This window comes from Gorilla gorilla, chromosome 21 (assembly GCF_029281585.2).
Source record: "Gorilla gorilla gorilla isolate KB3781 chromosome 21, NHGRI_mGorGor1-v2.1_pri, whole genome shotgun sequence".
Classification (NCBI taxonomy): Eukaryota; Metazoa; Chordata; class Mammalia; order Primates; family Hominidae; genus Gorilla; species Gorilla gorilla.
In genome coordinates, this window is record NC_073245.2 from 11,413,833 (window position 1) to 11,516,109 (window position 102,277).

The 102,277-nt window shown below is 41.6% G+C and overlaps 2 protein-coding genes, 2 long non-coding RNA genes and 1 other non-coding gene across 7 annotated transcripts; 1 reads left to right on the forward strand and 4 right to left on the reverse strand.

Annotated features, from left to right (window-relative positions):
- Nucleotides 1–23,161: 23,161 nt before the first annotated feature.
- Nucleotides 23,162–30,113, reverse strand: LOC129528994 (uncharacterized). The gene is made up of 5 exons (XR_010132265.1): nucleotides 29,924–30,113; nucleotides 26,797–26,888; nucleotides 24,679–25,023; nucleotides 24,048–24,140; nucleotides 23,162–23,635 (listed from the first exon to the last, which is right to left on the reverse strand). It is a non-coding gene; the product is annotated as an uncharacterized lncRNA (long non-coding RNA).
- Nucleotides 30,114–36,950: 6,837 nt separating this feature from the next.
- Nucleotides 36,951–37,054, reverse strand: LOC115931749 (U6 spliceosomal RNA). The gene has a single exon (XR_004068206.1). It is a non-coding gene; the product is annotated as a U6 spliceosomal RNA (small nuclear RNA).
- Nucleotides 37,055–42,145: 5,091 nt separating this feature from the next.
- Nucleotides 42,146–65,922, reverse strand: SIRPD (signal regulatory protein delta). Of its 3 annotated transcripts, XM_004061678.4 has the most exons (4): nucleotides 65,462–65,922; nucleotides 59,559–59,906; nucleotides 45,042–45,197; nucleotides 42,146–42,342 (listed from the first exon to the last, which is right to left on the reverse strand). In XM_004061678.4, the coding sequence occupies exons 1-4, from the start codon at nucleotides 65,532–65,534 to the stop codon at nucleotides 42,326–42,328; spliced, it is 594 nt and encodes a 197-aa protein (XP_004061726.2). In that variant the 5' UTR covers nucleotides 65,535–65,922; the 3' UTR covers nucleotides 42,146–42,325. The 3 variants fall into 3 exon arrangements, 2 of the variants coding, with proteins under 2 accessions (XP_004061726.2, XP_055228384.1); XM_055372409.2 differs by lacking the exons at nucleotides 42,146–42,342; nucleotides 45,042–45,197 and adding an exon at nucleotides 57,309–57,464; XR_010132264.1 differs by lacking the exons at nucleotides 42,146–42,342; nucleotides 45,042–45,197 and adding an exon at nucleotides 61,423–62,161 and having other exon boundaries at nucleotides 59,771–59,906.
- Nucleotides 65,923–66,752: 830 nt separating this feature from the next.
- LOC129528995 (uncharacterized) lies at nucleotides 66,753–69,584 on the forward strand. Its single transcript, XR_008674362.1, has 2 exons — nucleotides 66,753–66,878; nucleotides 69,318–69,584. It is a non-coding gene; the product is annotated as an uncharacterized lncRNA (long non-coding RNA).
- On the reverse strand, nucleotides 69,248–96,877 carry SIRPB1 (signal regulatory protein beta 1). Its single transcript, XM_031004991.3, has 6 exons — nucleotides 96,742–96,877; nucleotides 86,526–86,882; nucleotides 79,554–79,871; nucleotides 78,639–78,971; nucleotides 74,012–74,126; nucleotides 69,248–73,356 (listed from the first exon to the last, which is right to left on the reverse strand). Exons 1-5 carry the CDS (start codon nucleotides 96,812–96,814, stop codon nucleotides 74,014–74,016), a joined length of 1,194 nt encoding a protein of 397 aa, XP_030860851.2. The 5' UTR covers nucleotides 96,815–96,877; the 3' UTR covers nucleotides 69,248–73,356; nucleotides 74,012–74,013.
- Nucleotides 96,878–102,277: the final 5,400 nt, after the last annotated feature.

Genomic DNA, 102,277 nt, shown 5'->3' on the forward strand with positions numbered 1-102,277 from the left:
CTCTGTTTCCTGGGGTCCAAGTGAAACATACTCAGATTGTGCAAACATTTGCATTTGTGGCATCTTTGTTTCCTGTAAGTGATCTGAACTTCCTCAGGAGCCTCCTGGTGCTGGCTATCAAGAAGGAAAAGCTTAATCTTGCCAATTCATGCAATCCAGGCAATCTCTTTAGCCACACTGTCTGGGTTCAAATCTTGGCTTTACTCAGTCTGGCTGTGTGACCTTAGGACAATCATTTGACCACTTTATGCCTCGGTTTCCTCATCTGTAAAACAGGAATAAAAATATGGTAGCATGTGTGGGGTGGAGTAAGCACTCTATAGGCTTTCACCATTGTCTTTTAGGTTAACTCAGTCTTTTAATTAACTCAGGGAAAAGTACAAGAACAACTCAGCCTTTCATTATTTCACTTCCTCCCTCATGCTTCAGAAGGTTCTGGGTGCAGAGGAAGCTGAAGATTCTCCAGCAACAGGGTGGCAGGCCTTGGATCTGAGTATGTCCCCTGGGTCCCAGAGGTCTGGTGTCTACTATGAGGAGGTTAGTCTGGCCTTGTCCCCAAGGACTTTGCACTGTGTCTGTGACTGGTCTCTTCCAGACTTTTGAGGCCTTGCATTGATACCCCTGCTCAATTCCATTACTCCCTCTACTTGTTCTCCTGTCAATGACATCTATATAGTGAAACTTCTTTGAAAGGGCCACAAGCCTAGATGATTCCACCAGACCCTCAGTACTTTCCATGTCATTCTTACACGGGAATTTCTGAATCACCTGCTCATCTATGCAGATTTCTTTCTCAGCTATTGCTTTTTTCTAAAGTTTTACTTACAGATAATTTTATTTTAATAGGCAAGGCATTGTATTGGTTAGCTATTGCTGCATAACAAAGCACCCCAAAATTTAGAAGCTTAAAAACTAAATGTTCAGTTAATTTACTATTTTGTGGGTTGACAATTCAGTCGGGGCTCCGTTTGGTGGTTGGGTCTTCTCATCTCAGCAGATTTTGGCTGGGAATGTTCGTGCACTTGAGGTCAGCTGCAGGTTGGCTAGGTGGCTTTGTTACTGCGGTTGACTGATTGTTAACCCAGGTACCTCAGCTGTCCTCTATGTGGTCTCTCATCTTCCGGGACACTAACTTAGTCTTGTTCTCATGAAAGGGGCAGTTTTGAGAGACAGTGCAAGGTACAAGGAAACTTCTGCCATATTCTTTTGGCCACATCAAGTTACAAGACCAGACAAGATTCAAGGAATGGAAAATAGACTTTGCCTCTTGTTAGGGAACTGCAAAGCCTAATTGCAAAAGGTGTGGATACAAAGAGGGGGTATAGAATTGTGGACATTTTTGTGATTTATCTGCCATGGGCATCTACAGGTACAAAATTCAGAGGTCTCAGTGTCTCATTTATAGGGCTCCCAGACATTACTTTCCTTAGGGTTAACCACAGTCACCAGTTTTTGAAGACATTCAATTCCTCTACTGTTTCTGATCTAGTGCTCAGAAGCCAGGTTGAATATGGTTTCTTTGTGATGTCGTGGACTATGAACACCCTGGGAAGACAGGCCATGATCCCTTATGCTGTAGGAATCCCTAAACTCCATTCCCACCCCACCCCAACATTTGGACCTCAGGACTGTGGGGTTGGCAGGACTCTAGCATCTCAACCCCTGTCTTCTCCCTCTTTTTCTTACTTCCTCACCAAGTCATAAGGGGAGGAGTTCCCCTTCTTTTCCTTCTGGTAGGGACTTTCCTAATCTCAGTCTTCTTCCTAACAGCTGACTTTCTTTGTTCTAGATGGAATCTCTCCTGCCCCTTCCTCAAGACAGCAAGTCTCACACTCCAGCTTAGAATAGGAAAAAAGCTTCCAGGGAAGGAATTAAACTACTGGGAGGTGGAAAAATGAAAAGGAAATAGTTAAAAATGTTATATCTGTCACGTCATCTATAAAACACATGAAATGCGATTGCGCGTGAAGCACTGGCTTGCGATAATTGCTCAGTAACTAGGAACAGTGGCATTCCTCCTGGTCAGTGTGCTTGGGTATCGCACGAACTATAGTGTCTATTACTAGCCTGAGTTAAGTTATCCTCAACAAGAGCACCCGAGGTATATATAGAACACAAGTCTACCCATAAAGTTTTTTTTCCTTCCACTACAAAAATGGAACTTTGTTAAAACAACAACTTTTTGATTGTTTACCGTAAAATGGAAAACATACTAAGCAAGCACAGGGAAAGTGTTCAACCTTAGCAGCAATCAAGTAAATACCAATCTTAAAAAGAGCAACACTGGTGTCTTTGCAATCAGCATCTATCTCCACTTTTTCTATGCTCTCCTCTTTTTCTGGAGGTTCTAAAAGCCTGAGAACTGCATTTTCTGTAACTCTTTACCATCATTATTCTAGGAGAGAATAATGAACCAAGGAGAGGTTCTTGCTTAGATTTGGAAGGTAAAAGGAGAGGCATGCTTGCTTCTCTAGCCATGAAGAGGGGGCAGATACGTGAGAATTGGTGGATTTGATTTATGCAATTGTGAGGTTTTGCAGTGCTGCCTGTCTTCTATAAATCACCTCTAAAGCACAGGCAGCTGGCATCATTAGTGGCAGTTTCTGTGAGTCTCTCAGATTCCTGATTTTCCAAGAGCTACCAGTGAACTTGAGAGATAAAGCAGTGAGGATTTCCGATGGTCTGTAAACACCAAATGCCACAAGTCCCATGAGAACAAAGCATGGCTTTTTATGACCTAACACAAAAGTCATCCAGGCTCATTTCTTCTCTTCTTTTCATTTAGGAGGAAGCATTTAGTGTCTCAATACTAAAGTCTCTAAGGTCCTTGAACTTGATTTTCTGCTATTGGCAATTTGTCCTGCCTTGTGGCTTGGTTTGCCTTTCTTACTCCCTTTTCCTGTTTCATGTCAAATCCCATGGCTTGCTTTTTGGTGTTTTTGTTTTAAATTTTTATTGAGGTCTGACTTACATACAGAAAAAGGCACAAACATTTAAATGTGCAGTTCAGTGAATTTTTAGACTTTTACATCCATATACATCTGTGTAATAACCACCCCAAGATGTAGAAAGTTCCTTCTTGTTTCATTCCATTCAATCTCTGGCCCCAGAGGCAGCCACCTCTGATTTCTATCACCATAGATTAGTTTTGCCTGTTTTTGGAGTCTTTAGGTTTTTCCAAATATAAGAGCATATCATCTGCAAACAAGGATAATCTGACTTCTCCCTTTACAATTTGGATACCATTTTTTTTTTCTCTTCTCTGATTGCTGTAGCTAGGACTTCCGTTACTACACTGAATAACAGTGGTGAAAGTGGGCATCCTTGTCATGCTCCAGGTCTTAGAGGATAGGCTTTCATTCTCCCTCATTCAGTACGATACTAGCTGTGTGTTTGTCATATATGAGTTGTACTATGTTGAGGTATAGTCCTCCTAAATCCAGTTTTTTTGAGGATTTTTTTATCATGAAGGGATGTTACATTTTATCAAATGCTTTTTCAGCATCAATTGAAATGGTCATATGGTTTTTGTCCTTCATTCTGCTGATATGATGTATCACATTTATTGATTTGTGTATGGTGAACTATCTTTGATGCTTGCATCCCAGGAATAAATCCCACTTGGTCATGATGAATGAGCTGTTCAATGTATTGTTGAATTCAGTTTACTAATATTTTGTTGGGAATTTTTGCAACAATATTCATTAGAGATATTGGTCTGCAGTTTTCCTTTTTCTATGTGTTTTTATGTGGTTTTGGTATCAGGGTAATACCGGTCTCATAGAATGAGTTTGGAAGGATTCGCTCCTCCTCTATTTTTTGGAATAGTTTGAGCAGGATTGGTAATAGTTCTTCTTTAAATGATTGGTAAAATTCAGCAGTGAAGCCACTGTTTCTTTACTGGGAGACTTTTTATTATAGCTTCAATCTCGTTACTTAATACTGGTCTGTTCAGGTTTTGGATTTCTTCATGGTTCAATCTTGGTAGGTTGTATGTGTCTAGGAATTTGTTTATTCTTTCTAGATTTTCCAATTTATTGGCATAAAGTTGCCCCTAATGATGCTTGGAATTTCTGCAGTATCAGTTGTGATGTCTCTTTTTTCATTGCTGATTTTATTTGGATCTTCTTGCTTTTTTTCTTAGTCTGGCTAAAGGTTTGTAAATTTTGTTTAACTTTTCAAAAAGCCAACTTTTTGTTTCATTGATCCTTTGTGTTGTTTTATTTCCATTTCATTGATTTCTGTTGTGATTTTTTTTTTTGAGGCGGAGTCTCTCTCAGTTGCCCAGGCTGGAGTCCAGTGGCATGATCTCGGCTCACTGCAACCTCCGCCTCCTGGGTTCAAGTGATTCTCCTGCCTCAGCCTCCCAAGTAGCTGGGATTACAGGCACCCACCACCACGTCCAGCTAATTTTTGTATTTTTAGTAGAGATGGTGTTTCACCATGTTGGCCAGGCTTGTCTCAAACTCCTGACCTCAGATGATCTGCTCGCCTTGGCCTCCCAAAGTGCTGGGATTACAGGTGTGAGCCACCATGCCTGACCTCTGCTGTGATCTTTATTATTTCTTTTCTTCTACTAATTTTGGATTTGGTTTGCTCTTTCTTTTTCAGTTAAGATGCATCATTAGGTTGTTTATTTGAAGTTTTTCTTCTTTTTTGATGTAGGCACTAATAGCTATAAACTTTAATACTGCTTTTGCTATATGAAGTTTTCGTATGTTGTGTTTCGATTATCATTTCTTTCAATACATTTTTCAATTTCTTTCTTACTTTCTTCATTGACCCACTGGTTATTCTGGAGCATATTATTTAACTTCCAAGTATTTGTACAGTTTCCTAAATTCCTCTGTTATTAATTTCTAGTTTTACTCCATTGTGGTCAGAGAAGATACTTGATATTATTTCAATTTTTTGAATGTTTTAAGACTTGTTTTGTGACCTAATATGTCTATTCTTGAGAATGACCCATGTGCTGAGAAAAAAAAGAGTATTGTGCAGCTGTTGGATAAAATGTTCTGTAAATATCTATTAGATCCATTGGATCTATAGTGTACATTATGTCCAACGTTTCGTAGCTGATTTTTTGTCTGGAAGATCTGTCCAGTGCTGAAAGTGGGGTTTTCACATCTTCAGCTATTATTGCACTGGGCCTTTCTCTCTCTTTAGCTTTAGTAATATTTGCTTTATATATCTGGGTGCTCCAGTGTTGGGTGCATATGCATTTAAAATTGTTAAATCTTCTTGTTGTATTGACCCCTTTATCATCACATAGTGAGCTTTGTCTTTTCAGTCTACATGTGTCTTTAGAGGTGAAATGGATTTCTTGTAGGCAACAAATCACTGGGCTTTTTTTTTTTTTTTTTTTTAGGTGTTGTCTCACTCTGTCACCCAGGCTGGAGTACGGTGGCATGATCTTGAATCACTGCAACCTCCACCTCCCGGGTTCAAGCAATTCTCCCGCCTCAGCCTCCTGAGTAGCTGGGATTACAGGCGCCTGCCACCACACCTGGCCAAAAGTGCTGAGATTACAGGTATGAGTCACTGTGCCTGGCAGGCCTTTTTTTTTTTTTTTTTTTTTTTTAAATCCATTAAGGCACTCTGTGTCTTTTGACTGGAGAGTTTTTAGTCCATTTATATTCAATGTTATTGATAAGTAAGGACTTACTCCTGCCATTTTGTTATTTGTTTTTTGGTTGTTTTGTAGTTTTCTCTTTCTTCTTTCTTTCCTTCCTGTCTTTTTTTTTTTGTGGGTGAAGATGAGCTTTTCTGGTTATATGGTTTAGTTTCTTGCTTTTTATTTTTTGTGTATCTGTTGTATATTTTTTGCTTTGAGGTTTCCACGAGGCTTGCAAATACTATTTTGTAACCCATTTTAAAGATATAACAGCATTGTTTGCATAAACAAACAGAAAGAAAATTAATCAAGACTTTATGCCTTAACTTCTCCCCACCCCATTTTTAACTTTTTGTTGCTTCTAACTACATTTATTGTACCATGTCTTGAAAAGTTTTTGTAGTTATTATTTTTGATTGGTTCACCATTTAGTCTTTCTATTAATATCAGAGTAGCATATATACCACAGTTACAGTGTTACAATATTCAGTATTTTTCTGTGTACTTACTATTACCACCGGGTTTTGTACCTTCAGATGATTCCTCACTGCTCATTAACATTCTTTTTTTTTTCTGATTGAAGTACTCCTTTAACATTTCTTGTAGGACGGGTGTGGTGTTGATGAATTCCCTCAGCTTCTGCTTGTCTGGGAAAGTCTTTATTTCTCCTTCATATTTGAAGGATATTTTCACCAGATGTACTATTCTACAGTAAAAGCTTTTTTTCCTTCAGCACTTTAAATATGTCATGCCACTGTCTCCTAGCCTGTTAGATTTCCCCTGAAAAATCTGCTGCCAGATGTATTGGTAGTCTATTGAATGTCATTTTTTCTTTTCTCTTGCTGCTTTTAGGATCCTTTCTTTACCTTTAGATTAAGTTTGATTATTAAGTGTCTTTGGGAGTTTGATTATTAAATGATTATTAAGAGAAGACTTGAGGTATTCTTCTTTGGGTTAAATCTTCTTGGTGTTCTATAACCTTCTTGTACTTGGATATTGATATCTTTCTCTAGGTTTGGGGTGTTCTCTCTTATTAACCCTTTGAAAAAACTTTCGACCCCATCTCCTTCTCTACCTCCTCTTTAAGGCCAATAACTCTGATTTGCCTTTTGGAGGCTATTTTCTAGAGCATGTAGGAATGCTATATTGTTTTTCATTCTTTTTTTGTCTCTTCTGACTGTGTATTTTCAAATAATCTGTCTTCAGGCTCACTAATTCTTTCTTCTACTTGATCAATTCTGCTATTAAAAGACACTGATGCATTCTTCAATATGCTAATGGCATTTTTCAGCTCCAGATTTCCGCTTGATTCTTTTTAACTATTTCAGTCTCTTTGTTAAATTTATTGATATAATTCTGAACTCCTTCTCTGTGTTGTCTTGAATTTCTTTGAGTTTCCCCAAGACAGCTATTTTGAATTATCTGTCTGAAAGGTCACATGTCTCCCTTCTCCAGGATGGGTCCCAGGTTTCTTATTTAGTTCATTTGGTGAGGTCATGTTTTCCTGGATGGTGTTGATGCTTGTAAATGCATCTTCGGTGTCTGGGCATTAAAGAGTTAGGTATTTATTGTAGTCTTCTTAGTCTGAGCTTGTTTGTATCCGTCCTTCTTGGGAAGGCTTTCCAGATATTAAAAAAGACTTGGTGTTGTAATCACATCTATTTCTGCTTTAAGAGGCACTCCAAGCCCAGTAACACTCTGGTTCTTGCAGACCCATAGAGATACTTTCTTGATGACTTCTTCTGGACAAGATCCAAAAGAGTTCTCTGGATTACCAGGCAGAGACTATTGTTCTCTTCCCTTATTTTCTCCCAAATGAATGGCGTCTCTCTATCTGTTCTGGGTCACCTGGAGCTAGGAGTGGAGTGACACAGCAGCCTGTGGCCACCACCGCTAGGACTGTGCTGGGTCAGACTTGAAGCCAGAACAGTACTGAGTCCCAAGGCCTGCTGTAACCACTCCCTAGCTGTGGCCTATGTTCACTCAATGCCTTGGGGCTCTATAATCAGAAGGTGGCAAAGCCAGCCAGACCTGTGTTCTTTCTTTCAGGATGGCAAGTTCCCCTCAGGCTCTGGGCATGTCCAGAGGTGCCATCTGGGAGCCAAGAACTAGAGTAAAAAACCTTAGAAATCTATCTGGTGTTCTATTGTACTATGGCTGAGCTGGCACTCAAACTACAAGATCCAGTTCTTCCCACTCTTTTCTCTTTTCCAAATGCAGAGGAGTCTCACCCCATGACCAACACCACCACAAGCCTATAGGGAGTATTGCCAGACTACCACCAATGTTCCTTTAAGGCCCAAGGGCTCTTCAGTCAGCTTGTGGTGAATGCTGCCTGGCCCGGAACTCACCCTTCAGGGCAGTGGGCTTCCCTCTGGCCCAGGACAGGTCTAGAAATGCTATTCACCAGCAAAGTCCTGGAACTGGGGACCCCAAAAAACCACTTAATGCTCCACCCCACTGTGGCTGTGCTGGTACCTAACGTGCAAGACAAAGTCCTTCATATTTTTTCCCTCTGTTTTTCTCAAGTGGAAGGAGCCTTGCCTCATAGCCACCACAACTGAGTGGTGAATCATGTGCTGAGTCTCACCTGAACCGGAAAGTCTCACCCAAGTCCCTCAACGTAGTACACGGGTATTGCTGCTGGTTATTCAGGGCACAATGTCTCTTTAGTTAGCAGGTGATGAATGCTTCCAGGAGTGGGATCTTTCCTTCAAGGCAGTGGGTTCCCTTGTGGCCCAGAGTGTGTCAAGAAATATCATCCTGGAGCTAGGACCTGAAAAGGGGCCTCACGGTGCCCTATCCTGCTGTGGTTGAGCTGATATCCATGTGGGATATGATGAGGTTTCTCTTCAAATAGCCTGATCAATCCTTTATTCTTTAATTCATAGTACCCCCCCACCCCTTTTTCACTTTTCTCTTTTTTCTTCCTTTCTGTCTTTGTTACATGGCCAGACACGCCACAGTACCAGGTGTTATCAGTACCAGCTCACGTTCCTTTCCTTATTTGGAAAGAAGACTTGCTCTCTAGCTCATTGCAGACACCCCTTCCCCTTTCGCCTCTCTTCCTTACATACCCTCCTTATCTGAAAAAAAGTTCAAATGTTTAGCCAACCAGGGTTAATTTAGATTGTACTGCCTGACCATGGCCAATGGGGAAAGGGTACAGGGGCAGGACTTGCTTCAGGAATAAAGGCTCTTGTTCAAGTGTGCTCTCATGGTGACTGGCCAAGGAGAAGCACCCCTCTGCGCAGAAGTAAAATTGCTTTGCTAAGAATCCTTGTTTGAGTGTTCAATTTCCTTAGGATTTTGAGCGTTATTCCCAACATCCAAGATGCAAGACAAAGTCCTCCTCATTCTTCCCTCTCCTCTCCTCAAGTGGAGGGAATAGGCCTCTTTCGTGAGCTGTGCAGCCTGGGGTTAGGGGAAGGGTGATGCCAGCACCTTCTTAGCTGCCCTGGCTTGTGTCTCAGTAGGTTGCATGTTCCCTCAGTCCACTGTCTCTGGGCCCAGTTCAGCACTAGAACTTGCCTAGGAGTTGTAGCTCTTGGAGCCTAGACTGCCTTTCAAGTTTATTTAGAGCCCCAGAGTACTTTAGCCCACAGTGGTAAGGCTTGCAGGAACTGAAGTTCAGACCACTGAGATTGGATTAGCAATTCCCCTCTGGCTAAGGCTGTTTAAATGCTCCCTCTTTGGGTGGGTAACAGCTGAGTTTGGTCCCATTTTGTTTTCTTTTATAATAGGGCAGCACTGAGTTCAATGCTTCACAACTGCTGTGATCTCCCTTTCCCCAGTGCACAGAAATGCTCTCCACACCATGCTGCCACTGCCAAGGGTTAGGAGAGGGGTGGTGTTGGCTATTCAAGACTTTTTTTTCTACCTCTTCAGTGCCTCTTTCAGTGATATGAAGTAAAACCAGGTATTGTAACTGCTCATTTGATTTTTAGTTCTTATGAAGGCTCTTTTATTTGTGTGTACACAGTTGTTAAATTAGTGTCCTTCCTGGGGGAGATGATTGCTGGGGCCTTCTATTCCATCATCTTGCTCTGTTGTTTTTATGTTTTCTCATTTATCTCTTTTAACTGAGGTATTTATTTGCCTTTAAAGTAATTACTGACATGGAAGGACTTACTATTTTCATTTTGTTACTTGTCTATATATATGGATAATACATTCAATATATTTTAATATGTCTTGTCCAGTGGTTTTTGCTCCTTTTCTCCTTTGCTGCCTTTTTGTATGTTTTGTACTGACATATTTTGATTCTCTTTTCAATTCTGTTTGTGTATACAGACAGTACCTGAATGTAAGCCCAGCATAAGATAAAAAGTTCCTATGATTTACAATGGGGTTATGGTTTCTACTGAATGTGTATTACTTTTGCATAATTGTAGACTTGAAAATTTGTAAGTTGAACATAAGTCAGGGACAGTATGCTGTGTTGCCAGTATTAAATGCAATTTTGACTTACAATATTTTTGACTTCTGATGGGTTTATTCGTATGTTATCCCATCATAAGTTGAAGAGCATTGGTATTCTATGCATATTTTATTTGTCGTCACCATTGCAACTACACAAAGAGACTTAAAGTTATAGCAAGATATTTTAAACTGATAACAACTTAACTTAAATTGCATATAAAAACTCTACTTTACATCTCTGCCCTCTTTATGTTACTGTAACAAAACAAATTACTTCTTTTTATATTGTGTATTCATCAACATAGATTTTTAGTTACTTCCCATGCTTTCGCTTTTAAAATTCTATACCAAATTCAAAAGTGATTTATACAGCTATGTTACAATACTTCCAGATTTTATATTTGTCTCTATGTTTATGTTTACCTGGTAGATTTATACTTTTGTATGGCTTTGTGTTGCCATTCATCATCTTTTCACTTCAACTTGAAGGATTCCTTTCAGCACTTCTTTCAGGGCAGGTCTAATGGTGATGAATTCCCTCAGTTTTGTTTATCCAAGAAAGTCTTCATTTCCCCTTCATTTTGAAGGCAGTTTAGTACTATATAGTATTCTTTGTTGGCAGTTATTTTTTCTCTCATCACATCCCACTCCTTCTAGCCTACAAGGGTTCTGTTGAGACTTTAGCTGATGATTTAATAGGAGCTCCTTTGTATGTGACAAGTTGCTTTTCTCTTGCTGCTTTCAAGATTCACTCTTTGTCATTTTTTTTTTAAAACAAAGTTTCCCTCTGTCACCCAGGCTGGAGTGCAGTGGCGTGATCACATCTTGCTGTAGCCACAAATTCCTGGGCTCAAGTGATCCTCCCACTTCAGCCTCTTTTCTATTTTTGACAGTTTAATTGTGTCTTAGTGTAAATGCTGTTAGATTCGTCCTAGTTGGAGTTTGCTGAGCTTTTTGAATTTGTATGTCTACTTTTTCCCTCAGATTAGAAAAATTTCCAGCCATCATTTTTTTTAAAAGGCTCTGTGGTGCCTTCTCTTTTTCTTATCTTTCTTAGATTCTCATAGTGTGTAGGTTGTTCCATAATGTTACACATAGTGTCCCATGTTTCTTATGCTCCTTTTATTTTTCTTAGTTCTTTTTTTCTCCTTTGTCTCAGTAATTTCAAAACTCCTGTCTTTGAATTTGCTGATTCTTTATTCTCTTGGTAACATCTGTTGCTAAGCCCCTCTAGTGGATTTTTAAATTTAGTTATTGTATTCTGCAGTTCCAGAATTTCTGTGTGGTTCTTCTTCATAGCTTCTATCTCTTTTTTGATATTTTCTTTTTGTTCATCCATTGTTTTCCTGATTTCATTTAGTTGTCTGTCTGTACTCTCTTTTAATTCATTGAAAATTCTTATGATTATTATTTTGCATTTTTTTGGTCAGATAATTCGTGTATTTTTTTGGGGTCAGTTTCTAGAGATGTAATGTGTTTCTTTGAATAGGCCATGTTTTCCTGTCCCTTTATATGTCTTCTTATCTTCTCTTGGTACTTTGACATTTCAAAAGTCAGCTACCCCGCGCAGTCTTTGTGGTCTGGTTTTCTACAGGGAGGACTTTCTCCAATCAGCCAGGCTAGAGAATCTGGAGACCTGTCAAGCCTTCTCTGGGAGTGCACCCTTTTGGGACTTAGTGTGTAATCACGTAACGGAAGAGGTCTTTCTATTCAAGCGCTCCCTCTAGTGTCTGCCTATGATGCTGCGGTCTGGCTGGTGCTGCAGTAAGCCACGGTACTGAAGTTCCACCTAGTTTCTGTCTGTGATACTGCAGACTGATGCTAGAACAAACCAATAGCTCCACCTATTATTTATCTGTGATACTGCATATTTTGGTGCTAGACCAAGTCATGTTGATCATCTTCGTTTTCAGTGGCCTCAAACCTGGCCCTCATTCCCGTCAGCATTTAAATTCAGGCAAGATGGAAACTAGTCCTTTGGCAGCACCCCAAAAAGTCAAAACATTGGATCAATGTTCCACTCCTTTCCCCTCCCAAAGAGAAGTCAGGAGTTGGGGTTTCTTCCCAATTTGCATGATTATTAATGATACTGAGCACCTTATAATATTTAACAAAGTTTTTTTTTCCCAATAAAATAGTGCACTTTCTCAGGGCCATGCTGGGTACTTTCATTAAATTAATACTTCATATTTTACTTCACTACTCAATGTAGCTGAGCAGTTTCCAGTGTACAACACAGTGACACAGGTTTCCCTTGTCCAGGACTTAGAAATTGGAGCTAGATCCCTCCATCTTGCTCCTTGGATCTATCTTCCACCCCAGGTCCTATGTAGCCTGGCTCCACTTGGAGTGGGATTTCTTTCAATCACCCTGGTTGTATACCCTGGTCAAGGTCAGCCTTAGTCTTAGGTCTTCTATCAGTAAGGAAGCAAGTCCTCTTCTGTCCAATTTTCTACGTGATGTAATTGATTTGAGCTGTGCTGTTTCGTGAGCATTTATCTGGTAGTCTCCCATCATCCTGGGAAGCAACACTTCCCTAAAGCACCCTGAACACCTGGATTCCGACTATTTTTTGTGTCTGTTAAATATTTTTAGGCTTCCTTTTGACATGCCTATGTATGCAGCGCTTTTGTTCTCACCAAATATTCAGGCATCATTATTTTGGCAGCAGAATGTCTAGCTAGGAAGGACCTAAACGCCTTCCCCACACCGTGTGTGTGTGTGTGTGTGTGTGTGTGTGTGAGAGAGAGAGAGAGAGAGAGAGAGAGAGGGAGAGAGATAAGTGTGTTATGGTGAGTGTGTGTTATAGAGAGGGAAAGAGAGATAAATGTGTTATAGCTGTAGTGGAGCAGAAAGACCTCTGCTTCTGGTCAGGGGGATCTGGGTTTAAATCCTGCCCTTGGCCTGATGAGGTGGCAAGAATATGGGCAAGTCATAAATCACCCCAGCCTTAGTCCTTAGTTTCCCCTTTCCTCTGCTCCAGAGGTGGCAGTGAGAGAAAAGAAGAATGGAAGAGCAAGGTGGAAAATGGCCAAGAAGCCCACCATGACTCATATTGAATGAGAGATTACAATTTTTATTACCTGAATAATAGGTACCATTACTACCTCTTAGGAGGAATAATTTGGCAGATTTGAAAGGGCAGTGGTGAAGAAGAATGAAGCAGCTTTCTGCTTCAACCCTACTGAGTCCAGCTTGTTCAATAAACTGGCTACAGGGACAGGAACACAAAGGGAGACTGTTCAACAAGTTTGGGTAAACTTGACTTGGAAAGAAATTGGGGAAGGTTGTTGTTATTTTGTATAGGCTTTTCCTTTCTCCCTCTTGTCTTGGTCTGCCGTGTTAGTAGCCTCTGGGCTCAGCCTCCCAGCACCTTGTTCTGTGCGCTTTATCCTATACGCAGGAGCATCCCACAATTAGGGTTGGCAGTAAAGTTGGCCAGGGGCCACCGACGTGGGTGGACTGGATGTGGCCAGTCATGGTGCCTGGGGCCTCAGGCTCTGTTAACTGGATTTAACCTGAGAAGGGAGGGGCAGGGCAGGAGAGTGCTTGGAGCCAGAGAGAAGATAGAGAATTTCAACCCTGTTACTCAGAAGAGGTGAAGCAAAGGGTAGCTCTTTCTTCACTTTCCCTCCCTGGAACCTGGTAATGACACATGACAATGCTCCACATCAGAGAAGGCATCTTTCAGGAGCCAGGGAAATGGTAGACATTGATCAGCCCTGGGTTTGAGGCCAGAACAAGCACACAAACTCCTTCTTACTATCCAGTATTCATTGCTACCTTCCCAAAGAGTGATTTTCATAAATATTGTGATAACTTCTAGCCACAGATCATGGGACAAGCTATTGGAGCTGGCAGGACTAAGGAATGTTCTCTGCAGCCCTAGACCTAGGGGCTCTCTCTTCTTTCTCCCCCTCTGTCTCCTGCTGTCTATTCATCCTTCTCTTCATTTCTGCTCTCACCCCAATATGAGAGATTGTAGGGTGTAGTCATTGATTCATTCAACAAATATTGAGCATGCGCTATGTACCAGAACTATTCTTGGTGCTTAGGATACATCAGTGAATAAGGCAGACAAAACTCACTGTCCTTATTAACTGAAGTACACATCCCAACTGGGGAGGCAGGCAATACACAGTAATAAATAAAGTAAATAAGTAAATGATATAGTATCTTAGAAAGTGATAAGGCCTGTGGAAAGAAATATAGACCAGGGAAAGGGGGTTGGGGTAAGCAGGTGGTGAGGGGCTGTGAGGGCCAAGGTAAGAACTTTGGCTTTTACTTGCAGTGAGATGAGCAGCTGTAGCAAGCTTTTGAGAAGAGGTGGGACATGATCTGGCCTTTGTTTGAAAGGATTCCTATGCTGGCTATAGGGAGACCAGTGAGGGGCTAATGGCGGCAATCCAGGAACGAGAGGATGAAGGGTGAAATCTGGCAACGGGGATAGTGAGAAATAGTCAGATTCTGAATATATTTTAAAGTTAATGTAATTGCCTGACATAAAGGGAGCGGGATAAGAGAGGAGAGGAATCAAGCATACCTCCTAGGTTTTTGGCTCATCAGCTGGAGAGATGGAGTTCTTATCAGTCGAAATGGGGGAGTCTGTGGGTGGAGCAGAGTTTTGGGGGATAAGCAGAAGGCCAGATTTTGGGATGTAAGCTTTGAGATATTATTGGGCAGACAAATGGATCTGTTGAGTAGACAGATGGACATGAAATTCATGGGGGAAGTCCCAGCTGGAGAAATAAATTTGAGTCCTTGAGCTATATTTCAATGATATATAAGGCCATTGGACTGGACAAAAGTATCAGAAGAGAGTATGTGGTAGTTAGGAACAAGGGAGTTTGAACCAGACTGCCTGGGTTCAAACCCCAGCCGGGCACTTAGGAGCTGTGCAACCTTGGACAAGTCAATAAAATTTTGTGTCTCATTTTTTCTCATTTGCAAAATTAAGGTAAGTATAGGTTATACCTCATCTGGTTGTTATGAGAGTAAAGCAGTTTATAACGCGGAAAGTACTCAGAACAGTCTGGCACACAGCACGCTTTCAGTGTATGTTAGCTGTCTATCTGTTTTGCAGCAGATATGAATTGCTCCATAATACCTGAATATTACTTAATTACAATTATTTTGGAAACAATCTCCATCTGATGGAAAAGTTACAAGTGTGGGATAAAGAGCCTCTTTTCAGAAACATCTGTGAATAAATTGCTGGCATATTGCCTTATCGTCCCTGGTTATGGCTTGGATGTTGGTATCTCCCCAAATCCATATGTTAGCACCTAATATCCAATGTGATGGTAGTAAGAGGTAGGGCCTTTGGGGAGTGATTAAGTCATGAGGAATCCACCCTCATGAATGGGATTAGTACCCTTAGAAAAGAGGCTCAAGAGAGCTCCTCAGCCATCTTTTGTCATGTGAGGACACAGCGTTTATCCCCTCTGCCATGTGAGGACAGGGAGCAAGGTGACATCTTGGAAGAGAGGGCAAATCCTCACCAGATGGTGAACCTGCTGGTGCCTTGATCCTGGACTTCCTAGCCTCCAGAAATGTGAGAAATGAGCTTTTGTTGTTTATAAATTACCCAGCTAATGGCATTTTGTTATAGCAGCCCAAATGGACTAAGACACTCCTGAATATCTCAGTGCGTATTTCCTACAAATAAGAACAGATTCCTGCATGACCACCAGACCATCAAAATCAGGAAATTAACATAGGCACATTATTACCGTCTTATCTTTAGATTCCCTACAAGTTTTGCCAATTGTTTCAATAACATGTTTTTATAGAGAAAGGATCCAGTTACATTTAGTTGCCATACCTCTCTAGTTTTCCTTAATATAGAAAAAAAATCTCCTTTCCTTTACTTTATGACCCTGACACTTTTTAAAAGTATAGGCCGGTTATTCTGTAGAATGCCCCTAATTTTGTATTTTTCTAACACTTCCTCATGATGAGAGTCAGGTTTTGGCACCTTTGGCAGGAATATCTGGAAGTGATGCTGTGTTCTCATTGCTTCCAATCAGAAGGCACACAATCGGTCCCATTACTAGTCATGTTCACTTTGATTACTTTGTGATGTCTTCCAGGCATTTCTACTGTATTCTTTTTTCCTTTGTAATAAGCATGTAATGTTAAGATTTTTTTTTTAATCCTATGAAATCCAGTTTGAGCATGTGCCCCTACCATGGTTGGAGAGAAAGTGAATAGCAGCTATTTTCCATAGCTCCCTGCTCCACTCTTGGATTCGATCAGGGCACCGGGGCTGTTGCCTTCCAAGACAAAGGAGATGAATTCTGGTTCTCAGTCTTTATGGGTCACTATGGCCATTGCTCTTTGTCCAGGCCTAACTGGACAAAGTCCCATTTGAAGTTGGCCAGTTCTACTACCTGCTGCAGTCTCTCTATGACAAGCTCTTCCTTGGGGATATTTGATGAAGCTCCCAAAGCTCTGGTTCTTGAAGCCAAAATCTTCCCTGGCATGAATTCAGCACCTCACAGGCCTGGAAATGTCTAGGGCTTTGCATCCTAGGAGGGTGCAGTTTTCCATAGCTCACTGAATTCACCATCCATTTTGGAAGATACCCTTGTTTGGGCCTCTGCACAGCCAAATGTCCCTCCTGCCTTGCTAACAGAATAGCCATTCCACCCAGCAACAGTTTCAGGGAAACCTAGGCCCTTCCCCAGCCCCAGGAGATGAATCATCATTGGTCCAAGGCAGTTATGGCAGCCAGTCCCCTGAGGCTGGGCCACATGTTGAGATGTGAAGGGGAGTTGTCTGGAGGCTTCTGGGGAAAAAATTCAAGTAGCTCACTGTCTCTGTGCACAGAGAATGAATATGGTAAAACAGACAAACACACAAATAAACAAACAAAAAACCCTTGTATATGGATGAGTCCAGTATCACCTTTATTAAAGCATCACAGAAACTACAGGTTGTGGATATTGAGCTTTAGGTTCTGAGAACAAGGTAAATAAATAAATAAGTCTGAACTTTCCTTCTATCTGACTTTTTTGCTTTTTCTTGCCAAGCCTGAGATCACTTACTTCAGGGACTCTGGGAAAAAAATGAGGGTTCTGAATGGTTTTCATGAAACTCATTCTTTTCTCTCTTCCCACATTTTACTAATGGAAGAGTATTAGAAATTTATAGGGATAAGGCACACAGGGAATTGGTGTGTTTTGCGTGGTTAATGCAGACATCTTTTTTTTTTTCTTTTCTAGCTTTGCTGAGGTATAACTCACGCATAAAAAATGTATAGTTTGAAGATTTGAGTATGTTCACAGGGTTGAGATTCACTCGACTTTAGCGTGTAGAGGATTCTGACGCATCGTTATAAAACATGCCTGCCGGTGTCGCTGCAGAGCTCTGGCAGTGCAGTTTTCACCAGTGCCTTTCCTTCAGTATTGTATGTTTGACAGTGGCCAAATTAGGCAGCAGAAAAATGTGATGCGTCTGCCTCATGGGAGGCTGTCACCGCAGAAACAGAGAGCAAATGCACCTTTAAGTTGCAAAAGCTGAGATCCAGATGGAAGATGCAAACGTTTGGAAAAATATGGGCTCTGCAGAGCCAGCCCCTTCCTCACCACTTACCCCTGACCCAACCTCCATCTTGATTACCTGAGGGGGCATTGCCCAGTTTGTGGGAGAGGGGAGGAGTGCTTGAGAGAACCAACATTGGTGGGCCCCTGACAAGAGTCCTACAACCTGCTCCCGCAAACCCCAGATCAAATTTGGAGGAGCTGGGCAGTTAGGAGGACTTGTGTCTTCCTTCCTGGTGACATGGTTCCTGGAGTTCCAGCTCCCAGCCTGGCCTGGCAGCAGAAGGGCAAAATGGGATCTACGCTCAACTTAGGGGGAGAGGACCTGAGACCATCCTGCAGAATCTTCTGGGGGTGCCAGAGTAGTCACATTTTCCAGTGTGCTTAAGAAGATTATGGGTGGAGCTGAAATCCAATGGTGTGGAGAAGCTCTGGGATCAGAAAGAAGTTATTGCTAGGAGCCCCTGTGTGGATCTACTGCCAGGAGCTTCACAGGGGGCAGACATCTTAGCAGATACCTGCATGGACTGATGTCACCAAGGCACCTTAGACACCACTGGGGATGTGGAGGCTGGGGGACCCCGTTTTGATGGAGGAGATCCTAAATTGGCCACGATTAAGCTCATGGGTAGGGTGTTTAAAATATAAATTATGTAACAAACCTGCACGTTGTGCACATGCACCCTAAAACTTAAAGCATAATAATAATAAAATTAAAAAAAAAGATTATGGAGAAGTTTTAAAAAGTAATACTTTTGCACACCTGGAATTGTGGCTTGAGAGTTGTGTTGTTTTATTTTGATCATATCACCTAATACCTTTAGGACACAACTTCCACATTTGTGAACTAGGACTGGGGAGAAGAGCTTGTACAAAGTGGTACCAAAAGCTTTACTAGCTCAGATTGGCTATGATGTTCAAGGTGCAGTGGGTCTTAGATGTCTCATTGCTCACCTTGAATGCTTTCTGTCTCTGTTACTCTCTTTGCAGGACCTTCTCCCAGTTTCCATTGAGGCTACTGAAGATCACCAAGACAGACCAGGGTGACAGGGAACAAGGGGGCATTTCCAGCCCCTGCAGATATCAGATCCTTTTCACCACTAGTTCAGACCATATTTTATTATTTTTAAAGTGATTTGTTGAAGAAAAATGCCAACAACTCTCAGTAGATATGAAAATAGGAAGGAAAAATATATCTATAATCATGCCATCTTGACAAATGAAAGCATCCTGTCTTTCTGCTTTCTCTTCCAGTCCATGCCTGCATAAGTATTAATACTTGTTTTGCACCAGAGCGTGGAGACTGCATTGTATCAAAGGGCTTTTGGGAGACCAGAAGGATGGAAAAGGAAAATCTGGATATTTTAGCTCTGCTGATTGGCTGCCCTGGCAACAGACCAAATGACTCCAAAAATAACTCTCCAGCTCTGACCCCTCTCCTGAACTTCAGATGCATCTGTCCGTGTGCCTACTTAACAGCTCCACTTTGATGACGAACCAACATTATATTTAACATGTTTAAAATGGAACTGTTAATTCAGTTCCATTCCACCACCAAACCCATCCCTCCACCTGTCTTCCTCATCTCATCCATTGCTCAACCTTGTCATGAAGTCATCTCCAATCCTCCCTCTCCATTGCCTTTCACATTCAGTCCCCAAGCAAGTCCTGTCACTTCCAATTTTAGGCTCACCTCCCGTTAGTCAATTTCTCTCCATCTCTGCTGGCACCACCTAGCTTAGATTACCCCATTGACTCTGGGTTTACTGCAATAACCTCACATCTGAATTTTCTGATTATTTGCTTTCCCCTTGTCTACTTGCTCCACAGAAGTCATGGTGATTTCTTAAAATGTAAATCTTGTACTTTGCTTGGTGTAATTTGCAATCTGGGCAGTGAGACATCTGAGAGTCTCTACCTCTGCAATGTCGTCCCATTGTTTAAATAAATCCCAAAGTCTCCACTGTGACCAGTATCCCTGTGTAATCTGTCTCCTGCCCATAGCTCCAGCATTGTCCCATGTCCCATTGCTCACACTCTCCAGCCCCACTGGTTCCCTACCATTTCCTGAACCTTCCATGCTCCTTCATACCTTAAAGTTTGGCATAATAGGTTCCTCCAACAAGAAGGTATTTCCCAGGCTCTTTGAAACTTCCAGATATCAGCTCAAATGTTCCCGTTTCAGAAAGGCTACTAGCTTACCATTCTGTCTAGCTAGCAGCACTTAATTATTAACTCTGTGAAGATCTCTATCCTAGCAATCCCCATTATTTGTGCACTGTTTTTATTTTCTTCAGAGCACTCATCACATTTGAAATTCTTTCTTCCTTCCTCCCTCCCTTCCTCCCCTGTATCACTCCCACCTTTCTTTCCTATCTGTCCTCATCAGACTGTACCCTCACCACAAGGGTGAGGACCACTTTTACCAATGCTTACTAATGTTTGCTCAGTGCCCACACAGTGCTTGAAATATAGTGTGCGCTCAGGAATATGTGTGGAATAAACAAAGGCATAGCCTTCTTTGAAATGAACAAATATTCATCTGGAAACTCTGGGCTGGGCTTCCTTAGGATATGGGTGGTTTCCTTAAAAAGATAGGCAATCTTTATGTTCAAGCTGTGACTTTTCTGGCAGCTTCATTTTACCTCTGGCTTCAAGGTATGCAACACCTGGGATATCCTCTATGTCCTTCTTGAAGTATGATTTGGGGACATCCTCTATGTCCTTTTTGAAGTATGATTTGGGGAATGAGGAACTAGCTAAAGTTTTTGAGAAAATATTATATATATATATATATATATCACACACACACACACACATTTTTGAGACAGGGTCTTGCTCTGTCCCCCAGGCTGGAGTGCTCACTGTAGACTCTTCCTCTTGGGCTCAAGCAATTCTCACATTTCAGCCTCCTGAGTACTTAACAGGTGTGTGTTACCACACCCAGCTAATTAAAAAAAATTTTTTTTTGTAGAGACCAAGTCTCATTACGTTGCCAAGGCAATATATACCCAGGTCTTGAATTCTTGTTCTCAAGTGGTCTTCCCGCCTTGGATCCCCAAAGTATTAGAGTAACATGTGTGAGTCACTGGAACCCCAAGAAAATGTTTTAAAAGGCCATTTTGATGTAAAGGATGGATGGGAGGCTCCAGAGCAAGACCTGGAAGGAGGCTGTTGGAGTGACCTAGGTAAGTATTGACAAGGGTCTGGGTGACCATGCAGATGAACAGGAGAGGACAGGATTAATGAGACTTGGAAACTTAGGGCACCTAGGGCACAAAATGTAGAGACAAGATGTATTAGTCCATTCTTAAGCTGCTAATAAAGACAACCTGAGACTGTAATTTATAAGGAAAGAGGTTTAATTGACTTACAGTTCAGCATGGCTGGGAAGGCCTCAGGAAACTTACAGTCAAGGCAGAAGAGAAAGCAAACATGTCCTTCTTCACATGACAGCAGCAAGGAGAAGTGCAGAGTGAAGGTGGGGGAAACCCCTTATAAAATCATCAGGTCTCGTGAGAACTCACTCACTATCATGAAAATAGCATGGAGGTAACTACCACCATGATTCAATTCAATCACTTCCCACCGGGTCCCTCCCATGATACATGGGGATTATGGCAACTACAATTCAAGATGAGATTTGGGTGGGGATACATCCAAACCATATCACAAGGTGTTATACATGCTGACACTGCGCTTGCTCAGGCCTCAGAATGAGTGTCTTACTTTTTGTTTCCTAGGAACTTTGCCTCATCCTAGTCCTGGCTCTGCTTCAAGGGGGAGGTAAATTATAATTCTTGTTTCATGATACCCTCATCATTGAAGAAGGCCAAGACATCCTCAACGTCCTCAACATTGGAGCCCAGGAATGGGAATATTGAAGCTGAAGCACCTCTATTGTGAGTAGAAAATTTTGAAAAGGAGATGCATATCTGAGGGGGAATATCTCTGTTTCTGTGACTATAAAGGTTCAAAGTCACAGTAAAACTAGATAATAAAAATAGAACAGGATGTTTATCTCCTCTGGGCATACTTACCCTTTTACAAAAAGCCTTTTCTGTAAAAGGCTTTTCTGGACTACGTCATCTTCCGAAGTCTTCACAGGGCCATTTTGGTGCTTATAATGAACCCTCGATCTATTCCAGGGACACATTTCAAACCTGGGAAAGGGCACACATGTGTTCTTCCCTTTCCCTCACCACCCGTAGGCATCAGGTGGGCTTTACTGTAGAACCGTTGGCCTGACAGGCCAGGACGCAATAGATTGAGGATGGGTGAAGATCACCCATCTGTGTCTAGAATGCTGGGCAATGTGGCTCCTTGGAAAGCAGTGACAAGAGTTGGGTTTGAATCTGGATTTCTTGGTTCTACCACTTGTTATCTAAGTGACATTGGGCAGGTCCCCTCATCTGCAAAATGGAGCATGGTGCCCACCTTGTAAGACTGGTATGAGGATGAAATGAGATACAACCGCACATGAAGTCCCAGGCCCATGGTGGCACCCAGTAACTGTTTTTCTTCCTTATATGGAACTGTAGAATGTCACAATAGGAAGGGAACTTGGGGTTCTCTAGATAATGTCCCTCCATTTATTTTTTTCCTTTGAATCTTAAGTACACAGAATTGTACCTATCATAATTCATGTTGCATGATACTATCATTATTGACAATGCATGACCCTTTTTATTAATTTGTTTACCTACCCCTTCATCTATATAGCTGCCCTTTGGTCATTTGTTCACCCATCTGTCTACCTATCCATCCATCCGTCCATCTGTCCATCCATTCATCCATCCATCCAGCTTCCCTCACTCCCTCTCTCCCTTCCAATCAACCATGCATCTATCTATTTACCTGCATACCTATATCAATTTTATATTGTTAATCTGTCCATTTAAAAAAATCTTAATATAAACATTTGTGAAGCCACCATCCATCATGAAAGCTAGAACCTTCACGATAAGTTCCACCTACCTTTATGTACCCCAAATTCTCATCCTTCTGCCCTCCTACATCCAAGGTCACTGCTATTTTTAACCTTGTGTTCATTGTTCCTTTTAAAAAATGGGTTTCATTGTATTTCTATGTATTCCTAAAAACTAATGTTAGCTGTTTTCAGCTTTATTAAAAGACCATCATTTTTCATGAAATCTCTGGGACTTACTTACCCCCATCAATATTGTATTACTAAAATTTATCCATGTTACTGTGTGCGGCTGTAGTTAATTAATTTTGCTTTCTATAGAATATCCCATTCTGTGAGTGTACTAAGTTTATCACACATTGTACTGCAGATGGGCATTTGGATTGTTCTCAGGTTTTGCTAATATTAAACAATGTCTCCATGTACATATTTGTACATATCTCCTGGTGCACATGTGCAAGTTTCTTTTGGGTGTAACCCGAGAGTGGAAGTGCCAGGTTATAGGGTATGTGAGTGTTTAACACAACAAAATTTTCCAATCTGTTTCCCAAAACAGCTGTGTCCATTTATGTGCCCACTAGCAATGCAAAAAAGATCCAGTGGCTTCTTTACTTTTGCTATTTGAACAGGGACAAAATGACATCTCAGTGTGGTTTTGCCGTGGCTTTTCCTGATTACTAATGAGGTTGGCCATTTCTTCATACGTTTATTGGCCATAAATGTTTCATTTAACTCGGTTTTAATGATGGGGCTGTAGAGGTTTCATGGCAGAGCTTGGTTTTCACGGCAGAGCAATGGGCTTTCCTTGATGAGCCAGGAAGGAGCCATCAGAAATGCAGGCATCTATTTTCCTCAGGGTTGGAGCCTATCCTGCCTCTGCTGGGTTTCCTGGTCAGTGTCATGGACTCTGAGGTCAGACTTGCCACAGAAAATTCATTCCTGGGTAAGGCATGAGAATCTCCCTCTCACTGTTGACCTTTCCAGTCTAGGTGCTCCCTTCCTCTGGTGGCTGCAGGAGACAGGGAGGGATGGCCAGTGCTGTTCAGGTCTCAGAAGGCTGATGAGGCAAGAGAAGCTGAGGGAGCAGCTACAGGCATCATGGCAGGTCCTCCTCTGTGTCCAGTCCTCCTAAATAAGACAGGAGGGACTGAGGGTCCTATGTCACTGTGGAGGACTGCCTTTGTGGGGTCTATGACCTGCAGAGGAAGCAGAGGCTGAGGCACAGCCCATGATTTTCTCACACCTCTCCTTAGAGTCTACCTCAAGGGTGCTGTCTTCATGCCAGCTCTCTCTGTTTCTTCCTCCTTAAGTGCCCCATCTCCTGCCCTGACCAGGGAACCTGCCTCTTTGTACATCCTCAGGCTGAATGAGAGACAGGAAGGTCAAGGGGATAGCGGTGCAATTCTCAGGGACCCTATGGATCAACACCCATTCAAGGTACAGGAGAAATGGGAGGGCCCCACAGCCTTCTTCTCACAGTGCCCCTGTCAGCTGGAGTCCCACCCTTGGGAGCCTAATCCCATCTAGGGTCCCCCCTTACCTGGAAGAAAGGCTCCTCCTAAGGACACAGATGGCGGAAAGTTCCAGCAAAGGAGCAGGAAGGAGCAAAGTTCCAGCAAAGGAGCAGGGGTACCTGGTGACAGAACAATGTCAGGATAAGGCTAGATCCTGTTTCCACTAGACCCCCAAGCAGGCTCAGCCCCACCCCTGACTCAGGTCCCAAGACTATACCCCGGTCTTGGGGAGAGTCACCTCACCTATATAAGCCTCAGTTTCCTTAATCTGTAAATTGGGGATTATAACACGCATTTCAGAATGTTTTTGTATCAAATGGGAGCACCCAAAGTACTTAATAGGGGCTCAGTGATTGTTAAATCTGAATGGCTTTCGGAGGATGGGTGGGAACTGGGGAAAGATATTTCAGATTAGCTTAGTTACTCAAAGGAGTATCTGGTAAAATGAGTGGGTGGCCAGGATGCAGCTGATGAAAGCAGCACGTACTGCAATTTGGTACTGGAGACGTAATGCTCTAAAGAGGTCGCCATAATTGCTGTTCCATTTTATAGATAATTCAGAAAGAGGCGAAGTGACTTTTCCAAGGTCACACGTGGTGAGAACAGCAAAGCCTGCATTTGAACCTGGCCTGTCTGTCTCTAGGTCTGAGCCCTTACCTGCTTGGTTATTCCGGTCCTGCTCTCCCAGACTCGCTTGCTCTTCTTTGGGCCTGCTCAGCTGCCTACTGGCCTGGACCAGAGCCTGGTTATTCTGCCACACTTGGCAGGTGAACTGTTTTTTATCCTTTCACTCTGAAGTGTTGACCAGGATATGATTGTCTTGGATGAATGTGCCATCTGGGTTCTTGGTGGGGCCAAGTGCCTCACAGGTCTTGAAGTATCCATTTCTCTTTAGCCAGGCAATTTGTGTGACTTTGGGGTGAAACCTTTGCATATGGCAGGTGAGAATGGCAGCCTGGAGTCCTGGGACATGGTGTGCTGAGATATTCACTGTGAGCACAACTGAAACAATAGCACTGCCTTCGTGAGTTTCTTCCTTTATGCAAAGCATGCTCAACGGGTGTCTACACCTTCCCAGGCAGTGTGCAGGGTTCTTGGAATACGGCATTGACCAAGACAGGCATATTCCTTGCCTTATGGAGCTCCCACTCTGGTGAGGAGGACGGGAAGGAAACAAAGCAGTCACATGACTCCTACAGGAGTTCCAAGAGCCTACAATAGGGGCAATTGACCTGGTCTGCAGGAGGGCAGGTTAGGAAAGGGTCTCCAGAGGAAGTAACCTTTGTGTGGAAATCTTTGAGTAGGAATATGAAAGACGAATTAAGAGTTAACTCTATGTGGCAGATTGCATTTTCCAAAAATTATGGCAGCCACATGCTCTTCCAGAACTTTGCTACTCCGCGTTAGAGGAGGAGTCTATTTCTGCTCCCCTGGACTTTGTAACTGCTTTGATGAATAGAATGTAGCAGGGACAACACTGTGTGACTTCTGTGGCTGGGTCATGAAAGTTGCTATGGCTTCTACCTAGCTCTTTCTTGGGACACACCCTTGGGACACAGCCACCAAGCTATTACTAGCCTATGTGGAAATGCTGGGGAAGCAGGAGCCTAGGAGAGCCAGACTAATCCTACTTTAAGTTCAACTCCGTCTTGGAACTAACAAGGCACATTCCTTGCTGGTTACGACCGACAGTTATAAGATATTTACAACTGAATAAAAAGCCTAAAGATTCCTACAAAGACACATTTCTATAACAGTGGAAAGTCAGGATGTCCCAATACCCATAAAAATATATGTTTTCAAGATCATTATATTCTTTGATGTACTCAAACTCTAGAATGTCAAGGACAGTTTTCTTTAAATCAATAGAATAATAAATTTTGTCACGCTGTCTGCTCACATGCGTGTAGACACAGCTTAGCTTAGCTTTTACACGGACAAGACACCTTTATAAGAAAAACTTAAAGAAGAGGCTTTCCTCTGCTTGCTTTCTGAGGACACCCCACCCTGTAAGTGAGTAACTTTCAATAAATTATCTCTTCTCACTGTACTCTGTGACTTGCCTTTAACTTCTTCCTGTATCAGATCCAACAACCCCCTCTTGGGGCCTGAATAGGGACCCTTTTTCTGGCAACAGAAAGATAATAAGGAAAAGCCCATGCCAAGAAGAACAAAGGCCCCAAGCCAACAGCCAGGACCAATGGTCAGGCATGTTAGTGAAGGAGCCTTTAGGTGATTCCAGCCTCTGAATTGTCCAGCTGAGGCTCAACCATCATAGAACACAGCAAGCTGTCCTTGCCCAGCCCTGCTGGAATTCCTAACCCACAGCATCTAACAGCATAGTCATTTAAGGGAATATGGAGTAAATTTGGAATACTGGAATAAATTTGGGGATAATTTGTTATATATCCCTAATAATTGTGAAACATTAGGCAGAAGGGTTTGTGGGGCAGGAGGAGGGGGGTGCTGGGAGAGGTTGGGGGTGGGAATGGCATCTCAGCAGACGGATGGACCTGGGCAGAGGCCCTGAGTTTCCATGGACTTTAGAAAGAAGATCAAAGTGAATGAGAGAGAGGATGGGTGAGTGAGGCTGAATTCATAGCCAATCTGGAGGCTGGCTACACTTAAAGGTGCCCTGGGGGGCACTTAAAGACATTCTAAGGCATACGAACATTATTTTAATACAATTAATTTCCAGATCCTGAACCCTCATAAGACTGTTTACTTAGATTGATCTGCCTGAGAATGAGCATCAGGGCCATTTTCTTTTCTTACCTCCGGTTTCTCAGTTTTCCTTCTCCCATATCACAAAAGAAAGGCCTTCCTCCCACACTTCCTGAAGTGGGGCATTGTCCTTGGTGTAAAGACTTTGGGATGCAAAATAAAAGGACATTTCAAATACTGCTGGCCAGGAAGCCTGCTTTAACCAAAGCACCATCCACTCGCCCATATACCTTGCCAAACTGCATTTCCAATACCAAGTTAATGGCTATTTTAATAATTACTTATCAAAAATTTTTATATATTTAGATTGTTTGGATCTATTGTGCAATTCAATCCAAAAGAATGTCTTTTGACACTGAGAGCCTTATGGTCATAAAAATTTTATTTTAAATTTCAACTTACAGATGTAGTTTTGCTTGAGTTCTGTGTTCTCATAGTTCTCTGTGATATGATCTGTACGATTTTATAGTGAAGAAAAGATTTTCCAAAATAAAATATGTTACATTAAGGTAAAATTCTTCATGGGAGTTAGAATGGAAATACAACTTTAAGAAGTAAAAGGAATGATATAAGATGCCTGATTATTAAAGAAGAGCTTCTTTATGTGTGTTTAAATGGATGATGGTGGAAATTAAATTATGATGATGTTTTTTTTTCACTGAATATGTTTTGGAGTGATGCAACATTTGTAATACTCCAGGAGTTATGTTCTGTGCAACCATTTAAGCTTAAAATGAAAAATTTTAGAGTCAACTTTAAAATTTATGATAGAATACATAGTTCTTCACAATTATTTTAGGGAAATATACACAAAAATGCTTGAATATCACATTTGAACATCCCAGTAATAATTTTTTTTTTTTCCCTAAGAGAAGTAATGAGCTACTGTAGGATTTTAAGCAAAGGAGAGACATGATCTGGTTTCCTTTATAAAATCCCCTTGGCTGCTGGGAGTTTTGGGGAAGGACTGTAGAGGGCAATGGTGGATATTAGCGATCAATTAGGAGGCTCTTGCAATTGCTCATGGATGTTGGCTTGAGCTTAAGTATGAACTTAAGTAGTGGCAGTGGAAAGGAATGTATGAGTTCAGGAAGTATTTGGGAGTGAAATCTGATAGAACTTGGTGATGGGTTATGTGAGAAGAGGTTTCTGGCTTGGATGACTTGGTCGATGGGGAGTGTCTTCTTCACTTATATGGGTAGGACGGAAGGAGCAGCAGGTTCTGAGAGGGTTGGGGGAGCAGCGCAACACCAATCTCTGGGCTGAACATGACTGAACCACCACTCCTGGGGAAGGTGGGGGTGGGTATTGCCTTTCTCTGGTATCTGTGAATAGGTGGTTCTTACAGGAGGCAGATCAGAGGTAGTTATCTGAAGAGGTGTAACACTGGATTCAAATTCCAGCATGCTTACTGAAGAACCCTGTGACCTTGGGCAAGTCACTTCACTTTTCTGGGCCTCAGTTTCCTCATCTGAATGAAGCAAGGACACAAAGCTGCCTCTAGTTTCTTTGAGATGATTGATGTGGAGGCTAGAATTCACTTTCCAGGCTGGAGCTCTCTTGTGGTATCTTTTGGTTAAGCAAGACACACTTCTATTTTGGGCTGGAGGCATTTGAGTAATGAGGAGCTAAATTCTTGACAATGATACCATAAATTATCTCCCTTATGGGGTTGCTGTGGAGACTATGGTGCTATTAATGGGTCTCCTTGGTTTTCTCTGGCTGGAGCTGGAAAGAAGGAAAGAGGGAGTTCTGGAACCCTGGCAGGAACTTCACCCGTCTGCAGGAGGTAACTGAGACTACACTATGCTGAGGTTGGTTGGGGGCAAAGGACAGTACAGGCCCCTGGGGAAAGCCCCTATGAAGGCAAAGGCAGATGGACTTGAAGTAAGGGCCAGAAAGGGCATGCGTGTGTAGCCTGCTTTGCTGGTTCTCCTGATGCCAGGGTGAGTTTAAGAAGCGTGTTTCAAAGGTGGTGACTGGTGGCAAGGCAGTGGTGGCATGGTGGTTTGAACAATGGTGTTAGGAGTTCCCATGGAGAGTTCAAGTGGGAGAAACTTCTTTGCTGTGAAGCCCTAGGTGATCAGGTCCCTGCCCCTCTCTTGCCAGCCTCTTCCTTTTCCATGCACTCATCCTCTCACTAAGCCTCAGCCACACTGGCTTCGTCTCTGCTTCTCAGACATGTCTTGCTCCCCACTGCATCACAGGGCCTTTTCACGCTCTGTTTCCTGTGCCTGGAACACTCTGCACTTTGCTTGGCTGACTCGTTTTCATTCTTCATGCCTTGGCTCAAACATCAGTTCTTCAAAAAGACATTTCCTGAGTAAACTGGATTTCTCTCCTTTTCATATATTTCAGCAATCTGTTCTTTCTCTTCATAGCAAATGTGATGAATATAACCACATAGTTGTTTGTGTCTTGGTTGATCAGGTTCACATGACTGTAAACTCAGCAAGGCAGAACCAGGTCTGCTTGGTTTACCATGGAATCCCCAGCACCTAGAATAATGCCACCACATAGCAGATGCTCAACAAAACCTGTTGAATGGGTGAATGAAGTTCCACCTCCCAAAGACGCTAGAGGGAAAGGAGCTCTGAAAGAGAAGAACCCGATCATGGCATTATGTAGAAGGAGGATGGTCATATAAAACAGGGAACCTTATCACCACCTCACTGAGGGTTTTGTGAGGAATGAATGGGAGGATGCAGGTGACATGCTTCAAGCAGGGAGCCTACAGTGGTCACAAAATGTTGGCCTTGTTTGTGTGGGGGGCTTACCTTGGAGAAATTGGGAGATGTTCACATGCCCTCTGAGGGGACTCTGCAATTCACTGTGAGCCACTTGGCAGGTGACCTGGGAGTGGAGTGAGGAGAAGCCAAGGGTCACTGTAGCAGTGCTGATGACGGTGTAGGAGGAAGCATCTGCATGCGGGAAGACCTGGGTCTGAAAGGCTGGAAGCTCTATGCCATTTTTGAGCCATTTCACATATATGTTTTCGGCAAAGAAGCCAGTTGAGGTGCAGGTGAGATTCACTAGTTGGCCTGGGCTAGCCCTGTTAGAGGGGCCAGAAATCTTTGGAAGAGAGAGCTTAGCTTTGATCAGGGCAAGGGTGAAGAGAAGAAGGAGAGAGAAGAGAGAAAAATGAAGAGGGAGAGTTACTCTCTAGCCCAATACTCACCCTCATGGTTCACTCTGCTTGACTTCCTGCCCCAATCGCTCATCTCCAGTTTTCTCCTCTTCATAAACTTTCTCATTACTCTTCTTGTTATAACGGCCAATCAACTGACCTCACTGACTTTACCTCTCAGCTCTTCCAACCTACACTTGGAAATCAGACCATGCTGATCTCGCTAAAATGGAGATCTGACCATGTTATTCCCTTGTTCACCTTCCTCCTGTCCCCTCTCATCCCTATCTTCTTCCCAAAGTACATTGTTTAAAAAGTCACATAAGGTATATCCCGAAAAACAGCAGACCCCTGGTTTCCTCTCCTTGCAAATATTATAGACCAACAAGTTTTAACTATTTTGGTGGATTCTTTGGGCACATCTCTCTGTGTTTCTATGTTGATACTAACATACTTATACTGTTATTTTCATATTTTCTCATCTTTTTCAGTTTTACATATTATGGATCTACCTACTGCTACGGAAGATGATGCTCTAGCTCTCTTACAGCTCTTTCTACCTGCCATCCATATTTCTCCTCCTCACATCCTCCTATTAAAGACACATCATAATTTTTTTGTTTTATCAGTATTCAGCATTTATATTATTATGACCAAATGAGCATTATTCATAATTGGGCCATGTAATATATCATAATTATATTTCCTGTCTTGTACAGCTTTTTGTTTTCCGTGGAGGTTTTTAAAAAATATTTTTTAATTTTTAATTTTTGTGGGTATGTAGTAGGTGTATATATTTACGGGGTACATGAGATGTTTTGACATAGGCATGCAATGTGTAACAATCACATCATGGAAAATGGGGTATCCAACCCCTCGAACATTTATCCTTTGTGTTACAAATAATCCAATTACACTCTTTTAGCTATTTTAAAATGTACAATTAATTACTATTGACTGTCATCATGCTGTTCTTTTAATGGTGTCATTATTTTCATTTGCTTCATTTTCTATGAACTTATGACAAACTCATCCCCAAGCTTTCTGCCAGATTTCCTTCATGTTTGAAACTACTAAGTACTGCACTGGACTTCACTTTAGGGTACATGTGTATTCAGGAGTGCACAAAGATTTTTCAGGGGATTGTATAGGCTTGAATTAAAAAATCTTTTTATTATGATAAATTTGTAAACATACATAAAAACAGAGAGAAAGTATTCACGATGGCATTTTAACAGCTATCAACAAATGGCTGATCCTGTTTCGTCTACACTTCTCCCATCAACTGCTGGGTTAGTATTTTTTATTGTATATATTTAAAGTGTACGACATGATGTGTAGCTATACATACATTTAGTGAAATGATTACTACAGTCAAGAAAATTAGTATATCCAGTATCTCACATAGTTACCATTTTCGTGCGTGTGGTAAAAGTATCTAAAATCCTCCCTCTTAGCAAATTTCCAGTATACAGTACAATACTATTAACTATAGTCCTCACACTGTACATTAGATCTCTGGGCTTATTCATCCTACATAACAAATTTTGTACTCGTGGACTTCCATCTATCTCCCCATTTTTTCCACTTCCCATCCCTGGTAACCATTGTCCTACTCTGTTTCTATATATTCGAGTTGTTTTGTTTTTTATATTTTACATATAAGTGAGAGAAATTAAAAATAAAACTACCATATAACCCAGCAAGGTTTTTTTCAGGTATATACCCAAAGAAAATGAATTCACCACCTTGTAAATGTATCTGCATGCCCATGCTTATTGCAGCATTACTCACAATAGCTAAGATATAGAAGCAACGTAAATGTTTGTCAATGTATGAATGAATAAAGAAATTGTGGCATACGTATACAATGGAATATTATTCAGCCTTAAAAATAAGGAGATCTTGCCATTTGTGACAACATGGATGAACCTAGTGAGCATTATGCTAAGTGAAATAAGCCATACACTGGATTGTTTTAAGGTAAATACCAGACATAATATTATTTCATTCTTAACTACTTCAGCATGTAGAAGAGTTAAGAATTCTTTTTTAAACAATAAAATGTCATTATTATACTTAAAATTTAATAGTAATTCCTTAATATCATCTAACATTTGTCAACAGTCAAATTTTTCTGCTTGTCTCATAAATATAACTTTACAGTTGGTTTGTTTGAATGAGGATGCAAATTAAAGCCATATGTTACATTTTGTTGATGCCTTTTAAACCTCTATTAATCTAAAGGAGTTCCACTTCCTCTTTGTTCTCTTGCCATTTATTTGCTGAAAAAACCAGGTTGTTGACTCTGATAAATTGCCCACATCCGGTACTATTTCCCAGTTTCCCAACTGTATTCAGCTGCAGTCGCGCGCAGTGGTAGTGGGCTTGATAACATGCCCTTTATTGACTGGCTTCACCACTCCTTACTGGTGTTAATTGCACTGAAATCCTTGTCTTACAGTTGGCTTCTCACTGAACCTATCTCTGTGTTTTAAAGTCCCTCGAAATAATTAGTCTTTGTCTAGTTAAGCCATCAATATATAGTTAGATTAATTAGTTTTACTCTAGATTTAGTAATTTAGATTTTTAGGATTTTTTTCATTTTGGAATTTGTTTATTAATTATTTAAAAATTCATGTGCTTACAAAGTCAAAACAAGTCACAGCACATTCAGAGAAGTCTGGCTTCCCCCTTGTCTCTTCCATTCTGTTCCCTTTCTCCTTTACATTTACATTTTTAAATTATGATTTTAGTTTATTCCTCTTTTTCTAAAAAAACAAGACACAAGGCCGGGCGCGGTGGCTCACTCCTGTAATCCCAGCACTTTGGGAGGCCGAGGCGGTGGATCACGAGGTCAGGAGATCGAGACCATCCTGGCTAACATGGTGAAACCCCTTCTCTACTGAAAATACAAAAAAAATTAGCCAGACGTAGTGGAGGTCGCCTGTAGTCCCAGCTACTCGGGAGGCTGAGGCAGGAGAATGGCGTGAACCAGGGAGGCGGAGCTTGCAGTGAGCCGAGATCGCGCCACTGCACTCCAGCCTGGGCAACTGAGCAAGACTCCGTCTCAAAAAAAGAAACACACACACACACACACACACACACACACACACACAAAACCACAAGAGACAATATGCACATGCTTGTATTTCTCACTCTTGTAAACATAAAAGGTAGTGTGCTCCACACACTCTTCTATATATTTTCCTGTTTAATGATATGCTGTGGGTCACTCTGAAGCGGTGTGCTGAGTTCCTCCTTATGCCCTTTTAAAGTCACATAGTACCCAATGTGCGGCTGTACCATAATTTAGTAGGCAGCTCAGCTTTTGCTCTTACAAATAGTGTTGTGATGAAGAGCCTAAGGATAAGTCATCCTGCACTTGTGTTAGTAGATCTTTGGGATACATTTCTGGAAGTTGAATTGTTGGGTCATGAGGTAATTTTGCTAGATATTGCCAAGTTCACCTCTTTATGAGTTATATGATTTTGCATTCCTAACAGCAAAATATGGAGTAATTGTTTTGCCTTAGCTTCCCCAACAGAACGTGCTGTTGAACTTTTGGATTTTTGGTCAAGCAGATAGGTGAGAAACCGTGTCTCAGTGTAGTTTTTAATTTGCATTTCTTCCTATACAAGGGTGGTTGAGCATATTTTTATATGTTTGAAACATTTGTGTTTCATTTTCTATAACTTGTCTTTTCACATTTATTGCCCATAATTCTAAAAAGTTGACTGTCTTCTAAAATTTTAGAAGCTTTCTCTATATTAGGGATTATTTTTTGTCTATGATGTAAATTGCAAAACAGTACACACACCTATACACAAGTTTCTTTTTGTACAATGCGATCAAAATTATAATTTTTTTAATCTTTCTGCATTTTGAGTTACAGTTGGGAAGGTTTTCTCCATTTCTAGGTTATAAAAGAATATATATATATATGTTTTCTTCTAGTACTTAAATAGTTTCGTTTCTTACATTTAAATCTCTGATCCACTTGGAATTTATTTTGGTGTATGGTGGGAGGAACTAGATAGATACACTTCTGGATTTTTCTATGCTGTTCCATTGGTCTATTAACTCTTCAAATGATCCAACACCACAGTTGAAAAGTCTCTTCTTTTTCCACTAACTTGCCTTCATACTTTTTTTTTAAGCAATCAATTGACCATATGTATGAGTCTATTTCTAGAATCTCTATTCTGTTCCATTGATCCACTTGTCTTTTTTTCTTTTCTTTTTTTAAATTTTTAAATTTATTTTATTTTATTATTATACTTTAAGTTTTAGGGTACATATGCACAATGTGCAGGTTTGTTACATATGTATACATGTGCCATGTTGGTGTGCTGCACCCATTAACTCATCATTTAGCATTAGGTATATCTCCTAATGCTATCCCTCCCCCCAACTTGTCTATCTTGATGCCAATACCACACTATATGATTACTATAGCTCTATAATAATTTTCCGTTCTTGAGGGATATTGATCTATAGTTTTGCTTTTCTATGATTCTTTATCTGTAATGCTGGGCTCACAGAATCGGAAGCCTCACTTCCTCTTTAATTTTCTGAAATAATTTGTGTAAAATTGTTAGTACTTCTTCCTCAATTGTTTGATAGAATTCCTCAGTGAAGTCATCTGGGTCTGAATTATTCTTTGTCAGAGGCTTTTTAAACTACAAATTTAATTTCCTTAATAGATATAGAGATAATTAGCCTATTTATTTCTTCTTGAGTGAGCTTTAGCAGTCTATGTCTTTCAAAGAATTTGTCCATTTCATCTAAGTTGTTAAGTTTATTGGTATAAAGTTTTTCATAAAGTTCCATTATAATCTTTTTAATATCTGTGGAGTCTGTAGTAGTGTCACCTCTCTCATTATTGATATTGGTAATTTGTATCTTCTTTCTTTTTTCCTGATTAACTGTGTGGATATGGGTTTATTAATTTTATGAATTTTCTCAAGGAACCAGCTTTTGCTCTTATTGATTTTTTCTATATTTTTTTCATTTTATGTTTCTGATTTCTGCTGTGTTCCTTATTATTTCCTTTCTTCATTTTTTCCTACTTTTTGAAGTCTCTGAAAAAAACCTTTCTTCTGTCCTAATATAGGGACTTAGTGCTATGAATTTTCTGCTAAGTACTCTTTTGGCTGCATGCCACAAATTTGGTATGCTATGCTTTCATTTTCATTCAGTTAAAAATATTTTCTAGGCCAGGAGTGGTGGCTCATGCCTGTAACCCCAGCATTTTGGGAGGCTGAAGCAGGCAGATCACTTGAGCTCAGGAGTTTGAGATCAACCTGGGCAACACAGCAAAATTCAGTCTCTACAAAAAAATACAAAAATTAGCTGGGCAGGGTGGAGTGCGCCTGTAGTCCCAGCTACTCAGGAGGCTTAGGTGGGAGGATCACCTGAGCCCGGGAAGTTGAGACTACAGTGAGCCGTGATTGTGCCACTGCACTCCAGCCTGCGGGACAGAGTGAGACCCTGTCTCAAATAAATAAATAAATACATACATACATACACAAAATACTTTCTAATTTTTCTTCTGATTTCTTTTTCAATAATGTATTATTCAGAAGTATATTTAGTTTTAAAATGTTTGGAGATTTTCTAGAGATGTTTGCTTTTTAAATTTAATTTCTATGACTACTGAGGGTTAAATTAAATAAAATTAAAAATAAATAAATAAATTTAATTCCATTGTGGTCAGAAAACACACTTCTCATGACTTGATTTATTTAAAACTTACTGAGACTTATTTATGGCTGAGAATACAATCTATGTTGGTAAATGTTTCTTTTGTAGTTAAAAAGAATGTGTATTCTCTTGTTTTGGGATGGAGCATTCTATAAGTATCAGTTAGCTCAAGTTGGCTTATAGTGCTGTTCAAGTCTTCTACATCTTTACTGATTTTCTGCCTCCTTGTTTTACCAATTATTGAAAGAGAGGTGTTGAAATCTGACTATAATTGTAGATTTTTCTATATATTCTTGCAATTCCACAAGTTTTGTTTTATGTATTTTGAAACTCTATTATTATATGCATCAACATTTAGAATTGGTATATTTTATTAATTGATAAGTTTATTATAAATGATATTCTATGCTCTCATAATTTCTTTGTTCTAAATATACTTTGATATTAATGTAGGCATTCCATATTTAAAAAATTATTGTTGATGTTGCATATATTTTTCTGTCCTTTTATTTTTAATCTATTTGTGCCTTTATTTTTGAAGAGAATCAATTCTCTGCAGGCAGCAAATAGTGGATCCTACTTTAAAAAATATAATGCAAAAATCACTTTATTTTAATTGGTGTGTTTAAACCATTTACATTTAATATGATTATTTATATGACTAGGTCTAAATCTATGATCTTGCTACTTACTAGCCTCATCTCTTTTCCAGTGTACCTCATTTTCTGTCTTCTTTTGGATTGATTTTTATGATTCTGATTTATGTCTTTTGTCAGTTTATTAGCTATTACTCTTTGTTGTGTTATTTTACTGGTTGTTTTGGGATTTCTGGCATACATTATTAACTCATCATTATTTGCCATGAGTGATAAGGTATCACTTCACACACAGCATAAAATTCTTACAGTAATATATTTCTATGTCTCTCTTCCTGGTCTTTGTGCTATTTTTCTCACACATTTTACTTCCATGTATGTTATAATTTGTCAAATATATTATTATTGTATTTGCTTTGAACAGCTATGTTTTAAGTACATTTAAATATACTTTTCCCACATTGTTACTATTTCTCTTGCTTTTAATTTCTTTGTATATATCCAGGTTTCCACCTGGTATCATTTCACTACTGTTGGAAGGACTTCTTTTTAACATTTCTCGTAGTGCAGATCTGTTGATGATGAATTCTTTCAGCTTTTGTATGATTGATAAAATCTTTATTCTTCACTTCAAAAATCGTGGTAAAGTAGACATAAGATCTGCCACCTTAACCATTTTTTAGTGTACAGTTCAGTGGCATTGAGTACGTTCACATCGTTGTGCAACCATCACCACCATACGTCTCTAGAATGCTTTCCATCTAGCAAAACTGGGAAAATACATGGAATGCATCGCAAATTCGCATTCCATCCGGGTACACAGGCCATACTAATCTCTGTATCATTTCACTCTTAGTATCTGTGCTGCCAAAGTGAGTACTTAACTCCAGCCTGGATGACAGAGCAAGACTGGCTCAAAAAATAGATAAATAAATTAAATGCTTAATTTTATTTATTTATTTTAAAAGATATTTTTGCTAGGTAAAAATTCTAGAATGACTAATTAATTATTGTTTTCTTTTTAAAAATGCTTTAAATAGCCAGGCATCGTGGGGCATGCCTGTAATCCCAGCATTTTGGGAGGCCGAGGAGGGTGGATTACCTCAGGTCAGGAGTTCGAGACCAGCTTGGTCAATATGGTGAAACCTTGTCTCTGCTAAAAATACGAAAATTAGCCAGGCATGGTGGCAGGTGCCTGTAATCCCAGCTACTCGGGAGGGTGAGGCAGGAGAATCGCTTGAATCTGGGAGGCGGAGGTTGCAGTGAGTCGAGATCATGCCATTGCACTCCAGTCTGGGTGATGAGGGTGAAACTCTGTCTCAAAAAAAAAAAGAAAAAAAGCTTTAAAGATGTATCCCCACTGTCTTAAGCTTGCATTATTTTTGATGAAAAATCTCCTGTATTTTTTGTTCTTTTGTATTTAATATTTCTTTTTGGGGGGCTGCTTTTAAGATATTTTCTTTATTGGTTTGTGCAACTTGGTTTGTGCTTGGGGTTCATCGAGTTTTTGGATCTGTGGGTCTACAGTTTTCATCATATTTGGAACATATGTGACTATTATTTCTTCAAATATTCTTTCTGTCCCCTCTTCCACTGGTGTCTCCAATACATATCTATTAGGCCACTTGAAATTTCCCCGTAGCTGCTGATTGATGCTCTGTTTATCTTTTTTTTTTTGAGATGGAGTCTCGCTCTGTTGCCCAGGCTGGAGTGCAGTGGTGCCATCTCGGCTCACTGCAAGCTCCACCTCCTGGGTTCACGCCATTCTCCTGCCTCAGCCTCCCAAGTAGCTGGGACTACAGGCGCCCGCCACCAAGCCCGGCTAATGTTTTGTATTTTTTTTAGTAGAGATGGGGTTTCACCGTGTTAGCCAGGATGGTCTCGATCTCCTGACCTCGTGATCCACCCGCCTTGGCCTCTCAATGTGCTGGGATTACAGGCGTGAGCCACAGCATCCGGCCGCTCTGTTTATCGTTTATACAGTTTTTAATTGTTTTGGTCTTATATTTGGATGCGGCTTTATATATTCCATTTTTATCTATGTGTCATTTTGAATAGTTTCTGTTGTTGTGTCTTTAAGTTCATTAATCTATTTTCTTCAACGTCTTAACTGCTATTAATCCTACTCAGTCTATTTTTCATCTTAGATATTGCAGCTTTCATCTCTAAAAGTTCAATATGGATCTTTTAAATATTTTCCGTGCATCTACTTCACATATTCAGTTTTTCTTCTAGCTTCCTGAACATACAGAGTATACTTATAATAACTTTAATTTCTTTGTGTACTAATTTTATCACCTGTCTTTTCTGGTTAGTTTCAAATGATTAATTTTTCTTATTATGAATCACATTTTCCTGCCATTTTCATGCCTGGTAATTTTTTATTGGATAACAGATATTGTGACTTTTACTTCAATGGGTAGTGGGTATTTTGCCTTTCTATAAATATGCTTGAGCTTGTTTTGGGACATGGTTAAATTACCTGGAAGCGGTTCGAACTTTTCATGTTTTGGACTTAAGCTTTGCAATGCATGCCTCCAGCATCATTTGGTCTAGGGCTAATTCTTTTTCCTTTACTGAGGCAGAACTCTTCTGTGTATTCTACCAGATGTCTCATGAATTATGGTTTTTTTTCACTCAGGTTGTAAAGATCAGGCACTATTCTTAGCCTTGCGTAAGCTCCAGAAATTTTTCTCCTCTGGCCTCATATACTTTTCTCATGTACATAATACACTTTTCAATACTTCACTGAATATTCAATGGGGACCTTTTACAGATATTTGGAGTTCTCTTTTTGTGAAACGATCTGCTCTTTGGTGCCCTACCCTGAAAACTCTAGTCACTTGGCCTCTGTGGACATCCAGTTCCTTCTTAACAACTCAGGGAGAACTTCGGGCTCCACCTGAGTTATGTCTTTCTGCATGGTGGTCTTAAAGCCTTCTCAGAGAGTACTCTTGGGGCAGCCTTAGGGCTCGCTTCATTTGTGTCCCATTTCACAGGGATCACTGTCCTTTGTTGCCTGGTATCCAATGTCTTGTCTACCATGTTTTAAATAATTTGCCCAGATTTTTAGCAAGAGAGTAAATCCAGTCCCCATCACTAATTTGGTAGAAGTTGCCCCAATTATTTAATTTAATTTTATTTTGCTATTGTACTATATGTTTGTCTTTTTTCACTGTATGTTCTAACTGGTTTTTCTTTGTATATGTGAAGGTTGTTGATTTCTGTTTGTTGATTTTATAACTTACTATGTTACTTAAATTATCTTGTTTTTTTATAGCAGTTTAATGTTGATTCTATTAAGTTTTCCAGATACCATATCATCTACAAAGAGAGATAGTTTTCCCACTTCCTTTGCAATTAATATGCTTTTTATTGTTCTCTCCTTCTAAAAGCATTGACAAATACTTCAACGTAATGTTAAATACTATTAGAAATGGTGGGCATGAGTTTGAAGACTGCTTAAGTATTCTACTGATTCTATCTTTTGGAGATGTCCCTAGTAATGCTGCAAGTCCTCCTGTTCTGGAATGGCCCAGTGGCCATTTCTATGCCTCCTGCACAACTGTTATCTTAGGGTTTCCAATCCCCTATTCCTAGTTCTCATTCTTACCTTTTTTTTTGTTTGACTCCTATTTTAGTTAAGCATAAGAGGGTGTAAAAAGCAATTCTTGATAACCTTGCGAACTCCATAGATTGTCTGGGTAAATGATTTTAGGTTGGAAATAATTTTCCCTAAGAATTGTGAAGGCACTATTCCTTGTATTCTAGGGTCTAATATTGTCCTTAGGCATCTCATGCTGGTGTAAATCACAGTGCTTTGTGCGTAACTTTTTAGTTTCAATTCTTTAAAATTGTATGACATTCTCTTTGTCCCCAAAGACTACCTACCATTCTCCTTGTTTCTCCATGGCTGTAAGCTAAAATGTGAAAGTCCCCTAAATTATCTTGATGTATGTTTCTATGGTTCTATGGTTCTGTTACAGTAAATTATCACACTCTTTTTTTTTAAAAAGAATCATAATAATTAATTCACCAATACAAGTACATCTAAACTAACTGTTGGGCTTCCCAGGCTTTCCTTTAATGGGTGCTGTTTAGAGTCTTGCAAGGTTTGTCTTCAGCCATGATTGAATCAGCCAGGACCAAACTCGAGAATACACGGAACTTATAGAAACAAAGGACAAAATTCAAGAAATGTAGGAATTACATATTCTATATCAATAATCTACATGTGATTCTTATAATTTTCTGCCTCAATAAATTTATCATTCATATCTTATGGGAATCTACGGTTCCATGCTTCTAAGATCATGTTTTTAAGTTTAATTGGTTGTAATATCCTGAGTACTAATGATATATAGTAATATAATAATTATTATACAGCAGGCACTCTTCTAAGTGTTTTCCACTTATAAGCCCATTCACATTTATAATTCTTATAACAAATCTATGAAGTGGATACTATTGTTATCCCCACCTTAAACACAAGGGAATTGAGGCACAGAGAATTTAACATTTTGAATTAAGAATCTTAATTAAGAATTGAGGTCACATAGGCTGGGCATGGTGGCTCATGCTTGTAATCCCAGCACTTTGGGAGGCCGAGGTGGGAGGATCACTTGAGGTCAGGAGTTTGAGACCAGGCTGGCCAACGTGGCAGAATCTGGTCTCTACTAAAAAAAACCCAAAAAAATTAGCCGGGCATGATGGTACATGCCTATAATCCCAGCTACTCAAGAGGCTGTGGCACGAGAATCACGTGAACCTGGGAGGCAGAGGTTGCAGTGAGCTGGGATCACGCCACTGGACTCCAGCCTGGGCAACACAGAGAGACCTTGTAAAAAAAAAAAATAGAATTAATGTCACATAGCATGTAAATGGCAGAGCAAGAAGTTGATCCCAGGCCATCTGGCCCTGTAGTCTACTTTTACCCACTGTGCTTTGTGGGCCTTTGGAAGCTGTAAGATTCTAAAGAGTTAGGAGTCTATTGATAGATGGAGCTGGGGTTACATTTCACCCTGCTCCTTCACTGTGACCTCTCGCTATTCCCATCTTCTATTCATAATCTTGGCACAAGGGCTAACAAAGAGGGAGCCTTAGGCTAGGCTCCCAGGGATTGTAATTTGTTTTAGAACAATGCGCTGGATTTCTAGGGATCTGTACTCCACCATGCACAAACATCTGGGTGCCTTGTCCAGACTTAATCTCCATGTTAGGCTTCCTTTCTGGCATTTCACACAGTAGTAGGTGCCGGCTCTGCTGGTGTGATGCTTCTGATACGGATGGAATAGTTTGTGCTGTTTCTCTTTGTGATGTCTGAAACAGTTCTTATCCAGGGGAAGTTGCCTTCTTTTTGACTGCAGATTAATTCCCGGCCTGGTCCAGCTCCTCTGAACCACTGGATGAGCCCTACCGGGATCAGGGAGGTCACAGTGCAGCGCAGAGTGGCCGCTTCTCCAGCTGCGACTGACACGGACTTCTCAGGCTGAATTACCCGCAGCTCCTCCTCACCCGCAGCTCCTGGAAGAACACACGTCAGCTCCAAGCTGCAGCTGGGGATGAGGCTGCGGTCCAGGTGCCTGGGTTCAGATTGCATTTGAAGCCCCATTCATTCATTCTTTCCATATCATGTATTAGCTTTTAGGATGGGCACATTTCTTAACTGGGTATCAAGAGACATAGAGACAAGATAGACAGACAGCCCTTGCTAAGGACACAGTCAGGAAGTCAAAAGAGAAGAAATACTTCTAGAAAAGATGTTCAACAACACCGGTAATCCAGTGAAGTGCATAGTTAAACCACACACAAATTGCTAACGTCCATGACAGACTAGCTGGAAAAGTTTAAAAAAAAAATGTACACAGGTTTCAGCATATGAAAGTTAGAGCACATTTTCAGGCTGCAATAAATAATAGAGGCAGGTTGGTACCAAGGCAAGCAGAGAGGTCGATGAAACAGAAGACAGAACCTGGAACTGGACCCCAGTAAATAGACGGATTTATTGTACGATCAAGCTGGCATTTTATGTCAGTGGAAGAAAGTTCTCTTGAAGAAGGCAAATGAAACTCCTAAAAAGTAGCTGTCTCCAGGGAGACAGATGAGTATGGGGGCTTTTGTTATTTACTTGTACGTTCCTTCCCTGTTTGGATTATTTTGACAGCAAGCCTGAAATACAATAAAAATAAAATAAAATAAAACATTTCTCCCTCCTGCAAGCTAAGAGCAGACACAATTTTTAGAATATTAGCTTAGCAAACATGAAAAAGATTGCCAATTTTCTGTGTTGCTAAGGGTGTGGCAAGGCAGGTGCTCCCACATACTGCTGATGGGAATGACAATGGACACAATCTCTCTAGATGGCAATGCAGCATCACAGTCATGATCTTATGATCTATGTCCATGTGACAAACCCATATTTAAACAAATAAAGTGGAGATACTTTAACCAAATCTGTTTTGGTCCCAAATGTTCAAAATACCCCCTGTCCATTGCTGCTGCTTCTGTGCTGGGTGTGGTGAGATAATATATTACTGATCTTGAGACACTCACGTTTTATTGGGAAATGGCTTTTGAAACCAAAAAACACTTTTGAAATGCAATTTCCCAATAAAACTCATACCCTTTGATTTAGTAATTCCTCTTTGACGGCCTTATTCAAAAGAAACAATCAGACAAGGGTGAATATGATTTGTAAAGGAATGGTAATCATAGTATTTACAATATAGAAAAGTTTGGTGTATGGCCCATGTCCAAGAATAGGAGTGAGTTAGGTAAATGATGGTACAACCACAAAATGGAAAACTATGTAGAGATTGAAATGATAATGTTGATGTATATATTGGGGATGTATTGATGATGTTGCAGACACATATATATTTACATAGAAAAGGGTCCCCAATTTATCGAGTAAAAGAACAAATAAACCACCATATTTTGTGTAATCTTATTTTTGTTAAAAGTTCAATGTATCTAGAAGCAGCACAGTGAAGAGGTCAAAGTAAGAGCTAGTGGAGTCCCATTGACCCAGGTTTCAATGCCTCCTCTATTGCTTGATTGCTATAGTTTAAATATTTGTGCCCTCCAAAATTCATGTTGAAATTCAATCCTCAATGTGCAGTATTGAGAGGTAGGGTCTTTAAGAGGTGATTGGGTCATAAGGACTCTGCGTTATTTCACAAAGTAATGGATTAATGGGTTATCATGGGAGGGGAACTGTTGGTTTTATAAGAAGAGAGAGAGAGACCCAAGTATAGTATGCTAGCATGCTCAGTCCCCTCACCATGTGATACCCTGTGCTGCCTCAGGACTCTTTAGAGAGTCCTCACCAGCAAGAAAGCGCTCACCAAATGTGGCCCCTTGACCTTGAACATCTCAGCCTTTATAACTATAAGAAATAGGTTCTTTTTCTTTATAAATAATCCAGTTTCATGTATTCTATTCTAAGCAACAGAAAAAGGACTGACATTGGTGTTTTACCTTGCGAAAATAACCTCCCTGAGGCTCTGTTTTCTTATCTATGTAATGTATACAATGTGGAAAGTAAAACTTCTCTTGCAATTTTGTTGTGACACTGAAACCTGAAAATCTTTGAGAAACACTCAGGACTGTGCTCATAGAAGGACTTCTGTGAAATGGGCTTTCCGTTCTTAACTGCAAGTCCAGGAGGCCAGGCTCCAGCCCCGACAACCTGGTGATTCTAGGAAGCGCACACCCTTCCTTGGCTTTCAGTTCCTTCTTCTACCAAGCCTGATGGACCTTTCTCAGTTCCCATGGCTTCTGTGAGTTCTAAGTGAAGACATAGACTTGCCAAAGACACAGAGTGAGAGTTGCAATGGCCGGATGCAGCAGGACTATTTTCGTGGGCTCATATTTGCACTTATTAAGCCCTAAAAGTCTGTAACAACCAGAGCTCACATAGGTGGTTCTGTGTGCTACACATTACTCCAAAAACTTAACTATATTAATTAACTAGTTTGATTCTCACCACAACTTTATTGGAAAGGCATTATTATTTATCCCGATTTCACAGACAAGAAAACAGAGGCACAGAGAAGTTGAGTAACTTATCCATAGTCAAACAGCCTACAAATGATGAAACTTGGATTTGAACCCCGGCCTGTCGTTTTTTTTTTTTTTTAATGCCTGTGCTTTTAACCACTTTATTAGTTGGACTCCAAATTGAGATGGTAACACCACTGGGAGAAGGATGGTTGCCTCTCCTGACTGTGCAGATCATCTTTGGAGAGAAGAGAGTAGACAGGCGGGAGAAACACCCGCATCAAGAACGTAATCCTAGGTTTCTGAGATTCTGGGAGACTTACTAGTCTAAAAAGGACCATTTAGCAATTTTTTCTAATAGTTCTACATTGCATGTGTAGTACTTGTTGTTATCTATCTATCTATCTAATCTATCTATTAATCACCTATGCATCTATGTGTACTCATCTTAATGACAGCATCCCTGTCTCCCTCCTGGGGACCAAGGGGTCAAATGCTGCTCCTCTACTTCTTCTCTCAGGATGGCATCAGGTCCTGCAGGTCAGGCCTAGGGGGTCGTGGAACCTTCACAGGACATCAGGGATGTGGGAAGTGAGAGGGACTGGGCACCCCTGTCATGGGGAAATGCCTGGATGGGAGAGAAAGCAACTCCTCCAAGCAAGAAGAATTCTGGAAGGATTTGTTTTGGAGACACTAGTTATAAAACAAACTATTTAGGGAAGTGCCTTAAAGAGGAAGGGGTGGCAAAGAAAGAGGCCCTAGAACAACAGAGATTCATCCACCCAACTGCAGGTGGCCAAATGGTACCGCCGCCAAACTCAGGAGAGCATCCCTGCATCATGGTACCTGAGGGTGGGGGCACTCACCTGTGAGTCCCAGCAGCCGGAGGCAGCAGCAGGGATGGACGAAACAGTTTGTGCTGTTTCTCTCAGGCAGGGCCGAGAGGTAGGAATGGGCATCGTGGTGGGCCCTGGAGCCTGCTCTGCCTGTAGGTCTGTTCTTGGGAGGTCCTGGATTCTGCTCTGCTGAGAGAGGCAAAACTATATCTTCCATGATATAAGAGGAAGTTACTATGATGGGAGGAAAGGGCTGTAGGATTATGACCGTTCCAGTTTCTAGATTGTGAAATAGGAATCAGACACAGGCTAATAAGTTACTGATATAAGGGTCCCAAGGTGCTTGGAGGGGCCCTGGCAGACACCCTTAGGGCCTAGGCTGTGCTCTTTGGGCCCCTCACTTTGTGTCAGGTGTGCTGGTGACCCTTCCTCATCCAGGAGCCCAGGAACAGGGTCTGCCATAGAGAACGGTGTGTCCAGCCTCCTGTGATAGTCCAAGACCTGGGCTCAGATGAGCTGTGCAGCTAGTCAGGAGGAGGGCTCCCGGGGATGGGGCTTCACAGGTGTGGATCCCTGTTTTTCCCCACTCCAGAGGTGTCAGTTGTAAAAGTGAGCCTGAAGCCATGTCTGATGGGAGGCTTTGGCTCTTCAAAGTACGCTTACAGGGGAAGTGACTTTGAGTGAGCAAGGAGTTCGATCTTGGGAGGAGGAGGATAGTTTCTGCTTTAGAGAAAAGGGGAAGAAGCCTGTGTGTGTCAAGCGGGGGGTGCAGGGCCTTAGTGTGCTCATACTGCAGGAACAGTGACATGCAGAAACACAGCTGGGAGGAGGAGGGGTATCTCTTTCTTCTGTCCCTAGTCTGGGGCCACCTCTTGGGAGAAGGGAGTGGAGGAGCTGTAGAAACACTCACACCAAGAATACATCTCCTCTCCTCCTTCTGAGCAGCAGCCACCTGCACATGAAATCACATTCAGAGCCTCTAGCCATGAGCTCATCACTTCTGTGGGCCCAGTGCCAGACACTGCCTCCTGTGACTCAGTTTCCCCACTGCTCCCCACCCCTGCCTCCTTACCAGTGGCTGACCGGATGTTGGTGATGAGAATGGTGATGAGAAGGGGTGGAATGAAAGGGGCCAACCAGCGATGAGATTTGATTGCTCTGTAGCATGATGAGTGTCCCTCTCCCCTCGACACCTTATTCTAGCTTGTTAAACATTTTTTCTGAGAGGGATTTCTTGACAAGGAACGGGCCAGAGTGTTCCATTTAGCACTCATTGTTCTAACTCTAATCCCTGTCTTCACTGATGACAGATTCTATTTTCTAGAGCTGACTGCAACAAGGTCCCTCTTCACTCATGCTCTTCGACACTCCTCCCATGGAGATGTAGGCATATGTTCCCTCCCCCTGAGTTTGGGCAGGTCTGTGACTGCAACCGAAGGGATGCGATGTGACTTCTGAGGCTAGACCATAATAATTCCCTGTGTTTCTACCTGGCTTTCTTGGGATACTCATTTTTGGAACCTTGCCACCATGCTATGAGGAAGCCCAAACTAGCATGCATGAAGAGATCACATTGCAGGGACACATGTAAGAGTTCTAGCTGACATCCCAGCTAAGATGCAGCCAATATCCATTATCAATCATCAGACATGTAAAAGAAGAAGCTTCCAGATGATCCAGCAGTTGAGTCATCCCCAGGTGACTTTCCCAACTGAGACCCCAGGCAACATATAGCAGTACCTGTACCCTGTCTGAATTCCTTACCCACAGTGTCATTGATCATAATAAGATGGTTGTTTTTTTGACCTTGTGTTTTGGGGTGTTTTGCTATGCAGCAGTAGTAACTAGACAGCACCCTTGGCAACATCCTCCCCACCCCCACTGACCACACTAAAATGAAACCTTCGTCATTGTTTTAGTAAATTGTTGTAATGGATGCTTTCATTACTGGGTTTCAATCATTTTTATTTTTCTGATATAGGGATTTAAGGCTATAAATTCCAAGTACAGCAGTAACTACATGCCTCAAGTTTAATGTGCAGTATTTTAATTATTGTTTAGTCCAAAATATTTTCTAGTATCTGCGGTAATTTCTTTTTTGATAAATCAGTTATTTAGATTATTTCCCAAATTCCTAATGTATGAGGATTTTCTAATGATCTTTTTGTAAATATTTATAGTTTAATTCCACAATGATCAGAAAACATATAATTTTGATATTTCAAGATTTGTTGAGACTTGCTTCTTGACCAAGCACATGATTAATTTTAGTTAATATCTCACATGGGCTTGAAAAGGATATGTGTTTTTCAGTTGTTGGGTGCAGTGCTCAATTACATCAAATTTGTTAATCACATTGATCAAATCTTTTGTATCCTTACTGACATTTTGTCTGCATGTCCTCCTAGTTACTGAGAGAACTGCTGTGGTAGTCAGCCTTTAAGATGATCTCCAGCTCCTGGCATTCACACCACTATGTAATCCCCTCCTCTGGATCTAGTGATTCACTTCTAATGAAAAAGTAAAAGTAACAGGATGTCACTTCTGAAATTAGCTTATAAAGAAATTGTGACTTGTATCTTCTTCTTCCCCTCTCTCCTGCTTCTTGAGGAGAAGCAGCTGCCATGTTGTGAGCTGTCCTATGGAGAAGCCCATGTAGCAGATATCTGATGTCTTCAGCCAGTTGCCCGCAAGGATCTGAGGCCTGCCAATAGCCATGGGAGTGAGCTTGAAGTGGATTCTTCTCCAGTTGAGCCTTTGGATTATTGCATTATTGGCAGACACCTTGATTGCAGCCTTAAAAGAGACCTTAAACCAAGGTCACTCAACCTAAACTATGTCTAGAATCCTGACTCACAGACACTGGGAGACAGTAAGTGTTTGTTGTTTGAAATCACTAAGTTTCGGGTAATTTGTTATGCAGCATAGGTGACTAATACAGATTTGTTAAGAATCTGGTAGCATAATTGTGAGAAGGCAATGTGAAAATGGAACACAGAGAGATTTAAAGACACTGGCCTTGAAGATTTATTCTATGCTGCTGACAGGCCAGGGATGCTGGCAGCAAACCAGAAGCCAAAAGAGAAAGGGAATATGCTCTCTCCTAGAACCTCCAGAAGGAGCAGTTCTGCTGATGCCTTGATTTCAGTCCAGAGATGCAGATTTCAGACTTCTGGCCTCTAGAACTGTGAGAGACTAAATTTGGTTTTTAAACAACTTTATTGAGATGTACTTCATACACCATACAATTTACACATTTAAAATGTACAATTCAATATTTGCAGATATTTGTCTGTAGATATGTGCAATCATAACCACAGTCATTTTGAACATTTTTATCATCTCAAAAAAGACTCCATGCCTTTCATGTAATAACCTCCATTTTCCCTATCTTTCCACCATCCCCCAAATCATAAGAAATGTTCTGTCTTTAATCTACTTTCTGTCTCTATAGATTTGCCTATTCTGAGTATGTCATATAAATGGAATTATTTAAAAAAGTGATTTTTTAAATTATACTTTAAGTTCTGGGATACATGTGCAGAACCTGCAGGTTTGTTACATAGTTATACATGTGCCATGGTCATTGCTGCACCCATCAACCCAACATCTACATTAGGTATTTCTCCTAATGCTGTCTCTCCTCTTGTCCCCCACCACCCAACAGGCCCTGGTGTGTGATGTTCTCCTCCCTGTGTCCATATGTCCTCGTTGTTCAACTCCCACTTATAAGTGAGAATATGTGGTGTTTATTTTTTTGTTCTTGTGTTAGTTTGCTGAGAATGATGGTTTCAGCTTCATCCATGTCCCTGGAAAGGACATAAACTCATTCTTTTTTATGGCTGCATAGTATTCCATGGTGTATATGTGCCACATTTTCTTTATCTATCCTATCATTGATGGGCATATGGGGTGGTTTCAAGTCTTTGCTATTGTGAATAGTGCTGCAATAAACATACATGTGCATGTGTCTTTATAGCAGAATGATTATAATCCTTTGGGTATATACCCAGTAATGGGATTGCTGGGTCAAATGGTATTTCTAGTTCTAGATCCTTGAGGAATCACCGCACTGTCTTCCACAATGGTTGAAGTAATTTACACTCCCACCAACAGTGTAAAAGCATTCCTATTTCTCCACATCCTCTCCAGTATCTGTTGTTTCCTGACTTTTTAATGATCACCATTCTAACTGGCCTGAGATGGTATCTCACTGTGGCTTTGATTTGCATTTCTCTAATGACCAGTGATCATGAGCTGTTTTTCATTTGTTTGTTGGCTGCATAAATGTCTTCTTTTGAAAAGTGTCTGCTCATATCCTTCGCCCACTTTTGGATGGGGTTGCTTGTTTTTTTCTTGTACATTTGTTCATGTTCCTTGTAGATTCTGGATGTTAGCCCTTTGCCAGATGGATAGATTGCAAAAATTTTGTCCCATTCTGTAGCTTGCCTGTTCACTCTGATAATAGTTTCTTTTGCTGTGCAGAAGCTCTTTAGTTTACTTAGATCCCATTTGTCAATTTTGGCATTTGTTGCAATTGCTTTTGGTGTTTTAGTCATAAAGTCTTTGCCCATGCCTATGTCCTGAATGGTATTGTCTAGGTTTTCTTCTAGGGTTGTTATGGTTTTAGGTCTTACGTTTACATCTTTAATTCATATTGAGTTAATTTTTGTATAAGGGGTAAGGAAGGGGTCCAGTTTTAGTTTTCTGCATATGGCTAGCCAGTTTTCCCAACACCATTTATTAAATAGGGGATCCTTTCCCCATTGCTTATTTTTGTCAGGTTTCTCAAAGATCAGATGGTTGTAGATGTGTGGTGTTATTTCTGAGGCCTCGGTTCTGTTCCATTGGTCTATATATCTGTTTTCGTATCAGTACCATGCTGTTTTGGTTACTGTAGCACTGTAGTACAGTTTGAAGTCAGGTAGCATGATGCCTCTAGCTTTGCTCTTTTTTGCTTAGGATTGTCTTGGCTATACGAGCTGTTTTTTGGTTCCATATGAAATTTAAAGTCATTTTTTTCTAATTCTGTGAAAAAAGTCAATGGTAGCTCGATGGGAATAGCATTGATTCTATAAATTATTTTGGGCAGTATGGCCATTTTCACGATATTGATTATTCCTATCCATGAGAGTGGAACGTTTTTTGTTTGTGTCCTCTCTCTTATTTCCTTGAGCAGTGGTTCATAGTTCTCCTCGAAGAGGTCCTTCACATCCCTTGTAAGTTGTATTCCTAGGTATTTTATTCTCTTAGTAGCAATTGTGAATGGGAGTTCACTCATGATTTGGCTTTCTGATTGTCGATTATTGGTGTATAGAAATGCTTGTGATTTTTGCATATTGATTTTGTATCCTGAGACTTTGTTGAATTTGCTTATCAGCTTAAGGAGTTTTGGGGCTGAGATGATGAGGTTTTCTAAATATAGAATCATGTCATCTGTAAACAGAAATAATTTGACTTCCTCTCTTCCTATTTGAATACCCGTTATTTCTTTCTCTTGCCTGATTGCCCCGGCCTGTACTTCCCACACTATGTTGAATAGAAGTGGTGAGAGAGGGCATTCTTGTCTTGCTCCGGTTTTCAAAGAGAATGCTTCCAGCTTTTGTCCATTCAGTATGATACTGGCTGTGTCATAAATAGCTCTTACTATTTTGAGCTACATTTCATCAATACCTAGTTTATTGAGTGTTTTTAGCATGAAGGGTGTTGAATTTTATTGAAGGCCTTTTCTGCATCTATTGAGATAATTGTGGTTTTTGTCATTGTTTCTGTTTATGTGATGGATTACGTTTATTGATTTCCATATGTTGAACCAGCCTTGCATCCCAGGGATGAAGCTGACTTGATCATGGTGGATAAGATTTTTAATGTGCTGCTGCATTCGGTTAGCCAGTATTTTATTGAGGATTTTTGCATCGATGTGTTCATCAGGGATATTGAACTGAAATTTTCTTTTTTTGTTGTGTCTCTGCCAGGTTTTGGTATCAGGATGATGCTGGCCTCATAAAATGAGTTAGGGAGGAGTCCCTCTTTTTCTATTGTTTGGAATAGTTTTAGAAGGAATGGTATCAACTCCTCTTGTATCTCTGGTAGAATTTGGCTGTGAATCCATCTGGTCCTTGGCTTTTTTGGGTTGGTAGGCTATTAATTACTGCCTCAATTTCAGCACTTGTTATTGGTCTATTCAGGGATTCAACTTCTTCCTGGATTAGCCTTGGGAGGGTGTATGTGTCCAAGAATTTATCCATTTCTTCTAGATTTTCTAGTTTATTTGCATGGAGGTGTTTATATTATTCTCTGATGGTAGTTTGTATTTCTGTGGGATCAGGGTGATATTCCCTTCTTCATTTTTTATTGTGTCTATTTGATTCTTCTCTCTTTTCTTCTTTATTAATCTACTCTATCTGTTTTGTTAATGTTTTAAAAAAACCAGCTCCTTGATTCACTGATTTTTTGAAGGGTGTTTTGTGTCTCTATTTCCTTCAGTTCTGCTCTGATCTTAGTTATTTCTTGTCTTCTGCTATCTTTTGAATTTGTTTGCTCTAGCTTCTCTAGTTCTTTTGTGATTTTAGGGTGTCTATTTTAGATCTTTCCTGCTGTCTCCTGTGGGCATTAGTGCTATAAATTTCCCTCTAAACACTGCTTTAAATATGTCCTGGAGATTCTGTAAATTGTGTCTTTGTTCTCATTGGTTTCAAAAACTTATTTATTTCTGCCTTAATTTCATTATTTACCCAGTAGTCATTCAGGAGCAGGTTGTTCAGTTTCCACGTAGATGTGCAGTTTTGAGTGAGTTTCTTAATCCTGAGTTCTAATTTGATTGCACTGTGGTCTGAGAGACTGTTATGATTTCCATTCTTTTGCATTTGCTGAGGAGTGTTTTACTTCCAATTACGTGGTCAATTTGAGAATAAGTGAGATATGATGCTGAGAAGACTGTATATTCTGTTGATTTGGGGTGGAGAGTTCTGTAGATGTCTATTAGGTCTGCTTGGTCCAGAGCTGAGTTCAAGTCCTGAATATCCTTGTTAATTTTCTGTCTCATTGATGTATCAAATATTGACAGTGGGATATTAAAGTCTCCCACTATTATTGTGTGGGTGTCTAAATGTCTTTGTAGGTCTCTAAGAACTTGCTTTATGAATCTGGGTGCTCTTGTATTGAGGGCATATATATTTAGGATAGTTGGCTCTTTTTGTTGCATTGATGCCGTTACCATTATGCAATGCCCTTCTTTGTCTTTTTTCATCTTTGTTGGTTTAAAGTCTGTTTTATCAGAGACTAGGATTGCAACAACTGCTTTTTTTTTCTTTCCATTTGCTTGGTAGATCTTCCTTCATCCCTTTATTTTGGGCCTATGTGTGTCTTTGCATGTGAGATGGGTCTCCTGAATACAACACACCGATGGGTCTTGACTCTTTATCCAATTTGCCAGCCTGTGTCTTTTAATTGGGGCATTTAGCCCATTTACATTTAAGGCTAATATTGTTATGTGTGAATTTGATCCTGTCATTATGATGCTAGCTGGTTATGTTGTCCATTAGTTGATGCAGTTTCTTCATAGTGTCAATAGTTTTTACATTTTGGCATGTTTTTGCTGTGTCTGGTACCAGTTTTTCCTTTCCATATTTAGTACTTCCTTCAGGAGCTCTTGTAAGGCAGGCCTGGTGGTGACAAAATCCCTCCTCATTTGATTGTCTGTAAAGGATTTTATTTATCTTCATTTATGAAGCTTTTTTTGGCTGGATATGAAATTCTGGGTTGAAAATTCTTTTCTTTAAGAATGTTGAATGTTGGTGCTCACTCTCTTCTGGCTTGTATGGTTTCTGAAGAGAGATCTGCTGTTAGTCTGATGGGCTTCTCTTTGTGGGTAACCCAGTCTTTCTCTCTGGCTGCCTTAACATTTTTTCCTTCATTTCAACCTTGGTGAATCTGGCGATCATGTGTCTTGGGGTTGCTCTTCTCGAGGAGTATCTTTGTGGTGCTCTCTGTATTTCCTGAATATGAATGTTGGCCTGTCTTTCTAGGTTGGGGAAGTTCTCCTGGATAATATCCTGAAGTGTGTTTTCCAACTTGGTTCCATTCTCCCCATCACTTTAGGTACACCAATCAAACGTAGGTTTGGTCTTTTCAACATAGTCCCATATTTCTTGGAGGGTTTGTTCATTCTTTTTCACTCTTTTTTCTCTAATCTTGTCTTCATACTTTATTTCATTAAGTTGATCTTCAGTCTCTGAAATCCTTTCTTCTGGTTGATCGATTCAGCTCTTGATACTTCTGTATGCTTCATGAAGTTCTCGTGTTGGGTTTTTCAGCTCCATCAGGTCATTTATGTTCTTCTCTAAACTGGTTATTCTAGTTAGCAGTTCCTGCAACCTTTTATCAAGTTTCTTAGCTTTCTTGCATTGGGTTAGAACATGCTCCTTTAGCATGGAGGAGTTTGTTATTACCCGCCATCTGAAGCCTGCTTCTGTCAATTCGTCAAACTCATTCTCCATCCAGTTTTGTTGCCTTGCTGGCGAGGAGATGTCATTCTCTGGAGAAGAGACATTCTGGTTTTTGGAGTTTTCAGCTTTTTTGCGCTGTTTTTTCCTCATTTTCGTGGATTTATCTACCTTGATCTTGGATGTTGGTGACCTTTTGATGGGATTTTTGCATGCTCATCCTTTTTGTTGGTGTTGATGCTATTGCTTTCTGTTTGTTAGTTTTCCTTTTGACAGTCAGGCCACTCTTCTGCAGGTCTGCTGGAGTTTGCTGGAGGTCCACTCCAGATCCTGTTTTCGTGGGTATCACCAGTGGAGACTGCAGAACAGCAAAGATTGCTGCCTGCTCCTTCCTCTGGAAGCTTCATCCCAGAGGGGCACCTGCCAGATGCCAGCCAGAGCTCTCCTGTATGAGGTGTCTGTTGACCCCTGCTGGGAGGTGTCTCCCCATTAGGAGGCACGGGGGTCAGCGACCCACTTGAGGAGGCAGTCTGTCCCTTAGCAGAGCTCAAGCGCTGTGCTGTGAGATCCACTGCTCTCTTCAGAGCCGGCAGGCAGGAATGTTTAAGTCTGCTGAAGCTGTGCCCACAGCCGCCCCTTCCCCCTGGTGCTCTGTCCCAGGGAGATGGGAGTTTTATCTATAAGCCCCTGACTGGGGCTGCTGTCTTTCTTTCAGAGATGTCCTGCACAGAGAGGAAGAATCTAGAGAGAATAAGTGACCTTTTGTGATTTTATTCTTTAACTTAGCATATGCTTTCAAGGTTTATCCATGTTGTTGCATGTATTAGTATGTCATTCCTCTTCATAGCCTAATAATATTCCACTGTATGTGTAGATCATACCTTGCTTTTCCATTCATCAGTTGATAGATGTTTGGATTGTTTCTACCTTTCAGATAGTGTGAATGCTGTTATAAACATTTGTGCACAAATTTTTGTGTGAACATATGTTTTCATTTCTCTTGAGTAAATACCTAGGAGTGGAATAGCTGGGTCATATAGTAACTTATGTTTGACTGTTTGAGGAGCTGCCTATCTATTTTCCAAAGTGGCTTCACCTTTTTGCATTTCCACCTGCAGTGTATGAGGTTTACAATTCCTCTACATTCTCATAAACATTTGTTATCTGATTTTTGATTTTAGCTATCCTTATGAGTGCAAAGTTGTATTTCATTATAGTTTTGATTTGCATTTCCCTGAGGACGAATTATGCTGAGCTTCTTTTGATGTGCTTATTGGCAATTTGAATATCTGCTTTGGAGAAATTCTTTATATATTCTAAACTCAAGGCCCTTATCAGATATGTAATTTGCAAATATTTTTCCCATTCTGTGGGTTATCTTTTTACTTTCTTGATAGTGTCCTTTGAAGCATAAAAGGTTTTAATTTTTATGAAGTCCAATATATCTATTTTTTCTTTTGTTTCTCATGCTTTTGATACTATGCTTAAGAAGCCAATGCAAAATCTGATGTCATTAAGATTTATCCCTATGTTTTATTATAAAAGCTTTATAGGTATTTTTAGGCTTTCAAACCATTTTGAGTTAATTTTTGTATATGGTGTGAACTAGGGTTCAACTTCATTGTTTTCTGTGTGTGGCTATCCACTTGTTTCAGCATTATTTGTTGAAAAGATGCTTCTTTCCTCATTATCACACTTGTTGAAAATCAGTTGACCACAGATACATGGGCTTGTTTCTGGACTCTCTCTTTTCCATTGGTCTATAGGTCTATCCTGTTCCAGTACCACATTATCTTGATTGCTGTGGACTTGTAGTGAACTTTTATTTTTATTTTATTTATTTATTTTTAGAGATGAGATTTCACTACGTTCACCAGGCTGGCCTCAAACTCCTGTCCTCAAGTGATCCTCCCATCTCAGCCTCCCAAAGTGTTGGGATTACAGGCGTGAGCCATTGCGTCCAGCCTGTAGTAAGTTTTGAAAGAAAAACGTGTTATCCTACTTTATTTTTCAGGATTGTTTTGGCTATTCTGGATCCTTCATATTTCCACATGAATGTTAAGATCAGCTTGTCAATTTCTACAAAAAAGTAGGTTGGGATTCTGATAAGGATTGTGTTGGATTTGTAGGCCAGTTTGGGGGAATAGTGCCATCTTAACAATGTTAAATCTTCCGGCCCATGAAAATGGGAACATTTTCAATTTGTTTAGATCTTCTTTCATTTAACATTTTTTGTAGTTTTCAGAGTATAAATTTGCACTTCTTTTGTTAAATTTATTTTTATTTTTAGTGTTCATTCCAAGTGTGTGGAAATGTAATAGATTTTTGTATGTTGAACTATATTCTCAAGCTTGCTGAACTTGCTCAGTAGTTTGAATAGTTTTTTAGTGGGTTCCTTAGGATTTTCTATATACAAGAACATGCCATTTTTCAATAGGGATAGTTTTACTTCATCCTTTCCAATGTGGATTGTTTTTATTACTTAATTGTCTTGACTAAAAATTTTAGTACAATGTTGAGTAGAAATGGTGATAGGAGACATCCTTGTCTTATTCTTGATCTACTGGGGACAGCATCTAACCATCCTCATTAATTGTGACATTGGCTGTGGCTTTCGGTTTTGCTAAATATGATGTTAGCTGTGGGTTTTGCATCCATGCTCTTTGTCAGGTTGATAAAGTTCCCTATACTATTCCTAGTTTTTTGAGTACCTTTTTAAATAAAAGAATTTTAGATTTTACCAAATTCCTTTTTTTTATCATCTTGAGAGGATTATGTGGTTTTCTTTTTTATTTTATTGATATTGTGTTGTATTAAATTAATTGACATTCAGATATTAAACCAACCTTGTATTCATGGGATAAATCCCACTTGGTCAACATGAATAATGCTTTTTATACGTTGCTGGTTTCAGTTTGCTTGTATTTTCTTAAGGGATTTTTGTGTCCATATACATAAGATATATTTGGTCTGTGTTTTTTTCTTGTGATGTCTTTGTCTGGTGTCGATATCAGGGTAATTTTTTATTACTAATTTAATCTATTTCGTTGTTATAGGTATCTTGAAATGCTCTATTATTTTTGGGCCAGTTTTGGTAATTTTTATGTCTTCTAGGAGTTTGTCTTTTTCATCATATAAACCCAGTTTATAGGCACACATTTTTTCTTAGTATTCTTTAATATTCCTTTTTATTTCTATAAAGTTACTAGTAATGTTCCTTCCTTCATTTCTGATTCTAGTAATTTGAGTTTCCTTTTTCAATCTTCAGTCCAGCTGACTAAATAAACTTGAGAAGTTTTCAGCTATTCTTTCTTTGAATATTTTTTTCTGCTGTTTTCTCTTTCTCCTCTCCTTCTGCTATCCCTATTACATGTATGCGGTGTGCTTAATGATGGCCTACATTTCTCTGAGGCTCTGTTCATTTTTTAAATGTTATTTTCATTTAATTTTTCTCTGTTCTTCAGATTCCATAATTTATATTAATCTATTTTCAAATTTGCTAAATCTGCTTCTTCAAATCTACTGTTAATCCCCTCTAGGGTAATTTTTCTTTCAGTTGTTATACTTTTGAATAATAAAATTTCCATTTGGTTCTTTTTAATAATTTCTATCTGTTTATTGATATCTTCTATTTGATGCAACATTATCATGTTACTTTCTTGTACTTATTTAATCATGGTTTGTTTAATCATGTTTCTTTGAACATATTTGTAATGGTTACACCAAAGGCTTTGCCTGTTAAGTTTGACATCTGGTAGTCATAACAAGCAGTTTCTGATACCTTTTTTTTTTGGTTTGTTTTTGGTATACTTGTCATACTTTTCTGTTCTATTGCATGTCTCACTTTTTTGAAACTGGACATTTTAGATAATACATTGTAGAAACTCTGGATATTGGTCTTCCTCACAACCACCGAGGCTTGTTATTGTCATCTGCTTGTACAGTTGTTGAGTGACTGGATGGATTATTTTGGTGCAGTTGATTCCTCTTCTTTGCCATGGGGTATAGCCTTTGACAGGGAAAAGGGGGGTTTTGGTTCAAATATCAGACTTTTACTTTTCTTCCCCAGTTTTAGTAGTTTAAAAATTATTTCTTCATTTATGATATGCCCTTAATACTATTTCCAGAGCCTCTAAATATTTTTTAAAAATAATTTTCACCAGTTTCCATGGAGTGGGCCCTTGGAACTCCTTGTGCTGTTATGCCACCCATAATGGTCTATTTCTGTTGTTTTAAGCCATCAAATTTGTATCCATTACTTACACCAACTACAAGAAACGAATACATAGCTAAGTATTTTAAAAACATATGTATACATTTTTATTTATTAAGAAATGGCATAAATTTGGTACATTTCTGACTCAGAACATTTGAATGTTAATAAGGATATTGAACTCATTCACAGTATTCTCCCTCTAAACAGCTGTCATGCACTCCTATATCTCCACTCTAACTAGAGACTTCTTACTAAGAAGGAGGCAAAGCCATAAACCCAAAGGCTTCCGAGAAGAGTCTGCCTGGGTTCCAGTACCCATAACCTGGAAGACAAGCCCATTAACCTTTCAGAGGCTCAACTTCCTCATCTGATAAGGTAGGGTGTGGATCATGTGGTGGATGAACATATTTTGTTTTCAACCTGCTTAGCATTTGTTCCATTGGGTTGATTGGTTATCTCCCATGGCACCTCCTCTCCCTAGCAACAATGAATAAAATGTTGACAACATGGCATACAAAAGGCTAATGTGGATAGTTCCCTAGAACTCATTTGTGAAGGTTGGTAGGAAGAAGCTGTCTTTCCACCTTGGTTGTAAGATGGGGGAATGAATATCAACATTTTCTGCATTTATTTTCGCTATCATATATTGAAGGTTTATATGCAGCAGGAAAGAACAAAGCCATGAAGAGATGAGAGAATTTCAGAGAGCCACAGTCTTGGTAACACTAAGCCCTAAATCCAATCCTTAAGTCCCTGGTTCCAAAAGTTCTGCCTTGAATACTGTGAGGAACCCAGAATCCTCTGCAGGTACAGAATCAATCAACTCATATTTTTGGTTGAAATGAATGCATTTGATCTTCTTTCTTGTAAGTAAATGTTCTTCACTAATATAGAACATACTGGACTGGGCCCAGACCAACCCCACCTCTTTATTCCCTACTATGTACACTCCTGAAATCTCCCTGAGTTAGGTTCCTCATCTGTACAGTGAGTACAAGCATCCAGCAATTCAAATGTTGCTGTGTGGATAATATAGATGAAATGTTTGGAATATAGTAGATGCCCAACAAATGTTAGCATTATTGTATTACCAATTTAATAATTTCTCAGGCTGGATATTGCCCAGAGTTCACAGGGCACCACAAGTAGCAAAACACTAAGAAAAAGGCTTTGGATGCAAGGAAACATAGATTTGTACTTGCAGTTCAACACACTACAGCACACTGTGGGATATGCGACTTTTATCATTCTTGTAGCCCTTAGGACATTGTTGATTTAAGCAAATTGGCTTAGCAAGGAGATGTTTTCTTTCACATTATTAGAAGTCCAGAGGTGAGATTGGAACAAGGAGCAGTATGGTTGTGCAGATTGTCAATCCACACTTGTTACATATCTGCATTCATCTAGACTTTTTCTCAACCTTATTCCCCTCATGGTCATAAGATGCCTGCTTAAAGCACCTGGAGCAACACAGTTGCTTGTTTCCAGCCAACAAAGGGAAGAATTACTTTAGATTGCCAGATTTTTCTGCAAGCCTGTCTTTTTCTCTGATAGACCCAAACTGGCCAAGTTCAGCCCATATTTGAGTAAACCTCTAGCAGGGAACATGGAATTATCCTAGTTGGCTTAGCTTAGTCATGGGGGGGTGGATTAAATATTGAGAAATCAACCAAAATAGCTCTTATCACTCATCACTCAACCTTTTCAAGTCTTTTTTTCTTCCTGTAAAATACCTAACTCACAGCTTGCTGAGAGAATTAAAAAGATCAAATGTATGTTGTACCTTCAATAATATTTGGCACACAGCAATTATTGAATGAATAGAAGACATAACTGCTGAGATGATATTATACACCAGGGGGTATGGGGTATAGGAGACATACTCACCAGTAACAAACACCTGAGTGCCCCGACCTGATTGGTACTCCTTGATAGCTCTTCCTTTTATGAACTTCACGCAGTAATAGGTGCCAGCATCAGCAAGAGAGATTTCACCGATGCGGGTGGAAAAGTCTGTGTTGCCAGGCTTGGTGGTGTCTCCAATCTCTTTTACTCTGGGAAAGTTACCTTGTTTGAAATTGTAGATTAATTTCCGGTTTGGCCCTGTTCCCTTGAACCACAAGACAGGTCCATTTGGTAAGGTATCAGGTACGCTGCAACTCAAGATGATTGACTCCCCAGTTGATACAGTCTGTGACATCTCCGTTTGTTGCACATGGAACACATGTGTGGCTCCTGGAAAAAAACTGAAAATCATTTCTCATTTCCCCTGTTCTAGCTTAAGCATGGGTACAGGTCACAGTTGGGCCTCATTCATTAATTCTTTTAATGACATGCACAAATGCCCATGCACTGAGTAAAGAGAGGTCTTTGCGCATGGAGGCAGCTTCTCCCTAGAGTGCTGAAGGAGGGGAGTTAGTCCAGAAGACCAGATGTATTCCTCCTCAGTTCCATTCCTCAGCCCTCAACCGTGGTAAGAGGAGGACAGGGAGGGAGAAGGGGCAATTATCAATGGGTAATGTTTATGGAGAAAGACTAGTTTCCCTATCCATCTAATTGCCTAGAGTCACTTGGTACATTTGGAACTGGGTTCAAGTCCTGTCCCTCAACCCTACATCTCCACTGAGTTTGGGGTTGGCCTTCCTCTCTCCTCTGAAGGGTGATTAGCCTCGGAATTTGTAGAGAAATTCATGCTGAGAGATGTGCAGAAGAAGTTAAAACAATTAAAGAATGAGGTGGTCTTGGCAACAGCATATGGTTCCACTACTTATCTCTTCAAGAGAGAGAAGGGAGAGGGTTTCCTCTCCTCAACAAAAAGAGATTAGAACCTCAAGGGCCCTCTACAATTTTGGAGGTTCTCACCAGCCACCCTTTACCCTCCTACACAGTCATCATCACTACCCTACAATGTGTCAGGTCCTGGTAATAATCTCTCCTATTAAGCTTGGTTGTCAAAACCACAGACTGCCTAAGGAGCAGGTTAGAGAGAAAGGGAACTCCTGGCTGGCAGGGCCAGGAGGTAATGGTAGGAAGGCAGCCTGCATTGACATTATGTAACTTAAGGGAAACCTGTGGATTTTCCATTGCCATTTTGGCATTATGGATGTGTCTGGATTCAAGGGAAATATTACTGGGAAGGTCAGTTCTCCTGGAAGAACTGAGGGACACCTAATACCACTGTATTTCGTGACGTTAATTCAGAGGGTGGTGAGGAGAAGGAAATACTGGTTATCCTGGGAATAAAAATACTGGGAATTAAAGAACAGTGGGGCTGGGCATGGAAGTCTCAGGACAGACCTGGGAAAGTTCAAGTATCAGGGAATGACTCAACCCCTATGGGAAGGCTTTTTGCAAAAAAGACTTTGGAGAGATTGATATACAAGACTTCTCATTCTGGTCTAAGAATTCCCTAACAACAGGGCCAGGCCATGGTAGGAGATCACATCCACTCATTGACTTGTATGGGGAATGGGAGTGTGATCTCAGACTGGACTGTGGTGACCACTCAGGTACTTGCTATCAGGTCCCAATCACATTCCAGTTGGTAATAGGAAGGTGACTGGGATCATGGAGGCATGTAGAGATTCTATCTGCCTGAAGAGCCCTTTGTTTTGGCCCAGGAGATACTGGGCATTTTGGGGAAAACTTCACCTATGTTGAGATTCCATCAGAAGCTAAGATATAGCTGCTAGCATTTGTGACTGGAAGTTCAGGGTCATGGAATAAGTCATAATACACACAATGCATATACCTGGGCCCAGGTTTCTTCGTAAAACCTTAGAAGTCAGTCAGCCTTCTAGGGCCCAGTTTTCTTACAATTTAGGCCACGCAGTGCACACATGTAGTTGCACCTTGCATATCCAGTATCTTTTTATTTGTAAATGTCTCCTATGTCATTGGGTTCTGGTGGGGTTGGCATCAGAGAAGGATGTGGCTTGTCAACATAGCTTGATTCAGTATTTGGCACAGGTTGTCCAGAATGGCTCACTAGAAAGGCCATTGGTAGAAACCTAGTCTACAGGGTAGTTTGTGGATAAAGGAGCACGGTGTTCAGTATGTAGTGATGATTTGGTACATGGTGAAGGGTTTTAAAGATTCATCTTCATAAACCCAAGGAATAAAGTGCATCAGGCTGTCTTCACCATTCACATACACGATGGTGCCTGGACCAGAGAAAAACTCCATGTCAGGGTGTCCTACCCTTAACTTCACACAGTAGTAGGTGCCAGCATCCTCTGGCAACACGTCACTGATGCGAATGGAATAGTCAGTTTGATCAACCATTGTGTTTTCCACTGGAGTTACTCTGGGGAAGTGGCTTCCATTGAAACTATAGATTAATTGTTGTCCTGGCCCAGTGCTCTTGAACCACAAGACAGGCCCTTCTGGGGACAGAGCAGACATATTGCAGGCCAGGGTTAGGACATCTCCGGGATTGACTGACACTAAAGTCTGAGGCTGGTTCACCTGGAACTCTTCATCTGAAGTTCCTGGAAATAAACATGGAATCATCTCTTATGTTCTCTGTCTTGGCTCAAGATGCTCTGAGGGTCTGGTTATAGGTCAAGGTGGGATCTCAATATGATAGCTTTATTTCAGCATCATGTGATGGCACCAGTCATATAAAAATTACAATGCTGGGTGCCATGTGAGGTGAAGGGGAGGTACCAGTGTACAAATAGGAGAATGGCACTTTCCTTCTGCATCAGGATATGAGGATGGCCTGCAATATATTAGGCACTAAATAAACATATTTTAAATAAATATATGAGTACATTTTTATTAAATGAGAAAATGCAAAATAGAATTTGGGTCAGATTTTTCTAATTGTCTCAAAATCAAGGATACCGCCCCAAGCTAAGGACAGTATGTTGATAACCAACATACTGCATATGGAGTGACCTGCATATGAAGGCAGCTCCCTCCCATACCGGGTGTTCTGTGGTGTGAAAGGCCACTCATTCACCTCTCCCAGAGTAAACACTGAGGCATGCATTCTCAATGAAGTTGCTATTTTCCGTAAAAGGTCACAGTTGGTTTTTGGGGTGTAGGAATATCTTAGATATTACAATGGTTGGTTTGTCAATGATCAATTCTACCAAACAAAATCTTATTCCTTAGTACTTAATTGCTCTTGTGTATTCTTGGGCAGCACACAAGCCACACTGACATTGAGTTCATGGCAGATACACAAAATGTCTACAAGATAAGTTCTACAAAATTGCAGTTATTCACGATAGCCAAAATATAGAAACAACTGAAGTGCCCATCAATGTATAAAGGAATAAAAATGTGATTATACACACACATACACACACACAAATATGCAGTGGAATACTATTTAGCTTTTAAAAATCAGAAAATTCTGTCACTTATGACACCATGGATATTATGGTGTGAAATAAGCCAGGCACAGAAAGACAAATACCGCATGATCTTGCTTATATGTGGAATCTTGCTTATATGTGGAATCCAAAAAAGTCAAACTCAAAGAAGTAAAGGATAGAATGTGGTTACCAGGGTCTGGGGTGGTGGAGAGTTGGACAAGGAAATGGGAGATGCTGGTCAAAGCCTATAAAGTTGTAGTTAGACATGAGGAATAAGTTCTGGTGATCTATTGCACAGCATGGTGACTATAGTTAATGCATACTTCAAAATAGCTAAAAGAGTAGATTTTAAATGTTCTTACCACAAAGAAGTGATAAGTATGTGAGGTGATGGATATGTTAATTAGCCTGTTTTGATCATTTCACTGTGTAGACATGTATAAGAACATCACATTATACCACATAAATATATACAATTATTATTTGTCAATTAAAACCAAGATAAAATTTAAAAAACCATCAAGTTGTACACCTTTAAAAACAAATAAGTTCTACAAAACAATGGAGGACTTTATTTTGAATGGTTTTGCAGTCTTACTCGGTATATTCCTTTTCTATCGCTGAATAACAAATTACCACAAACTTAGTGGCTGAATACAACACATATTAATTATTTCACAATTTTTGTCCATTTGTAATTCAGATATAGCTTAGCTGGGTTCTCTGCTTCAAGGTCTCACCAAGCTCCACTCAAGGTGCCAGCTGGGCTGTGTTCTCATCTGGGGGTTTGACTGGGGAAGTGTTCATTCTAAGTTCACTCAGGTTGTTGGCAGAATTCAGGTCTTTGTGGTTGTAGGACTGAAGCCCTCAACTTCTAGGGGCTTCCCTCAGTTCCTTGCCATGTGGGCCTTCTCACAGGCAGTTTGCAACATGGCTCCTTGCTTCTTTAAGGCCAGAAGTTACAAAAAACTCTAGTGTGATAGATCTTACACAACCTAACATACTCAAGGGGGAGACAGTGCATCACTTTAGCCATATTCTATCAGATAGAAGCATGTCACACACAACTGAGATTACATAAGGGTGGGATAGTTGGGAGTCACCTTACAGTCTGTGTACCTCACCCAATAAGTACAGTTAAAAATTCAAGTGAGTTTTACTAGCTTTAAGTATCTTAAGTTAGCTTTTACCTAAATATTTTTAGTCATCCTTAACTCTCCAATGAATAAAAAGAGGAAGCTTTATAGTTACCCTTCCTATGTATAAAGCACAGACAGATATAAATGCAGTACATAAACCAACAAAGAATATATCTAAGTTATTAAAATTTCATGTTGAGGCTATTATGAGTTGAATTGTATGCCTCCGAAATATATGTTGAAGTCTTAACCACAAGTAGCTCAGAATGTGACCTTACTTGGAAATAGAGTTACAGAGGAAACCAAGTTAAAATGAGGTCACTGAGGTGGGTGCTAATCCAATATGGTGGATGTTTTTATAGGAAGTGGAAATTTGGACACAGAGACAGACATACATGGGAGTAAGATGATGTGAGGATACAGGGAGGGTGGTGCCACCTGCCATCCAACAAATGTTTGAGGCTACCACTGCTAGAAGCTCAGAGACAGACATGGAACAGATTCAACCTCACAGTCCTCAGAAAGAACCAACCCTGCCCACACTTCGATTTTGAATGTCTAGTCTCCAGACCTGTGAGAAAATTAATTTCTGTAATTTAAAGCACCCAGTTTGCAGTACTTTTTAAGAGCAGCCAAATACAGTGGCAACACAGAAATAAAAAACTGAATTTCACAGAAAGAAGTGTAAAATCTGCCAGGGGCCAGGTGTGGTGGCTCACGCCTATAATGCCAGCACTTTGGGAGGCCGAGGCAGGTGGAACTCTTGAGCTTATAAGTTTGAGACCAGGCTGGGCAACATGGTGAAACCCCATCTCTACAAAAAAGACAAAAATTAGCTGGGCATGGTGGCGCCTGCTTGTAGTCCCAGCTACTTGGGAGGTGGAGGCACGAGAATCACTTGAGCCCAGGAGGTGGAAGTTGTAGTGAGCCAAGATCGCACCACTGCACTCCAGCCTAGGTGACAGAGTGAGACCCTGTCTCAAAAAAATAAGTAAAGGTAAAAATAAAATAAAATAAATTACACGTCCTTTGATTCCAGAGGCTGGAGGGTGAGAGCTGCGATGGGGGCTGTGCCCAGCCCTGTGACCGTAGGTGTGAGTCCTTTACCTGAGCAAAGAGATTTGCAACAGACATGGCCACCGGGAGACTTTGTCAGAATTGGGGGCCATCCCAGTGTAGTCTTCTGAGTTCTGCCTATTCTCAGAACTCAGATAAGATTGAGAAAACTCTCCCAAAAGAAATTCTATGGGAACAGGTGAGGGAGAGTTCACTAAACAGGCAGAGGGGAGAACCCACCACACACATACACTGAGGCCCCACTCACCTGCCAGTTCAAGCAGCAGATACAGCAGTAAGGAAGGCAGAAGTGGGTGGAGTGGGGAGGCAGGGATGGGCATTGTGGTGAAACCTGGAACTTGCTCTGCCTGAATGTCTGTCCTGGAGATGCCCTTGACTCAGTGCTCTGAGCAGAGAAGACAGTTCTTACCTCTGTGATGTCAGAGGAAGGGGATTGCGATGAGAGGAAAGGCCAGGGGACTGGGACACTTTTTCCTTTGTGATTATAAAATTGAACAGACAAGGTTGCTTCAAGCTAGGAAGTTGCTGCTGGAAGTATTTAGCTTTGCTGGGGCTGGGGGGCTTGACACCCACAGCCTTATACTCCTTCCTGAGTTTCACCCCATCTCACAGGTTCTCCCCAACTTCATGGCCTTTGCCTGTCTAGGAGCCTCAGACACATAGGCTAGACCAAGGCCGCAACCACATGATGGGCAGGTATGGGTCTAGCTCCTGTGTGAGCTCAACATCTGGGCCTCTCTGAGCTGCACAGCTGAAGAAAGAGACAAGATGTCTATAGCCTCACCCACTTGATAAGAGTTGGACTTTACAATGGATGCCCTTTCTTGCACTCCAGAGTAGTTAGAGGTAAAAAACAAGCAATATCTGCTGTGGGCTTTTGGCTTTTCTGTGGGTCCCTCCACACACTACCAGGAACTGCTTCCTTTTTCCTTCCTGCAGAGGAATCAGGCGTGGCTGAGAAAGACATTCGAGTTGTGGAGGGGGTGATGATTTGTGCTTTAGAGGATGGAGGAGGCCTGCAGGGAAGGCAGAGCTGTGGGGAACACTCTCTAGGAGGGAGAGTAACATGCCTACAAACACCTGGGAAGGTGAGGGCTGCCTCTTCTGCTTGGGCTGGACCTGGGACCAGCTCTCAGAGATGGGATTGGAGGGGTAGAAGAAATGCCCCCAGAAAGAGGGAGGAAGCAGCATGTTGGCATCCTTCTCTCTCAGCTCTGGAATGGGTTCTTCCTAAGCAGAAACGTTGTGTTCAGGGACACTCAGCCCACACTCAGCTGGTGACCCTTTAATGTCCAAGCATCCACAGGCAGGCACTGGCTGCCATGGCTGTCTCCCCATTGCCTCCTCATGACTTCTGCCTCCTCCTCAGGGACCAGCTAGATGTCAGGGCCGGGAGAGGTGTTAGACCCTTTAGGAAAAGAAAGCAGAGCCAGGCTGGCACATTCTCTCTGAGACGACAAGAGTCCCCATCCCCTTGTGATGTCATCATCCTATCCCGTTGTTCTGAAATGATGAATTCCACAAAGGAATTCCTATCCATGGCCCCTGCTTGGAACTAGACAGGAACATTCCTCCAGCCTCCATCATCCTCCCCTTCCCCTACTCTGAGGAAACTTCTCACCTTTCATTGGACTCTAAGTTCCTTGGAGAGTCAGTACTCACGGGTCAGTATCCAAGAGTGCCAGCTTTGGAATCAGATATAATCTAGGTTAGAATCCTGAATCCACCTCCTAGGAGCTGAGTAATCTTGGGCCCATGATGCAGACCTGTATATTCTGCAACCTTCTTGACATCTTCATTTGTATATATATTTTTTTGAGACGGAGTTTCGCTCTTGTTGCCCAGGCTGGAGTGCAATGGTATGACCTCGGCTCACTGCAACCTCTGCCTCCCGAGTTCAAGTGATTCTCCTGCCTCAGCCTCCCGAGTAGCTGAGACTACAGGCGCCCACCATCACGCCTGGCTAATTTTTGTATTTTTAGTAGAGACAGGGTTTCACCATATTTGTTAGGCTGGTCTCGAACTCCTGACCTCAGGTGATCCACCTGCCTCGGCCTCCCAAAGTGCTGGGATTTCAGGTGTGAGCCACTGAGCCTGGCCTCTTCGTATACCTTAAATATTCAAGTTTGAGTTTCAGATCTGCACTCACAAACCTCATCTTCTCCCACACCATGCCTGTTTTGTATTTGGTACCATCATCTAAGCAGTTTGTCAAACCAGGAAGGGACTCATGTTCTGTACTTTCACTTATCCACTTGTTACCAAGTAAAAGGGGGTTGCTGCCTGATGTGCTAGAAGCCAATACTGTGACACCAGGCTTTTGAGAAAAGAAAAGCTTTTTATTGCAAGTTGACTAACAGGAAGACAGAAGTCTACCTCAAATCTAGCTCCATGTGCTGGCTTCAAGGCAGTAGTTTCATTAGCAAAAGTTTAGGGGGTGGATTCTGGGATTAGTATGTGATTTGTGAAAGGAAAGGGGAGGCCTGGAAAGTCCTTGGGCATGTACGATTATCTCTCTATGCCTCTTCGCGGCTCCCATGTGCAAAACCCTGGGGCGTCATTATGAAATACGTGGTAGAAACTCAGGCTGTGACATCAGCAAGCTCATTCTGAGCAAACTCCAGTTGGCCATATTGGTTCCAACAGATTTTAGTCAGTTTTGTTATCTTACAGGTGGAGGAAGTTTCGGCAGTTTAGCAAGTTTTTTTTTTCTTATCTGCTATCCTGTAAACTCAAGAATTTCTGTTAGTAACTGGTTTCTTTAACTCTTTGGGGGCATAGTTTCACACTCCTATCTTGCCCCTACCAGGCCCTATTGGATTTACCTCCTAAATCCCTTCTGAATTAATCTCTTTCTCCATCTCTATCATCATCTCTTGTCTGAATAAGAACAATTGTCTTCTCACTAGGGTACCCCCATTTTTATTTGCCCCCTATAATCTCTTTCTCCTTCTTCAGCCAGACTGGTCTTTTTACAACATAGATTTAATTATGTCCCTCTCTTGAATAAACATTTTTGTGGATTCTCATTAATCTGGAGGTACTATAAACAAGGCCTTCTTCTGTGACTGACTTGCTCCCTTAGAGATGAAGGGATCCCCACCTTTCTGATACGTAGCATAGCTTCACTGTCCCAGGTTGGGTTCCCTGGGAGACAGACTCTGGGGTGAAGACAAACAAGCAGGTTATTTTTCAGGGAGTACTTTTAGGATCAACACTTGTGGATGGGAGAAGAGGGAAGCAGGATTGGGTAGAAGAAGAAGCTGGGCTGCAATCAAGTCCCATTGAAGACCTCAGCTGACCTTGCATGGAGCCTGGTACTAGGATATTCCTCCAGAGTTGCTCTGAGTTAGGATAAGAGAGCTGGGCCTTTATACAACTAGGTTGATGAGTCCAATGAGATGTGGTTTGTTACCAGATATGACCTAAGCAAGGGCACTCCCTTCAGCTGAGACAATCGCAAATAGAGCTGATGCTGAGGACCATCTCCACAGCCAGGTGCCTCTCAGCATCCATTACACAATTCTTGGGAACAACTTGTTCCTGTGAAGACTTGGGCTCAGGACATTATTCACTCACTCATAGTCAGGTCCTCAAAGCTATCCCAGCTCACCCACATAACCCAAAGTTTTCTGATCCCACTTGGTCTGACCTGGATTTTACTAATGGGAAAAGTTTAGGGTGAGCATCACGGGGGATTGAGAAGCCACTTCCTCTGGGATCTGAGTGCCTAGATCTGGGGTGAGTTCTGGTAGGGGACAGAGGAAGGACGAGAGGAAAGGAAACCTCAGGCTTTTGAAGTGAGATAAAACTTTGGAATATCAACAAAGTCTCCCTACCGCACATTTCCTTGCATTGTTCCCCACGGGGTACAAGAGGCGAATAAAACCTAGCTGAGGACAAGACGTTAATTTTTCCTAATAGACTTAATTTTTTAAGGACAGCTTTAGATTTACAGAAAAATTGAGCCCTATCATTAGCATCTTACATTGATATGATACATTATTATAATCAATGAACCAATATTGATACATTATGATTAATCAAAGTTCATAGTTTATTTAGATCTTTTCTTTTTACCTTATGTCCTTTTTCTCTTCCAGCATCCCATCCAGGATACCTGTTACATTTACTTGTCATGTCTCCTCAAGCTTCTCTTGGCTATGACAGTTTTTTAGACTTTCCTTGATTTTGATGACCTTGACAGTTTTGAGGAGTTCTGGGCCCGATATTGCAGGACGCCTCCTTATCGAAATTTGTCTGATGTTTTCCTCATGATTAGATTGGGGTTGTGAGTTTTGGGGGGAAGGTAATAGAGGAAAAGTGTCATCTTCATCACATCATATTAAAGGTACATATTAGTGACATGATTTATGATTCTTGATGTTGATTTATAACTGTTGATGAACTCTTGATCACCTGGCTGAAGCTGTATTTCTCAGATTTTTCCACTGTAAAGTTATTTTTTCTCCTTTTTTCCATGCTGTACTCTTTGCAAAGAAGTCGCAGTGCACAGCCCACACTTCAGGAGTGGAAGTTATGTTCCACCTCCTTTAGGGTGGGGTGTATAAATAAATTATCTGGGACTCTTCTGCACTGGAGATTCTTCTCTTCTTTCCCATTAATTTATTCAATCATTTATTTATATCAGTATGGACTCAGATATTTATTTTATACTTTGGACTATAACTCATTACTACTTTACTTATTTTTTTGCTGAAAGTGTTCCAGCTTTGGCCTTTGGGAGCTCTTTCAGTTGGTTCCTGCGCCTCTTTGATGTACTCCAGTCACTGTGGGTTTTGGTTTTGGGGTTGACTTTTTTTTCTTTTTAGCACTTTCTTACTTTCTAGAGGATGTTGAATTTTTGATGGAACGTTTTAAACAGGAAGAAGAGAGAGTAGTCTTTAAAGAAAGAGCTTGAGAATACAGCACACAAGCCAAGTGATCAAATGAAGAGAAGTTTTCTTTTGAAATCCAACACCTAGTAGAAACCAATGACCTCAATGATGTATTCACTCATTTAAAAAAATTGACAGCCTATTATATGGCAGACACAGTTCTGGCAACTGAGGATACAGATAATCCTCCCCCACCCCCAACCCGCCACGATGTAACTGACATTCCATTTGCGTAAGATAGATAAATACAGGCAGTTCTCACTTTGGTGATGACATGCATGCATTTCACTTACCATAGTTTAGTTAAGTAACATCAGTCCCACAACACAAGTCGCAAAATTTAGGTGCCATAGTAAATTTAATGTAATTTGCATAGAGTACAAACTTCTGGGCTAGCTCTTCAGTCCACAAATCACCATGGAAATAAAAGCTCGTCATGATCAGTAACCAGTCATGTTGCGTCTTTCAAAGTCTGTTGGTGATTGGTCCCTATGGATCTCCTACTCAAACAGCAAAGCCTATAGTTGGGTTGCCTCCTTGTCTCCCAGTGATGAGCCCATATGACATTTTACAGAAATGAATAATTGAAAGAGGAATTTTGCAACCAAGATGAAAGTGCAGTGAAGAAATGAGAAGTGAAAATGCTGCAAGTGAGGTTCAAATATGTGAGTGGAATTCCAGAAGTACAAATAGTTGACTGTGGCAATGTAGACCCTGATGCAGGAACTTCAGATAGGCAGCCAGAGGGAGGTAGTAAAGGCAAACTGCCACAAATGGGAGAGAAGTGGTAATAAAAGGGCTGAAGATGTCCCAAAGGTGGAAATGCCAGCATAAAACTTCACATGAAAGGATCTTCTGGAGTGATTTCACAATATTGAAAATTCAAGGGATAAGATGTTGGAAGCTAGTCCAAACTTAGAAAGATGGCAAAACACCAAGGTATAATAGAAATGATGCTTGCTGGCTAGGCACGGTGGCTCATGCCTGTAATCCCAGCACTTTGGGAGGCCAAGGCAGGTGGATCACCTGAGGTCAGGAGTTCAAGACTAGTCTGATCAACATGGAGAAACCCCATCTCTACTAAAAATACAAAATTAGCTGGGTGTGGTGGTGCATGCCTGTAATCCCAGCTACTCAGGAGGCTGAGGCAGGAGAATCACTTGAACCCTGGAGGCGGGGGTTGCAGTGAGCCAAGATCACGACATTGCACTCCAGCCTGGGCAATAAGAGTGAAACTCCATCTCAAAAAAATAAAAATAAAACAAACAAATGAAAAGAAACAATGCTTGCTCCATGTATTAGCCCATTCCCACACTGCTATAAAGAACTACCAGAGACTGGATAATTTATGAATAAAAGAGGTTTAATGGACTCACAGTTCCACAGGCTTAACAGGAAGCATGACTGGGAGGCCTCAGGAAACTTACAACCATGGTGGAAGGAGAAATGGAAGCAGGCACCTTTTTCACATGGTGGCAGGAGAGAGAGAGAGAGAGAGCGAAGGGGGACTTGCCACACACTTTCAAAAAACCAGATCTCATGAGAACTCACTGAGATCTTATGAGAACTCAGTATCACAAGAACAGCAAGGGGGAAGTCCGCCCCCATGATTCAGTCACCTCCTACCAGGCCCATCCCACAACACATGCAGATTACAATTTAAGATGAGATTTGGATGGAGACACAGAGCCAAACTATATCACTCCATATTAGAAATATACAAAAAAAGGCAAGCACTCTTCCAACTACTCTGGATACATTTTTACAAAGAAACAACACTTGAACTCTCAATGTTTCTAATGCTTTGAATTGTAGTGCACAAATAAATATTTATTTCATTATATTTTCATTGTCCTCTACATTTGTAACTGAGAGTGTGAGAGTTTCTAATATTTTGACAAAAAATGGAAAAGGTCACAGAATGATCATTGTTTTTCTGATTGGATATGGAGACTGCTTTCCTGGGTTTCAGGTTGCACAGTCATTTTTGCAATCTTGCACTGCCATGAAAAGTGAGGGCTGCCTGTATTCAGCATAATACTCATCAAAATAAGGGCTAAAGAAAAATTAATTAGGATAAGAGAAATTAGAATGCCGGGATAGAGAAAATAAATAATATTTTATACAAGGTAGTTTATAGAAGGTGCCTTTAATGAAGTGACATTGAGCAGAGACTTGAAGGAGGGAGAGCGGAGCCATGCAGCTGTGTTGGGGAAGAAGCAGAGAAGTGATATGATTTGACTTTTCCAAAGAATCACTGTGGCTGAAAAATGAAAGCCAGAGGAGTGGTCCCCAAAGAGATGATGCTGGCTGGGACAGGGAGGGGTGGTGGAGGTGAGAGGTGTGGAGAATAGGGATTTAACTCTGAGGTTTCCAGCAGCAGGCTTGGACTGGGCCCTGAAAACCAATTGTTAAATTTCAGGAATCTTGCAATCTGGTTGTTTAACTGTTGGCAGTGTGAAATTGGTCAGGTTGGGAGTTATTACACTAGAGAAATTGGCAAGCACTGCAAAACAGCTTTTGGTTTTTCCCTTTCAGAAAGTCCATTGTTAAACATTTACCATCTCACATAAGTGGACACATGCATTTTGGAGGCAGAATTGAATATGAGTTGTAAAGGGCAGTCATCGAGGGCTCCTCAATGTTGGGCTGTGGCAGCATTTCTACCACAAGCAGCAGGACTGGGAAGGCTGCAGGATACTAGAAGAAATACTGTCCCCATCACAGAGAGAGATGGGAGAGCTTCTTTCTTTTTGGGTTTGAGGGATAGGATGCTTGGACAAAGAGGAAAGAGAATCATTTTTTTCTTAAAATTGGTATAGGGGCTCATGTGTATTCAGGAGGCAATAGAGAACCTCAACAAGGCTGGGGGAGTTGGGGTAGGCAGGAATCCAGAAGACAGGATAACTCTTGAGAGCCTGGAGAGAGTCTGTGGTTTATGGCCAGTCCCAAGGCGACGGACGGGAGAAGTCCTGGTGTGTTTAGATTTGGAGTGTTTCTCACCTTCTAGGGAGGTGCCGTGAGTCAGTGCCCAGAGCCCGATCCCATGGCCCCTGCTCAGGACCGTGAATAGAGACACTGCTTTGGGGCATCATGGTCTTGTGAAGGTGGAACAGGAGCGTGTGGGCAGGCAGATGACCTGGGAGAGGAGGCATTTGGAGCTGAGTGTGGGGAAGGTTCTCGCCAGCTCCTTCTCTCAGGCTGAGCTTCTCAAGAAAGGAGGAGGCAGCAGAGACTGAGGGTCCTACATGGCAGAGAAGGAAGGAAGGAGCTGTGGGAAAACACATCCACATTCATTCATCTGCTCATCATTTAAGAAATGTTTCCTGAGAGCCTGATATGTCCCTAGTGCTGGTCTCCTCTTGGGATGCCTGTTATGGGTGGACAGGCAGGCCTGAGATAGGACTCTGCCAGCTCAGAACTTCTTCCAAGTCCTGATGCTCCCTCATCTCCGCTTTCCACTCAAGCACACAGAAGGTCAGAGCAGGAACAGCCCTCAGAGCAGCCTATCTGGGAATTCTCAACACTACAGTGGGGATTCCTTTGAACCCATGAAGTCCCAGCAGTGGCCTCCAAGGGACCACCCACTCAGTTGGCCCTCACTTAGACCCCTCTGTCAACCTTTTCCATGGGACTCCTAGGCCACTGGGGACACTTTCGAACCCCCTTGAAGCATCCCACCTCCTGTAATACCCTTGACCATCCCAACTCCTGCACACTCCCTGGGGGTTGGGAGCCCCATACAGGGTTCCCTGAGACTCCTGAGTATCCTGAGGGAGCCCTGTCACCTTCTGTAAACTCCACTGACCCTGAAGCTGCATGGCATGTGAGCTGGGCCCTCCTGCTGGCCTTGCCTTTCTGGAGGAGCCCTTGGTCAGTCCTCCCTCTCCTAAACTTACAGTCAGGCCTTCTGTTTCCAGCAGATGTAGACGGCAGAGACACCAACCACCAGTAGCAGCTTGGGGCCCAGGAGGAGAGCTACAAGGAGTGGAGTAGTAGGAGCCAGCGCTGGTTCTGGAAATCAGGGAAGAGGAGGAGCCATGAGAGGGGCCACCTGGGAGCTCATCTCAGGGGCCTCCACTTACCCAATCTGAGGCTACCTGGGCCCATCAATCCTCTGAAGCTTTTGAACTTGCATCCTGCTCTGGCTTCCCTGACTCCAGCCGAAAGCAAAGGCCAGGGAAAGTGGCTCCTCATTCTCACTCACCCTGTCCCAGGCTGCCAGTTTATCCTCCTGGAGGGAAGAGGTGGAGAGAGTGTGTGCTCAGGTATTCATATATGTGGCAACTGTGTTCCTCACTTGCTCCTCACACGCCCATGGGGCAGGGATTATTATTCCATTCTGATGGGGAAACTGAGGCCAGAGAGTTTAGGGAGCGACAGGAGATTAGTGGGATCCAAACCTAGGGAAGCCCATCATTATGTCCCCAAGGGTGACTGCTGAGTCCAAGACAAGTCCAACACTCCAGGATCATGAGAATTATTAGGAAAGGGTGGGCAGGTGGTGTGAGGATGGATTCAGAGTGAGAGAGTTGCATGCTGCCCTTCTTAGCCCCAGGGGCAGGGAGAGGACCCCATATTCTCATGATCTCAGGGAGCCCTCCAGGGACAAGACCCAATTAAACCTGCTGGCTGGAAAATTCCCTGGTGAGTCAGGGAATGCGCCTCGGGCTTGGAAGGGCCTCAGACATCATCTCTCCTACCTCAACCCCAGTGCAGATGTCATCTGAAATCTTTCTGTCAGACACAGAGAGTCAGATCTACGGAAGCTCATGTTGGGACTGTTTGCATTTTTTAAATAAGGGGTTTTGGATGTTAAAAGTAACAAAGGTATTAAAAAAATTTTTTTTTTAAATAAAATGGTGCTGGTGGGTCCTTAAGGAAGGGATGGAGACCTCAGCATCTATAGCCGCTGGAGTGTTGCAGGCTGGCAGTTCTCAGATGGGTGGCTCTCTGGGGCTTTCTCTCCTTTGAGGAGAGCTGCACTGCCCAAGTTTATTCCTTCTAAGGGGCAGCCCAAATGAGAGACAGACTGCATTGGGAATATGAAGGGCCAGCCCCTCCCCTCAATTTGAAAAAAATCTACAGGACCCTCCGGCCTTTGGCCTCTCTGCAAGAGCAGCTGCATCTTTGTACTGCCTGCACTGTGGCTCAGCACCTCCCTCCTCCTACACCCCTGCCTCCTCATTCCTGAGGCATGTTGACCCTGACAGCACTCTAGGATGCCTCCTGCATTGCTTTATGCATCCTCAGGTGGCCTCCCAGAGAAACCGTCCTTGGGAAGTGGTCTGGAAAGAAGACTCTAAAATATAAGTTGGGAATCTGATTACTCATCAGCTAGCAATGAGGACCCCAGGGCTGGTGGTGAATGGGACTGGAGAAGCCGTGACTTGCTGTTGTGTTGCGATTGATAACACTTTCACTGGCACTAAACTGGGATAGTGTAACCCCAGGAAGGAAATTCCTTGCCATCAGCCTTTTGAAAACAGATTGGGAAATGGTAGTTATAAGAACTAAGGTGTTAGCTGTTGCTGGGCATGAACTCTTGGGAGAAAAGCAATGAGAAACTAAGAGTGATTCATCATGAGTTAAGGTTCAGTGTGGAAGCCAGAGGACTTCTTGGCAGCACTGCAGATTCTTATTTCTTGGAGCCACAGGGCAGAAGGAATAGAGGATTGTGTCCTGGGCATCATAGAAGAGTAGCAGAATCACAGTGGAGAATGAATCTCAGTTTCAATGGCTGCTATGCTGGGATAGGGCCCTGATGGGGAAGTTGTGGGACCCTGAAATGTGGGAGGAGACATTTGGGTCAAACCACTCAAAGATTGTCAGTTGACTTCAGAGTTACTGGGGACAATTGCAGTGGCATAGCTACTTGTCGCTATAAATATCCTCCCCAAGCCAAAAGAAGAAACAGAAAAGGAAAAGTAAATTCTACACAATCCAGGCCCTAAATATTGCTTGAAGAGAGAATGCCAAACTGCAAAATGGCTGAGTCAAAAGGGAACACTCACCTAACCCTAGTGCACAGTCTCTCACTAGGCTCCCATGCCACTGATGCAGCACGTCACAGAAGGCATCCTGCAGTTTGCCTGCCAGCCTAGACAACCTAAAATGCATTTCCAGACTTAGCATATGAGCCAGGATGCCATGTCAGACACACTGAAAGAACCCAAAAATGGCAGCCCTCTCTCAGCCCCAGTGGGTGGTTGGAAGTCTAAGAAAAGACTCAACCTTGTCCAGATGGTAGACTCATCTCATCCTGTGCCTCCTTGAGAAGTACAACTATGAACCCAAGAAATATCATGAGGAGCAGGCATTGGAGAACTTCCAAGGTGGAAGAGCAAGGTAAGAACCTGAGGACTGAGGAACAGCCCAGCAGCCAAACAGCAGGGACTCTATGCCCAAATACCAGCCCCCAGCCACAGAAAGTGATGAAGGGAGGACATAGAAGAGAGGAGGTCTCAAGTCAATAAATACAAATCCCGCACTTTAAGAAACTACAAAAAGTAGGGCAAAGTAAACCCAAAGAAAGCAGGAGATAGGAATTAATTTAAAAAAAAAGAGAGAAGAGAGCAGATAATTAATGAAACTGAAAACACAAAAACAATACAAAAACCCACTGAAACAGAGTCGATCTTTTGAAAACACCAATAAAATGGGAAAAAACTCTAGCATGACTGATGAAAAAGAAAAGAGAAATGACACATTTTTAGTATCAGGATGAAACGTGGGATACCATTGCAGACCCTGCAGACACCAAAAGGGTTATGAGAGGATATTATGAACAACTCTACACATATAAATATGACAACTTAGATGAAATGGACCAAAAGTTATGCAAAACACAACTCAATAGGAAACGAAAAATGTGAATAACCCTAAACTATTAACAACATTGAATCTATGATTATAAAATATCCAAAAATATCCCTGAGGCCCAGATCTTTCAAAGGAAAACACAAGCATTTAAAGATAAATTAAAACCAAATTTAACACACGGGAAAATGGTTCTAAAAAATTTGGTAAAATGTGAATGTATGCTCCATTTTAGATGGTATGAGGAAATTATTTTAATAACTTTATGAAATTTAGTGATTTGAACACTTAAAATTTAAGTGGACAATGACACTGGTTTTGTGAAAAATGTCCTTGATCACATGATCCCTCAATGTGCAACTGCAGGTGCATGCGTGAGCAAGTTTTCAGTGGACGTGACTATGCACTTTCCACACATCTCTGATGATTGGGGACATTGTTTGTCCTCTATGTCGTGTCTTTCCTCTTCTAGCAGGCAGGGACATGAACAAATCCGTGACTCAGCACTGACCCAGGAGATGATGCAAACATCATAGGGTGTTTTGGAAGGAACCTGAGTCCTTATTCTTATTTCCTGGAGCCTCAGGGCAGAAAGAATAAAAGATTGGGCCCCGGCTATCATTAGAAGAGTAGCAGAATCACAAAGGAGGATGAATGTCAGCTTTAATGGCTTCTATGCTGGGATTGGGCCCTGATGGGGAAGTTGTGGGACCCTGAGATGTGGGAGGATGTATTTGGGTCAAAGCACTCAAAGATTGTCTTTCGACTGGAGTAGAGGGACCCCTCCTGGTATTATAAGAGAGAGAAATAAGACATATTTTGGTTATAGAGAGGGGAAACACTGGCCAAATTTGGGTCCTTGGGACAAAGCCCAGCAGAAAGGGAAAGTTTCTCTAATTAGCACAAATTCCCATTATAGCCTGGTAGTGAGCCTGTCCTCAGGGACTAGATTTACCTTCATTACTTTGGACCAATAACCTGGTCTAATGACAAGAAGTCTTCAACAACATCCCTCATTACTTCCTAAGTCCTGGTTTCCCCTTTGGTAAAACTCCAAGCTCACTGGGTGTTTGAAGCAGGAAAGGAGATCAGAGATGAACAGAAATTTGCAGATAGTAAATGTGCAGACAGGTTGTGATTATTGTTGGTCAAATATCACCATCAGAACACAAAAGAAGCCTGTGCTGTGACCAGGTCACCTGCGGGTCTGTCCAGGCTTAAACTTCACTTGTCTTTCTGAAATTTATAGAGCAGATGCTGGAGACTGGTGGCTGAGGTCACAGATGCGGATGGAAAAGTTTAGGATAGAATAGGGACAAGGTAGAGGTTAGAAAGTGTAAAAGGCAAGGTGGTGTGCTGGCGAGAAATGCAGAAGAAGGCGAGACACAGGACTTCATAAACAAATGGATCGCCTCCCTCTCTCTTTTTTCCTTTAATGTATATTTATGTCAAAATATCTATCAAGTTGTGCATCAAAGTCTTGACGCACAGTTTCTCCTGGTAGATGGGGCTTAAGGGTGTCTGCAAATGGCCAATTGTTACCTTGAACCTTCTAAGTAGTGGTGACCCATGGAGTGTAGGATTTTAATGTAGACATTAAAATTCTACTTTGTATTTATAGACTTCTAGCTTATTTTATGACAAGCATGAATATTGCTTTTAACATTAAAGAAAAAGACAAAATTTAAAAATGGGAAGTAACCGCACCATGGGTGATATCTGAGCCATGCTCCTTCTGGTGCGCTGAGATCTCCAGGGCATAGCTTTTGCTGACTGCTTGCTGCCCATCATGCTCCACCTGACAGGTGAGCACCACATCGTCCCTGTGGGCACAGGTGTTCACCAGGAGCCAGCTTATCCAGTTGCAGGTGCCATCCTTGTTCTCTATGAGGGTCGAAGCTGTTTCTGTCCGGGACACATTTCCATTCTCCAACCAGGTCAGCTGTAGTCCCCGGGGGTAGAAATTGCTCACCTGGCAGGTGACGTTTGCCTGGTTCTCTGCCCTCATGGGCTGTTGAGTAACCTCCAAGGTGGGTGGAACTGAAACAGCACAGGGCAGAAGCTCTGATCTTGTGGCACAGACAGATCACAGGGAGGGCTAAATAACATAGCTCCCACCAACACAGTGAGGGCATCACCAGGACAGTGCGAGGTAGGCAGTAGGTGCTCAGACATTGAGGGCACTCGTTGCATATGAGTGAAATTACTAAGCACAGTGCCTGGTGCACAGTAGGTGCCCAAGGACTGTTAGCTCCTACTAGGCTAAGAATGAGTGATATCTACAAGCACAACCCCTGGCATGCAGTTGGAATGTCATAACTGTAGCAAAATCAGTGAAATCGCCAAGCACATAGTGATTTGGCTCCTAGTAGGTGCTCACTAATTGTAGTTGCTCTTGGTGAAATAAATGAAACTCTCTAGCACAGAGCTTGGCACATGGTTGCTGGTCCCCTGACAGCTGCCATTAAAATGATAGTAAGTGACCGGCTCACCTAGGTGCATGGGAGGTGGACAACACAGTTAGGAATTAGATTCCAGGCCTTTCAAGCTCTGGAGCCTGGGGAGAGGGGAGTGGGCTTGGCAGCCAGGTGTCTGCTTGGGCTGGGTGTAAGGGTCCTCTACCTCGGATGGCCTCAGACAAGTTGGCAGTCCCACGAAGAGGGTCCCCCTGCAAGGTGACGTGGGCCATCTCGCAGATGACTTGAGAGTGAACGTCCCCACGGGTCAGCACCACCCTGGCTGTGCTGTGGATGCTGTAGGACACACTGTCTCCTGCGGGGTCCACGTTGGTCTGGAAGTCTGAGATCTCGTTCCCATTTTTGAACCATTTCAGGGTGATGTCTCTGGGAGAGAAGCCATGGGACTCGCAGGTGAAGCTCACTGTGTGCTCAGGTGTGGCCCTTGCTGCGGGGCCCAATACCACGGGGGCAGAGGGTTTGGCTACAAAAGGACCATCAATAATCAGGAGACATGACTGCGATGACCATCACTGATGATAAGCGTTTGACATGTTAAGAACCTTCTGAGACGTTAGTTTTTAATCTTTCTAATAATGTCGTGAAGGCAGTGTCCTTATTCTCATTTTACAGATCAGGACACAACAGCTCTTAGAGGTAAGAACCAGGCCATGGTCAGACAGTGAGTAGGGGCAGGGCCCAGAGGGAAGTCCAGGCCTGAGTTCAAAGTCCTCTCCACAGAGGGTGACTTCCACCAGTCTGGGCATAGGAACAAAATTACTGATTGGTCTCCCTCCATGTTATTAACTGGTCCTAGCTGGCTTCCCCCGGAGAGCTCACTAACCTCACAGAGGGCATTTATAGAAGCCAATACAGGGATCAATGGCAAAGTGGCACCACCGTGAGAGCTGCAACCAGGCTGCTCAGCCCAGGAGAGGGGTGGGCTGACACCCCCAGCTCCTCATCCGCAAAATAGGAGGACGGAGGACAGCGTTTCTACTTCCTGGGATGTCGCCAGGATTCAATGGGGCAATGGAAGCAGTTTTGCTCTGGATCAAACACAGAAGATGCTTCTCAAAATTAAACACAGATCTATCTTTGACCGAGACATTACAGATACACAGAGGTCTCTCTTTAGGTGTTATAAAAATATGAAACATTCCGTATTTTTCTTTTCACAAATATTTCGTTCTGTCAAATAAAAGGCATTAATTAAGGATAAAGCTTTAACGTAGAGCCAAGAGTTTGTAAGAGCATTGGAATCACACCTGCTAAAGGTCAAGCCACAGGATGTTGCAGTAGATAGACCTGGATAACAACTGAAGCCAGGGTCCGTGGGATTTTGATCTCTTTCACCTGGAGTACTTTAATTAAATAACCAATGAGAACGGGTTTGCAGTTGAGGATTTTCAACCAGCTAATGAACTGTTTCCAAAAACAACCTTTGGTGAAAATCCCCTATAAAAAACCTGTCCTGTATTGCCATACGGGACACTATTCAGGGTTTTGCTGACTCAGTGTACCCAAATTGCACCTCTTTATCTTTCAAATAAATGCTATTTCCTTTGCCTTCCTAACAATCACTTTGCTGTTGTTGTTAGTTGGTCTAATCTGCTGGAAGTCCTAAATTTGAAAAGAGGAAATTTTTTGGAATCTGAATCTTCAGTTAGGTCAGGTTTGGGTCAAAAACAAGGATCACTGAGTACTAAGAAAGCCAAAGGTGGTTAGCTTTTTCATCGTTAATTAATTAAAAAAGACAAAGACCCAGGCCACACCAACAGACAGAAACCTATTCTGGGCCTTGAAAGCAAACACATTGGAGAATCAGAACAACGAGTGCAGTTTCTCCCTGTAGATGAATTTTAAGGGTGTCTGCAAATTGCTAATTGTTACCTTGAACCTTCTGCCGTCCTCTTAGAAAGCACATATTATACGTTTGCCTTTGCCAATATTAACTTGCTCCCTGATATGCGTGAAATAATGTGAGAGCACAGTAAGGAGGGTGTCACTTGAAGATGTCAAGTCTTTGAGACACCAGCAGCATGGGTGTCCCTAGAGGGCTGAGAGGTTGTCTTCAGTTCCGATTTTTTGAGGGCTTCTTGGCAGCCTGATGCTGGCTGCTCTCTCTGTACCTCTCAGCACTTCAATCCTCCCTCTATTTTTCAGAGGGGCTCTTCATGTGAGCCCTTGTGTAGGGCGAGACTCTGAGAGGATCCTTGCTGGCCAAGGGCCAAAAGTAGATAGAAACCCCACCCTGGGAAGATGAGTGAGGGTAAGTGCAAGGGCATAGCCTGGCATGTAGTAGGTGCTTAATAAATAGCCCCTGTGACTGTAATCATGAGGTTTGGTCATTACTGCTTCTGGAGCTGCATAGCTATTCTTTAGGCAACAGAACAAAGAGGCACACAAACACCAAGGAAAGGCTCAAACCCTACTCACCGCAGCTGCCAGAAAAAACCCAAATGATAAAAGGAGCAGCAACCACCATGTTTGGCGAACTGGATTTCAAGTAAGATCACAGGGGAAGCTGGAAGCATTTTGGAAGAAGGAGGGAAAAGATGCCTCAGTGACATCTGGGAGTGCTGAGGGAGGGAGGCTTCTGGGGCTGAGGAGTGAGGATTTGCTGGGTTTAGATACAAATGTTTTCAAGACAGAAGGTTCCCCAGCCCTGAGGCTGCATCTGAGCCAGGCTTTGTCCCAGTCTCCTATCTTGGGCCCTGAGGCCAGTAGCATGGGAGGGGTCCTGTTCAGGCTTCTGGGGCCTCCCAGAATGTTTCCAGAATGCCTGTTTTGAAGCACCCATGACCCAAAAAGCTGTTCTCAAAGCCCCAAAACCTGGGGCACCGCTTTTGCTAGGGGGCTGTGTATGAGAATCTTCTGGAGCCATTCAGAACTTTAGATGCCCGGGCCCAAGTTAGACCAATTAAATTGGCATTTTTAGGGGGGTTCCTGGGTCCAGCTTTGCAAACTTTTTTGCTAATAGTTTTCCCCAGTGATTCTAATGAGCAGCCAAGGTTGAAAGCCACTGGACCCCAACCCAAACCCCATTTATACTTGGGGCCTAGAGATGCCCTGACCTGTCTGAGGTCACACAGCTTCACCCTAACACAGCTCACACATATTGAGCATTTACTGTGTGTTTGTTGATGCCCTAAGCATTTTACACAATTTCACTCCTTCAGACTCGGCCCAGTCTGTGAGGTCAGTGTTACCATCAAAGGGTGAGGACATCGAGGCCTATGGTGGTGAAGCGCCTTGTCCCAGGTTACAGAGCCAGGAAGTGGCAGAGCCGGGAAGACGCCCAGGCAGCTGGGATACTGCCTGTGTTCTCCTAACGACAGTTCTGCAGAAGCTCAGTAATAACCTGAACAACACCACCATTAGGGGCTCTGTGCACATCCTCTGCAATCCTCACAGAACCCAAAATGGGCCATGATAATCAGCATCTCACCGATGGGGAAACCGAGGACCCAAGGGAAGGCAAGACTGGCTCAAGATCACACAATCTTGAGATAACACCTGACATTGGGGGTGCCTGCATTGTGCTAGGTGATTTACAGAGAGAACGTTAACCTTACCACTTTCCTAAAGGAGTCCGTGATTGTCTCCATTCTACAGATGAGGAAACTGAGGCTGAGCAAAATGAAGGCACTGTCTTCTCATCCTCTATGTGTCCTAGTGGGCATTTCCTGTGTCCCACCAAGCACTTATGTCCATTAACAGAGCAAGTGTTCTAACTTCTTGAGCTCCAACACTGACTGCCAACTCAATTGTCCCTTTGAGATTCTAGACTTCATGCAATGTTAGGGAGAAGCTTCCCTCCTGGGTGCCCAGGCCTGGTTATCCTGCAGCCATAAGCAAAAGACTGTGGGCTCCTGACAGCCAGAGGGAAGAATCTCAACTCTTGCTCACATGGGCCCCAAACACTCTCTAGGAAATGCCTCATCTCCTCATCCTTAGTCCTCAGCACCATGAGCGGGCAGATACGTGCTCTGCAGGGCTGCAGGAGGCTCGACTCTGCTCAGTGGATGCTGCTGAGTGAAGAGGAAACAACACAACATGGGGGAAGAGTCCTAAATGCCTCATGTGCGTTGAGACCTGTCCTTTAGGAACCGGCTTGGCATATCATGAGACACGTGCAGGGCCTTTCTGATGGGAGTGTAAAGACAGCCCCTCCTACCCCTACAGGGTTTCTGTTTTGGTTTTAATGCTTTTTGCTGTAGAACTGAACAATGCAAGAGTTTAGAAAGAGAAGGCTGGAGCATTTCTCCACTCTTGAAAAACCACAGTTGTGTGTCACAAAGACAAGTGCTGTGAGTCAGGCTGCGGGGTTCGAGCCTTGGCTCCCTGACCTGCTCCCAAGTCAGGTCTCCTCTCTGATCCTCAGTGTCCTCATCTTTAAAGGAGGTAGCAAATGGCTTCTCCCTCATAGCACTGGTTATAAGGAGACTCTGGCACAGCTGCTGCTCTCTGGCCCCCTTCCCCACCTCCCTCCTTTCTCATGTAGCTCATCATTTAGGCTGAGAGCATGGCAAAGAGGAGTGAACACTTCACTAGGAGTTAGCAGATCTGAGTCACACCTGAGCCACCACTGGCTGTGACTGCCTGGGCTGGGGAGGCACCACCTGGGCATTTCAGTGTCTTTGCCAATATTATCTGCACAATCAGGATAAAGCCACCTTCCTTGTCTAAGTTCAAGGGTTGTGGGGAGCTGATTTCAGTCATTACTGAGCAATGTACATTTTCATGTACATACATGTACATGAAAGCATCATGTTTTAGGCTTTACATATACACTTTTTTTTTATTATACTTTAAGTTTTAGGGTGCATGTGCACATTGTGCAGGTTAGTTACATATGTATACATGTGCCATGCTGGTGGACTGCACCCACTAACTTGTCATCTAGCATTAGGTATATCTCCCAGTGCTATCCCTCCCCCCTCCCCCGACCCCACAACAGTCCCCAGTGTGATATTCCCCTTCCTGTGTCCATGTGTTCTCATTGTTCAATTCCCACCTATGAGTGAGAATATGCGGTGTTTGGTTTTTTGTTCTTCCGATAGTTTACTGAGAATGATGTTTTCCAATTTCATCCATGTCCCTACAAAGGACATGAACTCATCATTTTTTATGACTGCATAGTATTCCATGGTGTACATATACACATTTTTTTAAAAAGCTGTTAGTAAAGCTATGTGTCTTCTGGAGGTTCTGTTTTTTTTGCCTTTCCAAATTCCAGAGGCTGTCCACATTCCTTTCTCAGAGTTACATCTTCCCATCACTCTAACCTCTTGCTTCTATCCTCACAAGTCCTTCCCTGAGAATTAATCTCCTTCCTCTGTCTTATAAGGACCTTTCTTATATATTGTGTCCACCCTGATGCTAGAGCCAGATGTTAAAACCACTGTCTTAAAAATGTTTGAAGTGGGGCCAGGCACGGTGGCTCACGCCTGTAATCCCAGCAGTTTGGGAGCCTGAGGCGGGTGGATCACCTGAGTTTGGGAGTTCGAGACCAGCCTGAACAACATGGAGAAACCCTGTCTCTACAAAATACAAAATTAGCCAGGCATGGTAGCTCAAGTCTGTAATCTCTGATTGCTACATCATCTAGAAGGGAAATTAGGCAATATTCTCAAATATGAAAACACACTATCCTCTGACCTAGAAACGCCACTTCCAGTGGGAATCTCCCACCTGAGTAGGGTGACACATGTACAAGGTCATCCACTGCATGATTGTTGTAGTAGCTCAATGTTGGGAATAACTTACATATCCATCAACAGAAGACTGTAAAATAAATTTTGGTATTTCCATAAATTGGAGTATTTTTCAGCTGTAAAAAAACTGGAGCAGTTCTCTATGTCCTGATGTGGAATCTTGATATGAAATGACAGGGCTTATGTTTGGGAGAAGTTTTCCAATCACCAATGAGGTTTAGTATCTGAATGTGAGGTGCATTCTTAACATTTGGGAAACTGATGAAAAGAGAAATGCTGGCTCTCTGACACGTGGCTCTGTTTGAGGAGCTTTTATTGAGCACCTATGATGCACCAGGCTCTTCTATGGAGACAGCGTCTAACGCTGGGGAAGGAAGGAGACTGTCTCGATTCAGATATGGACTCTGGGTCCAATTCTGTCACTAACTGGCCCTGTGACCATGGACAAGGCCCCTGTCATGTCTTGGCTTCAGTCTCCCATCTGTAAAGGGGTTTGGGCTGGATGGTCTGAAGGTCCTTCCTGTGCTGACATTCCAGAATTCAGCAGTTAAGACGAGGCTTTTGGGGCTCTGGCAGGAAACCCCAAATAAGCATTGTTGCAGCCTTATATGGGGAACCCCTAAGTCACCCACATGTGGGACCTCTTTCCTGAGGTGAGGGACATTCTGAATGATGCAGCTCTGCTCGGAGCCCATGGTAACTGTGTGACTCAGTCCCCAAATCGCAGAAGGGTTTCCCAAACAGACTCACAGCAAATGCCAAACGTATTGGCATCTCCTCCCACCAGGCCATCAGATTCAACCGTGAATGTGCCTCCCAGAAATCTTGCCCGTGGGGTGTTTCTGAGGATTAAATAAAGAAAAACACAATTTACCCTCTCCATGCCCTGGACGGATTTCTCCTCATTAGAAGGGAAGAGAATGTAAGCTTAGTGGGGGAGCACTTTAGGCTGTTTCATTCACTGCTGTTTGCGCAGCATCCAGGGCAGAGCCTGGTACACAGTGGGGTCTCAGTGAGTGCCTGTTGCATAAAGAAGGGACTTGGCCACCCTGAGGGGGAAGCGTTCTCTGGAGGCAGAAGGCAAGGTCCAGCCCTGTGCCTGGACAAGTCACTCAAATTGTCAGTTCCCTCATCTGTGGAACCAAAGGGCTGGGTCAGATTTGGAAAGACAAGAGCTATAGAGCCTCAGACTGGGGATGCCGTCTGTCCCATCATTTACAAGCCGTGGAGCCTCGAGCGACTGCCATGACATCTCCAAGCCTCAACTCATGTGATCTGGAGAAAGGGTGTGACATCAGTTCATGAAAGGGTGGCTGCTCAGCCACCACCACACCTGACTGTTGCTCTAAGAATGGATAATGTAATTATTGACTTATTGTCACTCACTAGGGGATGAAGGAGGCCCACGCCATACTCACCGCGCACAGACAGCTCAGTGCCTGCTCCAGACTTAAACTCCACGTCGTCGGGGCTCCCTTTCCGGAACTTCACACAGTAGTAGGTGCCGGCATCTGCTGGGGTGATGTTACCGATGCGGATGGAAAAGTCCATGTTGTTTCTCTTTGTGAGGTCTGAAACAGTTGTTACCCGTGGGAAGTGGCCTTCTTTCTGATTGTAGATTAATTCCCGGCCTGGACCAGCTCCTCTGAACCACATGATTGGCCCCACAGGGATCAGGGACGTCATAGCACAGTGCAGAGTGGCCGACTCTCCAGCTGCAACTGATACGGACTTTTCAGGCTGAATCGCCTGTAGCTCGTCCTCACCTGCCACTCCTGGAAAGGAGCACAAAGCAGTCATTTTTTCATCCTTACCTGATCCTCTGTGTTTCCTCAAGTGTTTATCAAAGACTTTCATTGACTGGGTGCATATTAGGAGCAGGCCTTGAGTTCAGCCCACTACATGTATTATCTCATTTAACCCTCACAACGGGCCTGTGACGTAAGACTGTAATACAAGCGAGAACACTGAGGCACAGAGAGGTTCAATTTCCTTTAACTTACTTTCTTCTGTTCTTTCTGTTTGCTTTCTTTTCTTTTCTTTTTTGAGACGGGGTCTTGCTCTGTCTGCTGCCCAGGCTGGAGTGCAGTGGTGCAATCACAGCTCACTGTAGCCTCAATCTTCCAGGCTCAAGAGATCCTTTCTCCTTGGCCTGCCAAGTAGCTGGGACCACAGGTGCATTCCACCATACCTGGCCAATTTTTGTATTTTTTCTAGAGACACAGTTTCACCATGTTGCCCAGACTGGTCTCTAACTCTTGGGCTCAAGCAAACCATCTGCCTTGGCCTTTCAAACTGCTGGGATTATAGGTGTCAGCCACTGCGCCTGGCCAAGAGGTTCAATTTCAATGTAGAGCTTTGGGTTGAGGACCTGAGTAGAACTATTGAGCCCTCCTCGGAAGTGCCATGTTTTGCCAATTATGGCCTCCACTCTGTGGTACATGGAGTGTGGCACTTTTTGTATCACTGGATTGGGTGGGGCCCTGTGACTTCTTTAGACCCTTGAGTTACAAGCAGAAGTGATGGGTATAATTTGTGGGCTGTGCATTTAACTGCAAGAGCCTCTGTGGATCAATTTCTCCCTTCCAGAGACCCACAAGGCTCTAATGGGGCCTGCTCCATCGCCTGGATGCGTGAATGACCGTTGCATGCAGAACTGCCAATCCACACTGAAATATGTAGCTTCCAGTAGAAATACAACATTGTTTTAAGCCCCTAGTAATATTTCACCCATAGCATAAACACATTACATAAGTTTCCTAATGCTGATGTGACAAATTACCAAAACTTAGTGTCTTAAAAGAAATGTAACATTTTATAGTTCTGGAGGTTAGAAGTCCAAAATAGTGTTACTGGGGTACAATGAAGAAGAAATGATGAAAGTCAAATACACAAAGATAGAGAATAAAACAGTGGTGACTAGGGGTGAACTTGGGGGAGTTGATGGGGAGGTCAAAAGACACAAAATTGTGATAAGTCTGAGGAAGAAGTCCAGAGAATGAATGTGCAATCTGAGGATTTTAGTTAATAATGTTGTATTGAATTCAGTATTTTTGCTTAAAAAGCACATTTTAGGTGCTGTTGACATACAACACATGCAGCATAACTATGGGAGATGATGGATGTGTCCATTTGCTTAACTTTAATAACCATTTCACTACGTATATGTACATGTGTACGTATATGAAAGCACCATGTTTTACACCTTCCATGTCTACATTTTTTAAGGCGCTTTCAGCAGAGCTGTGTGTCTTCTGGAGGCTCTGTTTTTTGCCTTTCCAAATTCTAGAGGCTTCTCACGTCCCTTTCTCACAGTTACATCTTCCCACCACTCTAACCTCTTGCATCTTCACATGCAAACATCCTGGAATACAAGGATGTTTCAATGTCCTTCTCCAAGAATTAATCTTCCTCCTTCTTATAAGCACCCTTGTGATGTATTAGCTCCACCCTGATACTAGACCCAGATATTAAAATCACTGTCTTAAAAATGCTGAGAGGTAAAGGAAACAATGGACCAAGAACTAAAGGAATATAAATGTCTTACCAAAATGAGAACGTAAAGAAAGAGAAATTATAGGAAGAAATCAAACAGAAACTTAGGAATTGAAAGTATAATAACTAAAAGTTCACTAGAGGGGTCCCCCAATGGGTATAAGCAGGTGGAAGAATAATCAGAAAACTGGAAGATGGAATAATTGAAATTATTGAGACTGAGGTGCGGGTGGAAAATAGAATAAAGTATAGAGCACAGAATCTAAGGGAATTGTGAGACATTATCAAATGTATCAACATACACCTTACTGGAGTTCCAGGGGGAAAAAAGAGAAAGAGAGAAAGGAATAGAAGATTATATGAAAACAGAGTGGACAAAAATCTTCACAAACTTGTTAAAATACAGGAATCTACAAATTGAAGACACAGAAGAAACGCAAGCTGAACCCACAAATAAACTCAGAGACCCACACGAAGACACATTATAATCCAAATGTTGACACCTAAAGTCCAGGTGAGACTCCTTAAAGCAGCAAGACAGAAGCGATTTCTTCCATACAAGAGACCCTCAATAAGATTTTCAGCTCAGCTCTTATGCAACGCACCGAAGGCCAGAAGATAGGGGGATGGTAAGTTCAAAATGTTGAAAGAGGAAAAACATGTCAATCATGAATTCTATACCTGGCAAAGTGTCCTTCAAATACAAGGGAGAAATTATGATATTCTCAGATAAACAAAAGCTAACAGAGTTCATGACCATTAAACCTTGCCTACAAGAAATGCTAAAGGGAGTGCTTCAGGTGGAAATGAAAGGATGCTACATGGCCACTCAAAGTTGTATGAAGAAATAAAGATATCCAGTTATGTGTACATTTTTAAAAAATCATGCTTCAATATCCCACAAACAAGCTGTGAGCACCCTGCCCAGGTGACCAGGTAACCAGTATTTTAAAGCTGGTCCCTGCCACAATTCCTCTTCTTGTCCTCCCCTACTGTGACCTAGTGACATTGAAACACTCTAGTAAAAGTGTTTTTGCTTGTGTCCTCCACCTTGACTCCCAGTAAAGGCACTTGCCCAGGGATCCCATCTCTCTTGCCTACCCATCTGCTTGATTGAGCCTGCTTCTTGGGAGCTCCTTCCACATGGCTTCCTGCATGGCCTGCCCTACTTCCATCTCTAGGAACTGTGAGTATGCCTCTTCATACAAACTTTTCATGGCCATGTTAGAGTGATCCTCTAAGATTCAACCAGCAGGAGTCGCTCTAACATTTTCTATAGTAATGGCAATGAGGATGGGATCATTCTAAACTCGGGTGAAAAGTTCCTAGGGAATGCCTTTGACTCATGACTTACTGATTTGCTACTCTGATTGGCTCCACAATTTGAGAAGGCTTTTTACCCTGACGACTTTCTTGTGCTATGCTATGTACAGCTTTGTGTTGCCTTTTGGAGTGCTGCCATGGCTCTCCATCCTGAAGTGAGGATCCTGTTCCAGTATCAATAATGACATCCACCTTTCTCCAAGAGCACAAGATGATATAACATTGGTAACACCTCTTCAAAGAAGATTCATGTGATATGCATATTAATGTCACATAATCCAGCACCTGTAAGTTTTTTTTGGGATGCCTGTGGCAACATATTCTTCATTTACAAATTTTACTTACAAATTAAAATCAACAGACACTCCTGTTAGTGTCATTAAATGAATTAAACAAAAATATCTCTTCTCTGTAAAGACTTTGGCTGTGTATTTCATGCCTCTTGGAGTCTCTAGACCACTCATGATGGCTATATATTTCCTCAGGGCCTTGATGCAAAAATAATGCTCTTTATGGCCTATGCTATACTCCATTAAAACAACTGACTGGTTACCCACTAGAATCTCCTGATTTGGATTCCAGATTTGAAGATAATACTCTCCTGTTTCAATCATTAACCATAAATTGCCCCACAGGCCAGGCTCTGCTCATCTGAAATGACACCCATCGGAATTTAAACTTCCACTGCAACACAAAATTAAAATTGCTGCCAGGTACAGCTGCACACCTTTCTGTTGACAGTTGGCATTATTACTACTTGGTTTGTTGACGCAACAATCCTCAAGCAAATACTAGCAAACTGAATTGAACAGCATATTAGAAGAATTATACAACACGAGCAAGTGATATTTATTTCTGGAATACAAGGATGTTTCCATGCACAAATGACAAACAATGTAATATATCATATTTATAGAAGAAAGACAAGAAACACATGATTAGCTCATTTGATACAGAAGACGATTTGACAAATTTGGAGATCTTTTTATGACAAAAACCATCAATAAAAGGAATATATGAAAACTTCTATAAAATAATAAAAGTCATAAACACACACTTGATTTTCACTTATCGCTGTCTAATATACTATTTTATTTGCCTATTTATCATGTGTATTGATTACTGTCATTCTCCCCAGTGGAGATAAGCAACAAAAGGGCAACTACTTTTGTCTTTTATTCAACAATGTTCTTTGTTAGGTCCTGGCACATAGCAGGTATTCATCAAATATGTGTATAATGTGTGAATTGCTCAGTGGAACACTTTCTCAGGAGACTAAATATTGTATTTTAAGTGAATTGCTTTCATGAAATTTGCCAGAAAATGTGTTTCCCATGTGAATTCGTGAAAAAAAATCGACTTGTATACATGCAGAAATCAGAAGAGTCAAGGAGAAGAAAACCACAAATCCTCTTCTCCTCATCACATCACCTCCCTGCCCTCATGAGCAGCACCTGCGGAAATTTCATGGAATAAGATCAAGGGCAAAAGTGTTTGAGAAGAGTAATGGTGAAACCTGTGATCTCTAGAGTCAAAGTGCCTGAGTTCAAATCGTAGCTCTACCAGTTACCAATGAGTAACCTAGGAGCACTTTGTGCTTTTGTTTCCTTATTTGTGAGGGAGGGTGAACTTGGATATAATGGTTACCTGATGTCAGAAATGTAAGTGATTTCCCACAGTATCTGGCACATGGTGGGTATTCAAAAATTGTAAAGTGATTACTTGGCAGATTTCCTGAGGATTGGAGGCTTCAATGGACATTAGATGATGATATGGTTATGGATATGGATATGAATATAACTATAGATATAGATAATATAGGCAGGGTTCTCTGTTACTTTTATCTCCTTCTTTCTTCCTCACCCCTACCATTAATGGAAGAGAGAACTCAAAGAGAGGAATGTGCAAAAGTTCTGTTTTGAGGAAAAGTGCATTTTACTAAGAAGTCTGCTTACCTGTTGCTTTGCTTAACAGATTGGGGGATTTTCAGGGGTAAATGACTGAGGTAGAAAGGAGGGAGAATGACTGGGCAACAGAGAAAATCAAACATCTCTTTAATGTGTTTTTCCCGTAGACTAAAAAATGAGTTGAAGACTGTAGTAAGGGAAGTCTTACTACTACTACTACTACTACTACTACTGCTGTGTGTTTCCACACCGTCAAGTAAGATTTATCCCAGGAATTCAAGGATGGTACAACATTCATAAATCTCTAAATGTGGTACAGTATTTCAACAGAATGAGGGACAAAAACCATATGACCTTACAACACAGGCAAAGAAAGCATTTGACAATATTTAACATTTTTTAATGATAAAAGCTCTCAAGAAATTAGATAACAAATAAGTGTTCCTCAACACAATAAGGGCCATGCAGGACATATCCATAGCTAACATCATACCCAATGGTGAAAAGTTGTCAGCTTTTACTCTAAGATCAGGAACAAGACAAAGATGCCCACTCTCAAGTTTTCTATTCAACATATAGTATCAGAAGTTCTGTCCGGAATAATTGCACAAAAGAAGTAAATAAAAGGCATTCAAATCACAAAGGAAGAAGATAAATTTTCCCTGTTTGCATATGACACTATCTTATATGGAGAAAATCTTAAATATCTCTAAAAACTTTTAGAATCAACAAACAAATAGGCCACAGATATAAGATATAAAATTAATTGGTAAAAATCAGTAGTTTCATACACTTATAGCAAATTAGTGGGAAAAGAAATCAGTAAAACAATTTTACTTACAATTGCTACCAAAAAAGGTAAAGCAGCTAGGAATAAACTTAATCAAGGAGCTGAAATACCTACACACTGAAAACTATAAAACTTGGATGAAAAAAGTAGAAAACAAATAACAGAAAGATACCTATGTTTGTGGATTGGAGAATTACTATTGTAAAATGTACATACTACCCAAAGAGATCTACAGATTCAATTCAATATCAGTAAAATTTCAATGAAATTCCACAGAAATGGACAAAACAATCCTTAAGTTCATATTAGCCATAGAAAACCATGAATAGCTAAGGCAGGCTTTAGCAAAAAGAACAAAGCTGGAGGTATCACACTGCTTGATTTAAAAATCTTCTACAGTGCCATAGTAATCAAAACAGCATGGCACTGGCACAAAAAGAGACACATAGACCAATGGATCAGACCAGAGAGCCCAGCAATAAACTCACACATTTGCACTCAATTGACCTTTGACAAAAGGGTCAAGAAGACACAATGGGGAAATGTCAGTCTCTTGAAAAAGGTGTGTTGGGAAACCTGAATATCCATGTGTAGAGAAATGAAATTAGACCTCTGTCTCATACCACATACAAAAATCAACTCCAAATGTATTAAAGACTTAAATGTAAGATCTGAAACTGTAAAAGTACTAGAAGAAAAGTTCCATGACATTGGTCCGGGCAATGAATTTTTGGATATGAGCCCCAAACCACAGGCAACAAAAGCAGAAATAAATAAATGGCACTACAACAAACTAAAAAGTTTCTACACAGCCAAGGAAACAATCAACAGAGTGAAGAGACAGCCTACAAAATGGGAGAAGATATTTTCAAACCATATGTCTGATGAAGAGTTAATATGCAAAATATATAAGGAAGTCAAACAACTCAATCATAAGAAAACAACCCAAGTAAAATATGAGCCAAATAGCCATTTCTCAAAAGAAGACATCAAAATGGCCAGTCAACATATAAATAATATCCAACCTCACCATTCTTAAGATAAATGAAAATTAAAACCACAGTGAGCTATCATGTCACACTTGTTAGAATAGCTATTATCAAAAAGATGATAATGACTATTATCAAAAAGATGTTGGAGAGTATGTGGAGAACAGGAAACCCTGTTCCCACACAGTTGGTGGGAATGTAAATTAGGCCATCCATTAGCGAAAACAGTATGGAGTGTCCTCAAAATCCAAAAATAGAATTATCATATGATCCAGCAATCTCACTACTGAGCGTGTATCCAAAGGAAATGACATCAGCATGTCACAGAGATATCTGCACCCCCATGTCCATTGCAGCATTATTTACAATAGCCAAGATATGGAATCAACCTAGGTGTGTGTCAACAGATAAACGGATAAAGAAAATGTGGTGTATACATACACAATGGAATTCTAATCGGTTGTACAAAAGAAGGAAATCCTGTCATTTGCAACAATATGAATTAACCGAGATGGTATTATGCTAAGTGAAACAAGCCAGGCACAGAAAGACAAACACCGCATGATCTCTCTCATATGTGGAATCTAAAAAAGTTGAACTCAAAGAACTAGAGTAGAATGGTGGTTACCAGGGCTAGACAAGGGGTGCAGTTCAGTAAGTATTAGTCAAAGGACACAAAATTTTTGTTTAGATGGGAGAAATTAGCTCCAGATATCTATTGTACAATATGGAGTCTATAGTTAATAAGATGATTTATATCCTTCAAAATTGCGAAGTGCATAGATTTTAGGAGTTCTCACCAAACAAAATTGTCAATATGTAAGATTATGCATATGTTAATTAGCTGAAGTTAGTCATTCAGAAATGTACACATATGTCATAATATGTTGTACATGAGAAGTATACTGTTCTCAAATTAAAAATATTTTCTTAAACTTTAATTGAAATTAAAGTTGGAGAAACTGATAAAAAATGAAATCTCATGTGTGTGTGTGTACACACTTACACTCACTTATATGCACACATGCAGGGATCTCTAATCCCCAGGTTGTGGTTGGGTGCAGGTCCGTGGCCTGTTATGAACTGGGCCGCACAGCCAGAGGTGAGCAGCCAGTGAGTGGGCATTATCACCTGAGTTCTGCCTCCTGTCAGATCAGCGGCAGCATTAGATTCTCATAAGAGTGCCAACCCTATTGTGAACAGTGCATGCGAGGGATCTAGGTTGTGTGCTCCTTATGAGAATCTAACTAATGCCTGATGATCTGAGGTGGAACAGTTTCATCCTGAAACCAACCTCCCCACCCACCCACTCTGGGTCCTTGGAAAAATTATCTTCCATGAAACCAGTCCCAGGTGCCAAAAAGATTGGGGACCACTGCACACGTGTGTGTGTGTGTGTGTGTACACATTCACAAATATATATAAAACTGTGACCTATAATATTTGTCACATAGAAATCATCCAACAGATTAACAAAACTTTCGGAATACAAACATATACCAGGGTTTTAACTCTGTTGCTGACTGGTGTAATGGGTGATGATTAATCCTGTGTCTGCTTTCCTGCATTTTCTAGTATTTCTGCAGGTAGCATAAGAAGGCTAAAAGTAGGAACTCTGAAGCTGGTCGACCTGGACTTGAATCCCATCTGCTCCACTGATTGAGATAGGGAACAATAGACAAGTTCCTCTCTCAGCCTGCCTCCCCATTTGCAAATAGGGAATATGAGTTGTAGCTTTCACACAGGGATGTTGTGAGGATTAGTGGAGTTAAAACACACAAAATGCTAAGAACAGTTTCTGCGTTACAGGAAGATCTCAATTGCTGAACTATTACTGCTGTCATTTGAATACAGTGTATGGTAAGAAAAATAATTTGGAAAGTGAAACTTCTGCCCTCTAGGACTTGTGAGGTGGCATCACAGCAGGGCCCAGTGGGGAGCTGAGAGGCTGCTGTGCCCAGCGCTGTGACCCTGGTGTCAGCTCCATGGCCTGAGTAAGGAGTGAGGACAGGAAGCCTATCTGGGAGCTGGGAGCAGGGCTCTCTCAGGCTGCACCAGGAAAGACTTTCCAACCTGCCCCTCCTGAGGAGGGGAAAATAAATTCTCCATGGGAAAGTCAAGAGAACCAAGGGAGATTATGGTACCTGTTATGGGCTGAATGTGTCCCCTAAAATGCATGTGTTGAAGCACCAACCCTAGCAACTCAGAATGTGACTGTATTTGGAGACAGAGTTTTTAAGAAGCAATTCAGTTAAATGAGGTCATTGGGGTGGGCCTTAATCCAATACGATTGATGGTCTCATAAGAAGAGGAGATGAGGACACAGACACACACACAGAGGGAAGACCATGGGTTGAGACACAGGGTGGAGATTGTCTTCTACAAGCCAAGGATAAAGACCTCAGTAGAAATTAACCCTGCTGACACTTTGATCTTGGACTTCGGCTTCCATAAGTGCAAGGAAGTAAATGTCTAGTTTCAGCCACCCAGTCTGTGGTTCTTTACTATGGAAGCCCTAGGAAAGGAATATAGGCCCCAATAAGCAGCAAATGCAGAACTTGTTAAAGAGGAAGAGGTGACCAAAAAAATGGGTGTTAAGACTCAAGTCACAGGGGAGGGAGGATCATGGGGGAACACAGGACAAAATAAGGAGCACCCTTAGGGAGGACGGTGGCTGAACATCCCTGGGAAACACTGCACCCCTGTCCAACTCAAGCAGGCACCATTTCAGACTTCACTTCCTCTGGGTATTGAATACAGAAGGCTGGGCCTGGAGCCACACAGCCCTCTCAGGCTGTCTCTGAGCTCACTCTGTCCTTGGGTAGGTTGTTAGGCCCAGAGTCTCAAGACTGGTAAGGATTTAAATAGTGATTGTTCTGTGTTAGTCAAATGAAATAGATCAAAATGTAAGTAATTGTGGTGGTGAGTCAATCATCCTGTGACTTGATGCCTCTGGTAGCCAGCTGCTGATCCACAGAGAAAGTGCTCAGCTCCATGATGTCCTGCTCTTAGGCCCCATCTCTGGCCTTCCTTGGCAGCACTTGTGGTTGTCTGGAATCCCCAAAGGTCCAGGGACAGGATATAGCCCTGCCAGCGGAGAGAAAGGGTTCTAGCCCAAGGCAATGCTTACCTGTGAGTCCCAGCAGTAGAGTCAGCAGCAGGAAAGGACAAGGAGGGTGGGGCCAGGAGGCTGGGACAGGCATCCTGGAGACCTCAGGAGCCTGCTCTGTTCAAACGTCTGTGGTGGGGAGATGTCAGGCTCTGCTCTGAAGAGAGAAGACAAGCCCTGCCTCCCTCAATTCAAGAGGAAGTGGCTATGATGGATTGCGACAGCAACTTGCTTCTAGATTGTAACTTAGAAATCAGGCACAGCAGGCAGCTACAAAGCACAGAGTTACTCATACTCCATTTTCAGGAGAATCAGACAGGCTGAGCAAAAATAATGCTTCCTCCTCAACTGAGGCCTGTGTTCTCTCCACATGGCCCCCTTCCCCATCTTTAGGTCTTCTTGATGATTTGCCAGTTGAGGGTCTTGGGCCAAGAAGGTCTGTGGTTGTGAGTTGTGTCCTAAACTCTTCATCTGAGGACCCTAGGATGTGGTTGGCTTGTTGCTTCGTTCTGCACCAGCCTCAACCAAGTGCTACTCAGCAGGGGGCAACAGGAGGGATCGCAGGAGCCTCTTGATGTTGGAGAGGAAACAGGTATGCTCTTGAAATGATTCCTTATTCAAACCTTTTAATGATATAACTGGCGAAACGTAGCTCAAATTCAGTCTGATCTGGACTTTGGTACTTTCATGGGCCTGAATCCAGCAGAAGAAATCATTTCCCAACTTCTTCCAGGAGAGGGATTAGTTTTAGTTTAGTAAGGATCTGTTTTGTCGGTGAAGTGAGGATCGTGGGTTATGGAAAAGGGATAGGGTTATGATTTGGGCAGAATGTGGCGGACAGGTTCCTGAGGTCATCACATCAACTTTAATATCCTTTGTTCTGCACAGAGGACCTACTTCATTCACCACTGTGTTCAGATGGGAAATGAGGAGAGAGGAAGTATAAATGCCCTGACCAACAGGGTGTGCTAAGGAGTTGGGGAAATCATTGCACCCACCTACGCTCAATTTTGTTCTCTAAACTGGGGGTTATAAGTATTTCATTGCAGTGCTTTAGTGGAGATTAAAGGAGATAATGACTGTACCATGCCTGAAACCCAGTAGGTCATTATTGATGCTAATGACACCAGGTGAAGAGCAGGAACTCGAATGGTGCTTTTGAATGAATCCCTACTGCATGGTGAATTGCCCACCAGTGGCTTTCTCCCAGCAACCCAGGCCTCCTGAGACCCAGATTATATGATGTGCTTGGACTACCCCTGCCACTCTGAGATCAATTGCTTTCTCTTGAATTCTCTGCATCCTGCTCCTTATAATCCACAAATTAATTTGTTCTCTCACAATTTCCAGCTGTGTGACTTTCAAGAAGACACTTGACTTCTCTGAGCCTTATTTTGATGGTATGTAAATAGAAGTTATAACATGCACCAACATGCACCTTGTAGAGATGGGGTAGGAATAATATAAACTATAATGAATGCTTGACTCATAATTAATTTTAACCAAAAAATGTGGCTATAATTTTTTTTTATGAGAAGGGCTCACTGCTTTCCTGCCACAGTTGTGCTTTAGAAAAACCACCTTGTTAGGAGAAATGGTTGTATCATCTATGACTTAGAAAGGCCTGTCTGGAAGCTTCCCTGTCACATGCTAGGTTTTAGGTCCTTCATCTGTTATTGTCAAATGAAATGTAAAGGTTATCATATTCTCATTCAAAGTTCTGTTCAATGTGGCAAATGTGCACAGGGTGAAATCTTCCCCTCCTACTCCACACCCACAAAAATGAAAATGAAAAAGGATAAAATTATATTAATCCGTGTCAAATTACACTTAAAAACAAGACAATAGTCTTTATGTGACATGAAGGAATAGCAGCAGTTATCATTTATTGCAGAAGTCCTGTGCCCCAGATATGGTGTCAAGCATTTTATGTCAGTTACCTCATTAATTCATCACTCTGACTCTATCAGGTAAGCACTGCTATTAACCTACCTCCTTTTACAGGCGAGGAAACCTGAGGCACACAGAGAGTAATGGATTTGCTCGAGATCACTAAGCTTTTAGAACTAGAGCATAGGTTACCACACACCACAGACTTCACTTTTAATGTTTGCACTATGACATCTGTCATTGGAAAGGAAAGACATCACTCAGGAGGAAGCAGAGAAGAAGCCATAGCCTCAGTTAGGAACAGCCCACACAGTGAGGCTGTGGCAGGTGCCATGCTCCAGGAGGCCCTGATAACTCCATCATGTGGGGTGGGGCTTTATTTCTGGAAAGATGGCAGTGCAGGAAGGAATCACTGAAGATTTGGGGAACAGCAGCACCATGAGAGATAGCTAACCAATTCAAGAACAACAATAACTCAAAAACAAGAACAGCAATCAAGAGGACTTAACAACTGAGAAAATATGAAAAAATAAAATATAAAAAGGTCTTTAAAATTAGCATACACAGTAACCTTATAAAGATAGCAAAAGGGAAGTGAATCCATAAAATAACATCAGGCATGTATGAAACAGGAATAGTCAGGCATGAAGTAACAGGTATCTTGGAAAAATAACCAAAAAAAGAGACTTTGGAAATGAAAACATAATTACTGAGGACAGTTTTAAAAAATGTAATAGGTTGACTAGGGGACTATATATATATAAGTAGTAAGTTATTGGGTTGGGGGATCATGTGGGGCAATCCCTTAGGATTCAGCACAGAGACACACCTAAACAGAGTAATGTAAATAGGTGTAAATATAGGAATAACAAAAGATATCTCACAAAACATGTCAAAAAATTTCCCAGAAACAGCTGAGGAGCTGAGTACTTGTAGAGAGGGTGGTGGTGCCCAGGGTTGGCTCTGAAGGCACAGTGATGATGATACTGAAGATATTTCACTGTTTGATTTAGAAGGGAAGGCAGACAACTAATAGACCAAAGAAATTTAAACTCAGAGATCCAGTGGCATCACTTTTCCTTTAATTATTTCGAGTCAGTGCAATCGCCACCTATTTTCTCTATGAACTGCCCAGCAGTTGCTTTCTTGCCTGTGTGGCCTGTGTGGTGACAATGATCTCGTTGTCAGGTGGCTTTTGGGCAGTGAATAATGTCACCGGTAGAGTAATGATTGGACTATGTTGGTGGAATCACATTGATGACAATGGAAAGGGCCATTGGGCATTTGAGTCCTGGGAGGCATCCTCTTAAGAGAGTAAAACTGTCTTAGAGGCTGAAAGAAGAATCTTCTGGTTGGGACTAATGGCCTGTCCAGTGCTGTGAGTGATATGTGCTTTTAGTGCCTGATTTGATTTGGCTCTGTGTCCCCACCCAAATCTCATCTCAAATTACAATCCCCATGTGTCAAGGGAGTGACCTGGTGGGAGGTGACTGGATCACATGGGTGGTTCCTGCATGCTGTTCTCATGATAGTGAGTGAGTTATCAAGATCTGATGGTTTAAAAGCGTTTGGCAGTTCCCGCCTTGCTCTTTCTCTCTCCTGCTGCCATGTAAGACATTCCTTGTTTCCCCTTCACCTTCTGCCATGATTGTAAGTTCCTTACATGTAAGGAAACTTACATGTAAGTTTCCTGCATGTAAGTTTCCATGCAGAACTGTGAGTCAATTACACCTCTTTTATTTATAAATTACCCAGTCTCAGGCAGTTTTGTTTGTTTGTTTGTTTGTTTTTGAGACGGAGTCTCACTCTGTCACCCGGGCTGCAGTGCAATGGCATGATCTCGGCTCACTGCAACCTCTGCCTCCTGGGTTCAAGTGATTCTCCCACCTCAGCCTCCTGAGTAGCTGGGATTACAGGCACCCACCATCATGCCCAGCTAATTTTTGTATTTTAGTAGAGATGGGGTTTCACCATGTTGGCCAGGCTGGTCTTGAACTCCTGACCTCAGGTGATCCGCCCGCCTCAGCCTCTCAAAGTTCCGGAATTACAAGCATGAGCCGTTGCGCCCGGCCTCAGGTAGTTCTTTATAGTAGTATGAGAATGGACTAACACAGTGCCCTCTTCTCCTTCAGAGTAAAGTGGTTGAACGCTAGACATGATCAGACTTCTCAAATAGAGGGAGAAAGTTTATGTGTTTTACGATGTTGGGGGGCAACCTAAGAGATTCTTGACTCTGAACCTTTTAGATCTCAGTTTATGTTGCAACAGAAAGTGTTGGCTTTTCTCCCCCCACTTAATAACTATTTAAAACAAACAAAAGTAGTTTTCATATTAAGTTTTTATTTTCTCTCCAGCACTTGGGACTAGAAAGTGTGTTGTCACTACAAACGTCCAAATTTATTTAATGGTATACAGAGGTATGCACAAGGTCATGTAATATCAATATATCCCAAATTAACCAAAGTGTGTTTATTGATACATGTAATGAAGGCCTTTGCTATTTGATCCATAGAACATAGGATGTTCTTAGTCTATTTCAAAGCTCTATGTGTTTACATATTATTTCTGTAGATTATTTTCAGAAGCAAGTTTTGTTTCCATGGTACGAGTGAGCACATTGGCTAATGTGTAAGTTAGAAATAATTGTTAATTTTTAATATGTACTTCATGGTAAAATTTCTTAGACATACATAAATGAGTAAAAACCAAATTTAGGGAATTGGTATTAGTTTCTAAAGTTTTATTTATTTTCATTTGTAAGAAGTCATTTACTTAAGGTCCAATTAATATAAATGAATTATCATAGTTTATGTTTAAGGAATACCCAGAAATTGTGCTGTTCTATTTATTTTATAAGAGGATAGCCAGATTTTACTTTGGAACCTCCTGGAGCTCTTCAATGCTCTTTGACCTAATGATATCTATCTTTTATTACTAAAAACGCATTATTTTTATGTTTTAATGAGAATAATCATTTACATACTTCACATAATGGGTAAAGACATTTTGTTTTATGAATCTATATTTTTTCTTACTGTAATGAGAATGTTATAGATTATGCATTTGTATTAATGGCATTTCTTAAAGCAGTAGATTTAATTATAAACTAAACCAACCTAGAAACTATTGTAGGTATCTGTAAATTGTGTTGTAGGTACTATAGACTTAGTGGAGTCTCTTAATCAGATTATGTTGCGAATACATTTGTACATTATTAAAATATATTTCAAGATGTTTTGCTGATTTTAATAGGTGTCTTTATTGGAGTGATAACTTTGAAGGTACAAAACTTTATATTTGTATAAAAGTCTACTGTTTACGAAGGAAAAAGGAAAAAAACCCAGAAATATTAATATCTAAAGATTTATAATTTAAGGTAAAACATACCAGTGGTTGAAAGAGGAATATTTCCTTCCATGAAAATAGCAATTGGCTTGGAAGGTGTGAGACATAAAGTTTCATGCCTCCAAAAATCATAGTTTGGAATACAGGACTCCAAAATTGATGCAATAGGCCAGGTGCGGTGGCTCACACCTGTAACCCCAACACTTTGGGAGGCCGAGGCGGGTGGATCACCTGAGGTCAGGAGTTCAAGATCAGCCTGACCAACATGGAGAAACCGTGGCTCTACTAAAAATACAAAATTAGCCAGGTGTGGTGGCGAGTG

Bases quoted from the DNA above. Each gene is read 5' to 3' on its own strand.
- SIRPD (XM_004061678.4), bottom strand. From the start codon at position 65,534: ATGCCCATCCCTGCCTCCCCACTCCACCCACTTCTGCCTTCCTTACTG. The intron at 59,907-65,461 runs GTGAGTGGGGCC...GTTTTTTTCCAG, and splicing joins TCTGCTGCTTGAACTGGCAG to GAGCCACACATGTGTTCCAT. The intron at 45,198-59,558 runs GTGAGTATGTCT...CTCTCTCAGCAG, and splicing joins CACTCAGGTGTTTGTTACTG to AGCAGAATCCAGGACCTCCC.
- SIRPB1 (XM_031004991.3), bottom strand. From the start codon at position 96,814: ATGCCTGTCCCAGCCTCCTGGCCCCACCCTCCTTGTCCTTTCCTGCTG. The intron at 78,972-79,553 runs GTAGAGGACCCT...GTGCTGTTTCAG, and splicing joins CTTGTCTGAGGCCATCCGAG to TTCCACCCACCTTGGAGGTT. The intron at 74,127-78,638 runs GTGCGGTTACTT...CCTGATTTCCAG, and splicing joins TGGCTCAGATATCACCCATG to AACCAGCGCTGGCTCCTACT.